At 41.3% G+C, this 114,563-nt stretch overlaps 1 protein-coding gene across 1 annotated transcript; it reads left to right on the top strand.

The window, feature by feature from the left end:
• Positions 1-13,889: 13,889 nt before the first annotated feature.
• On the top strand, positions 13,890-111,331 carry CPVL (carboxypeptidase vitellogenic like; the record flags this gene model as incomplete). The annotated part of the gene is given in 12 exon segments (XM_079711132.1): positions 13,890-13,967; positions 13,971-14,003; positions 36,688-36,802; positions 37,790-37,852; positions 39,720-39,778; positions 39,782-39,792; positions 44,721-44,787; positions 63,516-63,689; positions 87,609-87,648; positions 87,651-87,790; positions 111,227-111,235; positions 111,239-111,331. Coding segments are annotated over 12 exon segments (882 nt in total).
• Positions 111,332-114,563: the final 3,232 nt, after the last annotated feature.

Raw genomic sequence — 114,563 nt, 5'->3', positions numbered from 1 at the left:
AAAAAGCTGCAGAAAAGGAAAGGTTTTTAAAGGCGGGAGTGGGGGTGGGATAGGAAGTCATAAATGAAAAAAAAAAAAGAATTATTTTAGGCTATTTCAGGCGACGTCACCTTCTTTTGGGGGACAAAGGATCCATCAGGTGAATTACCTCACTGGTGCTGACCAGGAAATTTCAGACTGACTGGTTAAGATTATGTTAATAGGGAAGGTTGGAATTGCAATCAGGTTAGGTATTAGGTCTTGGTTTGGAGACAGGGGCTTAGGAGGAGAGACCCCATTTTGGGTCTGTTGTTTCTTTTTTTTTAAACAAGTCTCTGTCTTCCTCCAGTGTCTGGCTTAGTGGCCAGCACCTGGTAGTGGTTAATACTACCTACTCAGGTAGGTCACTTAAAAGAGATGACCCTGAATGGACTCCTTAACCTAAGTCCCAGTTTCCCGCCTGCAAAGTGGGGATAGTTATAGCACAGAACACATCGGGTTGCTCTAATATTCCGATGCAGTAAGGCAGAGAACGCACTGGACACTACTGGCTCTCAGTGTGTCCCCAGTGTTACCGCCATTACCATGTGTAATAACTACCCAGGAATGCATGTGGGCCTTTTAAACGGGGGGAGTAAAACCCCACTCTGCTTCCAGATGCAAACACCAGGCTTGCAAGCACGGGCGTGGGGACATTATTTCAAAATACGGTGGAAATTCTAAGATAGCAGCTTCAAAAAAGCAGGCGAGAAAGTCAAAAGGAACACAAAGGAACAAACAAACCAAACGAAGCTGCACCGTGGTCAGTCTTTCTCTGTTCATTTTTAAGATTTCACTCTGCGACTGCTGGCTTCTTCCACGACGGAAAGCGCTGACCGGGCGCGGCCAGGTCGCGGGGAGAGATAGGTAGGGACGTACCTTTGGCTCCGTAGGTCTAGGTCACATGGGTCTCCTCCTCCTGAGAGGAGCACTCAAAAACTCGCGGTCTGGAGGGTACGCGTGACTGCGAGGGGCGACGAGGGGAGCCCGCCTCACTCTTTCCGGACTCGGGAACCTGGCGGGACCGAGTCTCCCCGCACCGCGAGACAAGGAGGAGCGCCGCGTGCCCTGCGTAAGTGCGCGGCTCCGCGGGGGTCACGCCTCCCCGGACGCACGGAGCGCAAGGAGGGCGGTCTCAGAAGCCTTCAGCACCGTAGAGAAAGCAAGCCAGGTGAGGTGAGTTTGGGGTCAGGTGGTTTGGGCCGGCTGGTAGTTTCCAAATTGGCGTCCTGGGGATGCTTGGTATTCTGCTCTGTGTGCGCCCAGCCTGGAACGTGCTCCCGAAGGCTTCTGGCACAAACTGAGGAGGTCGCCCCCCGGGCTTCTTCCAGGCCAGGCGCCCCTCCAGGGAAGCGCGAAGCTGTGTGGTCCGCCATCACGCTCAGTGTGAGGGGTGGGCGTCGGACACGTCCTCCTTCTCCTTCACCGAGTCTCTTTGGAATGTTTTATTTCGTGGGTGCTGTGGAGGAAAGCGGAAAATGCCTTTAATTAGTGCGTGTCCCACAAAAGGAGACTTGGCTTGAGTGAAGGAAGGCACACGAAAAGGCTATTTTTCCCGGAATGTAGGATTAGGAGAAAACCAGGGGCATGGCACAGGTGGAAGCAGCTTTCTGCTAAGTGGATTAGGTCCTTGCAGGGGAATTCATAGGAGCCAGAGGGACACGTAGAGATGTGTGTAAATGGAAACATACAGTGTCTTTCAGGTCAGCTTGGTGTCCTGGAAAAAAAGCTGCTTTGGCATATATATGGATTTGAATCCTAGCTCTGCCTTTGGCTAGTTGGTGACCTTGAACAAATTATTTAAGCTTACTAAGCTTCAGTCTCCCCATTTGAAAGATACTTGTACAACTGCTTTTTACTTTTTTTGGTGAGGGATGAGGAAGAACAGAGATGTAAGGAGAAAAAAAAATCCAAGGATCATTTTAGTAACTTGAAAAATAACTTTTAAGAAAGCTGTTCAAAATAGGAATTGGAACGCTTTTGGAAAAGTAGATTGCACTGGCTTTGCTGGCATATGAAAGTCTGAAAAGTTGTCCAAACCCCTTAGCTGATTGGGCTTTCTAGAATTGTACTGCAGGCTAATCTAAGTCCAGTGGAAACCCTTTATAATGGAATGCAAGTGTTCCTAGCAAGAAGCTGTTTTATTCTTCTTTTATAGGAATTGGTTCTTTTGGAGGGACATAATTGGCCCAACACTATATATGAATCCAGCTGATAAACCAATTTACAGTGGGGTTCTATTAGACTGATTTTATAGCCTGAGAAATAAGTGGGCTTTGACTGACAGGCAGTTCAAATGACTTAGAAGAGTGTTTAGGAAGTCCACTGGGCTTATCAGTTCACTCCCCTTGTGGGGAGAAAAAAAAATGCAAACAGCATAACAGTATTTTGTTAATGACTGTTTTTTTTTTTTTTGGAAAGTGTATGATTTGTCAGAAGAAAAATTGTGTTGAATATTACCCTGGTGTGCATGAAACTAAGACAGTAAGAGAGGAAGAGTTTAGTTACTGCCCCAACTAACATCAGATACCCCTTTATCTTTTCCCAGATACCCAAGGTAAATAGGTAATGACCCATTCTTAATAGGAAGTATAGTCCATTTTAAAGAGCAAACATGATTATTTTTGTTTAACATTCCCAGCGGTTTAATGATGTGGGGTTTTCAAGAACTGAACTAAGAACATTTTAAAAGAACTTAAGAAGGACAAGTTTCCCATAATTAGAAAGGTTCCTCTAGAATTTGTTCTAGAAGAACAAATCATTAATATCTATATTGATTCGGGAGACGGGTAACGTGGACTAAGAACTGTACTTGGTCAAACAAGGGATGGAGTTTGAACTTTCATGCTATATAGTTGCAAGTTCAAAGCTTTAAGCAATAGACTCAGTTCACAGGACAGTGATCAGGTGCTTTCTTCATAAAACCTATGCTCCTGAGTATAACTGAACCAAAACCAGAATATTGAGATTCCTCTCCCTTGAAGATATTGCAGGTACTGCCTTGGACATGAAACCACATGCTTTTCTTTTACTGCTTTAACCGTAGAATCTGGGGAGCAAGATCGGGGTGGTGGTAATAAGTCTTGATGTCCTTAGATCCATTAGCCTGAAAAAGCAAATTCTTAGCATCACATCTTTCCAGTATCCTTAGGTCTTACCTCTTAACCTTCTCTTCCTGTTCTGATTCTAGTTAGTGGCTGTCTTTAAATTGCTAAGGTTGCTTACTGGCCAAAATATTTATTTTGGCATCTGGGGCTAGCTCTTCCTCCTTTCCCTTTTGCGACTGCATATTCTGTTAACTCATCTTTCAGAAAGACCCCTTGACATATCTTCTTGTACCTGTATCTGGGGAGGATGACCCACCTCCCAAGAGATTCATTCTTTCATCCTAAATGGACTAATATTTTTACTGATGTTTGATTATGAAAATTTTCAAACATTCAGAAAAGTTGAAAGAATTTTACAGTGTACTCTATACTCCCACCTAAATTCTATTATCATTCAACTGATATTGATTTAGCGCCTACTATTTGCCTGGAGGTATGCTTACCTGTAAAGACATAGAAGGCAGAGTCAAGTTAGGGAACACAGAAGGGTTTGATTTGGCTGGAACATAGAGTTTATGAAGGGGTCGTATCACTTTGCTCTGGAAAGTTATGCCAGAGTCACATTGTGGAAGACATTGAATTTCATGGCAGGAAGTTTATACTTTATTCTGGTTGCAGTTGGGAACCACTGAAGGCATTTGAGGAGGGAAGTGTCTTGTGCTTTAGAAAGCTCACCTCGGCATAAGTGTTAGGCTGAATGGGTGTGGAGAGGACCTGAAGTCTGAGAGACAAGTTAGGAGGCTTTGCAAATGTCCCCAGGGCAAGTGAGGGTTGACTTGTGAACCAAAAGGGAAAAAAAGAGGAAGAAAGGTGGGACTTGGTGAATGACTTAACATGAGGACTTGGTTTTAGAGCCTTGAGTGTCATTAGGAATCAGGAAGTTAGAGGAGGGGGAAGTTCAGGGTGGATGTTGATGTTTTGTTATAAGACTCGATGGGTTTGAGGAACCAACTGGTACCCATGCGAAGGAGCCTTCTGAGTGTGGGGAGCCCAACAGCAAGGTCAGGAACAAAATTCTGGACTAGCAGTTAGTGATCAAGGGATGGTTGAGTGAGAATGTACAGAAGGAGAGAAAAAGGGCAGGACCTTGAGGAAAATCTGAATATATAGAGTTCTTGAAACAGAAAAAAAAATACATGTTAATTGTCAGTTTGTATATTAATGATGGTTCTATCTACGGCATTATTGTAGCCACAGTTCTCCTTGATAACTTATAACAAACTAAAAAATGTACCCATATGAGTGGAGTGGAGTCTTTCCTACCCCCGCTGTAGGAGGCACAGGGGGAGGGTGTGAAAATAGGACGGAGAATAAGGTGGCAGAGGGCAGGAAAGAGGGAAAGGGAAACATTTTTTATCTTGGACTTTCAGAGTACACAGAGCTTTATCCATGTCAACCAAATATCAGGAAGCCAGGTAATTTAATGAATTTGTCTATCTTTTCAGAAGGCAGTGCCTACTTAATCTGGGAACCATAACAACCTATTGTGATGGTGGCCATATTTTCCGAATGAAACCTCAGGTGGGACACATTCTGAATGCATGGTCACCAAGCCTTTATCCAAATATTTAGCAACCAAAACTCCACTCTCCCTTTTTTTTTTTTTTTTTTTTTTTTGCGGTACGCAGGCCTCTCCCTGCTGTAGCCTCTCCCGTTGCGGAGCACAGGCTCCGGACGCGCAGGCTCAGCGGCCACGGCTCACAGGCCCAGCCGCTCTGCGGCACGTGGGATCCTCCCAGACCGGGGCACAAACCCGTGTCCCCTGCATTGGCAGGCAGACTCTCAACCACTGCGCCACCAGGGAAGCCCCTCCCCTTTTATATTAATATTTTCATATATGCTCTATGTGTTGAATAAATATTCAGGTCTGTAAACCCATCTTATTATAATAATTCACTGACAAGGCAAAGGAAATTAGATTTAATTAGCATCTCTTCTGTGGTCAGGGACTGTTCTAAGGTCTCAGTTAGAAGGTGAGGGCAGGGACTGTCTTTCATCTCTCTGCTATACCTGGTAGGAGTTTCTATATGTATGATATCATTGTCACCATAACAATGAGTGGTAGTGTGGGTCCACTCAGTAAACAAGTACTTTGTCTAGTGGTACAGAGTTTTTAAGTGACAGAGCCACATTTGAAGCTGTGTCTAAATTCTTTCTGCTCCTCCCATTGGACTGTATTACCTTCCCAAATACTTACTGTGTGCCAGGCATTATGTCAGGTGTTTGCACATGTGGGTTCCTTCATTTCATCCCTCTGGTTTGGTAGGTAATTCTGAGGAAAGCTCAAACCAAAATTGCTCAATTGGTTATTATTGGTGGGGTATCTACCCTCTTGCCCTATTTTATTTTCACTCAACTTCTTTTTTTTAAATTTATTTTATTGAAATATAGTTGATTTACAATGTTGTGTTAATTTCTGCGGTACAGCAAAGTGATTCAGTTATACATATATATACATTCTTTTTCATATTCTTTTCCATTATGTCTTATCACAGGATGTTGAATGTAGTTCCCTGTGCTATACAGTTGGACCTTGTTGTTTATCCATTCTATATATAATAGTTTGCATTTGCTAATCCCACACCCCCATCCATCCCTCTCCCAACCCCCCTTACTCTTGGCCACCACAAGTTTGTTCTCTATGTCTGTGTCACTCAACTTCTTTAACTCTGCAGGAAGAGTCAGACCCTCTCAGAAATGCCACCCCCTAAGGCTGAGTTTAACAATCACTTCATTAATTCTCCTGAAGATCACACCTTCAGCCCTCTGCTGATTTCTTTTTAAAGTGAGCTAGAGAAAAGCTCTCTTTTTATTTGTTTACTTGCTTGTTTCACTCTATCAATCTTCTGCTTTTCCCATTGTCCCACTTGTTTACATATTATGTTTCTCTTTTTCCTTACTCCAGCCCAGAACTCTCTTCTCCCTAGATAGTCACTTGAAATTCTCTAATACCTTCAGATCTGCTCAGCTGTCACCACCTCAGAGGGGCCTTCCCTGACCACCCAATCTAAAATAATATCGCTCCTTGACCCCATCCCTCTGTAACCGTTCACCCTGCTTTGATGTTCTTAATAGGTTTCCTCTCTCTTGTCTCCATTATATGGGAAGCTTCATGAAGGCAGACACTTTGTCTCTCTTGTTTTCTGTGCCTGCATTGGAGTCTAGCACATAGTAGGAGCTAAAATATATTTGTTTATCGAATGAATAACTGGTCCAGTGAACTTGGAATCTGTCCCAGCTCTGCTACTGACTAGAGTGTCATTACTTGGGAACTTGCTCCATCCACCTGGGCCTCTGTTGAAGAGCTGCATTAACTCCTTTCAAGAGTGGTGGTGAAGGGCTTCCCTGGTGGCGCAGTGGTTGAGAGTCCGCCTGCCGATGCAGGGGACACGGGTTCGTGCTCCGGTCCGGGAAGATCCCACATGCCGCGGAGCGGCTGGGCCCGTGAGCCATGGCCGTTGAGCCTGCGCGTCCGGAGCCTGTGCTCCGCAATGGGAGAGGCCACAACAGTGAGAGGCCCACATACCTCAAAAAAAAAAAAAAAAAAAAAAAGAGTGGTGGTGAAGATCCAATGAGACTATGTGTAGAGAAGAGATGTGGGAAGCACTGAAATAATCTAAGGGAGTGTTGCATGGAGATTACTCCCAATGACAACATTATCTCTTTTGGAATCAAGGAGGAGTTACCTGTCACCTGGTTAAGGTGACAACATGGAGTGATTTCCCAGGATCATCCTCATATAAAATATTCTTATCCACTATACCCAGTCTTATCCTCGTATTTGCCACACTGTATATCCTGATTTTTTGTATGGAAAATTTAGTCATAGTAGATAGCAAAAAGGAGGATCGTTTTGAAAAGAATAGGGCTACATTTACTTCAGCAAAAATAAGGAATTTCTCAGTGGAAGACATTTCTTTTGCTATGAGGATTGAGGGCTTCATCCATCCCCTCAAATTATTTTCAAAACAGAAGGAAGCTAGAAATTCATTTTGAAGCAATCTCTGGTCATGTGAGTTTCACTTCTTTGCAAATCAACATGCCCTTAAATCACTTGCAATTTCAGCACCTATAAATCTTGCAAATGGCATGCCAAGGTAATCCAGTTTACCCAGAATTCTGCTTTTGTCAAAAGTTGCATGGAGGCAGATTTTGTTGTATTATGTCATTTATATAACAATATATGAAAAATACATGGACTTTGGAATCATCTAGATCTGCCTTCAAATTCGAGCTTTACTATCTAGTGGTTGAGTCGGGGGCTTGAGAAAATTAAACCTAGTGCTTGAGAAACTAGTCAACCTAGGATTTAGTTTCCTCATCTGAGTATGTCTTATATAAATCTAGGAACTTAGGGCCTAAGGATAGTGAAACAGTCAAATGAACACATGCTATCCATTAGCAAGTGAAAGGCTCGGAAATGTTCATTCTGTAACCAAGAAACCTGTTTAAGTTTGTTTAGCCCAGATTTTCCCAAAGTTTTGTTCTTATAAAATCTAATTATATATTGCTGAACTAGTATTCCATAAAGGATTCTGTGGGAAATCCTGGCTTACCAGAATGCCAGACATGTCTTAAATACAAAATCAATTTAGCTTCCCTTTCCCATTTTATTGTTGACCTCTCAGAATTTTCGCTTGGATGCTTAATAATAACTTAAAGTAGAACTGTTTAAGTTCCACTCTTTGTAATCCCTTCCACCTTGACTCCTTCCACAGTCTTCCCAACTATCCACGTATTCGTTTTCTAGGGCTGCTATAGCAAAGTACCACAAACCGGGTGGCTTAAAACATCACAAATTTATTGTCTCAGACTTCTGTAGGCTGGAAGTCCAAAATCAATGTGTTGGTGGGACCATGTTCCTTCTGAAACATGGGGGAAGAATCTTCTCTCATCCTCATTTACCTTCTGGCAAAAATTTTATTTTTGTATATTGTATTTCCAAACTTACCTGAATAGGGAGATAAGCCCCTGGCACACATAGCACATTTTGGGAGATGCTGGTATGGGACTATAGAATGGTCTTTGAAAATTGATTGGTACTGGCCTCAATTCGTTGCTCTACTGCTTTCTAACTGTGTGACCCTGGGCAAGTAACTTAAATTATCTGAGGATCAATTTCTCATCTGTAAAATGGGGTGATAAAGATTAGAAGTAAAATATAAAGATAAAGATTAGAAGTAAAGATTAGAAGTAAAAATATAAAGCAGCACAGTTCATGTACCTGGAGTGCATTGAATAATTGGTAGCTTTTGCTGGTATCGTTCTCATGAGGATGCCTTGGATCATGGGGACGGTCTTTCTGTTTCAAAGCTGTTATTAACATTTTGGGACATGTCTACTTTGTACTTCCTACCCCCATGCAAATTTTCCTTATGGTTGGAGTGAGATTTCAAGGTAAGCTCCCTACTATAGTGTCAGATAGTATTATTTCCTCCTCTTCCTGATTCTTTTTATTCTCTACCTGCCACGTAACTCGAGTTTGTTTCCCTTTCCTGTGAGCCCAAGGATATGGTGGCAGAGATAGGGATGACTAATTCAACTAGCAAGATTAGACACCACTGTCTGATGCCAGAGGGGTAGCCTGTGGAAAGGAGATAGGCATGTAAGTCTCAGTGATGCTTCAGCAAAAGGTTGCCCATCACCTTGTGTCATGTACTATGTCCTTTCTGGGAAAAGAGCGCTTCAAATATCAATTTTAGTAAAATGATGTCCTAAGGAAAATGAATACTGCATCCTTTGAAATAAAGGTTTTCTTTTACCATTTGTTTGCATGGAAATCCTTTAACAAAAATAGCTAGACTTGGGATTTGGGTTGGTATTTAATTCAAGGTTGCACAATAGCCCTTCATTACAGGATTCAAATGCTTTGGGTATGCCTGAATAATCTTGTGAGGTGACTGAGTCTTTTTTGAATAGAGGGATCACTTTCTTGTCCCTTTCTTTAGTTACAGATTTCATGGAAACGTCTGTTACTAGTTGGCCTGTTTTTTGTTTGTTTGTCCAGGGGAATGTTTTTCTTATGTTGGGAGCTATTAAAGCCAGTTAAATATGTGAGGGGACTGCAAATAATTGTTTTAATTGCAGCTATGACATTTATTACATGAACGATTTTTATCCTTTGTTTGGAATAATCTATAATGTAAAATGGAGACATGGGAAGGAGAGAAGAGGAAAACATAGGGCTGCTTGACACGTTTGCTGTTTGTTTCTTTGTCCTCATTCTGGAGATTTTGTTACTGATTATTTTTTTCACTGGTAGAGCACACACTTTCCAGTGGCTTTTTCAGGTTTCTCTTCTCAAAGCCTTGCCTATTTGGGAGTGTTACTGGTTGCTTCTACACACGGATGACAACTTGGCAGATTTTCCCCTTTTGTCTCTTCTGATCATTTCCATTAGATTGGGGTGTGAGTTGATGGAACGTGGTTTCCAGCTCATTTTTCAAATAAGAGACTCACATGAGCAGGTAAATGTTGAACATCTAGTTCCCTGGGGTAGGGTGGGCAGGGGAAGCCCTGATTTGTGGTGTCTCTGATTTCTGTGGTGTAAATACTCCCACCGTGGCTGATTTCAAGCTACGAGATGTTACTGAACACCAAGTTGGAAAGGAATGCACGGTAGCAAACCATTATATAATCTGTCCATTAGACAAATATGAAAAATATAACTCCAGAGCATAGATGATGGTAAAATGTAGTAAAATAGTTAAGAAGTGATGAGTTTTGAGTATTTATTACTTATGTTTTTAATATAACTTATTTAATGGTAAGCTTTTATAGTTTAATTTTAAACAATGGCTGTGTTGAACAGCTGGCTCTCACAGTTCCTGGAAATCTAACCATTGGTTTTAACACATTGACCAGGACCCAGAAAAGTCAGTGTCCTGCCCAAGGTTCAGTGAATGAGTCGTGTTAGAACCTGAATTAGTACAAATCGTTTCTAAAACCCAAATTTCTCTAGAAAGACTTACTTAATAATGTTTCTGTATATTCATTTGTTTATTTATTTTTTTACTGCATGCTCTAATGATCTAATGAAAGGGGTTTAGGACTATAACAGACTGTTACTATCTACTGAGACAGTAAGAGTCAAAATATTTGAATATATATAATCATAACCAAAGATGGGAGAGTGGAAAGCAGATTAGATTTAGAGCCATAAGTGAGTCCTGGCTTTGAGTCTTGGTCCTACTGCTCACCAGTGGTGTAATCTTACTTATAAGTTACTTGCTTACTTCTCTAGTTCAGTTGTCTAGTCTGTGAGATGAAGGAATTGAACCATATGAGCATGTACTATCGCCCATATGTCTAACATACCATGATTCACTACTTAGACCCACCAATGCAACACATATTTGCTTAGTACTAATTATATGCACATTCGTCATGGACTCTACTCCAGGCAGAACTAAATATAAATATAATAAGAGTAATTATTATTAGAACAACATCTCACATTAGTGTAGAGCCTTCTAATTCACAAAAGACAAACTTTACTTTGAGTCTCTGAGGTTCTATGGTTTTAGGAGATCAGGACACAGCTTCACAGAATGTTAGAGCAGAACTTATTCTAAAAGAATAGACAGAACTCTTTCTCCTAGGAAACGCGAGAGGTCATAACCAGGTAGTAATAAGGAATAAGGAACAAGCCATGCCTACCAGTTGCTTCACTGTGATAAAAAAGCAAAACCAAAGATAATTTTCTTCTAATTATAAGATTAATTATTGTAGAAAATTTAGAAATTCTTAAGTGTATTAAATAAGGAGAAAATACCATACATCTATTTTAATAGTTTGCTTTTCTTTACCTAATATTTTAGTATATTTTCCAAAACATTCTCAGTAGTCATTTTAATTGCTGTATATAATTCCATCTTTTTGATGTAAGGTAACTTACTTATCTTAAATTGTTTACATTGTTGACAGTTTTTATTATTCTAAATAACACTGTGATAAATAGCTTTGTTTATATCAAAAAATTTACATTAGTCACATGATTTCCAATTGTAATATTTAAGGCTTAGTAAGACAGTTTTAGTGAATCACATGGTTTTGACCTTTAGTTTATTTGAGTCTGCCAATATTGTTTTGTATCTGCCTAGATTTTATTCTGTTTCTGAACATTTATTAAGAGGAACAGTTTGCCTGAATCCTTCAGTAGGATGTATTTGAACTGGGAATAGCACGAATGTTTTCATATCACTTCAAGTAGACACGTGATACAGTGTAGGGTTAATAATTTTTTTTTCACTCTCTGTGGGCAATAACTTCCAGTACAGGGTTTATTAGTTTAGAAAGTACTCAATAAATATTCAATAAATAAAAAGATTCTGGCTAATTTAGGATAGGCAAAAACATTTGTAAAAGATGTTAAAAAAAAAAAAAGAAACACTTCTCCGTTCATGATATGGCCTTCGTTTTCATTAGGAGAGATGACAGCTAAGCACAGTTCAGGAATTCTGACCATTAAATGAAACAGTGAAATGAAGTATGCTGTTGCTTTAATTCACCTACATGGGAAACCATGACTCTAATAGTTATTTGATTAAATGTCAATGGGAGCTCCTAAATTGACCCAACTCTTACTTTTATGTGTTAGATTTATGTCAGTTAAAAGGAGACTGGTTTTACCTTTCTGTCTTTAACATCTTTGAGTCAACATCTGCTTACAGAAGTGCTGTAACTACCCTGGTTATTTAAATATTAATGACTTCCATTAACGGGGGCTGGATGTTTGCAGCAGAAAGATTGAGAAATTAGATGGTATGATTAGTTTCTTGTTTCTGCCCACGGGAAAAAACCTCTTAATGGAAGAGCTTCTTCCAATATGTTTTTAATACCACAGATTTTTTTTTTCCCTGCGAACCTGTTAGAGAGTAAGATTGTTGATTCAAGCATTCCTTGAAAGTAGCTGTTAGTAAAACGTTAGCGTAACAAGTTCTCATAATTTAAGAAAAATGTATTATCAGTGCCATGGTGATCATTAAATTACCCTTGGGCTTCTTGGGAACCTAAATTTAGTTTCTAAATTCATTTTGTTCCTTATTATAGTAAATAATAGAGAAAAGCATTTTTTAACTACATACTCTATTTGGTTGGGCTTGTTTACATTAAGTCTGGGGGGTTCTATTAAGTTAACCATGAAAGACTTGACAAGGATTATGTATTCAATCAAATTATAATTATAAACTTTTATCTTATTGGGGAAATGTGGCTGAAAAGCTTTTTAAATTTGCTACAAGCAATATTTTCCTATTATGCCAAGTTGGGTTGTGATAAGCATGTGATTAATAGATTTCTACACATTTTGAGTTTTTAAGATGTTTTAGTGGCTTTGTATTTTAAAGCACTGAACAGTCAAAAGCGGGCATTATATTTGCATAAATTGTATATTTCTTTTTGCAACCAGAGATCTGAGTGAGCAGAGTATTTAACTAGCAGCAGTGCAGAGTAATGTAATAGCACTGATGTAGGCATTATAATACTTAGCAGAGTCAGGATTAAGGGGAAGCAAGTGAGGTGCCTGCCTTGGATATAAAATTTAAGAGTGCCAAAAAACTCAGTAATCAAGATAAATAGTATTTTAATGCAATATTTGAAAAAATCAAAAATAGTACAAAAATCCCCACGATAGACAAAGTCTCAAAATTTAAAAAAAGACGAGTTCCCACCCTGCATCTGCACCAGACTCACCTTACCTGGGTCCCGGCCCTGATTGCATACTAGTTCCTATTTCTCTACTTTGATGTCCATGGATAAGGTACTCCTTTGAGTCAAGTTTTCTTTGTCTAAGATTGATGATAATAATCCTTGCTTTCCTGCCTGGTTTATTAGGATGTTCAAATCAGCTAAAAATACATGGGAAAGCCCATTGTAAATACAATTTATGTGTTTACAGGTTTAGAGAAATCACCATACGATTTTACGCCATTATTATTATCAGCTCAGATGAATACTCTAAGCAAACATCAGAGTGGAGGATCCTTGGAAAGCTTTGTGTTAGTAAAGTGTGAAGTCTAACTCTTAAGTTCATTTGTCAGCTAGCTATAGGGGCAGGGGCCTGAAAATTGTTGTAGGACCCTCCCTCTCTCTTTCTTTCTTTTTTGTTCTTGGATGCAAAGTTTAGTGATTTGTAAGAGATAGAAAAGTGACCAGAAATCACATGCAAAATGCCCAGGGACAACTCAGGTCTCACCTTTTCTCAAGCTGTGCCTCCCACCAGTGATGCCTTCCCCATTTCTTCTGCCTAGCTGAGTTCCACCCACCTTTTATTCACCTCCGACCTTGGTAAGGCCTTCCTAGGTTCTCTTGGCCTGAAATGTGTTCTCAGTCCTCTGCCTGTAGCAGATGACTGTCTCTCCCACTCATTTCATGATCTATTTACAGAGTCCCTGCTGTCTTGGTGCTTCATTTAATCCTTCATCAAATTTACCTTCCAGACCACAGTTTTAGAAATACAAATCGTTTCTTTAGTTACATTGTAAATCCCTTGAATAGCCTTCCATTAGACTGTTAATTTCAGGGTGAGCAAGGATTGGGTCTATCTTATTTAGGTTGTATCTAAGGTACTTAGCAAAGAGCTTTATATATATTTTTCTTTGAGTAACTAAATGAATGTCTTGCGTGTAAAGGGGCTTGGTAAATATTTACTCTGTATTTATTTGTGGAATGTTATTGTTTCCATCCTAGGTCTAGACAGAACGGTTGGTGCCATGTGAAAGGCGCTTGCTTTGCTGGCCCTGTTGGTGCTCAGCCCTGGTGGTGATGGGCTGTTTCACTCCTTATACAGAAAATCCCATGTTTCCACACCACATAAAGGAGATCCAGGACAGCCATTATTTCTAACTCCTTATATTGAAGCTGGGAAGTTTGCAGAAGGTAAGTTTAAATCAGAAACCACTGGTATAGTTTCAACAGTTGGGTGTTTTTTTAGCAGTTGTCTCACAGGATCCAAAATACATTCTAGTATTTTACTCAATTGTTTTATTTCAAATATTAATGATTTGGTGTCATATAGTATCAGAGTTTAGAGCTAAAATGAAAGTTCATCAGGGTCAGATTAACCAGTGGTTGAGTCCCTGCATATCTATTTATAAAACTAGTATAGGGCCTGTCTACAATTGGTTACTACGTGTCAGTTACTGCTTCCAAGCATTTGATATAAAAATCATTTTAGGATTGCAGCAAGCCAGGAAGTGCATCTGTTTTACACACAAGAAAACTAAAGCAGAAGGAGATGAAGTTACTTGCCAGAGTCATACAGACACCAGCTGGTAGATGCAGGATTCACACCCAGACAGCTTCATTCCAAAGTCTAAGCTCACAGCCACTGTGCTGGGCCCCTTTGCCTGGTAAGTTACCTGAACATCCTAGGACTCAGTTTCCTCATTAATAAGATGAGAAAAAACAACCCACCCAAGTCTCAGGGATGTTAAGAGAATCATATGAGGAAATGCATGTGAAAACTCTTTATAACCTGTAAATTGCTCTCTAAATATTAGTGTTTGCTGATGGCTTTTCTTTAGAGTTTGTGGGTTTTTCTATTATTAGTACAAAAAAAGTGTCTTCTGATGTCATCAGAGACTAAAAATTATGACGTGCCTCTGCCCTTAATGCTTCTTCATGCTTAGGTAAATCACTGTGTAGGATCAATTATGTAATCTTCCTGGACCTCAGGACACTCCTGAACTATAAACTGGTATATAGGCAGAGCTGTCTGTAAAAGGGAGCAGAGAAATGGGGTGGTGGCTGGAGGGAGTTATGGAGTCAGGAAGGGTCAGGAAGAGAGGTATGGAGGGTAGGAGATAATGATGGAAGTAGTCCAGTAGAGAGGGGAAAGTTGATTGGGGTGGGACGTCTGTTGTGGGACATTTTCTTGAAGGAGATGAGCATCCATGGATGGAGATCTTGGTGTTTGCTTCGGAGTTTATCCCTAGTCACAAGTGGGAAGGCAGAGTTAATGCTTGTGAGGCTGATAAGTTGGTAGATTTCATGGGAATGTGGAACTGAAACTGGAAATTTTAGGGAAATGATCATTTTAAAGATCTAAAATAAATGTATATACTCTGTATGGAAGTTTAAAATAAAGCAACTTTTCTTTAGTTCTCATAGTCAATAGGCTGTCATCATTTTTGTCTTTGGTTTGATTTAAAACCAAAATATTCTCCCCTCTTAAGGGTGCATTGGAGTCCTGCTCATATATCTTTGTCTGAAATACACATTGGCTCCATGTTTCACTATCTCTTTTCTAAGAAAAGATGAAACACTTTGATAATATAGTCAGTGATAATGTAGTGAGGCTGTGTAGTCTTTTTTTTTTTTTTAGAGACTCATTTTTGCTTGATGTAGAAAAGTCATGAAAAGATGGTAGCCCAATGGCATAGGCTGATATCACTAGGCATAAATGAAGAGGCAAAATATCATTAGCCCAAATTCACCAAACTGGATCATATGCCTTCCTTTTGGCTTCCATGGATACTGATGACTTAGATTATGTTTATTCACAGTAAATCAAAGCAAATCATTTCATTTAGAGCTGAAAAGGAGTTAAATACTCATAATCAAACCCTGCCAATTCACAGATGAGGAATTTGAGACTCAAATATTTTACATGACTTGCCCAAGGGGACACAGGTAATAGTAGTAGAGATGGGTCTAAGACCCAAATTTTCTGACTTTCGCTCTGTAATTCACCTGCTATAATTTATTTTCCTTTGTTTAAGAAGCTTGTCCTCTTTTGGAGTGACCAGATGCACACACATGAAACAATTAAGGAATCAGGCAATGCATACTAAAGTTCTAAAGTATTACATTTGAGGAAGGAGTGCTGGAAATTTTTAGAAGGAAGCTATCCCTGTTGGTTGGCATAATCCAGGTAGAACGTAGTAGTAGTAGTAGTAAGAATAATATCAATAAATAAATAACATTTAGTAGTAATTGTATCCCGAGTACCTGGCACAGTGGCTGTATGTAATAGGCACTCAATAAATATTTGTAGAATTTATATTTGAGACCTCTGTTTCAGGCGTTATGCTTTACACAAATTAGCTCTTTTAATCCTTACAGCAACTCTAATGAAAAATGAATACTTATTGTTCCCATTTTACAAATTAGAAAACTAAAGCCCAGAGAAATTAGGTGTCTTGCCCAGGACCATTTAAAGGTAGTAAGTGGCAGATCTGGAATTAAAACCTACCTCTCGGGCTTCCCTGGTGGTGCAGTGGTTGAGAGTCCGCCTGCCAATGCAGGGGACACGGGTTCGTGCCCCCGTCCCGGAAGATCCCACGTGCCGCGGAGTGGCTGAGCCCATGAGCCATGGCCGCTGAGCCTGCACGTCCGGAGCCTGTGCTCCGCAACGGGAGAGGGCACAGCAGTGAGAGGCCCGCGTACCGCAAAAAAAAAAAAAAAAAAAAAAAAAAAAAAAACAAAACCTATCTTTGCTGACTCCAGAGCTTGAGGTATGAAACACTGTGCTATGTGACCAGACTTGAGGGTGTAGGGTAAGATTTGGGCAAATAAGAAAGGGCCTGTGCATACTGAGTAAGACAGCTTAAACAGAGCATTAAGCCAACGTGGCCATGGTGTCTCTGAATCGTACATCTGGTAGAACAAGTGCAAAGAATACAGAGAAATCTGTCTGAGAGATTGTCCACATCCCTCCCATTCCTGGATTTCTCGCCTACAAGCATTTCACGGTCATGGGTGTCAGCAGTAGTAAAGAAAGATTCTGAGGGAGATAGTTTTATCTTCTGTCCTTTTTTGTGCTAAGCCTGATAGATCACCATCTGAGGAGTGACAACATTTAAAATATTAAATCTGGTGTAATGTCACTTTCTAAAGTTCTGTCAAAAATCTTTGAACAGAATTTTAAATGGCTAATCCAAAATCAGGTACATCTGGGTATTCAACTGCAGTCCTGAGAACACAATTAAGGATAATTGTATTCATCCGCTTTACTGAAAGTTCAGGAAGCTCTGGACAGATGGTCAGCTCACTCCGCTGAATCCCTTTTGTTTATCAAGTCTGTCAGAATCTTAGGAACATGAGTCTTAATATCGTAATGGAACATTTTTGAGATAAACAGTAATTCACAAAAAGACAAGGGAAATTTTAATTTTTAAAAAAATCCCCAACATAAACTAACTGGCTTAGTTTTATGTAACTGTAATTGCATGTTTGCTTTCTCTGCAGCTAGAATAAATCCTCACTCTCTGAAACAAAATAAATGTAAGAGGCCAGTTTTAGCATGTTTCCAGACACTGCCTTTTCACCAACTTTAAAGAATATTTTGCTATTAGGTCTTAATTTATTATTACTTATGGCCTGGTAGTGTCCTGTCCATTCTGATGATGATGCAAGTCTTTGCAAATATGAAGTGCCTGATTAACTGGTTTGAGCCCTTCTTTGGTCATACTCTAATTTTTTTGAAAGTGTTACCATTACAAGCACTGGTAAGCACAGTAAATAACAAGTAGGAAGTGAAGTCGCTTCAAAGAAAACCTTTTTCCTTTTTTCAACTGTTTTCAACATTTGTATTATGAGTCACGGTTCCAGGAAGAAAGAAACTCCTCCATCTTGGGAGTTTATTTTCCACATTCCATTAATAGATTCTAGAAGGATGATCGGGGACATTTGAAAATGCAAAAGATCAGTTTAGTTGAAAGAACTTTTATTTTACTGGGGTTTAGTTAAAGGAAATTTAAAACAGGATGAAACACTGTTTTGTGGGGCAGAGAAAAGTTTTTCTAAATTTCTTGAGATCTTAATAAGGCCTGCCTGCCTTAGGAGGTTTTGTAGAAATAAGCTAATCCTAGTGCATTGCCAGTGTGTCATGTATTAGTTCATTCATTCACATCTATTCATTAACAAATGTGTATCGAATGTCTTAAGTGTATAAATCAGCATACTGTGTCCCTGGGGGTACAAAGATAAACAAGACAAATTCCCTGCTTCCCAATAGCCCCTGATCCAGGAGGGAAGGTAGAAAGTATACCCCAGTCAGTATAAGGCAGCAGAGAAACAACTTTACAATGCGCAGAAGGGAGGACTGGGTAAGCATCTGAGTCATTTTCAGAGCAGGCCAGCGGACCTTGTGTTGTGCTGGTCTCAGAGAGATAGATTGATTCAATCACCCCATCTCCCATAGTCCATTCCCTCCAGCTCCTTTCTGTTATATGTTTTCTCTTTTTCTCATTCCACTTTGACCTTTCTCATTTTTCTCTGTCTTTCTCAAACGCTCACTTAGCCCTCTGGGATTCACATCTCACTCATTCCCAACGCTTCAGCCTTTGGTTCTCTGCCCTCCTTTTCGGGGGGGGATCTCTGTTGGATTTTGAGAAGATTAATAGTTTTGTGAAAAATATTTCAGAAGTGTTTTAAGGTACAAACTACCAGCTACAAAAGACATAAGTTCCAAGGATGCAATGCACAGCACGGTAACTGTAGTTAATAATACTGTCTTGCTATTTGAAAGTTGCTAAGAGAGTAGAGCTTAAAAGTCCTCATCACAAGAAAAAAATTTGTAGCTGTGTGTGATGACGGATGTTAACTAGATTTATTGCGGTGATCATTTCACAACATATACAAATATTCAATCATGTTATATATCTGAAACTAATGTCATGTTGTATGTCAATTACACCTCAATAAAAAAAAAAAAAGGCCAAAAGAAGTGTTTTAAAGGCTGCCCAGCCCTGGAGGTGACCTTTCTGTGGGCTAATTGAGAGTGGAAGCAAAGATGGGAAGAGGGAAGGGTGGGGGATGGGAAGGGCAGGCACATACCACTTTCCCCAAAACACCTCCCTTTTCTTTTCCTTAAAATCTTTCTTTGTCTTTTTTTTTTTTTTTTTTGTGGTGGGGAGGGATAGATCTCATTGGGAAGAGAATGGGGAAGAGGTAAAGAGGTTGGATTAGACAATCTTTCCTAGGGGAACTGGACTGAGCCTCAAAAAGGCAAAGTCTTCTAGACTATTCTTGGGGTAGCCCACAGGCTAATGAGAATCATCCCTCTCTTTGCCTGAGCCCTTATTTTATGTCCATCTCTGTGCTCAAGGGTCATATGCATGTTTTCATTTGATCCTCACACAAAGCCCAGGGTGGACAAATCAGTATCCACATTGACACCATGGCTTCCTGCATCCTATCTGTGCTGTCACTGAACGCCGAGTTGGGAAGAGATGTCAATTAGCACTCCAGGGCCCATGGGCTCTGGTACCCCACTGAAGACATCTTTAGTTGGTGGCACATGAGTAGGATCGAGCTTCCTTACCTACTGTCTACTAAACAGTCTCCAACTTAATAAGTCTCAGACTTAAGTAGCTTTTCTTGAACAATTTTGTTTCTATTGGGGACACTTTGCTTTGTTCCCCCTAAAGGACTCTTCTTCACCCAGACTTCCCCACCACACCCTGCTTCCTACCTGTTTACTGTTCCTTCTCCACTCCTTTCCTAATCACTGCTTCCCCCTCCATTCCCTGCTTCTCATACCTTTTGACTAACTCTCTAGCTGAGATGCAGTGTAGCAGGGTAGGGGCAGGGGCTAACTCCGCAGCCCGACTTCTGGGTTTAAATCCCAGCTCTCCTTTACTAGCTGTGTGACCTTGGGCAAGTTACTTAACCTCTCTGTGCTTCAGCTTTCTCATCTGTAAAGTGGAGATAATGATTATACCTACCACGTAATGTAAAGCCCTTGGTATAGTGGCCTTGTAGGTGTTAGCTCTATTGATAATAGTATTGTTTACTCCTGGGCGCTTCACCTCTCTGAGCATTCCCTCTTTCCTCCTCCCTGTCCCTGTCCTTTTGCTGCCCTTAGAAAACCAGGACCTCTGCCCTCTACAGCTGCCCCTTGTCCTATTTGGCTCCTTCTGAGTAGCCACGTGATCACCCACAGTCTCACTGCCTGCCTCTCCCCACCCTCCCCAGCCGGCCCCAGTCATTCTTACTCCCCACATGCCCGGTCCATTTCCCTTAGTGGAAGTGACAGGCCCTTTGCTTTCACCACAAGAAGAGTGTGGAGAACACAGGCCTCCCCCAGGCTGAGAGCTCCTTAGCTGTTATTTCTCTTTCACCACCACCACCCCACCTTTTGGGGTTAGGTGACTTTATCCTGCCTTGGCCTTCCAGGTAGCCCCATGTGAACACCTTGGTTTACTCTTTAGAGTGGAGCTGAGGATAGGTGATTTTCTTTTCTTCTGAAAAAAAATCTTATTATAGTTCATAAGATATGAACCAAAAAACAAGGTTTAAAATGTCACTTGCCCTTGGCTAAATGGTGAATTTTGAATATATGGCACTGGCCAGGGCAGGCTAGAAGTTGCTACCAGTAAACACCTTTATACCAATCCCCTTGTAGCCTTTCTGATCACTTCATTCCAAACCTGGCCCCTGGGAGAAGTCTGGCCAAGATGGAGATGGCTCACCCCATATTTATTATTTGTCTAATCCTCGGGTAAATTTTTTTTCCCCTACTAGGGAGACGGTTGAGCTCGGTGGCTCCTTTCCCAGGATGGAATTTGACAAGTTATTCCGGCTACATCATTGTGAATAAGACAACAGCAGCCTTTTCTTCTGGTTCTTTCCAGCTCAGGTAGGCCTGCAACAGCGCCCTCACAGGACACTGACGCTCAAGAGCTGACTCTGTTGCTTCAGGTAGAAACGTTGGTTTACAACCAACCTAAGGGTGCTTTTCTTTTCTTTCCTTTTAAATCTTTTAGATTTTTTTTTTCTAAAAATAAGTGCCAGTGACTCTGCGTGGTGTTCCTGTTTATGTGCAGGAAACAAACGTTAGTGGGGGAGGTCCGGCTTCTAAATTCCTTGCAGCCTTGTTCAGAATATTAATGCTGCCACCTTCTTCCTGCCACAGTCTTCTTCCTATCTTTTTGTTGTTTTGTTCTAAAAATACTTGAGGGCAGGGTTGGGCCTTGGGGAGCCAAGGAAGGATAAGGAGTGGGGAGATTCCTGAAGTTCACAGGTGATGCATGTCTAAGCCTGTTTAAATTTAGTCAATTGTAGTCTTATTTGGCTGCTCTGTCTATGGATTTTGCTGTGCCAATTATCATTCTTACACTCACTCCTTCATGCGTCCAATACCCATTTACTGAGTAGTGCTCTGTGGGGATACAGAGGAGAGAGAACTGAACTCACTCTGTGGGCCTTTGGGGGAGGGGTGGGGAGGACCAGTGACCCAGGATGGCTTCCTGGATGAGGGGGCTATTTACCTTCTCACATCCATACAGACACAGGTTCGTATATGCTTGTACTTTAGCAATTCTGTTTAGCTCACGTCAAGGTCACAGTTCTTCAGCAGGAACAAATTACTTTAGGCTTATGGATACTATTGGGGTTATTGTAAGAGGTAGTGAGATGCATAAGCAAATTTTATCCCAACTCAGGGTAATTTTCTATTTTTATTTTCCAAATTGAATTTGCTTTAGAATCCAGAGAAAACAAAAAAAGGTTACCCTCCTGTGGAGGGTAGTGTTTATATTTGCGTGTGATTTGCATATAACAGCATTGCATATATAATGACTGGGTAAATTGCTTGAACTAAATTGCTTCTCTTGGTATTGTTGGATCGTATTTTCTTAACTTTTCATTTCTACTTTCTCAGCCATGGCCTCTGACAGTTCACCAGGTAGTTGTGGGTGGAAGGAGGCATATAAGAAATGGGGAGGAATTCTAGATACTTTATAGTTGGAGCTCATAGCAGTTTTCAGGCTGTCACCCACTCTGGGAAGGCTTCTCCTGGACCCCTTACATATTTCTTCCTCATTGTTACCGTTGAGTGAGGCAAGTAGGGTGCCTAGAGCACAAAATTTAAGGCCAGACTCATTCTCAGGGTTGTACAAGTGCAAGGCTGGTACCTGAGTGACCTCTAGACTCTCCTGCTGGTACCTCCCATTGGGGGAACCCAGCTGGAAACCAAAGGGCAAGGGAGTCTGGTCCATAGAGATCTGCCTACCAGGGCACAGAGCAGAGTAGAGACTGGATCTTCAGAAGCAACCAAGTAAATATCCCAATATCCAGCACAGCTATCTTGAGGAGATAAATTAAGCCTAGAAGGATGACCTGTTTTCAACAGGTGGAAATTTTCTTCATGTTCTTGGAAGTCCCTTAAACTCCATGCCTTTCAGAAACCATACTGTATGGTTTGTGATATCGCATCTATCCATATCATTGAATACAGGCATTTATCATGAATACAGGCATTTATCATGGATAGGAGTTGTATTAGTTTTCTATTGCTATTGTACAAATTTGCACAAATTTAGTGGCTTAAACAACACAGATTTATTACTTCACAGTTCTGGAGGTCAGAAGTCCAACACCGGTCTCACTGGCCTAAAATCAAGGTGTCAGCAAGGCTGTGGTCCTTCTGGAGGCTCCAGGGGAGAATGCATGTCTTTGCCTTTTGCAGTTTCTAGAGGCTGCTGGCATTCCTTGGCTCATGGCTCCTTTCCCCAAAGAAGCATGGCTCATGGCTCCTTTTCTCCAAAGTGATATGTTGTCCCATCAGTGAGTTGAATCCTTCTCACATTGCATCACTCTGGCCGACTCCATACTCATATCACCTTCTGTGCCTCTTGTCTTTTGCCTCCCTCTTCATTTAAGGACCCTTGGGATTACTTTGGGCCCACCTGGATAATCCAGGATACTCTCCCTGTTTTAATGTCATTTGACTAGCAACCTTAATTCCATCTGCAACCTTAATTCCCCTTTACCATGTAGCTTAACATATTCACACATTCTGGGGTTTGGGATGTGACATCTTTGGAGGCCATTATTCTGTGCAAAATGGATACTTGAAAATTTTACCTGGATTAGTGATTTGCAGTATGTTCTCTCTCAGTGATCCTCACATTTTATTGTACTTAGGAATGATCTTCACATTCCCCCAGAGATTCTGACTTGTAAACTGGGAGAGGCCAGCAAGTTGTAGAATTAGCAGGTGGACCACACTTGAGAAACCATCACTGTAGCCTACAGGCTACCACCCTGGGTTCAGTGCTCCTGGCCCCAAAGTGGCCCACACTCCTTTTATTGGAAACACCTAGAGCAGGCAAACCCCGATAGAGGTGATATGTTGTCCCACGCATCCGCCTAGGATGAGGGCTAGAATGGAGGACTGAGGCGGCGAGTGCAGCCTGTGGGGTCAGCACTCCTAATCCTGCTTGGTATTCCTCTAAGTCCTGCCGGGGCTCCACACCTCCGCTGCACCCTCTGCCTCTCCCACCTCCACCCCAGCCCTGCCAAACCTGATTCCTTACTCTCTCTTCTGCTTCGGTGGCTGGTTATGATACCAGTAAGTTCCCCATTGACTTCTACGTGGTGGCTTTTTTTTTTAGTAATGATCCAGATTTGTGAAAACAGCAATTAATGTTGAGGGAAGTGATCAAATGAAAACCAAACAAAGACCCAGTCTTTTCCTTTTTAGGTTGCCTCTGAGAGGTGAACAGCTTTACCTAGGACATTGGTGATTCTCTGGGACTATAAAGCTAGTCAGGGAAGTGGGCTTAGGGTCTGCTATACCCACTCCTGGTTTCCAGACTGAAACCCCCTGCAGTAAACAATAACTGTGCTATTGGGGCCTCCCTTTTAATTAAATGAAGACCTACCTATGCACCCCCTGACCAGATTATGTTCTTTTGGGCCCAGAATTATAGCCCTAAATACATTCTAAGATGATCCCAGAAGACATAAAAACAACACCACCACAGTAGGAAAGAAGATGCTTAAACACATAGTATTCTGCTGGAAGTGATAGACTGAGCTTCAGGAAGAGGCAGAGATGAAAAGATGGCACCATTGACAGCTGTCACCACAGACGGTACTAGGTGTCACCACATGGCAGCTGGGATAGATTTTTCCAAGACCTCTTTACAGGGGAGCCCACACGCACAGTCAGGTCTCCGAGGCCTCAAGGCAACCATTCCTGCCGAGCCAGTCAGGCTGTAAATTATGGACCAGGCAAGTTTAGGTGAAGGAGATAAAGCATGCGAGAAGGAGAAGCAGTGGTCACCGAGATGGAAGAGAGTTCCTTTCATTTGGCAGAAATACTAGTTTGTTTCCTGTCACAGGGAAGCAGCTGATATGATCATCAGGAGAGAAGTGACCCCTTAAAAAAACTGAAGGTAGAGAAAATGAAAAACCCAGGAAGGGTGCCACACTTGTAATATCCTCTGAGTATTTTTTTGGACTGCTGTTTCTGAAATTAATTTTCTTTTCCTGTTATTTCTGTGAAGCTCCCCTGTTACATATACAAATCAGTGCATAATGGTTTCCAGAACTTGAAATCGGTGTGCAGTTAGGGAAGCAATCTACAAGAGAAATTAATAGGCACTTTGCATGGAATAAAAAGTACAATGAAGGGCTTCCCTGGTGGCTCAGTGGTTAAGAATCCGCCTGTCAATGCAGGGGACACCAGTTCAATCCCTGGTTCAGGAAGATCCCACATGCCACGGAGCAACTAAGCCCATGCACCACAACTACTGAGCCTGCGCTCTAGAGCCCACGAGCCACAACTACTGAAGCCCGCATGCCTAGAGCCCATGCTCTGCAACAAGAGAAGTCACCGCAATGAGAAGCCCACGCACCGCAATGAAAAGTAGCCCCTGCTCGCCACAACTAGAGAAAGCCCGCGTGCAGCAACAAAGACCTAACTCAGCCAAAGATAAATAAATAAATTTATTTTTTAAAAGTACAGGGCTTCCCTGGTGGTGCAGTGGTTGGGTGTCCGCCTGCTGATGCAGGGGACACAGGTTCGTGCCCCGGTCCGGGAGGATCCCATGCGCCGCGGAGTGGCTGGGCCCGTGGGCCATGGCCGCTGAGCCTGCGTGTCCGGAGCCTGTGCTCTGCAGCGAGAGAGGCCACAACAGTGAGAGGCCTGCGTACCGCAAAAAAAAAAAAAAAAAGTACAGTGAAGCCAATAAAAATGTTAACAGTTAAAATAGCTGCTCTTAACTGAACGTTGACTATGTGCTAATAAAGCACTGTGCATTTTCTTCTTAAGACCTTACTAAAACCACATGAGGAGGGAATTATTGTCCTCATTTTACAGATGAAGAGGATTACAGATTAGATAATTAGCCCCAAGTTACTCAACTAGAAATGGGCAGAATTAGATTTTAAAATGAGGTCTCTGGTGGAGAAATCTTTGCTCTTGATCATCCCGTGTTGATCCTGAGAAAACTAGTCATGAAAGGCAATAGATTACAGCCGTGAAAAGTATAGCTCTTGAGTTAGTCAGGCTTGGATAAAACCTTGGCTCCACTCCTTATACCAAATGTGACCTTCCTTGGGCACATTCTTCACTTCTCTGAGCATTGGTTTCCTTGTTTTAAAATGAGAATCAAAATACCTACTGTACAATGGCTTTGAGAGAAATGAGATAATATGATAAAGTCTCAGAAAGGTGTCTGATACATAGTAAGTCGAGTTGCTCTTAGATACATAGTAAGTAGAGTGGCTGTTATTATGTCATTATTATCATCATCATCATTATTATTGTTAGTTTTCCTCGTATTAACACAAATACTCTACAGAACAAAATCAGACACAGTTGGGGAGTTTAAAGAAGGCAAGAGATAAGGAGCAATTCCAAATTGGAAGGAGTTGGATGCCAGCCAAGAATGTGGATTAATTGTTACTGGGTAAGGAAATTACAAAGTGAAATTGGGATTTTTCATGTTCAAGAATATAAAAAGGCATATGGATTATTATTTTTTGATATTAGCATCCTTTTCATTGGAAAAAGATATCCAGCATTGAACTTTGTTTCATAGATATAGGAATAGAGGTAATTTATTGGATGCATTTAGCTAAAACCTGTAGATTATTCAACTGTCATAGAGTCAAAATCTGAGATGTTGAGAGTTGGGCCTAAGCCCCTTTACTCAGGGCCCCATCTTGCTCCTTGAACCGAGGACAGTGGCTGGGATTCCTGGAATCTGACTATTGGGTGGTTGAGAAAGGTAAGGTCCGTATCATACGGAGGAGTCAGCAAGGCCAGAATAGGCTGAGGCATGGGAGGCACCTGGAGGCAACATTTGAGGTGCTCTCTCCCTCTCGGGATCAGGCAGGTGCTGACCCTGCTTAACCAGACACCAGGAAAAGCAAGAAAGCACAGGGATTAGGCGAACACAGTCCAGGTCCACAAATCCACAGTGCGGTGCAGGGACAGTGAGCCACTCTGATGCTCATGGCCAAAGCAGAAGGCATTCTCTCTGGGAGCAGGAGAGCGGGTCCCCAAGGGTCCCTGGAAGCCAGTAGGAAAGCCCACCCAGGGAGTGCAGACATGGAATTGGGCTCCACGGGGCCTCTGCACAAACTCAGTTCACTCCCTCCTCTGGGTGTCTGGACTGCTTCAGTAACAGTCAGGGTGGTAGAGAGCAGTAGCTCCCAAATTTGCTATAGCTCGTCAGACATACCTGTGGAGCTTTACAAATATGGTAGATTCCCCAGCTCAGTGTGTGGCCCCTCCCAGCAGAGATTCTGATTCATTTGATCTGGAGAGGGCCCAGGGATCAGTATTTCTATCAAGCTCCACGGTGATTGCAGCGCAGTTGTCAGTGCACTTGAATTTGGGAAGAGAGAACTAGAGGTCAAGAAACTGGGATTCTAGTTGCAGGTCTGCGGTTCCTCACTGTACAACTTGGGACAGGGCATTTATACTCTCTGAGCCCCCATTTTCTCATAGAGAAATAAAGATGTTAAAGTTGATTCCTAAGGTCCCTTCCCAGTCTTACATTCTATGGTATCTATAGTTTTAGTCGGCTTGCCTACAAAACATCCCTAAATGTGCAACCAAAGTTATAAAAGCATCCGAGAACTCTGGTTTGTGAATGAACTCTTGAATTTGTGGCCTCTGTGGTAACTGGCCTTCAAGAGAGTCCCCAGTGATCTTCATTTCTTGGTATGTGTTCTCCTGTGGAGTCCCCTTCCATACTGAATCAAGGCTCGCCTTAGTGACCCACACATTAATAGCAGAAATGATGATGTGTGACTTCCAAGCCTGGACCATTAAGAACAATGCTGCTTCTGCCTTGGTGTTTTGGACCACTCACTCTGAGGGAATCCAGATGCCATGCTGGAAGGATGCTAAAACAGTGATATGGACAAACTCTATTGGAGAGGAAGTGAGGCCTCCACCCTCCAGTCAACATTGGAGTCAGGCCTTCAGACAACTTGCAGCCCCGGCTGATATCTTGACTACAACCTCATGAGAGACCCTGAGCCATAACTGTCCAGCCAGATAGCCCCAAATTCCTGTCCCACAGAAAGCAAGAGAGATAATAAGTGATTATTATTGTCTTCAGCCCCTAAATTTTAGAGACGTGTTACACAGCATTAGATAGCTCATAGAGCCTCTTGTCATGTACTTTTGGGCAATGTTTGTGATACCTTGTGACATAAAGAACTTCTGGAGTGGTGACTACTGTACCAGTTTTTTTGGTTTTGTGTATGTGTATGTGTGTGTGCGCTTTTGTGTTTTTTGTACAGTTTTTTTTTGTTTTTTGCCTGTCGGCTCCAATTCTACCCTCTTACCTACTCCACAATACTAGAGTTTTAAACATTTTTCCTATTCAGCAAACACGATATTTTTTTTGAAGACAAAAGCAAATCTATTTACATATTAAATCATAATATAAAAGCAAGAATACAAATGCTATCAAAATGTTCACAATGATTTTAGGCTAGGAGGATTAAAACAACTTGTTTTTTCTGTCTGTTTTATGCTTTCCAGATTGGTTTCCACGAACAAGTATAATCTATTATAAATTTTTAAACAACTTTATTAAACACACTAGGTTCCCTATGGACTATTTCCTGCATTTTTTCTCTAGTGTAATCTCCAAATGTATTTTCTTATACTCCCTATGTTCAAATAATAACTGATCAACTTAACATGTATTGAATTTTCAGTGAACACGATATTAAGCTTTATCAGTAGAGGGTGCTGGAGGGACATTGCAGGAGGAAGTTGGCTTCTTTTCCTGGCCCTTTGTCCTGTTTTGCTTTCTCTTGGCCCTGCTGCGCAGTCTGTCAGCAGTGAGTGTGGAGGGACAGCCAGTGGCGCTCTGCCTTAGCTGGGCACCCAGACCGCGAAGACCCTCAGCAAGCTTACAGTCTGGACTCTGTCCCAGTGACCACCTGACTATGGCCCTCGCAACATAGACACCATTCATCCCAGGTCTTGCCAGCGAGCAGGCTTCCTACAGCCCAGCTTTCTCTGGCACCCTCTCACCAGCCTGGACCACCTGCGTCCCGGAGAGTGGCTTCCCACAGCCCTCCTGACGTGGACACCGTGCACTCCTGGCTGTGTGCCTTCCTTCAAGCAAGGAGGCTCCCAACATCCTGACTTCCTCTGCACTCCCGGCCCTGCCACCACAGCCCACTGTCCAGGAGGCCTTTCCTACTTGCCCAGGGGTTGTTGGCTAGCTTTGCCTGGGCACCTCAGTGAACTTCTCAGCTACCCAACAAGGTCTGGACCATAGCCTTGGGGAGGGCCGCGCCCCACCTTATAAGTTTGTCCATCCGTGGACATTCTCCCTCAGCCCAGGATACGCTTTAGAGTTCTCTTTATATATTTATGGTTATGCTCCCATTATAATGAATACCCCTTTATGTTAAAATCTCCCTGTTCCTTTGTGGACACAGGAAGCCTACCTAGCATGCAGGCATTTGGCGAACACTGAGGAAGTGGCTCAGGGGGAAGCAGACCCCTCTGGCATTCTGCCCCTACTCTTGCCCTGGGCTGGATATGATACTCACGGCTGATGGCGGCCAGGGCAAACACTAGAACGTGTAACAGAATTGAAGGTCAGTGTTTCCAGGTTGAAAAAATAGTAGTTAAAAAAATAGAAAAATTACTGTGTGTTTGCTGAGAAGGCGTCAGGAGCCAGGGCAGCCAGTCTTTCTGTCTCAGCCTTATTCTGTCAAGACCAGTGGATCACTCATCTGTGCTTCGTTGCAGATCAACTTTGCTTTGCTTCTACAGGCATTTGGCAGAAGATGGCTGCCCTACAGTTTCCAAGCCTATCTGTCCTTGGATTGTGCAAGCAACAGAGATTAACTAGCACTTCTCCTGGGGGCAAAGTGTGATTGGCCCAGTTTGGGTCAGGTGTTCTTTCTTGGTCCAATCAGCTGAGGCTGAGGTTGCTAGGTCATGTGATAATAAACATGGCTAATGGGCTCTTTCCATTGGTGAATGGAGAGTCAATTCTTAGAGAAGGGAATGTGGTCTGGACAGATCTCTTAAAATATGTCTACCATGGATGGCTACAAATCCACTAGTAACAGTAAAGATGTGGAGGTCACAGACATTTATCTTCTTAACTTTCACTGTTTATCTTCTCTTTGCTATGTACTAATGGCATCAGAGACCTAGAAAAGTAGAAGGTAGGTGGAGTGAGACAAATCAAAAAGAAAGTAGCTTAAAAAGATAAATTACAGATTATCCCATCCATAGATATATTCAGTCTTTGAAGAAACCTTTGCATGCCTGATTCCCTTTGAGAAATGAAATTTTAACATGGAGAAGAAAGCAACCTTTTCAGCAATTTCTTTCTATGCATTAAGAAAGGAAAGTCAGGCCTTTTCTCTAACACCCTCCCCCCATTCCTTCTAGTGTCCAACTTTCTTAAAGGAGGCACAGAGAAGCCAGAATTACCTCATGAAGGAATGAGAGCCAGGTAGAAAGGTTAACGAGGAGAAAGGTAAAGAGAATTCTAGTGGGATGTGAGTTGGCTCAAATTAATGAGTGCAGTGGCAATAATCATTGTATAGGAAGTTTTAAGTGAGTGGTCAAAACCAACCGCTGTAAGTAAAATTCCCCTGAAAAGCACTGAATGTCTTAAGCAAGTTGTTTGCATGTGTTGGGAGTATGTATGTAGAATTTAAATGTTATTAGGGAGACTTCTCTGGTGGCGCAGAGGTTAAGAATCCACCTGCCAATGCAGGGGACACGGGTTCGATCCCTGGTCCGGGAAGATCCCACATGCTGCAGAGCAACCAAGCCCGTGCACCACAACTACTGAGCCCGCATGCCACAGCTACTGAAGCCCACGTGCCTAGAGCCTGTGGTCTGCAACAATAGAAGCCACTGCAATGGGAAGCCCATGCACCGCAACGAAGAGTAGACCCTGCTCGACGCAACTAGAGAAAGCCCGCGTGCAGCAACGGAGACTGAAAACAACCAAAAATAAATAAACTAATTTTAAAATACTATTTAAAAATGTTGTTAGGTACCTAGTTAACAATTCTAGGCACAAAACCAATTACTTTAAATAAAAAGCTTTGTCTTGATTAATACCATTAGTGTAGCAGCTGAACTGGGATCTGTGTGGCAAAATGGGAGTCCATTCAAACATACTTGAGGGAATTTCAAGACATTTACTTGGAGTACTAATGACTTCCATTATGACAGAACACATTACTTAAACCAAAAATGATCAGCCTCTGCATATAGAAGTGTGAGGGGAGCCTTAATTAATTTACTAATTGCACTTCTTATTTTAAGTGGTACATTGATTTGGGTCTATAGTGGTTAAGTTGCTGTTTTCTCTTACAAAGTGTGGTGTTCCTTGTTGGGGGTTCAGGAAGAGGGTGGCTAGAATATGTACCCAGCCCTAGGCATTGGCAGAAAATATTGCCCCCATACTTGTTGGGTACCTAAGATTCCCTAGAGTTACTCCAGCAAGTCCTCTGTGTAAAATACAATGTTGTTACCTGAGAGTACTGAAATCGGCAAATCTTTAGTGCTCCCCTGGCCCCGATGTATGAATGTACTACTTCAGTGATTATGTGTAAGGCCTGAGTAGAAGGTTATCTCTACCACGTGATGTAGAGGAGGGCCTGGGAGGACGGAATGAAGATGGGTATGGTTTGATGGGGAGCAGGGATGAAAAGGAAGACTCAGAACATAAGGGGATGCTACCCACCTGGGAAGCAGTAGGGCAGGAGGGTTGAGTACTGGTTTCATTTCATTAGAGTTCCCATATAGAGTCTCCTCTACGCTCACTTAGAAGCAAGGAGAAAGGAAAAAGCTGGGTGTTTCTAAGAATCTCTTTTAAGTACAGAATGTTAAACCAAATATTTTACTTACTTCGAATGGCAATCTATTAAGGCATAGGGTAGGTTTTTTCACTATCATAGTGAATAAATAGTGGAATGTGCTAATGTGAGAGACTGAAATTTACTTCAGTAGGGATCTAAAAAACAATAGATAACCTGCCTCCTGGGCTGTTCCTTTAGGAACAAACCCTGAGGGAGGAATGTCCAAGTTCATGAATTGGCCACCAGGGGTCACCAGAAGAATTGAAAGGACTTCTGAGGCAAAGCCATAGTTTCTTGCTCACCAAGAAGAGGGCAGATTTGTGGGACCTGTGTGCCCACCCTTCTGTTGTTAGAAAGACTTCTCACTTAACTATTTATGATTCCTTTGTCCCTTCTTTTATATTTAGAATTTCCTTGTCCCTTCTTTTTGATCATCAGTTCTTGCTACACTAATCTGGCCTATATGTCATTAGTAGAGATTTTATTTTCTTTTAAATTAAATATATAAATTTTTATCAGTAGGGGATTACTACCTTTCTGGTCTCAGCTCAAATGTTAGCCCATCACCAGAGGACTTCTTTAAGTGTTCAATCTAACGTCTCTCCATTGTTCTTTCAAATCACCTGCTTATTTATTTATTACCTGTCTTCCCACCTTATCAGAAAAGCAATCAGAGCTAACACTTAAGTAGACATGTCAGGAACTGTTCAATTGCTGGGCATATATTAACTCTGAATCTGCACAGCAATCCTGTACGATAGACATTATTATTATTATTATTTTTAAGCAGAAGACACTGAGACACAGAGATGTTAAGTAACTTGCCCAAGGTCACACAGTTCTAAAATCAAATAATTAAAATTCATACCCTGGCAGTCTGGTGCCAAAACCCATGCTCTTAATCATTAAGTATCCTTCCTGTCCATGAGTGGAGCTGGTCTGAATCCCCAGCCCTAGAATAATGCCTGTTCATGTTATATGTTAAATGAATTAATACATTGTTGTAAATTCAGTGTGTCGGACTATTCAGCCAAATGGTAATATGTACTGATACGAAGAAATTTCCACAACATGTTGTTAAGTGAATACAGCAAATATAGAATATTATGTATAGACTGATTCTTTTTTTTTTTTAAAAAGTGCTTATGTATATCGCATATGTAACATCTATAAGATACGTGTATATGTACATGTGGGGAGGTGAGGTGGGGTATAGAGAAAAATCTGGAAGACTAAATATTTCTATGATCATCTCTAGGGAATAGGATTGGTGGGGCAAGGGGAACTTTTTTTATACCCTCTTTGGAAAAAAATTAAGAATAAGTACTTTCTTTATAATATGAAAAGCTTTAAGTAAAAATTTTTAAAATTTTGACAAAAATAAACACATTCTCTCTCTTATTTCATACACTCTTGAATTATAGTTTCAAAATAATAAGTACTTTAAAAGTCCTGAATTTTGTAAATCTGTAAATGAAGTAAAGCAGTTGTTTCTTACTTCATTTGATCCTAAGTTTTGCAGTGTGGCTTTGTTCAGGGTGTCTTCATTTACTTTTATTCTTTCCTAAATGGGGGGTAGCGAGTGGGAGAAGGGTTTCATTCTCACAACTGAGAGCTGAATATATCACCCAAGGAATTATCACATAATAACTTTATGCCATTATGATTGACATAATTATTGTTATATGTCATGACATTGTGATGTCATAGCATATTACAGAAGTCCGCAGGCAGTGTTATAACTAACTCCAGGGCTTTTTGCGATGTACATGTGAACCTTTCTTTTCCAGCATCTGACTTTTGCATTTCATTCCAGATAAGGGTAGTATTAGTTCACGGGTTTGTTGGCTCATCAGAGTAAGAAGATGTGTGCGTGGAGTTTTCTTTTAAAAAATGAGCTTCTTCAGAGGTTGTTGAGCTCATTCACCTCCTTCAGGAAAGTAAATTTGAGGAGCAGGGTCAGCTGAGGTTGGAGGTGTGTGTGCAGATATCCTATTATTTAAGCATTCCAAGAATTCAGTGTCCTGTGCTTCAAAGTCGCATAATAAAGCTGTTTGGCACCGAGGTGTTGGACTTGACTTTGTAGTGTGGCCTCTCAGGGTCAGCCTATTTTTCTGAGAGCCCGGAGGTCCCATCAATATGCCAGGTCACAGGAAGGGACATGAAAAGCAGGGGAGGATAGGGTGGAGATCAGAGGGCCCTCGGCATCCAAGAGGGCAAACTCTCCATCACCCTCACAGATTTTCAGCCCTGCCTGTACATTTAACCACTTTTAAAACAGAGCTTTTAAAACAGACTGATGCCTGCCTCACCCCAGACCAGTTGAATTGGAATCGCTGGGATTTGGGCCTAAGCAGTAGTTTTTTTATAAAAAGCTCTCCAATTTATTTTAATGAGTGGCCAAGGTTGAGGACCACTGGCTCATGGGTAGCTCTCCAGGGCTTCTAGAAGCTCATGTGCACGATAGGAAGGAAGTGGGGGGCTGGAGGTCCGCTGGAATGGATGGACTCACAGTATCTCACACGCCCGGGAGGCTGGAACTACTTCCATCTAGATTCCATCCTGTCTCCATCTCTAATACTCTCCTACTGCTGAGTGAATACAAGTGGAAGGTGGTCCTGGGGAGTGATATTGAATAGCAAGATAGCGGATTGGAGGGGAGATAAAAGTCACTTGTTCAAACAAAACACACAGTTGGGGCCAGGCAGTCTAGGGCAGAGGTGGTTATATTTATTCAGCACAGTAGACTTGACAATATCATTTCATGATACATTTTCTCATTAGGGCCCTTGGGCAAGCCTGTGAGGTGAGCATTATTGCCCTTTGATGGATGAGGCAGCAGAGGGCTGGAAGAATCTGAGGCCCAGGATTACGCAGCTATTACGTGGCCAAGTAGTTCCAGGGTCACTCTGCTTCCCTACAGTGGCTTTAAAAGTCCAGCTTTGATGTTAATTTTTTCTGCTTCAACTTATAAGTTCCTGCTTCTCTTGAATTCTTTATAGACATTTGCAACACTTGAGGCAAGAGAACCAACTAGCGAAAAACTGACCAGGGAAGATGTCCAAAGGAGCAAGAAAAAAAAGCAAACAACCCACTTTTCCTATTCTCTCATTTATAGATGGTTTACATGAAAACTGTCTATAAATTCCTAGTATTTTTCTGTTATATTGAGTTGGCCAAAAATTCCTTCGGGTTTTTCCATAAGATGGTACAGAAAAACCCGAACGAACTCTTTTGGCCAACCCAGTAGCAATAGCTAACATCTGTAGAACATGCACTATATGCCACTCACTGGGTTTTATGAAAATTAATTTATTTAGTCCTCTGAACCACCACATGGCATAGGTACTATTAATGATCCCCATTTTACAGGTGGGGAAACTGAGGTACACAGGACTTAGGCAACTTGCCTAAAGTCGCACAGCTAGTGGCCCAGATTGGAATCCAGTTTGGGACAAGAGCTCACAAGACATCCATTACACTGTGCTGACTCTTGGAGGTACAGCCCTGATCTGAGTTCCCAGTCTGACACTGGGCTCCTACCTTTTCTACCTGCTTCCTTAGTTATAATAATCATTCGTGCTTAATGCGCTTTTTATCATGCATTAGGTTTTGCTCCAAGGGCTTTACAAATATTATATTATCTCATTTAATTCCTTAACACTGGAGAGTGGATCCCAGGTGGCCCCTCCTAGGGAGGCTCTTCTCCAGCTCACAGCTGTTCTGACCACTGCCACTCTTTCAGCCCGCTCCCTTGGCCCCTTCCCAAAGCTGCCAAAGGACTCTCTAGATATTTGGTGACTAGATAAGAGAAATCCCTCTGTCCCTGCTGTTTTCATGGTTAGAACCCTGTAAGATCAGCTCTTCTTCCAGGTTCTTGGCTGTGGGTCCCAGATCCCCTCCCCTTGAGTTCATCTTGCCTTCTGCCCACAGCCTCCTCACGTCATCCAGGTGGATGAGCCAATCCACTTTGACCTTCTAATGCAATACTGATTTGTCTCTGTGTGACTGGGCTAAGTAAGAGGTTGCAGGATTTCATTCTGGGCTGAAGCAGTAGGATCCTTTCTTGCCAGACCTGACTGACTGCACATCAGATGAGCCATGACATCAAATGAGGGCTCACTATCAGGTTCTGCTTTGAGCCTTGTGGAGACCAAGTGGAGCTTCTTTCAGATTGCTCCCAAGGCTTCATGTAGGGCCAGGCAACCTCCATGCTCACTGCTCTCCCACCCAGTTCTTCTCTGTCTTGAGGATTTCTTCCATCTACAGCATCGTTCCCTGGCTTTCCTTGTGGCTGGATCCTTCTCAGCTTCCATGTCTCAGTTTCACTCTCAGGATCTCACTGAGAACTTCCCTGATCACTGTGTCCAAAGGAAATGCCTCTTTCTTTGCCCTCACTTGCTCTTTTAACATCACCCTTAATTATTTCCTCTCCACGCTCTTTTTTTTTTTTTTTTTGCGGTACGCAGGCCTCTCACTGTTGTGGCCTCTCCCGTTGCGGAGCACAGGCTTCAGACGCGCAGGCTCAGCGGCCACGGCTCACGGGCCCAGCCGCTCCGCGGCATGTGGGATCTTCCTGAACCGGGGCACGAACCCGTGTCCCCTGCATCGGCAGGCGGACTCCCACCCACTGCGCCACCAGGGAAGCCCCCCTCTCCACCCTCTTTAATCATATTTATTCATTTATTTACTGTGAGTATTTCCAATGAAATGTAAACTTGAAGAGGGCAAGGAATTGTCTTTTTCACTCATTGCTCTGCTAGGACCTGCTCCTAGCATGGTGCCGACCCCTGCGAGGTGCTGCGTGAAAGAAGTAAAGACCACTCTGTCATCAGGGGTGATGGTGTTGACCACTACCAGTGGCTCATTTCCAGCATCCCAACCCTGCCAGTGACCTTTCCTTATTTACATCAGCCACATCTCCTAAATAAATCCATACCTTGTTCAGGATTTTGTTGCTATTGTTTGCATGGACTAGATGCCTCAGGGCCTGTCTCTGTTCTTCTCAGTTTCATCATGTTGAATGAAGTTCCTGTTATCTCTGTGGGCACCTTCTCTGTAAATAAAATCAGAAAGGCAATTTGGGCTCTCAGTGAAAGGGGAAAATTGCCACTGAGGAGGATGGATTCTTTGTTGTGCCTCTTTGGGAATATGTTGGTCAAATGGAAGAGTCCCCAGAAAGTTTAAAGAGCTTTAAAAAAATCTAACAGTGCCCTAGGCAGTATGCTGGGTGTCTAGGGGCACACAAAGGCTAAGCGTCTACAATCCGTGGCTTTTCTGGCTATTAGTGAGAAAAGACTTAACTGCACAAGATAGATACTGGCATATGAAACAAATACTAAATCAAAACAACAAGAGATGACAGTGGAGAGTGGTCACTGGGGTCTGGGAAGCCTCGATGAGACTTAGATGAGTCAAGGCTGTGAAAGACAGAGGATTGGGGTAAATTTGCTTGGATGTATTCTGCAGCCTTAGCACTCTATGTAGTCACTGGGTTCTTTGTCCCTTCTAGATAGAGCCATGGAATGCTCCAGTTGTCCTCTGGCTGCAGGGTGGGCCGGGAGGCTCATCTATGTTTGGACTCTTTGTGGAACACGGACCTTATATTGTCACAAGGAACATGACCGGTAAATGCTGCTTGGACTCTGTTTTCCCATGGAGAGTTCTTCATTTGAACCTTATATCTGCTCTAGAAATAACTTAGGGTGAACAGTGAATCACTAGTAATAGCTTTACAGTTCCAGATTATAAAAACGTAACTTTCTGGCAATGTTTGTCCAAGAAGGAAGAGCCACCAGGGTGCATGTCCTGTCTGGGCTGCTTTCTCCCTTAAAATTTGGGTGAAAGGTTCCAGGCTTTGTTCTGCCAGTCTGCTGCTGACTCAAGCAATCCGGGCTTATGAAAACAGTTGGTATTTATTACTATTTGGGTAAGCCCTTTTGCGTAGGACAAATGGGTGGAATTATATCCCTAGTTATTCACATGAACTGAACACTGTACTGTTCAGTCACATGAATGATCGGATATCTTGGAAGCAAGATACTGAGGGCTGGGGCTGGCATGAAGGAAGGAATGGAGAAGGAACCACATCCAGCTCTAACCCAGGTTTACCTCCATCTCATTTTTTTGGTGGGGAGGGGAGACTGTTTACTTTCCCTGGGTCAGAATTTGGAGGGTGAACCAGTTTGTGACTTAGTATATTCATGTACACAATTCTGTTGAAGTTGTGGTTCTCTTCAGCATTGGATGGGAGGAAGCAGATTCTGCAGAATTGGACATTAAGGATGATTTCACCCAATTGGACAGATGGGTTTAATGCATCCCTGGTTGATGGGTGTTTCTGCATGAACCAGTTGCATGGAGTTTTGTTTCCAAAGTTCATCTTAGATGTAGAAACTCTCTGGTTCTGGGAAAAGTAAGGGAGAGGAGGGGAGAAGAAAAAGGTGCTGGTATCTGTTCCCTACTATGAGCGTATAATGCAACATCAGAGGGACACCAAGGGTTCGCTGACCTGGAGGGGACAGGTAGGCATGTTGGGCTCCTAACCAGAGCTAGGCATTAGATGGGATGTTTTATTAATGACCCAGTCTAAAACCTCTTCTCTGCTTTACTAGTGCGTGCCAGAGACTTTCCTTGGACCACTATATTTTCCATGCTTTACATTGATAATCCAGTGAGTATCCCCAGGGTCCTGTGAAATGGCAGTGTTGGTCTCTCTTGTCTTTTTTCTTTCATTAAGTACATTTAAGAAATAGAAAAAAATACAGATTTAATTTTTTTTCTTTTTAAAATATAATTGTCTATTTAAAGAACACATTTGAAATTTAACTTTTCTAACATGTATCATTACATCCAAATTTGGGAGTTTTACTTGCTGCCTTCTCTCTTTCCCTCATTTCTAATCTTATAAAATGTCCTGATCACTGAATTATACCATCCAGGATAAGGGATTCGTTTCTTTCTGCTGATGATATGGGTTTCGCTATAGCAGGGGTTATTATATAGTATGGGAAGTCCTAATCTTTCAAACTAGAGTTCTAGATATAAAAAGTCAAAACTGGCCCCTGTCACTTATCACAATGAACAGAATGCCTCATCTCGGGGGGAGCAAAAAAGGTGGAATTCTCCTTGGGAAGTTCTTATGAAATTAAATCCTATAAACTGCAGTATAGGAAAGTAACTTTAGGGTCAGCTTCTGCAGATTGGGAGTATCTTCTTTGTCCTCTAACTACTTCCTCTAACTTCTTTCATTTCCCAGATGGCTCAAAGATAAAACAGAAAAATAGGGAGAAAAAAGTCCAACATTCTTGCCCTCCCCCATGTTTTGTCAACCATCCTTTTTCCTAGTCTATAATACCATATTTAAATAAAAGTTTAATTAAATGTCCTGTTCTCTTGGGTGTTTGGAGAAAAAACAAAAGCAAAAATATTTACGGGGCTTCCCTGGTGGCACAGTGGTTGAGAGTCCGCCTGCTGATGCAGGGGCCACGGGTTCGTGCCCCGGTACGGGAAGATCCCACATGCCACGGAGCGGCTGGACCCGTGAGCCATGGCCACTGAGCCTGCGCGTCCGGAGCCTGTGCTCTGCAACGGGAGAGGCCACAACAGTGAGAGGCCCGTGTACCGAAAAAAAAAAAAAAAAAAAAAAAAAAAAAAAAATTTACAACTGGTGTGTGTGGAGGGGGTGCATTCCTTATGTATATTATTGACCCCAAATAAGTAGTAGCTTCTTCTATTGATTTACAGCTCAGTTGTCCATGAACTTCTAGGTATAAGGAAATATTAGTTTAAAGCTAATCTTTATTTTAAAGCCCCTTGTCTGCTGAAGGTGAAAGGGCTTAGTGGCCATATTTCCCATAAATAAAGAAATGGGAAGGGCTTCCCTGGTGGCACAGTGGTTGAGACTCCGCCTGCCGGTGCAGGGGACACGGGTTCGTGCCCCGGTCCGGGAGGATCCCACATGCCGCGGAGCGGTAAGCCCGTGAGCCATGGCCGCTGAGCCTGCGCGTCCGGAGTCTGTGCTCCGCAACGGGAGAGGCCACAGCAGTGAGAGGCCCGCGTACCGCAAAAAAAAAAAAAAAAAAAAAAGAAAAGAAATGGGAAAAAATAACTACACACACACACAACTATCTTTTATCTCCAGCCTAAGTTCCTTCTTAGCAGGCAGAGCAGTGCACCCTCCAGGTTTCAGAGAGGAGACAACTTGGGGTCTTTTGATACTGTAGCAGGAGCCAGGAAAGATGAATTTCTTGTTCTTAAAGCAACATCTGGCAGGGTCCCCACTGCAGGATCAGAACAGCTCAGTCACTGACTTCAGGGCAGAGCTTTGCGCTGCTATTTTGTTTGGGCTTGGAGGAGGGAAGGGGGACATAGGTGACATGCAGCATCCTCCTGTGAGGATGGCTGAGTGCATATGGGTGATGGCAAAAATCTGAGGTCAAAGTCATGGCCTTTGGAATAAGATTGATTTCCTTCCCATGTGGTATCTCTCAGCAGGACATGTGTTTCTCTGTGTTTATACCTGCTTATTTATTTCACCTTCAGGTGGGCACAGTTTTACTGAACATCTCCAGGGATATGCAGTGGATGAGGATGACGTGGCATGAGACTTATACAGGTAAAAGGCCCTGACTCTTTCAGCCTTCTTCAGACGAAACGTTTTTCTATTTCAACAGGACAATTCTTCCAGTAGTAGAAGTATTATTGATTGGTCTTCATAGTCCATTTCCTGAAGATCTTTTAAGAATACTTCTATGTGAGGTGTGTGTGTGTGCACACACGCACACGGCCTATTTTTCCACTTTATTACATTATCGTTGATAAGTATGAAAGTAGAGAAAGTAGCAAGAAGAACTGACATCTTAAGGCATAATTTTAATTTTGTAAACATAGCTTCTGAAAAACAATGGAAACAGAGCAGAATTATTCAACCAAAGATGATTTTCCAACCTTTCATCTAGATGCCTAAGAGGTTTCTGCTTGCTTTCCAACATTATAGTGAACTTTGCTCTTGCCAGGAAACAACATCTTGGATGTTTGTTTGTTTTCTTTCCCAGGATTCCTCCTTTTGTGGCCTTCACAAAATGCAATTTTTTACTCTTGTGTTTCTCCTTCATGCCTTTTCCAGGCTGAAAGCTCAGCTTGTTAGTGAGTCTCTTACTTTTCCCTTCATATTACAAAATTATTCTTTTACTAAAAAAAAAAAAAAAAAATTAAGGAAAATGTGACGTTGTAAGCCTGATCAAACAGTATATGTATAGTGTCTTCCTCTCTTTTTCTTACATTCATTTTAGCTATTTTTTAGTACTTGTTTTTAAAGTAAGTGACCTTTCTTATTCGGTCACGTTTTTTTTTCAGTCTGTAAATGATTAGTAGAGACCAAGTCCTGGATTCTTTCAGATCACTAGGGCACCCCTTTACGCATTGTAATAATTTACTAAAAGAATCCTAGTGGCCAGGAAGAGTTAACTAGCTCCTTTACCCTGCCCCCCACTTTTACCAAACACTCATTCTGCTAATTACTTGGTGAGCAAACCCAACCAATCCCCAAAGTGAAAGTGAATCTAATAGGAGTCAAGAGTTTTTTGATCTCTGACAAAAGCTTTCCGTTTTATTCTTCTTTCTCCCCGAGGCCAATGGCTGGGAGGGGTGGGAGTGGGGGAGAGGAAGGAAGAACTTCCGGCCTCTCTCCCAGAGATTTTTCTCTCTTCTCTGCTGCCCCAGAAAATGATATGGCTGTTGCCTGTCTTGCACACTTTCATCTGCCACATGTCCCATTATTTTAACACTTTTATTCAGTTTCTAGGCGGGCTGGATAGGACCCACACTTCTGCTTCCAGATACAATGAATGGGTCCTGGGGGCAGATTAGCCAGATCCTGACAGGGGTCTCTTCCCTGCCCCCAGCTCACGCACCTCCTTTTTCCCGCCACAGACATAATCCTGCTGGCTGTCTTTTACAAGTTTACTCAAGCGCCATGTCTTTCTCATTTAGCACTGACTGTGAGCTCTCATTTTTCAGATCGGAAACCCACTTCTCCCCCATACCTTCCTACTCCAACCCTCTTTTGGCTTAAATCCAAACAACCTCAGTTGTTTAACTAGCAGACACCCTGAGGGCGGAGGGTCTGTATTAAAGAAATGCATCAGACCCTCTAAGCCAGAGCCTTGCACCCTTGCCTTCCTTTTCTGGCTCTCTTGCCCCTCCCCCAGAGATGGTCACAGCTTCCAGTTGACCCTCTGAGTGGATATTTACTGCTGACATGTGGTTCATCTCCTCTTGCAAGACATGTAAAGAGAACCTATTTCAAAGCATCCATTGTTTATAGCTGTTTTAGTTCTTTTTGCTTCAGGCTCTTAGAACTGGAAAGTAGTTAATCAAGAGTAGTGCAGAAAACTGATTTCAGCTGTTTCCTTTATGGTTTGCACTATTTGTTTCCCTTTGTGACTACAGTCTTCTCTCCAGCTGTCCAGATGGGTGTTTGGAATAAGAAGGTCGCTTTGAAACCTATAAATTGTCTACTATTGGTTTAAAGAGTAGAACATTCTTTTTCTCCCTTTGAAAACCATCTTTCTTTTTTTCTGAAAAGCCAATTCCTTTTCACTATTATTAGTGCACGGCTGTAAGGAGACTCCTAAAGACATTTGACATTCACATTTAGGCTGCTTTTCTATGTGTTTGGAAGTGAAACTTTTTCACTAACAAGATGTTTAATTTTTTTTTTTTATTTGGAATGTGTTTAGGACCACATGCCTCTCTGGTTTAGAAAAATATATAAATTTCCTAAAGAATAATAAATTTTCTAACTTTAGAGTAGACCAGCTGGTGCCACTCTCCCTCTACCACTATTTTTTGATTACCTACTATGTGCCCGACATGGTTCCTGGTGCTGCTGATACAGTAGTAAGCAAGCTCCCCAGTCCCCACTCTCCCAGTGTGCCTGAAGTTACCTTTTTAGCAGCCAAACGGAAATGCTGCTATTCTATTCCATGTATTGGTTTGCATGGGAGATAGTATGTATTGCTAAACAAAGCTTCATGACAGTGTGACTATGAAACAGTTTTCATATATTAAATTAGAACAATACTGCATGATGGGTGCAGGCCGAGATCATGGCCTGGCCATACTAGAAGCGGAATGAATGAATGCAGAGGGTGGCTCCCCATCTGATGCAACAGAACGAAACCACCGAGATTCTTGTTGCTGTGCTTCTTTCAGCCTGTCAGCGACTAAAGCTACACCTTGTTTGGCTTTTGTTGGTACGGAGCTTCTGCTGAGATTATTTTAACCTCGGTTCTCCTGGATGTCTTGTATTCACTATGACCCTGACTCCACTAGAGCTGACCAAAGTCCAAGGCCATCTTTGGATCTATAATGTGTTATCATTTACATCTACCTTCTCTGCCCCGAGTCCATCTTCCCTTTTTAAAAAATTATCTGAGGAGTATTTTCTCCTACTTATCCACCCTTGCAATCTGTGTTTCATCCTATTGTCCTTTAATGTACCTTTCTGCCACCAGGTTAGCCTCTGACTAAAATTTGACTCAAATTGACAAGGCCTTGGCACAATGCCAGCAAGGTTGCCAAATGGACACACCTGGAAGAGGCATGCCTTGTGTGCCAGGTGGCGCTTGTGCCTGAATAAATGCATGGAGTGCGTGGCACACACACGTGTATGTATTATGCCTTATGTATTTTGGCATTTCTACTTCTAAAATTTGCAATTTTATGTGAGCATGATTCTAGATATTTTGAAACAACCCTTCACCACATAATGGTACAGTCCTTGACGAAAACACAGTTCAATGAGCAAATGACATATGTACATGCAACTTACTAAATTTACCTTTTTCATTCTTCGTTCCCATTTAAGAAAGACCTACTAAGGCCTTGCTATGATTAGCCAAATTTTTGTTCATATCCTACTGTGAAATTAAATCTCTGTGATAGCTTCCTCAAGTGGGACCTTGCCTTGGAAACTTCAGCTAGATAATCCTGCTTTTTCAGGCTGGAAGCAGCCTGCAAGATTATCTCCTTCAGCTAAGATTGTCAGATAAAGTACGGAATGCCCAGTTAAATTTGAATTTCAGATGAACAACGAATAATGTTTTAATCTATGTATGTCGCATGAAATATTTGGAACATATTTATACTGAAACATTATTTGTTGTTTATCTGAAACTCAAATTTAATTGTACATCTTTTGTTTTTATTTGCTAAATCTAGCAGCCCTGACAATCCTCCAACAGATTCTTTAAGGAAATAAGCTTTAAGCTAAAGCACAAGGCTTAGTTCAGATTTACTATATTAAAATGTCTATTGCCATTCCAACTAGCAGGCAGAGAGAAAGACAAGCAGTTTTTAGCCTGAAGGTTGGAGAGAGAAAGCTGGAGAATAAACTCCTATTTTTATCTCAGCTCTAAAGCTAGCTCATTGCCAGCACAAACATGGACGCTGTATAATGCAGCTTCCCAGATTTAGTTGCTACAAAGATTTTAGTTACTATAAATAATAAACAGAGAAATAAACTGAAACTCTACGGTAGAGTTTAATGGTGGGTTTTTATGGAGCCTTTGAAAATTAAGTATTTCCAGGATCACGGTGATTGTAATGACCCAGTTTTGCCTCTGGGTGACCCTTGAACTTTCTCCTTCTCCTGGTTTTGCAGGGCCTCCTTGCCTTTCATGTTCACTGGCTGGTTTACGGCTTTTAGTCCCGCAGCAGGAAACTGGAACAGAAACCCTGCCTAGCTTCTCAGGCATTGCAATCTGGGTCAAAACATTCATAAAGCTTCTCAGTTTCACAAGTTTTTGTTTCCTTTCTGAAAGATTTTGTTCAAGTAGAGAATGATTCAATAATCCACCCTTTTCTTGCTTATTATAAAATAATTTCTTGAGGCTGTTTAAATCTATTTCAGCTTACCAAGGTGGCTGTTGGCATTCTTTCCTAAATGTGATTCTTTTGACCCTGGAGGCCACTGTGCATTTACTTCAATGTCTGTGACCATTTGGTGGTTTTCCCTTAGACTACAGTCATTTTACACCTTTTCTGTTCTTTGGTTATTAAAACACTGAAATGCTGGGAGCCCCCTTAGAATATAGAAATGTTCAGCTTCCCCACAGAGAGAGGTTGGTAAGCAACTAAGGTTCCCATTACCTCACCGCAACCCGAGATTAATGGGGTCATAAGGTTTGCAGAACTAACTCCACAAATTGCTAAGTAATAGGTGAAAGCCTGTAGCACTTTGCTCAAGGGTCCCCTCAACAGGTGGGTGATCCAAGTTGGTAACCCAGGGATTTGGAAACCTTCCCAGAGTGTTGATGTTCACTTGTCTCAACTTTGAGTATCACAAAGTAAGCCCACAAGTATTTTTCTAACCATCCACAGAGTATGGAGTGTTATGCACATGAGACGTTGAAAAAATGCCTATAGGAACTTATAGCATAATAGTATCTTAATTCAAATGTGAAACCTATTGTCCAAGGGTGAAATTGTGTAGCATAGCATGATTCCATGTGATTTTTATTGTTGTTCTTCTTTTTGCAGTGCACTTACTCAGTTTTTCCAGTTGTTCTCTGACTATAAAGACAATGACTTTTATGCCACTGGGGAGGTGAGTTGAAGTCATGTTTTCTTGCATGCTTCCAACATCTTCAGGGCTGAAATATATTATGACACTTGTGGTTTATTCATTCAGTATATACACACACACACACATCAATATTAATTCAGACCATATAAAAAATTCTCCAATTATCCCCCAGATGTCCTCCATAACGTAGTTTTAAAAATTCAGTGCCCAATAAAGGTTCATATATCACAGCAGGTTGTCATGTCTCAGTACCATGTCTTTGTTGGTGTTGTTGTCATTTGTGATGATGATTATCCAGAGTCTAGACAAGGTGTCTTGTAGAATGTCCCATTTTCTGACTTTGACTCTTTTCCAATGCTTAGATTCACTGAAAACATTTGGCAAGAACACTACATAGAAGATGTTGTTTACTTTCTATTCTATCACATCAGAAGGCATATAACATCTTTGTTCCATTACTGGTCACTTAGTCAAGGTGGTATCTGTCAGATCTCACCATTGAAAAGGTACCATTTTCCCTTTGAAATTAATAAATAATCTGAGACCATGTGAACATCTGTTTCCCCCAACACACACACCAAATATGTCACCAAGTAGTTTTAGCATCCACTGATGATTCCTGTCTGAATCAGTTATTATACTGGGGGTTATACAATGGTGATTTTTCTGATCTATCTTGCTTTAGATATCATCTGGCATTCTTCTGTAGAGAACATCTTTCCCTCCTCCTCTTCTCTGATATGTACTTTAAAAATATCACTGGGGGGCTTCCCTGGTGGCTCAGTGGTTGAGAGTCCGCCTGCCAATGCAGGGGATACGGGTTCGTGCCCCGGTCCGGGAAGATCCCACATGCCGCGGAGCGGCTAGGCCCGTGAGTGATGTCTGCTGAGCCTGTGCATCCGGAGCCTGTGCTCCGCAACGGGAGAGGCCACAACAGTGAGAGGCCCGCGTACCGCAAAAAAATATATATATATCACTGGGGACTCATGGATTGTTAATTCTGTTTGCTGTGTTAAATTTTATTGCTATCATTATTGTTTTTGATGCTTGTATTTTCCTATATTTGGTCAATGGGAACCCTTCAGGCTGGCTCCTGTGTCCGTTTGACACATTGTTCCCCATTTGTCCCCGTTAGCCTTTGAGCATTTCCTTGCTCTTTGGCACAAATTAGTTATAAGTTATAGGATTATCTTGTACTTTCCCTGCCCTAGCAGGGAATTAATTCTGTTTTTTTCCAGGGTGATTATGTTACAATTTAATGAACAGTTCATTTGCATATGTTGGTTTCAATCTTAAGGTTTGCTTTTTTTCATCCTTTTAAATTTAAGGTTATTTTAAAAATGTATAGCAGCCAATATTTTGAGAACACAAAAATTCTTAGGTGCTAGGAATACAGTTGTGAACAAAACAGAAAAATTCACTGCATTCGTACATTCCAGAGGTGAAAGCAGTGATAATGAAAGAAATAAATATGTACCAGATGGTCAGGCAGCGATATGTCTGAAAAAGCTGTCATGAAAAAGATAAGCAGGGTGAGGGCTGGAGAGTGATGGAAGTGTTATTTTGGATAAGATTGTCAGAGAAAGTCTCTTCGGTAAGGAGACCAGTCTCTCAGGTAAGCAGAGCCCTGAGTGATGTAGTGGAGTGATCTCTGCAATATCTGTGGGAAGAGCTTTCCTGGAAGAAGGAACAGCAAATGCAAAGACTCTGAGGTAGGGACAGGCTTGATGCACTCAAGGAAAAGCATTGAGCCACTGTAGAAGGAGCTTAGATGGGAGAGGCAGGCTGATCGTGTAGGGCCCTGTTGCTCATGGCCGAGTGGTTAGACTTTATTCTAAGTGTATTGGGAAACCACTGAAGGGTTCAATGTTCCCTGAAACAGTATTTAGAATCAAATTCCATTCAGTTCAACACACATATATTGAGTATGTACTATGTCTGAGGCTTTGGACAAGTATTAGAAAGTCAATGATTAAGACATTAACTCTACTGTAAATCTGAGTCTAACCATACAGAATGAAGAGTACAGTTAGAGAAGTAGCTCTAAAGACAAACAGTATAAGGTGAGCAAATAGCTACCTCTCAATATGGGATCCTCAGGAAAAGACAAAACAGAGGAGACAACAATTAAATTGGATTTTGAAGGATAAATATGTGTGTATTAGTCAAGGCTCTTTTGCTTGCAAGTGACAGAAACCCTATTCAAAGTGTCTTAAGTTAAACAGGGGCTTGAATTGTGGGCATCAGGTGTGGCTGGATCTGGTTGCTCAAACCTTATCAGGATCTTGTCTCATGTTCTCTCCATCTATTCACTTGGCTTTGCACTTCACTGATTTCATTCTCAGATAAGTTCTTTTCACCTGTGCCCTTGACTCGCCAACCCACTCCAGAGCTCTAGGTATAGCCTACCAGCTCAACTTCTCTTTCCCAATAATTCCACCATATACCTGAATCTCATTATCCATTTGAATCCCATGGCCATTCTAGGACTAATAACTGGAGTTAGGGGGATGGAGGAAGTGACACTCCTGTCATTTTGGTAGCAACCCTGGAAAACACCCAGTTCACCACCAACAGAAGAGTGATCTGCTTAGTGTGTAATTCCTTGTCTTGCAAATAATGTGACAATGTTGTTAACCATCATGTTGAACTTTCAGCAAAGCTACCAAATTCCAAATGAAAAATTTGACTTGTCTATTTCATGTCCGCCTGGTGGTTTCATGCATGTAGTTTCTGAATGTGTGTAACAAAGGACAATTTTCTTTTTATATTCTCTGGTGCCAGGATGAATACTTTTAAGGAAACCTGTGCCTTCCAAGTGATGAAGGAAGATGGGAATGAGGGCAGGCAGAGCCTGGGATGGAGATGCCCTTGCCAGGCAGCAGCATCTTCATGAGAACCACACCAGATACATTAAATCTGGGGGCACATCTTTTTCTAAAAGAGCACTAAATAATGCCTTGATGGTTTATTATTGGCAGAATGCTGTGTTCCTCTAGTCTACTTTGTTCCACCTGGTCTTCTGTTTTAAGGCTAGGAGGCATAATGGAGAAGTGGAAGGAATTCTGGATTAATAATCAGGAGACCTGAGGTTCATTTCTGGCTTTGCCTCTCTGGATGATGCCAGACAAGTTCTGTAACCTTTGGGCCTCTGCTTTTCATCTTACAATCAGAAGGGTTGGTTTTTAAATTAGGTCACTTCCGGGGATATTTTACTTTACTGGATACTCAACTGTAGTTACCTAGATGTACTCTTAAAGCATCTGTATACAATTGCAGTTTTAACATAATACCAACCCACCCTCCCTGTGTCTGCCACCAAAAAAAATGTAATAGATTTTTCAAGAAAGGGAAATCTTTTCTCTTGTGAACTCTTAATTTCCTGAACAAATAATGCTGCTAGATTTGTAGAATTGTTCTTGGAAAACAAATGCATAAACTCAGAAATGGTTTTCTGCTTTTGATTGCAAAGGTACTAGACCTAAATATCCTCCACATTTGTGCGCTATGAATGAGGGTAGCCTGGTGCTCAAAGGGGCTGGAACAGCTGTTCAGCGCCCTAACTTTGGTGTAAGGGAGTCTGGAAGTAATAACAGTACCTACTGCATGGGGTTGTTTTGAGCATTTAATTAGATAATCCTCCTCAAATATTTAGCAGAGTGACTGGCTGTGGTGAGTACCCAGCATATGATGACTATTATTACCATTCATGTTGAAAAGCTGGATTAAAATGTTATGGCTCCAAAGCATATGGCCTAATGCATGTAAACAGGGGCTGAGATGTTTAAAAGGCTCTGCTCACTTGTTCTTGGGGTATGGCATTGTCTCCCCTCTTATTTTGAAATCATCTTTAAAAGAAATTGTTTGCTTCATCAGAAAATGATGGTGGAGCTTAGAAGTTTTGGATGGTAGCAAAATGTGTGGGGACCGATCCAGGCCCTTCGCCCCTGCCGTGTGGACCACGTGAGGCCACAGCAAGGCATAGTGCAGACCTGCCGTTGGGGCAGCGGAGAAGGAAGAACTGCTCTGTCTCCTTCCCTTCTCTCCATTTCTGCCCAGAACACCAACTGGAATTAATTTTCTCTAAAGAGAGACAAATGTGTCTATAAATCACCCTCCTCAAGGCATGAAAAAAATGTACTTCAAAAAGAGAAACAAGCTGCATTTAATTCATATAATTAACTTTCTTCCTAAGTGTTATCCTTTCCGAGCCAGTAACTATTAGTGAGATTTCTCTTTTTCTTGAGGTACAGACACTCTTTAGAATCCACTCAAGTGTATGTGGGCCCAGCTAAAATTTAAAGCACAACAGCCCTGGCGCTGGAAGGCAGGGAGGTGACAGTAGGGAGGGGTCTGCCCACTGTCCTCTGAGCCTGTGGCTTTCTGTCCACTCATGGGAAAGATTTAGCGTGTAGAGGCGTTTGTGCCAATGGGTGGGAGCGCTTCCAAACTGGCAGGGCATGTGGTTAAAACTGGGCATCTCCTGATCAGCAGGAGAGGCCTACTTTCCTTAGAAGCAGTTTGGCAACCGTGATTAATTCGAAGGCTGAGTCTGAGGCAAAACTTTGAAGCTATTTAAAAATTAGTGAGCTTAATAGGATACTTTATCTTCATCTGCATGAGTGAAGTCCTGCTGGGCTCACAGAGTCTGATTTCTTTATTGAAATCATCATGGTCCACTGGGTTCCGGTGGCAGGCTCCCAGGAGGTGAGAGCCAGGTTTGTTTCATTTGTTTCATACAATACTAGGCACAGTGTTGAATGGATGTTATAGAGTGGCTTCACACAAGGCATTTGCCAGATAAAATAAAAATATCAATGATATTTCTCTTTGGCTGTTTTACATCTCTTTTCATGGCTCTTCTCTCCCTGTACTGCACCCCAGGCCCTGGGAACCTCCTTTCTACTCCCTTATTTTCCAGGGTCATCCAGTGCCCTACCTGCCACCCTTGGCCTTCCTTTCCTTGGCTGTGTTGTGCTCAGGTCCTATTGCTCCCATGCTTCTTCCATCCCCATCATGATTGTTCTGTTTCTCTCCTCCATTCTGACTTGTTAGCAGCTCACTGTCCATTAGAGAGAATCTGATCAATTAAATGTACTTCCAACATACTTGTCCTTGAATAGAGGACAGAGCCTAAGCCATAGAAAAATACTTGTAAAAGGGGAACTTCACGCACTGACGTACCTGTGAAGGGGTGGGAAGGGAGAACTATCCTAACTATAGGCCTATAATTGTTTTATGTAGGCCATACCTTTATCTTATTAGTCCAGGCTTGTGATCATTAAATTCGGTGATTAGAAGGATGCCTTCAAAAGTATCTAGTCCCCTTGTTTTATTTGTAGATCTTATTTGAGAATGTTTATTGAGAGTGGATCATATGATAGGCGTGATGCTAAGCAGTGTTTCATGCATTACCTTGTTTGATCGTCACAGCTGCCTTATGAAGCTGGCACTGTTATTATCATCCCCATGTTACAGTTGAGATGACTGAGACTTAGAGAGGTCATGTAGGCTTTACAAGCTCACCCAGCCAAGACTGGAACCTAAGCAGCCAGACTCCATCACCCAAAGACTGTAGTCACAGGATGGGCTAAGGATTATAACCCCCTTTGTGAAGATGCTCTCTGGAGCCTGGCTCCTCAAAACTGCACTGTTTCCAAGACTTGCCTTTTCCCACAGAATAGATGCACTGTCTGTACAGGGGAGTCGGACATCCCTTACATATTTTGTACAGAATCTCTAAGGGTTACTAACCTTATACAAACAGAAAAGAAGTTCTCTAGCTTCTTGGATATTCCTGTCTTTTGATCATAAAGTTTTATGGAGTAAATGGAAGTTTCAAGTGATTTAAGGCTTGAAGTCCTTGGAATGTAATTATTTCTCAAAGTTTGGAACTTGCTGAATATTACTAGATGACATTTGAGCTGCTTTAACTCTTGAGCTCATGACAGATGTCTATTTTCAGTTATGTTCCTCTGACTTGCCAATATTTTCTTTTAGAATTGAAAACGGATTTGTGACTATTTAATGAATTTAATATTAGAAAAGTCAAGGTTTAAGCTGCAACCTGGAGAATTGAACAGGGGCATATGGAAATGTTTTCAAAATTGGGCCTCGGGCTTTTGGATAGCATATCTAAGTCAAATCAACACATATTTGCTGATTCTCTGGTTACGTGGAAAAGAATATGAGTAAATCAGACATCAATATAAGCTTTGTCTGAAGTGAGCTACTATGCTAGACCAAGTGGCATGGCGACACAAATAGTACCCAATTGGATGAGATGTCTAGGCTGGGGACCAGAAATGCTAAGTTATATCTATTACACAGCTTCAGCCTTCTGAGTTCTATCTATAGTGAGCAAGTGAAGGACTCAGTTTGTTGACTGTGGCCCAGTATATTCACACTCTTTATTTAAAAGTTAAATTAACTGTAATCTCTAAACAAAAGGGTTTATTCATCTGTTCAAGTCACCTGGCTTCAAGCTGGGTATGAATTTCTCCAAAACTGGCACTGAAGTTAGAGTTGGGGGGAGGTGAGGTACATCCTTTTCACCTATGTTTGTCACTGATGGAATTAATTTTTAAAGAAACATTATCTCAAAACGAAATAAGAACACATTTGGAAGGCAGTACATAGTTTTGCATAAATTTATGTGACTAAAAGTTGGGTACAGATCAAAATGTTTTTCTCATATGTGTATTCCTGTAGATTCTACATTTCTTTTTAAGCTCATAGTCAAGAGAAATAGATGTTTATTTATTTATTTATTTATTTTGCTGTACGCGGGCCTCTCACTGTTGTGGCCTCTCCCGCTGCGGAGCACAGGCTCCGGACGCGCAGGCTCAGCGGCCATGGCTCACGGGTCCAGCCGCTCCGCGGCATGTGGGATCTTCCCGGACCGGGGCACGAACCTGTGTCCCCTGCATCGGCAGGCGGACTCTCAACCACTGTGCCACCAGGGAAGCCACCCCTTTTTTTTTTTTTAAATCACAGCAGTGTGGTCTTGAAATTAGATGACACATGGTCTAGCATTGTCTAGGAAGTTGTAGAGATTACCACAATACCAAAGCTCCAGTTTTCTCCATTCATTAATTTTCTGAACTGGCCGTGTTAAGGCCACACCTCTTCTCTCCTCAGAAGAAATAATGGTGCCAAGTAAAGTAAGATTCTACCCCAAGGCTAGATGAAGTCAGGGTCACCCCAGCTTAATCCTGTCCTCTTGCCTGCTGTGTCCTGTGTGAGTCCGTTAAACTTAGGCTTTTCACCAAGTTTTGTAGTTTTCAATGTGTGTATAAAATTCTCTTCAAGGCATATCCCCCTATTCACTCTGGCCACCCCTGTACATGGGGCTGGTTCCGCCATAGTCTGTGTTTGGGGACAGCTAGAGGACATGACACCGATGTGACTCTCTCCAGAAGGGCAGCCCACCTGGTTTCCTCCCGGAAGACATGGAAGAGTTCTCACCAGCCCCAAAGTGAACTCTTCAGAGACATTCATTCTAGCTGGAGTGGCTGGGGGTTTGGGGGCAGAGCAGGGAAATGGACATAGAATGACCCTGACCGTCCTTGACATGCCATTGCTGAGGATGACAACTCCCTTTTTCCACCTCCAGGCAGAGGTGAGGAGCTAGGGCCAATGAATAGTGACACTTGGTAACCAGGTTCAAAGGCCATTGCTCATTATCACTGATAAAAGTTCTGCAAGTTTTACCATAAAAGGTATATTTAGAAGCAAGTCAGAGAGTGAATGTAGCTGCATCTACTTTTTTTTTTTAAACTAAACTTCAGTAAGAAATGCAGACGACTAAGAGTAGCTTAAACAATAGTAACTGCTAACATATGTGAAATTTCTGTAAGAGGACATTGTTTCCATTATAATATTATTCTCTGACATGATTTTGTTTCTTCTGGAGGAGCTGATTGAAGCTTGACTTTCGATATGGATTTTTTGACTCCCTTAAAAGTAACCGGGTGGCAGGGGTACAGTAAGTTGGCTATGAATGTTGTTGAATCATGTAAGAAGGGAGAGATTCAGATAGAATACACAATTACAAGTTTCTTTAAGTCCAATTTCATTTTGTTTTTACACATCTGGATAATTAACCAAGTATTACATTCTCTCTAGACTATTTTTACAAGTACAATATGCTCCTAACGTGATTTCCATTAGGCTGTTCCAAACATCATTTAAGAACACAGAAAGATTGCAAACCAAGATTCAAAAACACTATTCAACTCTGATGCTGAGACCTTTTTTCTCTCATGGGGGAAATAAAAGTTTGAGAGCTGAATTCTGAGATCCTTCTGATGTCAGAGGAAGCTTCTTTAAGCTCCAAATACAAGCACATACAAACATACCCTAATGGCTCTGGCCCTTCTTGTCAGAGGTGAGCTCAAAATATGGTCACCGTGGGGCAAAGGAGCCATACAAGAATAGTGTTGGAAATTGCAGCTTCTTTAAATATTGGAAAGGAATAATTACGAAGGGCAAACTAAAATCCTGATGTGTTGATTGCTAATCTAGTTTGAATTCTTATGTTAGTTAAATATATTTGTCTGACTGAGTTCCTCATTTGAAGGTCACTGCTGAATTCTAAAATAGTATGTGTTCAAACAGTTTCTGGCCACACTTTTCCTCTTTCCTTTTATAATTGCTTTGATGCTGTTCAGAGCTTGTTTGAGGCCAGTGTCTGATCTGAGGGTAGAAGGTTAATGTTAGTTCACAGACTTCAGGAGCTTCGTTGGCCAGCTGCTGACCACATGGGTGAACCTCAGCCAGAGATCAGAGAAACCACAGGGCTAATAGTTGTGGTTGTCATTGCTTTAGTTGTTGTTATGGGCAGAACTCAGAACAAAAGAAACGAGTTCATAAAATTACAGGAGCACAATTATAAGTCCTAAGGGCCATATAGTCCATTTCTGATCCATCAGACAACCACACCTAACTTCTCCCCCCAGAGTCTGACATTCTATTCTATTTAAAACATATCCAGAAAAGGGAAAACTGGGTAAAATCAAACATACTTGATTTATTGTCTGGTTGTCTTTTAAAGTGCTCGTGGTGGTCAGAGAATCATTAAATTGAGAAACAAATGGTTCAGGAAGAATAAACAAAAATGATCTTGAAGAAAAAAGAAATGTGTCTCAACAAGGAGAATGAAAATAATTGAAATTTCATTGTAATGTTTCGGTGTCTGTTTTCCATAAAATAATCCTATAATTGTCTACTGTGTGACAGCCTGAGTCGCTCAACCAGTGGAATGATTAATGAAAACGGCAGTGAAGGATTTGTCACACTGACACAGGGCAAGGAAGTGTGTGATAGTCATTAGAAAGCAAAAACCTAGGTAAACATCATCACTATTAGGTTAGCAGATGTAGACTGAACATTGAGGAATCTGTTTTGGATGTGGTTATAGAACTACCCATCTCATTGTCTCATTTTCCTAAATGGTCCGCTTAGCAGGTGTGCAGTGGATAAATCCAAGGGTGGGTCCCAGGTTGGGAGACCAGAGATCCATAGTCTATCCAGGACCCTTGACTGAAATGTGATTTGATATGAGAAATGGGAAGCGTGGAGGCAGCCAAGCCCGGACAGAATTCCAGGTGGGCATGTGAAACACACAGACCTTTGTTTTCATCATTTTAAAATATAGGAAGATAATGTTAACTTTACATTGGCTCAAATTAAAGTAGGTAAAATAATCTGTTCATGGTGGATGCTCAGATTGAGTGGGTGTTCCTTTTTAATCTCCTGCCTGAATCCCAGATACATATGATGGTCACCAGGGGGAAGGTGCCATAAAAATGTGACTGTTTTAGCCTAAGTTTGTCATCACTACCCATAAAGTACATACCCTTCTATCTCTGAAAAAGTCAAGGGAAGTGTTTTGTTGCTAGGTCTTATAACAAGACAACTTGAGTGATAGCATCACTGGAAGGTATACTTTTTTAGCATTTGTACTGATTTCCAATAGAGAAAACATGTTTAGAAATAATGTCAGATTAGTCATTCATTTATCAACTGTTTTTATGTACCTACTATGTGCTGGCTATTGTACACATTGTGGAAATAATAAGCCATGAAATGGTAGACTTTGCCTTATCACATTTGAGTCAAGTTTTCCATAATGTATTTTTAAAAGATATTGTGATCTTTACAAGTTTTGTGCTTTATTCATTTTTGTGTCTACTCAAGTATCTGTTAGGATACCTTTGACAGAAGAGTTGCCCAATAAACCATCATTGAATGAAGATTGTATAATACATCTGTACCAGTGAAATGATTAGTCAAGAAAATTTGCTTTTTTGGTCAATTTACAGAAATTTTACTTGATAAATGTTCACATACTGTCCCTAAAAGGAGACTATAGCAAAGTTATACAACAAACCAAATTTCAGACATGGAAGCTAAAAAGTACTCATGAGTGTGAATGGATAAGCTGCTTTGATTTAATACTTTGCCTAAATAATTATTATTGCACAAGAGGAGTGCATCAGTGAAGGGATCTTGTGTGAGTTCTTCCATCATAATTTGGAAGGGGTTTAGGATTTGGAGTAGGTCAGACCAGGTTTACTTCTGACTCTGTCACTTAACCTCTCTGAGCCCCAACGTCCTTACGTTGAAATGGGAATAATGATAACTGCAGCATATGATTATGGCATGGAAAAAATGAGAGCTCTCCAGAATTCCCAGTCTTTGAACTTCAGGGCCCTGGAGAGCCTTGGACATATTGTGAAAGTTCTGCAGATCCATATGTACCCACATAATGCATCTAGTCTATCTAAAATATATGTGCATTGCTGTTTTTCAAATGCATGTAGGCTAATTCAGGATTCATTCATTGAGCAGCTGTTTACTGAGCACTAACAAACAGCATCAGGTACAGGGGATACACTAATAAACAAAACAGACAGATATCCCTGTGTCTGTGGATCTTCTATTCTAGTGTGGGTAGGGGAATAACAATACACAAGGTAAAAAGTAAAAGTTTGTTGGAGAGTGATAAAGATTAAGATGAAAGAGGAGAGAAGGGGAATATAAAATATCAAAAAAGGGGTGTTGGGGCTTCCCTGGTGACGCAGTGGTTGAGAGTCCGCCTGCCGATGCAGGGGACACGGGTTCGTGCCCTGGTCCGGGAGGATCCCACATGCCGCGGAGCGGCTGGGCCTGTGAGCCATGGCCGCTGAGCCTGCATGTCCGGAGCCTGTGCTCCGCAGCGGGAGAGGCCACAACAGTGAGAGGCCCGCGTACCGCAAAAAAAAAAAAAAAAAAGGGGTGTTAAATTTTTTGATAGGGTGGCCATGGAGGGCAACCCTCAGAAAGCCTCACTGAAGGAAGTGAGGGAGTTAACCATATGGATATCTGGGGAAGAGCATTCCGGGGACAGAAAGAGCTAATGCAAGGGAAGGAACAGTACAGATCACAATTATGATTTGGTCTGAGAGAGGCTGGAGAGGAATGAGCAAGAAGATAATAGGGGATAATGTGAGTGAAGTGACCAGATTACGTCAGCCCTTATGCCCCAGAAAAAGCACTTCACTTTTGCTTTGAGAGAGATGGGAAGTCATTAGAGGGTTTGAGCAGAGGAGTGGCATGATCTAATTTAACAGACCACTGTCTTGCAATTAGACTGGATGAGGGTAAGAGCAAAAGCAGAGGCCCATTGAGGAGGCTGCTGCAAGAATCCAGGCGAGAGATGACGGTGCCTGGAGCAAGGTGATAAAGGGGGTGTGTGCAAAGACACTGGATTCCGGATGTGTTTTGATAGAATAGGTAGAGTTGATGAGATTCACTAATGGACTTTTCACGAGGTGTGAGTGAAAGAGATAAACAGTGACACCAGGATTTTTGGCCTGATCAGTGAGAAGAACAGAGTTTACATTAATGGAAGCGGAGGCTGCAAGGAGGGCTTGGGGATTGGAGCTTCGTTTTGAACATAAGAAGTTTAATATTAGACATACAAGTGGAGATGTCAGGAAGGCAACTTTTTAATGGAAGAAACACGGAACTATTTTTAAATATTACTGAACCAATAGTGGCTCTTTTCAGCATAATCTAAAAGCAGTATTATCATGGTTGTGTCAGCAAACTATTTTGAAATTGAAAAAGAGCCTTGTATTGGAAAAGGTTGGAAACAGAGGTAAGTCCAAGTGACCATTTTAGTGGCCAATAAATGTTATTTATCCTTTTCCTCTTCCTTTAATACATGTTGATTTCAAATTTTGGCATCATTGTACGGATTTTGAAATCTTAATTTTGGCCTTGGGAATTTTTTTTTTTTTAATAAAGCTTGCAATGGAACTGTCTGGTGAGGAAAACCCTAAGGGTGGCAGAATTGTGTTCACCGCTGTCCATGTTATTTTTTTTGGAAGGAAATTAGAATGTTCACTTAGGACATGTTCACTTATTATTTTTTTGCGCTCCTGACCTGTGACCTGCATGTCACTCCATGCTATTTGGGATGACAAAAGAAGGGGGGGACAGAGCTCCGTGCTATTGTCAAATTTGCAATGTGAGGTTAAGAAATACATGTGCCTTGTGGAAATACTGATTGTTCTATTGTGATTTTCATTTGCATAAACACGTCATTTTAGTAGCATTGATTTGTGATGGTTCATTTTAACGTCTAACCCTTCTCAGTCTTACGCGGGGAAATCCGTGCCAGCCATCACCCACTACATCCACGTGCTCAACCCCGTGATGACCATGAAGATCAGCCTGAAGGGAATTGCTCTTGGAGACGCGTATTCTGATCCCGAGTCAGTAGGTGGCTCTTTTTTCCTTTCCGTTTTGTTCCTTAAGGAGAGTAAATACCCTTTAATCAGATGGAGGCTCCTCTTACCCTACAGACCTAACTTCGTAAAGGGAAATACTGTTGCTCAGTTGACTTTCTAATGATTTAAATCTTCTAATTTTTACCAAATGTTTTACATTGTCAACTTACTATATGTCAGCCTACGTTGGCTGTGAGTGCAAGTGTCAGTGTGTGTATGTACAAATGTGTGCACCTGTGCTTGGTGTGTTTGTGTGTATTTTGTATACATGTGTGTTGTATGAGTGTTTGTGTGGTTATGTGGTCTGTGTTTGTGTATATGTGTTTGTGTGGTGTATTTGTGTGTTATACACGAATTGTGTGTGTGGTATGTGTGTGTTTGTGTGTGTTGTGTGTATGTCTTATGTATGTGTGTGTTTGTGTGGTGTATTTTGTGTTGTGTATGCATTGTGTGTGTTGTACATCTATGTTTGTGCGGGGTGTGTGTGCATATGTGTGTGTGTTGTCCTGCTCCGCTAATTGAGAAGTTACAAAGGGTTATTTCACAAGCAGGTGGGCTTCCCTCACATCCCTCTCTCTCCATGCAGCGTCTGTGTTTGCTTCTTTTCTCCTCAGATCATACAGGGCTATGCACCATTCCTGTTCCAAATTGGCTTGTTGGATGAGAAGCAGAGAAAGTACTTCCAGAAGCAGTGTGATGAGTGCATGAAATACATCCAGGAGGAGAAGTGGTCTCAGGCCTTTGAAGTGAGTTCTGGGGCCTGCGCTGCCCTGGCACAATGAGCACCATCTGAGAAGGTCCCGGAAGCACTGCGGTGCCTGGCCTGGCTCTTTGTTGTTAGCAAAGGTGTTTCCTTGGTGCTGTCCCGAGATCAGGAGGCGAGACAGTGGGCTCGTAAGGAAGAAAAGAGCCATCTGGGTTTCTTTGAATTTACTTTAACCATATTTTAAACCTGAGATCACCTCAGGGTGTTTATCTAACTATGTCTTTCATTAACTGTTTTGATTTCTTGAAATGCTGTATAGGCCCTCAAGGCATCCCTACCATAAAGAAATCAGAAGAAAGGCAACCTGGAAAGTGGATGCATATGCTTCCACATGTGCTCTAAACCCTTCAGAGGGTAATATCCACACACAGGGCTCCAGCTGGGGAAGTGGCCACAGTGTAACAAATGTCACATGTTCCTGTGTGTCAGGAACAAAGAGTATAAAGGGTGGTCGCTTGAAACTTTTACAAAGAGCCATTGGCATTTGTCAGTATCGCCACATCGCTCTCCTAAAATTAAATTTGAGGATCAAGTAACATGGTTATATTCTTCAACCTTTTTTTTTTTTTGGTTGTTTAAAATGTAAGACTATACTAAATATTAGGATGCAGGAGGGTCTTGTTTGTTGCTCGTTTGTTTTTTGGCCAGTGCAGACAAAGATCATTTGTAGGGGCTTCCCTGGTTGAGAGTCCGCCTGCCGATGCAGGGGACACGGGTTCGTGCCCCGGTCCGGGAAGATCCCACATGCCGCAGAGCGGCTGGGCCCGTGAGCCATGGCCGCTGGGCTTGCACGTCCGGAGCCTGTGCTCCACAACGGGAGAGGCCACAACAGTGAGAGGCCCGCGTACCGCAAAAAAAAAAAATCATGTGTAAGCAGTCTTCCTTGGGGGGTTTTGTCACCTTTGCCATAGAGCCTGTGTGTTTGACACATTAGTAAATGAGGTGAGGACTGAATTTTGAGACCTTTAACCTTGTTACTGGGAACACAGCCTGTCACAGTTTACCTAACAGCATTGTTATTATTAAGGCCGAGGCCTGGTATTAATAGTCTTTTAGGCGCTGTAGGTCAGCTGGTTCAGATCAAAACAGGAGACATACAAACTTACGGAGAAGGGTGGGGTAACAAAGCTGTGCTCCATTTTACAAATAGGGTGCCAGGGCAGTGACTGCCCTTGTTGTGAGTTCTGACAGCAGCAAACTGTGTAAATAGGAGAACTCAGGAAGTCCCGAGCCACCCCGCAGCACCCTGGCAGGCTCCTCTTTTTGTGCCAGGACACTTGATGTGGATTCAGAATATCTTGTGCAATTGTGAATGTGAAGGAAAGAAGGAGGATCTTATCAGGGACATGTTGGGTCATTCTTCAACTTGCAGTCACAGTATTTTCAAGACTGGTTTTAGGCTATCTGCTGTGGTAGGCAGAAAGGGTAAAAAGGACTAAACGTTTAGAATTTAGAATTAATATGAAATTTTACATTGCATGAGACCCGTCTGCAAGTGAGACATTTGATGTGTTCCTGAAGAAGCATATGTCAAGAGCAAGCATAAGCAGTGTCAAGAGCAAGAATATTTGATAGACTCAAAGGGATAAAGACAGCAGAAAGATGTCTGTGGTGTGTGATCCAGCAGCCTAAGCGTCCACAGGATTAGTGAAACTGTTGAAAAGTTCAGATATTGTGTGTATTCAGAGATACTGAGAAGATGGCCCATGAGGTCTCTCCCAAACCAGATTCATCAAAAACTAGAGAAAGCCCCCCACCCCTCCCCCCCCCAAAAAAAAAACCTCTTGAAGGTATGCAATGTCTCTGTGACCACTGGTCCAAAACCTTGTGTGATAAATGAAAAGACTTTTGCTTTTTCACAGGAAATAGATGAAATGATACTTAGGAAAGTAATCAACTAGTGGTAAAATGTGTTTCACGTTACGCAATACAAGACTCCAAGAAATCCTGAAACCCAAGAGAATACAAATGTCAAAATCTCAAGCCTAAATAATAAAGCCTTTTTGATGTTCTGATCCCTTAAAATGATTTAGTTAATAAAAGAGTGGTAAGTTGGAGCTGAAGGGATCAGCTTCTCTCCCGACACACACCCCTGGCGTTCGCCTTCTCATTCTCTGAATATTTTGGCTCCTGCCTCAGTGTCACTTTCCAGCATTACTCTTGTCATCATTTCTGGTGACTGAAGTCTCCACATGGATGATCTTTTTTTTTTTTTTGCGGTACGCGGACCTCTCCCGTTGCGGAGCACAGGCTGCGGACGCGCAGGCTCAGCGGCCATGGCTCACGGGCCCAGCCACTCCGTGGCATGTGGGATCTTCCCGGACCGGGGCACGAACCCGCGTCCCCTGCATCGGCAGGCGGACTCTCAACCACTGCGCCACCAGGGAAGCCCTTGGATGGTCTTTTTAATACTTGGTCCCTCAGTTTCTTAGTCTCCTCTCATTTAGTGATCTTGTTCTCTTTACCCTAGCTCCTCCTTCCCATTACCCCCTGCAAAAAAGCCAGCAATCACTCTGCAGTCTCAGATTCAACAGATTCAAACATCTTCCCCCAACTGCCGCCTCCCGTCCTCCCAGCTCACTTCTCTGAATATGCCAACTTGAATTACAGTCCTGCAACCCCATTGGCTTTCAGTCCATGGATCCTACTACCTCTTCGTGGTCCCCTACCCCTGCAAGTCTTAATTTCTCTAATTACCCAACATAAACCCAAGCTCAGTCACATACATTCCCCACCTACAGCCCCCCTTTGCACCTCCTCCAACTCCTTTGGCCAAACCACAGTCCTGGCTAGATGCCCCTCTCTACCACTCCATGCCTGCCTTTGTGCAGCTCAACATGACCTGAGAAAAGCACACAACTGTGCCGACTGCTCTCACCTTCAGCTGATGACCGGGTTTCAATGTCAGCAGTCCAAAGATAACTTCCACCAGTTCCAAGTGCCTGGGTGTATGTCCGTATCCTCTGCCCTGTCTCCTCGTACATGGGTGAGTGGTCAATGATCATGTTATGGTAACCCTTCCCCACAAGACTCACTCCCGCAGTCGGGGCCTTTGGGCTCACTGTTTCCTCTACTTGGAAAGTTCTTTTCCTAGATGTTTTCTGGGCTTGCTTCCTCCCTTCCAACAGGTCTTTACTTAATGCCACCTTCTAAGTGAGACCCGTTTCCTCCTCTCTGCAGTGTCCCCCACACCCACCACCCAGGCACACATACCCCACAGGCACCCACGGCACTTCCTACTCCCCTTCTCCTTGTTAGTTTTCTCCTTAGCCCTTATCATTCTCTAATACACTGCATATTTTACCCATGAATCCTTGTTTATTGTACCCTCTAGAATATAAGCTCTATGAGGGAGCATTTTTGGCCTGCCTTGTTCACTGCTGTTTCCCCAATGCCTTGGACAGTGTCTATAGCGCAGAGAAGATGTGTGGGAAGTGGTTGTTGAACGAAATAGTTATTGAATAAATGAAGTGACAAATGCCTGTATATTTTTACCCACCCTAATGTTTTCCTCCTTCCTTTCTCCCCTCTCTCCCAACCTAGTTACTGGATAAACTACTAGATGGTGACTTAATAAGCAAGCCTTCCTACTTCCAGAATGTTACAGGATGTTCTAATTACTACAACCTTTTACAGTGCACGGTAATGACAACAATTTAAAAAAACATAATAGTGTTTTTGCTTAAAACTTTTGGCAAAACCAAACTTCCTCCAATTTAGGAAATAGGAGAGCTGACTTTACACTAGACAAACATGTCCAAACTGTATTGCATTATTTGGTATACTAATCTATAGGATTTTTTACCCTGCCAGTGTTGTATACATTATAATCTGACCATTGAGAGTGTGTGATATTCCAGATAACTCAAAAAAAATCTCCGATTAACACAATTTCCCCCCACTAGAGCTTGTTATACAGAAGTTCTTTTGTGAAGGAGACAGGCCAGGATTGCAGTTCTGGGTATCAGGTCCCAGAGCTCCAATCCTGTAGTGAGTTTCTTGAAAATGCCCACATTATTTGTTCTGTACTTAAGAAAGCTTGGATAACCCAAACTGCCAAAGCCTTTATGAAAATATTTGCTTTGTCTTACTTTTAACTTAAGATGTTTCATGCATTCAGTATGGCCCTCACTTCAAGCCCTCTGGAATATTTCTCAAAGTATTCAAATAGTTTCTTTCATAAAAGTGGGCCAAAATTTGATGTCTTTTGGGTAGAATTAATCAAATAAGATAGAGGGAGCCAGAGTGGGGATTTGGATTTGTATAACTATGTCTAGTGGATATGACAATACATTCTGTTTTTAAAATTGCCTTACTTATGAACTATTTTGTAAATAAAATATAAAGCTAATTTCAATGGAATTTGCCAACCCTGTGGTTTTGGATTTAGATTCTACCAAGAGAAAAACATATGCTAGGCAAGAAAGAAGCAAAATTTGTGATTAAATTTTTTTCTTTACAAAGAAAATGTATTCACAGTTAGCAAAAAATATTGATGATTCACAAAATTGTTGATTTCAAACTCTTTTTTTTATCCTTTTGTAACTTTTTAAAAACAGCATTTACTCTTCTTTTTTCTTTTAGCGTAATGAATCTTACAGAGACTTTTATGCAGTATTTTTTAAAAATAAGGCTAATGGACAACTTCTCTTTTGTCTTATGTCCTTCATAAGGTATCATCTGTTCTTACACTTGATATATGTTCCCCCCTAAATTATGGTCAGCTGATTATTTTGTGTGTGTGGTTTTGGTAAACGGCAGAACATGAAAAAGAAATAAATCCTCAAGCTTTTAATCCACCACATCACCTCCCTGGCCCCTTGTGGTCCATTTCACCTTCTTTCCCAAGAGCCTCCAACAAGGAGCAAATTGATTTTGATAAACTCGCCTCTTCATTTTTCCTATCTTTGCCTTGAATGGGGTTTTTAATTGGAGTTACAGATCACAAAAGTTTAATTGTTACAAAAAGGAAAATCCAGCATTTGCAAATTGTATACTGGCTCCAAGAGTATCAGGTCATCCAGATTTGCTTCGTAAAATTTGAATTTCCCCAAACCCCCAAGTTAAAATATTCAGGGTAGAGACCAGTTAATAGTGGTGTCACATCTTGTTCATTGTGATATATGTTAGGAGAAATTTGAAGCTTTCCCCAGAGTACTGTTCCCACCACCCACTCGTTTTCCCTAATATTTTTCTGATGCCAGGAACCTGAGGACCAAAGTTACTACAGGAAATTTTTGTCCCTCCCACAAGTGAGACAAGCCATCCACGTGGGAAACCAGACTTTTAGTGATGGATCCAAAGTTGAAAAGTACTTGCGAGAAGATACAATAAAGTCAGTGAAACCATGGTTAACTGAAATCATGAATTATTATAAGGTAAGAGACTTAACTTAGCTACTGTTTATTTTAGGAACTTTTCAGATCACCCAAAGCAGAAGTGAGCTTCTTTTTTTCTTAATTTGACTCCTGCCTTTTTTTACTTTTATGATATCTTACAAATGTAAGTAACAACTGCTGCATTGTTTGATTTCTTTGAATTAAAAGTTTTATTTTTTTCCTTCTAATTAAATCACTTTCCCCCGAAAGTTCCTAAAAATGAAATTCTCTTTGGCACATGACACCTCTCATCATTTCTTGAAAATAGAAGGAGAGCAGAGCCCAGAAGATGACTGGCCTGGTGTAAGCCAATTTTCCCTTATTGTTTGCTTTATTATGTTAATCCCAATGAAGTCAGGGATAAATGAAATCAACTGGTTATTCCAAAAATGCTTTTTGCTTGATAATTGCATTCATTCACGTTGCTGAACCACAGTTTCTTCAGGGCCGGCTTTAAGCCAAACGTTGTGCTAGTCTGTCAGGTTGAAGCGTTGAATGAGACAAGGTCCCTGTTTTGAGGCATGTAAAGTCAGTCACTGTGTTATCTGACTGAGACGTTCTGCCTGATTTGCTGCTGGTGGTACCAGAGGTTCAAGCAAAGGAACTGTGGACCCTCGACCTCTCACTGTGAGGGAAGGGGTGACAGGGGGACAGTCGTCTTGTGCATTTCTTCCCCTTTATTTCTCTTCTTACCTCCTCCTCTGATCCTCCAGGACTGTTAGCATATGTCCTAGGCATGGTCTGGGGGTAGCTCAACAGGATAAGTGTGTTATGATAGAGAAGATCACCACCAGAGGTGATCCACTTTCTCTCTGTTTCGTGGCAGAGGCAAGAGTAATGTTTGGAATGAACAAAAAGCAGGGCAACTAGTGACCCACACATGAATCAGACAAAAGGCAACCTCTCCTCAAGATACTTTATTTCTATCTGTCCAAAAAATGTCCTAATATACTGCTTTTATTTGAACCAGACTCTTTACTGCCATTTTCTGACATAAGGAAAATACATTTCAACAATGTCTATGTTAGGAATAGTGTCTCTTGGGATTGCTCAGCGCACAACCTTCAGTACTACTCAGGGAGCCCTTGACCTAATGCATCCTTACTAGATTGTGTTTTAGAACATGCCCGACCTAGAAGACCTATTTTCTGATCCTGCCTCTAGTACAGAGTTTGCATCCTAGACATACAACTTTTTTTTTTTTTTGCGGTATGCGAGCCTCTCACCGTTGTGGTCTCTCAACCACTGCGCCACCAGGGAAGCCCTAGACATACAACTTTTATTCAAAATAATCTAGGGCCAATGGCATGCAGAGTCTACAAACCCATTATATACCTGCAGAACTTCATGAAATACTTACTTTGTAGGCAAGAAAGGGCCTAACTAGATGAGGTCAGGATTTCAGCCACTCTTGTGTTTGGTTCTGTCAGGGAAATGTAGTGGCCCTTAGTGCTTGCCTGCTTGGAGCCTTCTCTGAGCACCTTCAGGTTGTCCTCTTCTCTGAGGTCTCAGACCATGTGCTCTCTACTGCTGTGGTCACACTTAGCACACTGTACTGCCATGATGGGCTGTCAGTCGTAGCACCAGCCTCGAGCAGATGTCAGTAACACATAGATGAATGAATGAATGGAAAATCAGTTCTATAAATTAGTGGTCTATCAAAAATGTATCTAATAAACTTGTTCATCAGGTATTTATTATCCACAAATTTATTAAACCAAAAAGAGCTTAGCACTTATGTTTTCAAGATGTAAACATTGGGCTATAATGTAACATTAAGGAACGCAAAATGGTTTTTTTGAGTGGAGAGCAGATAAGGAAGTTCCCATGTATATTTTTTTGTGCCCTTGCATGATAGGTTTTTTCACTGTATAAATTTAACTAGAGTATGATTGCTTTCTCAGCCAAGTGAGGATAGCGTGAGATATATAGTTCACCTGATGGTGTAAACTCTCCTGGTATTGGCTGATCGCCATACAGTGTCCACTTGCTTGCTAAGGGAGAATATGCTGATTAAAGATGAGCCTGCATCTTGATATTTAAACATATCTGTTTCTGTTTTCCATGTATCCTAAACCTACCAATATGAATTCCAGTGAAATCAGAATGTTTTCTAAACTTTCAAACTCTGAATCAGTTGTCAGAAAAAGAGAATAGATTAGTGGTGCAGATAAACCATGTTTCCAGAAAGAAAGAGAACAAAGTATGCAGTCAGTCTGAGTGCAGACCAAAAAGCGGCTGTTGCTGAAACAGACTGCATATCCATGGCTACAGCTGGCATAGCCCACAGGGCAGCGATTATCCTTGGCTTGTCTGTTAATGGTGGTGAACCTCAATGTGTATGCAGTGGAATCAGAACAATCTAGGTTGGCTTAAAACATTAGTACCCTCAAGGTTATATTTATGTAAGACTCAGTACTAATTTGTCATAGAAAATAGTGCACATGTTTCTATTCATAGGAACATGGAAGTCTCTTTCTAGTACTAGACTCATTTTAAGCAATGTGGAATATCTGATGGGCTGAGGAAGACCTTCATCAGTTTCTGGAAACTAATAGAACTAAAAGAACAAGGGTATTGTACATCAGTTTCTGTACAGACTATGTGAAAACATAATCCTTTTCTTGTGAAGACCTATAGGGGATGTGTACTCAAAGTCATCCTCTTTTCAGTAATTTCAGATATTTAGGTGGTAAATTGAAATATCATTTTAGCAGTTTCCAGAACAACTAGAATGAGAAATAATCTGTTGGACTATTGGAATTCATGATTAAATCAGATCATGGTTAAATATTATCAGGATTTCTAGGAGTTACCTGGGTCCATAGCACATGGTGGTTATAAGCATGGGTTCTCAAGTTAGACATTTTGAGTTTGAATTCTGTTTCCACTATTCACTGGCTATGTTCCTTTGGGGGAGGATACTTAAAACACTGTGTTTCAGCTTCCTCATCTGTGAAATGGGAATAATAATAGTACTTACAGGTGAGTTCTTATGAGGTTTAAATAGATTATGTCGGTAAAACACTTAAAACAATGACTGGTGCTTAGAAAGTGCTTGAAAATATAAGCTATTACTAATGATGTTCAACACATTTCAGCAGAAGCCTTTAAGCACCTGCTACATACAAAAGTTATACAAAAAACCATGGAAAATACAAAAGTAAAAAAGACTTGACAGACTTCTGGTTTCCAGTCTGGCATGTAAGGAACTTGGAAGTTACCATTCTGTCCTAAGAACAAGTAAAAAGCTGAACAAACTGAAAAAGCAACAGCTCTTCTTAGATCTGTGAGAGAAGTGAAGTCATCACAGGGCAAACTACTTCACAAACAGGAGAGACCAACAGGTGGGTACAGAGAATCACAACTTTTCTAAGCAGAAATCCATGAGCAGACACCTCCACAAGAACCAGTGCCAGGATAGGAAAACCTGAGCTGTAATTCATGAGCTACTGGAGGCTCAGTGGGGATAAGCCTGAGACTTAAAAACTCCAGGGGAATCCAGTCATGGGAGGAAGCCCCCACTTTTATAGTTTTATCTCCAGGATTTCTGCAATGTCTTCACAGTGAATACTGGAGAAAAATCCCCTCTGCTTATGGCAGGAGGAGGTAAAAAGTAGCCACCTTGAAATACACCAGAGCATTTTGTTTTTTGTAACAAGGCCTGCCCTCAGAAAGCCATTTTACCACAGCCTAACCCACTGAGGGGTTATCAGAGCCTGATCTACCTGTGGGAAGGGAAATACTCAACTTCAGCTCTAGACTTCCATGTGGGGGAAAGGAAACACCCAATTCCAGTTGCCTTTAGCTATGCTGTCTCACCTACGAGGTGAGGGGGAGCAACTGCAAAGCACTGGTGAGGTTCGCAGTCCAGGGGCATAGGCTCCTGAAAGACTGAGACCTAATCCTAGAACTCTAGTATGCTTCCCATCCCCCACATCTTACCACCATGTTACAAAAGGGTTATTTACCACAGTACCCTGTATCCAGTGCATCATGTACATCTTTCAACAAAAAATTACCAGGCATACTAAAAGGCAAAAACCACACTTTAAAAAGACTGAATGAGCATTAGAACCAGAGTCAGATAGGACAGGGATGTTGAAATTATCAGACCAGGAATTTTTGCAAACTATGATTAATATGCTAAGGGCTTCAGTGGAAAAAGTAGGCAACATACAATAATAGATGGATAATATAAGGGAAGATATGGGAATTCTAAGAAAGAATGAAAAAGGAAATGCTAGAAATCAAAAACTGTAACAGAAATGAAGAATGCCTTTGATGGGCTCTTTAGTAGACTACATGGCTGAGGAAAGAACTGCTGATCTTGAGGATATGAGAGTAGAAACTTCCAAAACTGAAAAGCAAAGGGAACAGAGACTGAACAAAACCAGAAAATCCAAAAACTGTGGAACCACTATAAAAGATGTAACATATGCATAATGGGAATACCAGAAAGAAAAGAGAGAAAGGAACAGAAACAAAATTTGAAGAAATAATGATTGAGAATTTTCCCAAGTTAATGTCGGACACCAAACCACAGATCCAGGAAGCTCAGAGAACACCAAGCAAACAAATGCCAAAAAACGACACCTAGGTGTATCATATGTAAACTTTAGAAAATCAGAGATAAAGAAAAATATCTTGAAAGAAGCCAGAGAGGGGAAAAAACACCTTACCTATAAAGAAGCAAAGGTACGAATTACATCTGACTTCTCCTCAGAAACCATGCAAGCGAAAAGAGAATGAAATATCTGAAGAGTTGAGAGAAAAAAATCACCAACCTAGGATTCTGTGTCCTATGAAACTATCCCTCAAAAATGGGGCAGAAATAAAGATGTTTTCAGACAAGAACAAATTGAAGGAATTTATTGCCAATAGACCTACCTTGCAAATTATGTTAAAAGAAGTTCTTCACAGGGAAGGATAATGTTATAGGTTGGAAACTCATCTCTATATAAAGAAAATAAAAGTATTGGAGAATGAATAAGTGAAGATGGCATGATTGTCTTTGTGGAAAGTCTGAAAGAATCAATAGAAAAGCTCCTGGAACTAATAAGTGATTATAGCAAAGTTGCAAGATACAGGGTTAATATACAAACACCAATCACTTTTCAATATACTAGCAATGAACAAGTGGAATTTGAAATTAAAAATCCAAAACCATTTACATTAGCACTGAAACTATTGAAATACTTAGGCATAAATATAACAAATTATATACAAACCTATATGTAGAAAACTACAAAATTTTGATGAATGAAATCAAAGAACTAAATAAATAGAGAGATATTCCATGTTCATGAATAGGAAGGCTTAATATTATCAAAATGTCAGTTCTTCCCAACTTGATCTACACGTTCAATGAAATCTCAGCCAAAATCTCAGCAAGTTATTTTATGGGTATTGACAAACTAATTCTAAAGTTTATGTGGAAAGGCAGAGACTCAGAATAGCCAACTCAGTATTGAAGGAGAACAAAGTCAGATGAATGACACTTCTTGACTTGGAAACTTACTATAAAACTGCAATAATTAAGACAGTATAGGGCTTCCCTGGTGGAGCAGTGATTGAGAGTCCGCCTGCCGATGCAGGGGACACGGGTTCGTGCCCTCGTCCGGGAAGATCCCACATGCCGCAGAGTGGCTGGGCCTGTGAGCCATGGCCGCTGAGCCTGCGTGTCCAGAGCCTGTGCTCCACAATGGGAGAGGCCACAACAGTGAGAGGCCCGTGTACCACACACACACAAAAAAAACAGTATAGTATTGGCTGGAGAACAGACAAATAGATAAATGGAAGAGAATAGAGAGCCCAGAAATCCACCAGTGAATAAAAAAGATCAGGTTGGGTTGATCCCATGAATGCAAGGATATTTTTGCATTAGAAGTTCTATCATGCAATTTACCACCTAAAATGTTAAAAGAGAAAACAATTTTATATCTTAATAGATGCAAAAAAGTAGATTTGATAAAATTAAAACCCACTTAGGATAAAAATTTTTAGCAAACGAGGAATAGTAGTATCTGTATTAATTTCCTATGCTTGCTGTAATGGATTACCACAAACTTGATGGCATAAACTACAGAAATTTGTTTTCTCGCAGTTCTGGAGGTTAGAAATCCAAAGTCACTTTCACTGGGCTGAAACCAAGGTGTCAATAGGGTGGCTCTAATGGGATAATCCATTCCAGCTTCTGGTGGCTGTTGGCATTCCTTGGCTGTGGCCATATCATTCTAACATCTGCCTCTGTGGTCACATTGCCCTCTCCTCTTCTGTGGTCAAATATCGTCTGCCTCCCTCTTAGAAGAATACAGGAGATTGCATTTAGGGACCTCCTTGATAATCTCCCCATCTCAAGATGCTTAAGTTAATCACACATGCAAAGTCTCTATTTTTTTAATTAAGTAATTAATTAATTTATTTATTCTGCAGAAGGTAACATTCACTGGTTCCAGGAATTAGGACTAGATATGTTGTGACAGGGCATTATTTAGCCTATCATAGTATGGGACTTAATTGACCTAATAAAAATCTATCAGTAAGCATTACTCTGTTCTATAAAACATAATATGCATTCCCTTTAAAATCAGGGTTCATGATGATATAAACAAATAAAAAATGAATGGGAGAAAAATCCAATTAATAAATGTGTAAGAAATAATGGAATAGAAAATCATTATTTGACAAATAGGACAGTAATAATTGCTTCAGGAAAGAATCATCAGTGGATACTGACATCAGTTAGTGAAAGTATGATGAGAATCAGAATGTTTACATAGTCTCAAAGTATCCTCCTTCAAAATATTTATGATGAAGGGGAAAATAGTAGCTTTATAGTGGAGAAGTCTGGCATATGAACCAAAGGATCTAAGTTAACATCACCAGTAATGGGACAAATCAACATTTGTGCCTCCTGATATGTTGTACTGAGAAGGACACAACAACACTAATGTGTGTTGCCAGAAATGAATGAATTTGATCATGAGGCAACAGCAGACAAACTCAAATTAGGGGACAAATTTAGCCACAAAGTAACTGGCTAGTACTTGTCAAAGGACATGAATGACACACACATACCTACACACACACAAACACTGAGGGATTAAGGAGACTTTACAACTAAATATATATAACATGTGACCTTTTATTGCATCCAGGATCAGAAAAAGGTTATTAAGGGACAAGTGGAAATTTTAAAATAAAATCTGTAGCAAGAAAATAGTATTATATCAGTGTTAATTTTCTGGTTTTGATGATTGCGTGGTTGTTATTGAAAATGTTAATATTTTGTAGGCTACATAAAGAGTATGCAGGATTTCTTTATACTATTTCTTTAACAGCTTGATTGAAGATATAATTCACATAATACAGAATTCACCCATTTAAAATGTTCAAGTCTGTAGTTTTTTAAATATGCACAAATTTTTGCAACCATCATCACTGTTTAATTTTAGAATATTTTTGTCATGTTCCCCCCAAACCCCTTATGCTTTAGCAGTAATTCCCATTTTCTCCCACCCTCCACCCCCTGGAAACCACTAATCTACTGTATCTATGGATTTGCCTATTTTGGATATTGCCTATAAATGAAATAGTATTATATAGTGGTTCTCTCTGTGGGGTAGACAGGCAGGGGTTGGGATAGGGGAGAAGTTCACTGGGTAGATTCAATGATATTGGTACTACACTAGTTCTTAAGGTGGCTGGTGCATTTGTGAATGTATATTTATTCTTATACTTCCTAACCTACAGATATGTTATAATACATTCTTTGGTGTATATATAATATATACAATAAAATTTTGAAGGAGGTAGACTGTGATTAGTGCTTTGCAGAGATTTAATTGACCATGTTGTGAGCATGTGGACTGCTTAGTATGGCCATGACTTTAAAGTCCCTCAGCATACTTCAGAGAATTATGAGGCATTTTGGTGGAGGCAAGGACACTGATCTACTCTCACAGAGAATTCCATCAGTTTTCCTCGCTGGAGGACATTGATTACATAATCCAAAATAGCAGGTAATTAAAATAATCTTTTTCTACCTGGCTCTCTATGCTCATTGGTGGGTAGCCAATTTACTTGCAAATTATGTTACAACTCCCTGATGGTGATGTTAAAATGTGTTCGGTGTCAGAAGTCAAGCTGCCTGGAATTGAAGTTCTCCCTTTCACTTCCTAATCTGTAAAATTCTATCTCATAGACAACAAACCGTGTAAGGGCAGCCATCTTACCTTCTTGTTCACCACTCTGTACCCAGGGCCTACCACTGTGCCTGGCACATAGTAGGCACTCAACAAACGTTAATAATGAAAGAAGAATTGCCTTGGGAACAAAGGAAGTAATAAAAGGCTTCACAGAGAGTAGATGTTGCTTAGAACATTTTACTTCCCTTAATCTCTTTTCCTACCATTCTTAAAACTGTTCTTCCACTTCAGCTGTGGTTCACATTGCTCTCTTTGAATTAGAAGTACCTGGGAAGCTTTATAAAATACTTAATTACGACCCCCTCCACCAAAGGTTCTGATTTAGTTGCCTAGTATAGCAACTAGCACATAGTAGTGTGCAGTAAACTTTGAAGGAAGGAAGGAGGGATGGAAGGAAGGAAAGGAGGGGGAAAAGGACAGACTGACAGAAAGAAGACAGATGATCTGTTCATTTACATCATAAACTGTCTTTATAGTAAACTTATTTGAATTTTAGTAAGTGCAAGTAATTCACCACTCCAGTTACTATTGATTATATTATGTATGTTAGATTCCTTCCTCTTTTAAGCAGCATTTTTTTAAAAAACAAAAACAAATACACTGATTGTAAGATGTATCCTGATTTTCAAAGTAATAAAATACAGTAGTGGGTAGATAGATAGGGATAGGGCATCTCTAAAATCTAGGAAATGCAGCCCATACCCCATAAAAGCTATTGGTTTTGAATCCCTTGTTCTTTGTAGAAGTCCCCCGGTCCTTAGTACTTTCTGATAAAGAAGTTACATTTTCTTATGAAGATTCTTGCTAGAGATTCTGAGTGTTTCCAACCTCCATTTCTCTGTTTGGTTGCAGCTCTTGCCTTCCTAAAAATATATACGCTATATTTTCAAAGACTAAGAGTACATGAGAGAGAGAATGTGAGTGTGTGTGTGTGAGTGTGTGTGTGTGGTGTATTTCCTGTATGAAACCATTATTTCAAAAAAACAGGAGCTACAGCTCTAGAGGCCATTTGGATCCAAAGCAAAATGTTGCCCTTGGATTGAGGTTGCCCTTGTTGCTAAGTTGTCTGGAAGGCCACTGCAGTTTTAAGAGGTACCATCTCCAAAGGCTAATACCTCCATATGCTTTTGCTTTTAAAGGTTAGATTGCCCTTGGGTAGGGCTTAGTTTGCTGTGTTTAAAAGTTCATCTAGTCAGGAAATTGTAAATATAAAGTTACATTTCCCTGTCACTTATCATTCTGCAGCTCATTAAGTTTCAACTAATTGCATCTTCAGAATTCAGGATCTTAATGCTTCTCAACTTCACCACCAGACTGAAATCTTAATACCCAGGTCGTCAAGAGTTTTATTTACTTATCCTAGGCTATCAAAAGATCTTCATTTAGAAATGGGCAATTCCTGGCTAATGGATGTGACTTAGAAGTTTGAAAGGTAAAATTTTCTAGTAAATCTAAGTCATTTTAGTAGTCATTTTAATTGCTTGTGGCATTTTCCTTCGTAACATCTTCTGATGGCAAAATGTCAATGGTAATAGTGCCAGGAAACTAGATTTGATAAATGTCTAGCATACCAATAAAAATTTAACACTTAATTGGGTCCGATTCTTCAACTGCTAAGTTGGACTCTGAGCTTCCATCGGACTGTGATGGGAGAAGTCTAGCTGTGTTGACTATAATCTGATATGATCACTTTTCTTTCAAACCCTTTGAAGACCATAAAGAGAATGCCAGTACCATTCTGTGAAAAACTTCTGTGGGGAGGGAGTAGTTTTTAGGGAAGCATAACAGAAGAGAGGGAAGCTAATCCTGGGACCTGTGTTTTACGTAATCATACTATCAATAAGCAGTCATCACTTTGCAGGCAAATAAAAATAGTATGCATTTGAAAATCAGTTATACTGTCGAGTTCTTTGTGAATTACTTTTACCTATTTTAGTTATAATCCAAGTGCAAGAACAGCAGTAATTTTTTTTAATGAGGCATGCTTCTTCTGGTCTTCTTTGATTTTTAAGCATTTGAATGAATAAAAGGAAAAAAGCATACCCATAAATTATTAAACAGACTTTGATTTCACCCCAAATTGCCATGCTATTGACGCCTTTTCTTGTTTGTCCTTTAAACTGATGTTGGGGTGAAATACTCAAATGAGAACCAGCATATATTTTTATTTACTCTTACTTATTTCTTTAAGCCATTTGATAATATATTCTGCTGTGTGAATTGGTTTATTTCAAATTGCTTTGCTTGTTGATGATGTCATCATTTTGTCAGGGCTTTATTTTGTTGTTGTTTGAAGGTACCTCATGCTCAAAACATTAGAAGGTACGTTTGTGATTTATGGCAACATAAAAGTAGAATTTAATCTGGAGCCACCCAAATACAGCAGAGTGAGGGTGTTACAAGAAGAAAGATATTAAGTGGTGATACCATTTGTTATGTAGATTCCAGGGACCTAAAAATCAACAAGCTAAGAAACGCACATTTAAATCCAGTTGCTATGAAATCCAGCTGGTATGAAACACAGGCAATTACATCAGTTGACTTTACTTGGAAAAGATAAATACGGAAAGCGTGAGAAGAGTATTGCTTTCTGGATACAATGAGGAGTATCTCTTGTGCAATAAATGTCACCACGCTGCAGTAGCTTCTCAGTCTTTATTTCTTGTGTCTTAGTACAACAGGAGAAGATGCAAAACGATGCCAACATGTTCTAAAAGAGTGGATCATTGGAAACCAGTGGTCTTCAAAGCAGCGTGTGCCAACCACCATCCCCTGGGGTCTCGGGGGGGAAATAGTGTACATTAATATTTTATTTTTTAAAAAAAGGAAATTAAGAAATAAGCTTTAGGGGCTTCCCTGGTGACGCAGTGGTTGAGAGTCCGCCTGCCAATGCAGGGGACATGGGTTCGTGCCCCGGTCCGGGAGGATCCCACGTGCCGCAGAGCTGCTGGGCCCGTGAGCTGTGGCTGCTGAGCCTGCGCGTCTGGAGCCTGTGCTCCGCAACGGGAGAGGCCACGGCGGTGGGAGGCCCGTGTACCGCAAAAAAAAAAAAAAAAGAAAGAAAGAAAGAAATAAGCTTTACTCGTGTTTAATGGATAGATTGGCACTAGGGCGCTTATTTGCTCTCTATGATAGTCACATCAGATGTGATAGAGCCAGGGTTTGGGTTTGGGTTTGGGTTTGCCTAATCATAGTCATCATCATCACCATCATCATTTAAGTCTGTTTGCCACAGGATCTGCCTCCTGGCCCAGGGCTCTTGGCACTGCAGTTTCCTCTGCTTCCATCTGAATGTGGATGACTTAATTCCGTGGCTTTTGGCCCTGGCCTTGCAGTCCAGTAAGGAGAGTAGCATTCACGTACTTCCCACTGCCTCAGGAAGCCACATTCACAACCTCTCGGGCTCTTCCTAGGGGCTTTTCCCCACTGGATTTGCCTGGCCTGCACGGTAGAAGTCGTCCAACCCCGCCCCCCCGCAGTGGGGCAGCCTCTGCTATCTACTTGCTCGTTATGAGCGGCTCTCAAATGTTGTCACCGGGTAACAGCACCCGGCACAGTGTCCTTGTGCCGAATGGCATGTGACTACATGAAAGCCAGAAGAACCTTTAACCAAGCTTTCGAAAGAATTGCTCTGGGCAGGAGCCCTTGACCTCCTCTGTCTTGATTGTCCTCACCTGGTGCTCCTTTCACTCTGCACCTTCAAGTCTGTTTCTTCAGCCCCCTGACAGTCCCCCTGTTTGTTACAGGGATGTGTACAATCCTTTTGAGACCATTTGACATTCTCTAGGAAGAAAAGGGAAAGGGATGCTTTCCTTACCAAATAAGGGGGAGTAGTGTTTAGGGGAGGAAAAAACCACCAAAAAAACCCTAATTGCAGAGTAATGAGGGGACCTTGGTAAATACCACTATTGAGAGTATGGGGCAGAGAATCTTGCAACCTGACTGATACCAGGTTTTCCCATATAGATGAAAACATAACGAGCCAGAGCACCACTTAGACTTTTTTTTTTTTTTTTTGCGGTACGCGGGCCTCTCACTGTTGTGGCCTCTCCCGTTGCGGAGCACAGGCTCCGGACGCGCAGGCTCGGCGGCCATGGCTCACGGGCCCAGCCGCTCCGCGGCATGTGGGATCCTCCCGGACTGGGGCACGAACCCGTGTCCCCTGCATCGGCAGGTGGACTCTCAACCACTGCGCCACCAGGAAAGCCCCCACTTGGACTTAAAAAAATTTTTTTTTGATAAAGAAAAGTAAGCCGTACAACCAGCCACTTGCTTTCTTTCGTGAGATCAGCCTGGCTGGGAACTTTTCACTGACTTTGCTGCTCACCTGGAGATTGATAACAACAGGTAGGAATTAGACTTGTAGAAGTGACCTCTCTGGCTCTTTGGATGAGGGCCTACTTACTGTCCCTCTAGTCCTCTCCTAAGAGAAAGGCAAAGTAATCTTCATCCACAGAGAACTAGAATTTTCTCAAGCTAGAAGGAAAGTTTATTATGGGAGAAGTGGGTCGATTTGTCTCAAAGGGCAGCCCGAATCCAAAGTGAGCTGCACCTTGCTGCTTGGTGAGTACTCTGCGGCCTCTCTAAGGCCTCCCTTCCCACTGTTTATATTCCTTTGGGAGCTTCCAGGTGCCTCGAAATTAAAGCTTTTTCCAGGTGGTTTAGCATTCCTCCTGCAACAAGACCACTCTGCTCTCAGCTGGCCCTCAGGATAACTTCAGCAGGGAGATCATTCCCTGTCCTGCCTGGGCACAACGGGTAGTGGGGCAGCAGTGACACTGTTTAGTGGCAGGGGCTTAGCTTTCAGGTTTTGTTCACCCTCAAAATCCTTGGTGAATCCATTCATTTTTATGGTGACAACTAATGTTTTTTTGAACTTGAGTGATGTTGATAATGTTGGGGAACAGGGAGCTGGCAGGGGGACTTGATGGCAGGGGGTTTTCCTGTAGCTCCTTCCTATTTCTGCTGTAATGATTGAGACTGTAGGAGCATCCTCCACTCCTCCATAGGAAATTCTTTCTGATTTGCTGAATCCAGCTTCATGAATTGCAGATCACTCCTCTAAGTGTGGCTGTCCTTGGAAGTTACTGCTGTCATTTGGCAGCTGTTGACAAAGGGACCAATTTTCTTTGCAGGATATACCAAATCCAAGGTATATGGCTGCTGTCCAATAGAAATACAAGTCACATATAGAATTTTAAATTTTCTAGAAGGCACATTAAAAATATCAAAATAAACGGATGAATTTAATTTAACAACATGTTTTCTTTAACCCAGTACATCCAATATGTTATCATACCAGCATTTAATCAATATTAAAAAATTATTGAGAGATTATACATTCTCTTCTTTGTATTAAATCTTCACAATTCAGTGTGTATCTTAGAGCACATCTCAGTTTGGACTAGCTACATTTCAAGTGCTCACTGGCCACGTGTGGCCAGTGGCTACTGTATTGATGAGTGTGAGTCAATTCCTATAGACTTAAATATTATAAATTATAGCAATTCTTGTTTGCTTTTGGGGGCTGTTTCTTGTTGGTTTGGTTTATGTGCAAATGTGTACTGGTTAATTAAGTACATTTAATAATGTGGAAAGATAAAGAAATTGGTTCCTCAGCCCACTTTTTTAGTAGAGTGATAACATTGGCAAGCATGGGGCAGTGTTTGGAGAGTACCCTTGGCATGACCTTGAAGCTGACATTCTGACAACCAGGGAGGACACTCCTCTCTGGAGAGCCTTGTCTGGGGGAGAGGCAGGCCTGCTCCTGGAGCACTTTGAGTTCATTAAATCCAGTTACTGAGGATGGACAAGAGGTGAGAGGTGATGGTTAGAGGTGAGGGGATCAGAAAAGGGCTATGAGAACAGACCCTGAAACAAGAAGCAGAGCAAAGGACCCCCTAGAGTGGGCCCCCAGGACTCTTCTCTTCAAATGGGAGGAAAATATTATTCTGGGTCATTATTAAAAGTCATGTTAATTATGCTGTTCTAGGTAGTTAAAATTTTTTCAAAGATCCCTGGGTTGGAGTGATGGCTCACTGGATTATTTTCAAGTTGGCTTTGCTTCTTGTTCCATTCTAAAAGCAACTAAATTATTTAGAGTTAAGTTGCAAGAAGGCAGGAATAATTTTCTTTGTGTAATCACTGGACACTCACTATTATTTGTGTAATCACTGGACACTCACTCAAACTCCCTGCCCCACTCTCATTTTTCTCTACTCATCTTGGCAAAACCAGCTGGTAGGGGAATGGCACGAACATGGGGGTGTTTATTCTAAGTCCATTTTCTCTCTTTCTTTGTCTTCCTTAAACTTGGAAGCAAAATATGTCTCATTTGAAGAACGACTTGCTTGCAGAAGTGACTACTGTTTCATTCAATGCTGGCATTATTTTTCTGCCACAGTCTCCTCCAGGCAGGCCCTGGGGACTCAGGCTTCCTGAGGGTTATAGCCCTATATCCCTGCAAAGTCACCAGGAAGAAGTAGGGCCCAAAGTGCGAGCGACGGGCAACTGGGGCCCAGGCGTTGTCCCTGGAAGAATAACAGCTCTGCCTCCAGTGGGGAAAATGGCTAAACGTTATACTATACAGCTGAAATTGTTTTTCTTTTGCAGCTGAGCTTTTGAGAAACCCTTGGGGATTGGCCTGGGTTGAGTTGGATATTAATGAAATTAATTCTCTTCTCTTTGGGAGAAAGTTACTGGTGGGTCATGCTAATTGCTCCAGGCAGAAAGAACTCCTGGCTATGTTGGAGTTTGTAATAGAAGAATGATAGGTAAGGCAGCCGGAAGAGGAAGTGTGGAGGGCTGCTTTGTAGGAGTTTCATTGATTTAGCATCTGTAGGGAAGGCTTCTTTTTAAAAAAAAAATTTTTTTTTTTTTTGATTAGCGAACAGGAGAACATTCAAAACTAAGACAGACAGCAGCCAACTGGGAATGCTGTGCAGCCTGGAATAGCTTAGGCTGTTTCCCCAAACAGGAAACCACAAAATGTTAGAGATTAAGGTCACTGGATCATTGGGAAAAGAGCATAACTTTGTCTGCAAAGTATTATGATGGATTGTAAATGGGCCAAAATATAAGCATAAATCTTTCGTCTAAAAACGCAACAACAAAAATCCAGCCTTCTCACCAAAGATCAGTTTGCTTTCCTGTTGTGCTGAGAGACCAAAGCCTCCTTCTGCGGCATCTCTGTAATTTTCCTAATAAGTAGGGGAGGTATCGGGGATTTAAAGAGAAATGCTTTGTGTTCTGTGTCAGCAACACGTGTGTTTCGGTTTGGATTTTTAAAAAGGTAAAGTTTAGACCAGAAAGTGGGCCTTATGTGATTTATTTTCAGTCTTAATACTTTAATACAGGCAACAATGAAAATATAACAAAATGCACATTTATATACATTTTTGCCCCAAACCCCTTCTTTTTTTTTTTTTTTTTTTTTTTTTGCAGTACGCAGGGCTCTCACTGTTGTGGCCTCTCCCATTGCAGAGTACAGGCTCTGGACGCACAGGCTCAGCAGCCATGGCTCACGGGCCCAGCCGCTCTGAGGCATGTGGGATCTTCCCGGACTGGGGCACGAACCCGTGTCCCCTGCATCGGCAGGCGGACTCTCAACCACTGCGCCACCAGGGAAGCCCCAAACCCCTTCTTTCAAGTGTTCGCAGGCACCATCAAAAACACAGTTGTCTCTTTTCCCCTTTGAGTATCATCCCTTGTCCCCCGAACTTACTTGAAGTCAAAATCTGAGTTTAGAGAGTGTGGGATCTTCTTAGTTGAGTTGGCAGGTAAACTGGCGTGCAGCTATCTTTAGCTGACACAATTGGTTGCTTTATATCTGCCTGGAAAATATTTATCCTTCAGAAGCTTATACTGTATAAAATAAGGGTTAATCATCATCTCATTCTGTTCACTAGGTCTTTCCTAAAGGGAGGTTTTCTTGCTGAGAGGGTGAAATCCATGAAAAAACTACTGATTTATGTACATCCAGAACCTGAAAAGTTTATGGTTTGAAATGTTAAAATGATTTAGATTTTAGAAAGATTTAAGTGAAACTGACATTTTTAAAGTCCTCTTTTTAAGGAAAACTTAGAGAACGAAAGAGTAAACTTGCTTTTCCTCTTCTGATTATTCACTATATTGAAAAATTTTTTAAAAATCTGGAGTATAAGGAGGACAGGGTCACATCTTTTCATGTCTGTTCTCTTATTGCCCAATCCTTAGGCTCACCACAAAGATTTACTGTTGAATAAATAGAAATTTCACATGAGCAGATTAAACAAACAAACAAACACATTCCATGTATAAGTGAACACGAACTCTTTTCTCCAGCTCAGACAAAAGGCCACTTCCTTTCCATTCAGATGGAAGTGAAACTTAGCTGAAGAAAATGAAATGAATGAGTAGAGTTGGATTGAGACCTATTGATCTTTCTTTTCTACCTGTGACAGAGACATGGATACAGAGGAATATGTTTCTCTTCTAAGAAGAACGATAGCATAAGCATTGAATAAACGACAGCTGCCCTTGCACCTCTGTTGGGGGTGAGGGAAGGACACTCAGGAAGGGGTAGGACTGTGTCTTAGGGAGATAACTATTGCACAGCCTGCACTCATCTTGGCCGAGAGGAAATATAGGCCTGGCATGGTCAGATCTCTGGGTATTTAAATGACAGCATCTAATTGCCAAAACAGTAACAACACCATGTGGACCTAGATGAATATATCTGCAAGCTAAATGCAGCCAATTGAAAATGTTTGCACACCACTATAGAAATTTATTTTTCAGATTATTCTTAATAAAGAGTAACAAAAACAATAATAAAACCTTGCTCTTCAGCTTATAGGATATTTTTATAACTAGTATCCCATGTGGTCCTCCCAAGAACTCTAGGATGTAGATATTCCACTTCACAGAGGAGAAAATTAAGGCTCAGAGTGAGTAGATGACAGCTCCAAGGCACTCAGTAGCACAGGCCTTGGGAGGCTGAGCCAGGGCTGGAGCTCAAGACTCCTGTCTGCAAGTGTCATACGACTTTTATAAGCCCCTGCCATTTGTTTTATGAAATTGATGACCTAGTGCAGTTACATTAGAACTCTTGCCATCCTAAGAGTTATTGTAACTCTTACCTCCAAAATCACAATTGAAATCCACAGGTAACATCTCATTTGGAAATTGTGGAGCTATTTGAATAGCTATGTTGAATTATTCAAATGCAATAATAATAATAATAGCTAGTGTTAACTGAACACTTACTATGTGCCTGGGACACAAAGAGCTTACATGCATTATGTTATGTAATTCTCCCATTGACTCTCGCTCATATATATTTCTCTTCTATCCATTTTGCAGGTGAGGAAACTGACCTCTAGACAGGTTATGTAACTTAATCAAGATAGTCCTGCTAGTAAGTGGCAGAGCTAGGTTCAAACCCAGCTACAGAGCCTGTGCTCTTAACTATAAACATGTATCCTTCATTCCAAAGAGTCATGCTTACATTTAAGTTTGCTCCTTGCATGTGTAATTACAAAGAATAAACCACCTGTTCAGTGTATTCTCTGGGCAGGGGGCAGTGGAGGGAGCGGAACACACTGAGCAGTGTGGAAGAGGGGTTAGAGCACACACTTTGGACTCAGGCAGATCTGAACTTGAATCTCTGTTACCAGCTGGCTCACCTCCCTGCATCTCTGTCCCTTTGTTCCTAAAATGGCATAAATAACACTTGCCTTCTGGGGATGTTGTAAAATCATGGATGTAAAATGCTTAGCACAGTTCCTGCAACATAATTAGAACAATGAGAGAGTTCTACTATTCCAAAATGTCCTTTTAAAATCTATACTCTTAACCATACTTTTCTAGCATTTAGGTATGGGGAAATTTCTTGGGATGCTTCAAAATTACAAGTTCCTTTTAAAGGGTAATTTATAGACTTATGGCTCTGAGTACCAAGAAAAGACTGCTGAGACACCATGCCCAATGTGTGTAAAATTAGTCATGAAAGGCATGTTATTTCATGCATTTGAGTACACAGAGTTCAGGTTTACCCTGGCTGGATTCCCTCCTACTGTTGGCCTTTGTCTAAAAGAGTGAGACTGACAACCAAGGATTTTTTTTTTTTTTTTTTTTTTTTTTGCGTTATGTGGGCCTCTCACTGTTGTGGCCTCTCCCGTTGCGGAGCACAGGCTCCGGACGCACAGGCCCAGCGGCCATGGCTCACGGGCCCAGCCGCTCCGCGGCACGTGGGATCTTCCCAGACCGGGGCACGAACCCGTGTCCCCTGCATCGGCAGGCGGACTCTCAACCACTGCGCCACCAGGGAAGCCCGACAACCAAGGATTTGACACAGAAAGACCATCTGCATATTTTGGAGGTTTATTCTAGAAGAAGTTCTTTGTCGAGTCAGTCTTCCAAGTCATTATCACATTATCAACCTACTTGAAGAGGAGGACTATATTTACCTAACTCCCCCAATTCGTATCCAGTGCTGTGCTTAGAACCCTGTTCATATTTTCTCGTTAATTCTCACTACAGTGAGATGTAGGTCTTACATCTACATGTCCAGAAAAGGCAACCACAACTCATGGAGGTTAAACCACATGTCCAAGAATTCCCAGTTACTGCATGCTGGGGCATGTGAGGCACTGGTCCAATGGTGTATGAGTTTGGATTTCATGCTTTTAGCAACATCAGCAACTGTGGTTACTTGAAGCATGAAAAGAACTGCTCAGAAGACAGGATAGGTCACAGAATTCATGGACAAACTGAAGAACTAGAGTGGGGAAAGGTAGGGACCAGGGAAAACTCTGGGGATCTAGGTAGCAAAACTAATGGGCAGACTCATCAGGGAAGCCTGTGTCATTCTGTCCACAATCCAAATTCTAGGGAGAGAGCATTTGAGTGCCCTAGCTTAGGTCACATGCTCATCCCTTGCATAGAGGAGGAAGAACACTGATCGCCAGCCTCCACTAGGGCTGTATCCGTTGAGGGAATGGGAATACAGTTACCAGGGGAAGGGGGAGTGGACCTGGGCCAAACAAAATGGCAATCACTATACAGCACTACAGAAAGCCTTTAAAGAGCACAATTGCCTATACTCTACAAGTGTCCATACGTCTTATGGGGTATCAGGCACTGTGCAAGGGCTGAAGGTGGAGTGAGGGCTAAGAGATCTCTGTTCTTCAGGAGCTGATGCTGTCCCACAGCTGCTTAATCAGGGCCAGTCCCTATAACAGAAGTGAGGCATCTGTTACCAGCTGGGTAATGTCCTTGTACACATCCTGGTCCATAGAGCCAAAGTGAGGAATGAGAGATGTCTCCAGAGTTGGACAAACAGATGAGATTGTTTCTGAACCGGAGATGTGAACTATGTCTCCTTCTCCACCAACTCTCTATTTCCTAAGGCTTGGAGTAGCGCTTAAACATGTAGCTGTGGGGAGTCAGTAAATGCTTGTTGTTTGCAGGAATTTAGCTCCTTTCTTAAGGCGTTTTAGGAAGAAGTTTGGAAGTGTGGGATCTAGGATGCATTCTGACACCTCCCTGTGTCACGATTTCCTTTACAGTAAAGTGGAGGCGGGCCTTGTAATACTTCTCATCCCCACCCTGTGAAGCTGGATGTGAATAAAGCCATGTGTACATGAAAACACTTTGAAAAGTAAAGAACATTAAAAAAATGATTTTCTCATCTCTTCCTTTTGAAAAAAAAACGGAGAGAGAGAGAGAGATGCTCGTAATCCAAATCACCTAGTGCCATCTCTTTTAAATGCTTGAATTCTGGAATGAGTTTTTAAGATCATCTATGATTGAACTAAAGTTATACTGTTTACCTAGTTGTCATGAAAAAAAACTGAGAGCTGGAAATACTTGAGTTAGCACAAATTATTCCCCAATAAAGACCCATCTTTTGCCAAATTGTGTCCAACCTCTTAGTGTTATTGTTCTTTTTATTATTTTTTCATTATGGAAGCATCCCAACATACCCCAAAAACTTAGAAAATAGCCAAGTTAAAACAAATCGCCCATATTTTGACTACCTTAACTGCTAGTATTTTGATGTATTCTTTTCCCAAGTTTGAAGCATCCTTTTAAAATATAGTAATTATAGAGCATGAACAGTGGGATCATAGTTTTTCATTGATTTTTTTAATAAGTATTTTTCCATGTCTTCGCATCACCATCAGTTTCAACAAACTAACCAGTCAGACCTCTAAGTAGTAAAAGAAAAGAAAATTCTCTAAAAGGAGTGCCTCTGCTCTTTAACTGAGGCCTCACAGCTGACCAGAAAGGAAAGTGAGGACACTGGTTGTTCAGGGGTGCTGCCTGGTGTGTCCCTGGAAACCTACTCCAACCAGCGCTTTCCCTGCCGCTTGTTTTGTTAGAGTCACTCCTGACAAGGGAAGCATAGCTAAAAGCTGCATTCATTTCTGTCTCCACCTCTCTGTCTTTACACCCTGTTGCTTAAAATACCAGCAAGCCTCAGGGGAAGGTTTGCCCCAGACTGTCCCAGTTTTAGCCTGCAAGCCCTGCATCCTGGGAAACTCCTCCGTCCAGGGCAAACCGGGACAGATCACCCCACCAGGAAGAAGTGGGCGAATGTGTGCAGATCCTTCGTAAGTGGCCAACCCATTGCGGTTTAAGCCTTGTCCTGGAACTTCTCTGTCTCTCAGGATGTGGGTGGCCAACACGTGCCCTCCGGCTTCAGGACCACCCAGCCCAGTGCTACACCCACCTGGCTTCTCAGCTCACTGTCACCGGATCCTGGGATATCTCACCCACTCACCCAGCCCTGGAGGCACCCAACTGGGATATTCCTGTGGGGGCTGAAGAGAGTAAATGTGACATTTAGATAAAAATAGAAGCTCTGGAATTCTTATTTTAAGGCAGCCTTAAATGCCAGCTCTGAAATCACTTTGCTTGATCATTAACCTGATTTGTTTTTTTGTTGCATTTGACTTATGTGCCCTTTAGTAGTTAAAATTGTTTTCCTTGCTTTGCGAAGGAAGGATTTCCATTTGCCCCCAAAAGTAGGCTTTCTGCACATCACATGCACAAAATTATGCTGTCCAGCCCTTCACTGCCTCATTCTGGAGTGTTAGTATTCTTGTTTATGATGTCTTGAAAAACAAGGGAAATGGCTCAGGGATGGGCTTCGTTTCAATTCATTTCAACAAACGTGTACCCTAACGCTGTACATATCAGCCTGTTTTTGCTGTAATCTGTGGATTTTGCTATCATCCCTCAAAGATGAAAATTCAAATCAGTTTCAGAATATCCTGATGATAGTAAGGTAACAATATCTTGATGACACTCAGAAAGGATGCAAGCTTCATAGGGTAGCCACGAAGAAGAAAGATGGCTACATACACTTGTGTGTGTGCTAGTTAATCAGCATCTTTTCACTGAATTCTAGAAGAATTACTTTATAGATGATTATCTTCGTTAATCAGCTATAATCAAGCCTTCCTAGAATGGTGAAGTATTTAAGCCTTGTTTCCTGGTACAGATCATGTGTAATTGTTTCCATACTGTTGGCAAAACAGCTGTAGGAGTTTTGCATGGGCCATAAGTATTCAAGGTCTTTGAGGCAATTTCTTTGTATAAACAATGCAAAATTTTATTGCTATAGTTGAGTTTTTTAAAGAGGCTTTAAATCCATCAGGATTTTCTGTAAGGGGGGGTTCTTCATAGGAGAGTGGATGTGGTGATGATGACTGAGTAACATGAAAGACCCTGTGTTCCTATAGGTGAGGCCCAGGGCTCTTTCATCTTAGGCTGAATCCTGGCCCACTGCTGCTTGAGGATTTGGAGTGTGTAAAAGTCCTGGGCTTTTTAATTATGTATAAGCCTTTTAAGAAGCCTGTACCAGGAGGGCAGAGATGGAAACATGCAGTGAAACATTTTATATCCAGTTTGAGCATTCAACCGAAGGTCTTCACTTGAGTCAAACCAGAGCCTCCAAATAGATCAAAGGTAGCATGGAGTTGAAGAAAATCTCTTTGTTGGTGCTGGAGTGACAATACCTTATGAGAATCAACAAGTGTAAAAAATAGCCTAAGGAGAGTAGAAAACAAAGGGGAAAATTACTCAGATTTCCACCACCAAAATTAATCAACTCTATTCCTTTCTTTTAAAGTTTCATTCCATATATGTAAATAAGTATGTCAATTTTATATATCATAATTGGGATATATATTTGGCATTCAGCTTTCATACTTAACATTATGTGATAAGCATTTTCCACATTGCTTCATGGTTTAGTCCAACCGTTTATTTATTTATTTATTTTACCAGGAAAAAAAAAATTTTTTTATTTACAGAGAATAAATGAACCACAACTATTTTGTGAGAAAGCTGATGATGAACAATTTTTTTAAAAATCAGAATTCTTCTTCTGGCATTATCATCCACTGAGTTTGTACTTACACTATAAACAGATATAAGATGGACATAGTATATGAGGCAATAATTTTCAGACTTTATCCACAGACAGTAAAGAGCACAGATCCAAAGAGCAGGGAAATAAAGGCAGTGAGCCCCATAATGTGCACTTCTGGAATGAGAAATGGGATGAGGAACACAAGGTTAAGATAGCCATCTCCCTGAGTTCAGGAGAAAGAGGCTGGACTTAAGGAGAATGAGGTGACAACTTGGTAGTCCAACAGTTTAAGTGGCTTTGCAGTATCCCATAGAATTTCTGTACCATGGTTATTTAACCACTCACTAATATGGAACTTTTAGACTGTGTTCAAATTTGTCATTATAAAGTTTCAGTGAATATTGTTATTTTTTTTTCCCCTTTGGGCTTATTTTCACAGAGCTTATTCCACAAACTGGGATTACTGGGACAAAGTCTCAACATTATAAAGTCTTTGCATTAAAAAGTGATGGTTGCTTTCCTGAAGAGTAATGCCATTCACACTGTCCCCAGTAGCTTCACAACTTCAGCAGCATTGGGTATTATCTGAATATCTTGAAAGCTGTTTGGGAAGAAAAGACCAGAGTTGCCTCAGAGTTTCTCCTACAGTACCCATCAACTTGGCTAAAAAAAAATGTATCTTAGGCATTTTGAAGGACATTCCTCATTTTTGACAAGTGGCTATCCTATTTAAGAAAGAAGGTCTTTGGAAGTGGCATAGCAGACATGGTTGCCTCCAACAAATAACAAATTTGAGGCACCTGCATCTATCTGTCTGCCTCAAAAAATTATAGTTGTCACTGAAATGTAGGAGGGGAAAGCAGCATGGATTAGCAGCAGCCACGAGGGGATGCCCAGCTTGCCAGCTGCTACAGGGCCTGAAAAGTGAAGATAATCAAATGCAGGCTTCATGACAATCCTAGTGTGTACCATTCCTTAGTTCCACTGAACTGTAACCACAGTCTTCTTCCTTAACGTAGCCATACATCCAAGTAAAACCTATATTGCTGAGTAATACAGCACAAATGCTTTTGCAACAAGAGAGATGTATGCAGATTCCTATGAAGAATCAAACTTTTGGAAGAATGCAGTGGTTGAGACAAGGCTTGAGTTTATTTCAGGTTGTTGGTATATGTAGCCAACTGGAAGAAAGTGACCCTACTGAGTTCCTGGGTTGGCGTCTCTGAGCAGCGCCCCAGAGCAGCTAACATTCCCCTTTCTCTCTTGTGTGCACTATCTGTACCTAGATACATTGACTGGCTTCCCCTGCTGAATCCTGCATTTGCCCACGACTCAATTTCATTTCAGGTTCTAATCTACAATGGCCAACTGGACATCATCGTGGCAGCTCCCTGACAGAGCGCTCCTTGATGGCCATGAACTGGAAAGGATCCCAGGATTATAAGAAGACAGAAAGAAAAGTTTGGAAGGTCCTTAAATCTGATCCTGAAGTGGCTGGTTATGTACAGCAAGTGGATAGCTTCTATCAGGTATGAAAATGCTTCCCAGCATGCAGGTTGTAAGAATGGGGTGATGAGATTGAAATGAAAGCCCGAATACCCATAAGACATGGTCAGCTTTAAGCAAAGTCATACAATAACCAAAAGGTGTCTTCTTTTGTCCTCCTTTCCACTGGGAAGGGTGGTCTGAGTTCATATTAAAATACAAATACTCAATGTTTAAGACAAAAGTTGTCAGACAATAGTGTAGGTATTATTTAAGAGATAAGGTGACAATTAAAAAGATTTTAAAAAAGATAATACTCAACCCCAAAAGGTGAATCATTAATGAGAGAATTAGTCTATTTGGGGAACAAAAGAGAGCGTGAACAAATTACATGAGGAAGGTTCAATGTAATCTCCTCTGGCAAACCTATGATCACATTCACGTATTACACATGGAGCCCCAGGACAAAATCTATCTGGTGCCTTAGTGTGACCTCTCCTTTAGGGGTCAGTTGTTACTCTGGCCAAGCCTGTCCACTGCTCCTCCAGTTTGCAGGTCTCAGCTCCTCGAAGATGAATAGGTCTTCCTTAATGTTTACACGATGATTACACTGTTTACCTCCAGAAAGTGTCTGGAGAAATTAAGAAAGCCCCTTAGTTTTGCTTAGTTAGTCTCAAGAGGAAAAATTTATTCTTCTAGACTTGATTTTATTCCCCAATTTTTTATGTGAGGTAACGCTGGGACCTCAATTCTGTACCTCCAAGTATTTGGAAGAATAGCTTTCTTTTTTTTTTTTTTTTTTTTTTTTTTGCGGTACGCGGGCCTCTCACTGTTGTGGCCTCTCCCGTTGCGGAGCACAGGCTCTGGACGCGCAGGCTCAGCAGCCATGGCTCACGGGCCCAGCCGCTCCGCGGCATGTGGGATCTTCCCAGACCGGGGCACGAACCCGTGTCCCCTGCATCGGCAGGCGGACTCTCAACCACTGCACCACCAGGGAAGCCCAAGAATAGCTTTCTAATGCTTGAGTTTTCCTTTAGGCAAATCCATGCTCCAAACAGAAATTAATCATAGGAGTTCTACTTTAAAAGTACTTTGCTTTAGGATTGTAAATGAGAGATCACAAAGTATTTTATCAGGGGTCACTGGGTTATCATCTGAATTACTCATTTATGTTTAAAAAAATGATAGATCCAGCAGAAATTACGGGTATTCTAATGTGAAAAGGTAGCCTTCCTACCATACCCTGGTCATTCTAACCATTAAATAACATGAAATTTAACAAATTTAAATATTACACAAAATGTTAACTACCTTGGACAACAGAAACAGTTGAGAGGCATATTTCTGGGCTCAAGTGAAGGTAAACTTTGAAAAGATACAACATTACAGTTTCTAAATTGAGATAAATTATACCAAAGAATTAACTACTGGTGGAATGGCAAACTAAATGTCTCAGAGCAGGAACAATTCTGGCAGTATATATATGAAGTCTGAAAATGGGACAGGGAAGGACAGAAAGAAGTGACTTTACATGCAGAGAGATCTCAAGAGAGGATGGGAAGTGCCTTGTCAGCCCCATCTGCTTCTGTAAACTTGAGCGATCTTGAATCTGGTATTGAGTTGGGGACCACAATAAATAGTTAACTCTGAAGACAGATTCCAAAATATTGAAATTCCTGGACAAGTGGAGGCTCTTCAGTTGCAGAAAATAATCTGGACTTAATTTTGTTGTTTATTTGTCTCTTTTTAAGTAACACAAGTTATATAGCAATTCAAATATTTTTTAAAAAGAGAAAAAAAAATTCAACAATTTCAACATCTGAAATTGAATTTTAATTGATTCATATGTTCACAGGTACAGGTTTTTGCATAATTTTAACAGTGTAATATAAGGTTGATTCTACTTTGTTACTTAAAAAAAAACTTACTGAGTTATAACATAATATGGAAAAGTGAACAAGTCACAAATATACAGGTAAATGAATTTTCACAAAGTGAACATACCCCTGTGACTGTTACCTAAATAAAGAAATAGAATAGAACCACTGCCCCCCCACCCCATAGTCACTACTCCCCTCCTCCCCAGAGTAACCACTGTCCTGACTTCTAATAGCCTAGATTACTTTTGCAAGTTTTTGAATTTTTATAAATGGACGTATTCAGTGTGTACTCTTTCCTGTGTGGTATGTTTGCTCAGCTTTGTGTTCATGAGATTTATTTATTCTCTTTTTGTATGGTAATTTGGTACTTTTTCCTGATATGCTTAGAAATTTTCAGTTGAATGTCAGACATTAAACAGGTAAAATTATGGAGATAGTTTGAGTTTTTGGCTGATGATGTTTACCTTCAAAGAGATTTTGCTTTGCTTCTGTCAGGCAATTAGAATAGAGGCAAGCACCTTTATCAAGTCTGGAATTGAGTGACTTTAAATCTGTACTTTTTGTCTCCCAAAGCTCCATTCAAATTTCCAGTCTCTTAACTACCACTTTATGCTTGGTTTTGTAGCCTCTTGGCTGCTGAATCAACTATTGCTTTGATGCAGACAGGGCCAGAGAATGCCAGACTCAGCTTGTTGCCCTCTCCTTCAGTTTGCAAGTCTGGCCCCTTGTAGTGGGCAGAATAATGGGCCCCCAAAGAGACCTTCCCCCTAATCTCTGGAACCTGTCAATATGTTGTTTCATATGGAAAGAAGGAATTAAGGCTACATATGGAAATAAGGTTGTTAATCATCTGACCTAGAGATGGGGAAATTATTCTGGATTATCCAGATGGGCCAGTATAATCACAAAGGTCCTTATGAGTGAATGAGGGAAGCAGGAGAGTCAGAGTCAGAGAGGGTTTCAAAGATGCTGTGTTGCTGGCTTTGAAGATAGAGGAAAGACCATGAGCTAATAAGGAATGCAGGCAGCCTCTAGAAACTAGGAATCACAAAGAAACAGATTCTCCCCTAGAGCCTCCAGAAGGAATGGAACCTTGCCAACATCTTAGTTAGCTTAGCCAACATCTTTAGTCCAGTGGGACCATTTCTGACCTCTGACCTCCAGAATTATAAAATAAGAAATTATTGTTGTTTTAAGGCACTTAAATTTGTGGTGGTTTGTTACAGCAACAATAGGAAACTAATACACCTCTTATATCCGGGCTGCCTTGGGTGATCCTCAGGATTTTCAAGTGGGTGTGTTCTGTATTTTGTCCAGCTTTTCCAGTTTTTCTTAGTAGGAGGATTGAGAGCAACAAGTGTCTCTGCCAGTACAGGATGTGGCACTTGCTGTTTTGTTCTTTTAACATTGTATCATACATATTTTCAAAGTTACAGTATAGATTCTTAACTTATTTTTAAGTAATACTCCATTGAATTGATAAAATTAATTTTCTTAATTACCCTCTTGTTGGCCACGTAAGGTTGTTTCCTTTTGTTGCTGTTATTATTATTATTAATTATAAGCTAATTTTCCAACGAATATCATGTGTGTCAGTAGTCCTACTGATCTACATAAACTATGTAAATAAATCAGGCAAAAGATAGATTATGATTTTTTGTGTGCAAAATAAATGAAAGAGAAGAGGCAAATAAAAGATCAGAGTTATAAGGGATGGGCTCATCTACCTATATTTAAGTTCAATAATGATAAAGATAGCTTTCGTTTGTTGAACACTAAATATGTGCCAGCTGTTGTGATAGGTACTTAATGGATATTATCAGAATAACCTCTGAAAATTATATAATATAATTTCCATTTTACTTACATATGAGGAAACAGACTCCGAGAAGGTAAACAGTTAATCCAGAATCATCCAATGACAGCACTGGGATTCAAACTTAATTCAGTTTGTTCCCAGAGCCTGTGTGCCTATGTCTGTCAGATTGCCTCTGATATTTAATTGCCAGTAAGGTGGAGAATGTTAACTAAATAGAAGAGAAGAGAAACACTCCGGAAAAAAACTTGTTTATTTAATCTTTTCACATGTTTGAAAGACATTTGTTAGGCGTTCCTTCAGGGCAGTATAAAAAAAAAGATATTTGTAAATACTCATGAGGTTCTAAACTTACCTCCCATGATTAGAATACAGTAATACTTTGCCTGTGGCTAGAAATGAAGAAATATTAGTTTAATGATGAAATGCCCACAATCTTTTATTTCTGATTCCATCCTCCCATTCACTGACTGGATGGTCTGGCTGCTATAAGATCAGAAGACTGAATATGATAATAAAGTCTACTCTATCAAGGAGATTTTACTCAAAGGAGGGAAGAAATAAAGGCAGAAAATAAGCAAATATAGACATTCACAAATCAGATAATGCCAGAAAATAAAACTGGATGATGTGAAAGAGCTGGTACAGGGACTACTTTGGATGGTGGATCCCAGAAGCCTCACTGAAGAGGTGAGACAGTAGGACATGAAGCAGCCTCCATGTGCAGATGTGGACCAGCGTTTCCATGCAGAGAATGTCTAAATGTGCCAAGGGGCAGAAATAAGCTGGATGTGCCTGAGGAAAGGAAGGAGGGCCAGTGGATCTGAGGGAGGAATAGGGAAAGAGGGGAGGCAAAGATGGAGGATTGGCTGTGGCCATATCGTACGGGGCCTGGTGGGTCAGGGTAGAGTTTGTACTCAGAAAGTTAATCACATCCCATAGACAGAGCTCTAAACTTCTTGCTCTGGTTTGAGATCCCTTCCAGTACAAATTCTGAGTATATTCATGCTATCCACTTTGGTATCATGACCCTCTACACACACACTCTTAATTGAGTTCTTTTCTCCCACAAGGAAAAATTTGTTTGTAGACATCTTTCTGTTGGGGAGATTTTTTTTTACGTCAACTACTGACTAGTTTAGGAATGATCATTGTTACTGAATAAAACTGTATACAGTATTAGGTTATATGGATATGTGTGTTTGTGTATGTGTGTTGTACATGCGTATACCTATAACATATGTAGAGACTGTGTAACAGAGTGGTTAGAGACCACTATAGAGTGGCCTCTAATACTATAATAGACTATTATAGTGGTCTCAGTACTATAGTAGAGTATTATAGTGGTCTCAATACTGTAATAGAGTGTTCCAGTGGCCTCCAATACTATAATAGAGGGTTACAGTGGCCTCTAATACTATAATAGAGTGTTCTAGTGGCCTCCAATACTATAATAGAGTGTTCAGTGGCCTCAATACTATAATAGAGTGTTCCAGTGGCCTCCAATACTGTAATAGAGTGTTCAGTGGCCTCAATACTATAATAGAGTCTTCCAGTGGCCTCCAATACTATAATAGAGAGTTACAGTGGCCTCCAATAGTATGGTACAGTGTTACAGGGGCCTCCAACATTATACTACAGTGTTCCAGTGGCCTCCAATACTATAATAGAGTGTTCCAGTGGCCTCCAATACTATAATAGAGTGTTCCAGTGTCCTCAGTACTGTAATAGAGTATTTGAGTCAGGAAGACCATGGTTTGCCTACTTAATCTTCTACTTAATAGCTATGTGACCTTGGGCAAGTTTTTCACCTCTCTATACCATGACTTCATCTCCTATAAAATAGGGGTAGTAATAATATCTACCTGTTATGGACTGAATTGTGTCTCCCTAACTTAGGATGTTGAAGACCTAACTTAGGATGTGTCTGTATTTGGAGATATGGCCTCTAAGGAGGTAATTAAGGTTAAATGAGGTCATAAGGGTAGGGCCCTGATTCTGTGGGATTAAGGAGAGAACGCTTGCCCTCTCTCTGTCTCGGCCATGTGAGGACACAGCAAGAAGGCAGCCATCTGCAAGCCAGGAAGAGAGCTCTCATCAGAAACCCAGTCAGCTAGCACCTTGATCTTGGACTTCCCAGATGCCAAAACTGTGAGAAATTTCTGTTCTTTAAGCCACTCAGTCTATAGTATCCTCATAGGATTATTGAGGGGATTCTATAAGCTAATTAGCTTAGAGCAGTCCCTGACTCATAGGAAACATTTGCTTATTATTATTGTTACCGTGGATCACTTATAAGAATATACAGAAAAAAAAGGAAAATTATAAATGGTAAAAGTCAAGATCAGGGAAAATGTTTGATTTTCCCTTAGAGGAAAGTTGGAATATTAGTATTCAGGACATTAAGGGCAAACAAGCATGCCGAGCTGCCAGGGAGCGATGGGCACGTCCTTAACCCCCTGTCCGCTGCACTGCTTTATGATGAGAATCCCACCAGGCACATTCAGCATGTCCTCCAGATCCTTTGACGGCTGCCTCAGCCACCTGTTATGCTATGTCCCCTGGACCTTCCTTGTGAAACGCTCCAGTGCCTGGCATCACACGTGTCCTGCTCGGTGCTGTGCACGGAATGCCCAGCTTGGGAGGTGAGATTGGGGCCGTAGAGGTGGGAGAAGGGATTGACCACCGCTCAGAAACTTGTGGCAACTATCACACTGAGCCCGCTGACTCTTCTGGTGAATGCAAAACACATTAAGAGATGAAATGGCACTCCTATGGCTGCCAAAAACCGGCTAACAAAAGAAGCGAGGCCCACATATGTTTGTGATAGAAGAGTTTTACCACACAGAGGCGAGGGATCTGCATTTTATGTAGGTGATTTTACAGTGCTGACAGTGCTCCTTCCCCTAATGCCTCAGCATAGGATTGGGGGTGGTGTGTGGAGATTGGGGGGAGGGGCAGGGATGAAGGAGGGAAAAGAGCTCTGGTGTTCACAAAGGCATTCTCTGTGGATTAAGGATACTGTTCAGATGTCAGGCATCTGATAGTGAAAGAAACGGGCCTCAACCGTGGACTTGGCTTTTTAACATTTGACACACAAAACAGAAGCATGTGTATGTGTCTGCCAAAAAAGAAAACTCACTCTCTGCCAAACTCCACAGCTCTTAATTTAAAAATCGAAACCAAAGTAGACTTGTCTCCAGATGGTTCCCTAAAATGTCCACTTAAAGGAATGACAGCTCTCCCAGGGGAGTGTCAAGGTACAGAGATGGGGAGCAGTTTCTCCATCAAGGGAGGCCCAGGAAAACCAACCAGCTCCATCAAGCCTTCGGAGATCAGATGAAGAATGAGTGCTATTTGTTGCCCCTTGTTGGTCTGGCCTCCACAATCTGTGTCATTCTAAGACTTGGACCTCCCTTGTTATATCATCTGGGAAGTCATAGGCTTTTCTGAGCCTCAGTTTGTTCATCTGTAAAATACAAGGTTTGAACTGAGTTATAGTACCAAAAAAAAAAAAAAAAAAAAAAGAGGCTGTTTTCTAAAGAAAAGCAGAGTCCTTACAAGGAGTAGGAAGATGGGGAAAGCCCGGTGTGCAGACAGAAAACAATTAACAACTACAGCTTCTTAATTGTGCTTTTCTAAAACTAACATCAACCATTTTGTTTCTTTGACTACACACAACTGAAAAATGGAGAAAAGAATAACCACAGTCCTTCAAGTGGAAGGGAAGGTCAGGCTAGGATTTCATCATGTCCACGGATAATCCACAGAGAGAATGACCGAGCTGGCCACCTGCCTCTCTTGAACTTTCTGATAATTCTTTTTTTTTTTTAATTTAGAATTTTAAACATCTTAGGGAGCATTAGAAAGTATTTCTGAAGAAACCAACAGTTCCAGAAAGGTCTTCAGCAAGTCCTTGGTTGCACTGACAATATCAGAGTAAGCAAAGAGCAATAAATGTAACTATTGCATTCAACTACTTGATAGGGTATGAGAAGTTAAAACAATATTTAATGGAGGAAAGTAACTGTTAAACAGATTTGAGACAGTGATTACCAAATGCAGCTAATTCCTGGGAAGATGTTTTGGCTTTGTTACAGAAATTGTTAAACAGAATCTTCTCTCTCCCAGCTCTTGATTTTTACCAAGAGGGATGGCCTGATTCATGGGTTCTTTGTCTCCATCTTCCAGACCTGGGGAAAGTTCTTCTGTCCACTTCTGGGAATCAGACTGTGGGCAGAAAATCAGACATAGCAATCAAAACATACCCCTGCCCTCAATATAAAACTTGCCATCAAGAGCTTCACGGATTCTCCAGAAGCAGGCATTGAGGCAAAGTTTGGAGTGCACAATGTTTATTAGGGATTAACACCTGAGAAAGGAAGGGGTAGGAAGCAGAATTGGCAGAGGAGAAAACCAAACTATGATAGAGGCCTGACGAACCTTGGCCAACCTGCAAGGGAGCTCCAGAGGGAGTAGTTTCCATCAGAGCATCTTACATCAGACAAAAATGGTCAGGCCTTTATACCCACCCCCCCTCACTTAGTCACCAAATGTGGGATGCCCCAGGAAGGGCATCATTTTGGGGAAAGGCTGTGCTCTGCAGCTGAGGCAGACCCCAAAGGAGCTGGAGGCCGTCTGCTGACTGGACTTCCCACAGCTGGGCCGCAAGTCCATCCTTGAAAGGGGATCTGATGATGCATCTGTCTACCACAAAGACCACCGAGACAATGCAGTTGCAAGCTCTCAGGGTTTGCGTGGGGGTGGGTGAACAGATAACAGCAGCAGTTGGTAGATGGCCTAAGGCCACATGGGGTATTGGTCTTCCTTTGTTTGCATAATGTAAGCTTTCACTTGAGCTCTTAGTGTCATTATGTCTTCTATCTGCATTAGAAAGATGGATCCAGCCTTGTTTTTCAGTTCACACCAAGATTTAAGATAGGAACAACAGATCTTTCAGGGAAAAGAATCAAGAATTGTCTGGAAATATTTCCCTTTTTCAGTTATTTATTGCAGAATAAGGAATCGCTCCAAAACTTACTGGCTTACCACTACAATAATTTATTATTTCTCACAATTATGTGGGTGGAATGGGCTCCGTGGAGTGGTTCTTCTGATTGGGGTAGGCCGAGGTCACACACGCAGCTGCATTCAGCTGAGAGTTTGGCTAAAGCTGGCTAAGGTAGTCTCCTAGGTAGTCTCCAAGGGAATCTCCTGTCCTCCAGCGCTCTCTCCATATGACCTCTAACCATGTAGTGTCCTGGCCTGGACTTCACAGCATAGCAGCAGGTCTCCCAAACTGAGAAGCAAAAGATGCCCATCCTTTTAAGGCCAGGGTTCAAAAGCCCCAGACTGTTATTTCCATTGCACTCCCTTGGTCAAAGCAAGTCACAGAGCAAGGCCATATTCCTCCTGATGGCAAGAACGGCAAAGAATTTGGAACCGTCCTTGTCCACTACATTTTCCTAAGCCATTGTGTCTCAACCCTTGCAAATATAGATTCCCAAGGCCTATTTCCAGATATTCTGACTTTACTGGTCTGGGGTAAGACCTGAGCATCAATATTTAAGCTTCTTAGGGAATTGAATATGCAGCTGGTTTTGGGGAACCCTAAACTGTGATGTCTTTTGTTCCTCTATTGATAAGGAAATGACTTCCATCTTGCAGGAATCCTGTGGGGCTTACATTTGGATAAACTTCCGTTCTGATGCCTAAAGGGTGCTCTAAACCCTGACCTATTTTACTTACTTACAGGCCAACCAGAAACCTGAGAACATAGATTTACTCTTAACAAACCAGCCATTGATCTGAAGCATCACATTTAGAAAAGTGTCCTCTAGTCAGCAGTATTTACTGGTATGGCTCTGGTTCTCTGAAATCCTCAGCCAAAACCTTAAACTAAATTTTAAACCTCAGTTCCCTGCCATGCATTGTAGGTTTACAAGTGATCTTTGTTCTCTCAAAATACTGATAGACCATTGGTAATTTAGACTCGTAGAAGAACTCTTTTATTTACTCAAAACATTAGCTTCCTTTTCCCAGCAGCATTCTGTCCCTTACTGAAATGATGCGATCCTCATGTGCAAAGTCTTCTGTTACTTTCCAACAAAGATACAACTAGATCAAGCAGGGTCTCCTGTAAACATCATCCAGAAGAGTTCTCAGCAAAGATGTTGCCCACCAGTCACAGTGTGATTCTGGATATTAATTATTGATCAAATACTATTGATATAATAGATTGATACAATTAGTTCCATGCCAAAGCAAAAATAAAAATGCAATGATTTAGAATGAAGCCTTATCAGGAGTAAACTTAGCACTTCCATTAGGTGATCGTTGGTTATTTAATAGATTCCTAACCTGGGGTAAGGGTTTGTGGTTAGGATTCAAAGGATCAATGAACTTAGAAGGGAAAGAAATTGCAACTTTATTTTCACTAACCTCTAACTGAAACATCATTTCCTTCCATTATGAATGTAAGCAACAAACCACAGCAGTATTAGCAGTGCCTTTGACTTTGTCGCCATAGAAAGCAGAGATATTTTCATACCAAATACAGATGCTGTTGCAAATAGCTAGAAACAATGCTTATGACCATCACTACTTTAAAGTTACAGGAGTTATCAGACCCACAGGTTGCTCTTCTATATGTGTTCATATAGAAGGATGTATGTTGATATATCACAAATTCATGTTTAGCTGTTTTGATCATTTCAATGTAATGGCTTCATTTGTAATCTATAACATATATGTATATATATTATGATATGTATCATAATATATATATGAGTGAATCATGTATTTAAAAACATTATTCTGGGGCTTCCCTGGTGGCGTGGTGGTTGAGAGTCCGCCTGCCGATGCAGGGGACATGGGTTCGTGCCCTGGTCCGGGAAGATCCCACATGCCGCGGAGCGGCTAGGCCCGTGAGCCATGGCTGCTGAGCCTGTGCGTCTGGAGCCTGTGCCCCGCAACAGGAGAGGCCACAACAGTGAGAGGCCCACGTACCGCAAAAAAAAAAAAAACAAAAAAGAAAACATTATTCTGAGAGGTATCTTTAGGCTACACTAAACAGCCATAGGGGTCCAAGGCACACAAAAGACAAAGAACCCATGGATTAGACTATTTGAATTGTTGAAAATAATTCATAGACTCTCCCCAACCCAAACCATGGACCACCTTTGGTGACCTCAGATTGAGAAGTTATGAGCTTGAATTTTATTTATTTTTTATTTCCTTGACGATTCTCACTACTTCTATTATATCACCATACTCAAGTGACATTATAGTTTAGCGATTAAGGTAATGAATACTGTGTTAGACCTGGCTTGGCTCCCAGCTCTACCACTTACTAGCTGTGTGACTTGGGCAAGTTACTTAACCTCTCCAAGAGGTTCCTCATCTGTAAACTGGGGTTGATATTAATACCTACCTCTCTTGCAGAAGGATTCATTATTAGAATTAATTAAGATAATGCTCATTTATTACTTGACACTCTGTCTGACATCTAGTAAGCATGTAATAAATATTTATTTTATTGTCTTTGTTGACCTCTCCTAGCATGAATCTGTTTTCACAGGGCAAGATGCTTCCCCCAACCCCATCTAACAGGGTCCTTAAGAGATATTATGTCTTAAAGGCTCAGATGATGAAATGGGCTGAGTATTATTCATCAGATAGGACTAGAAATACTGCAGTTGTATCCAGTTTTCCCTTCACCATAACAAGGAGACTGTCTTGATGAGAGATGGAAGAAGTAGAGGGGACTGGGGAGGTGTTCCATGTTTTGCTGCATGGCAGTCTAACAAAAGTATATGAAAATCACTAAACTGAGTGATGAGATGTTTCTAAAGCATTGAGTCCCTTCTAGTTTAACAATAATCTGAAACATCCCTGTTGGCAATAAATGAAGCATCCAGCCTTAATGCTTTTGTTCTGGTTTTGTTTTTGTTTTGTTTCATTTGTACTGAGCTTCTAACGTATAGAAACAGGGAAGAAGAGGAATATAGGAGCTTAGATTTAGAGAGTAAAAAATAATCTAGCAAAAACAAAAAACCAAATGTTTGGCAACTTCTTGCTCTTCTGCTGTCCAGCATGGAGATGTGGGTGTTATTTTTGTTCCTCTATTTATTTTTTTATGCAGCAACCGGAGTCCCAAGGTTTCCATTCTGGCACCAGCTCTGTCTTCTTGTTTCCATTCTGGCACCAGCTCTGCTTGCCAGAGGGGGACTTCCCACTTTTGCCTTTGTTTCCTTCAATTGCTTCTCTGTATCCTCCCCACTTACTGTTTTTAGATATAGGGTTCATCTCATCATCCCTGTGTTGGGCAGAAGGAAAAAGCACAACAGAGAACATGTTGAATTTCTTAAAGATTCATTTTTGTGAGTTTGGCAGCATCAGTAGGTGGGTTTTTTCTTTTCTTTTTTAGTTAAAAATTGAATAATATCCAAAAATACGTATCATACTTGTGTGAGATAAAACAAACAATGATAAATGAATACCCTTGTGCTTACCAGTCATTTAGGAAATGCAGCATTACCAGCCTATCCCCTTCTCTCACTGGCCCTTGAGGTAAACCACTGCCCTGGATTTTTTTTATCACCCTTTTACTTTTTTTTTTTTCTTTTTTTTTTTGCGGTATGCAGGCCTCTCACTGTTGTGGTCTCTCCCGTTGCGGAGCACAGGCTCCGGACGCGCAGGCTCAGCGGCCATGGCTCACGGGCCCAGCCGCTCCGCAGCACGTGGGATCCTCCCGGACCGGGGCACGAACCCGTGTCCCCTGCATCAGCAGGCGGACTCCCAACCACTACGCCACCAGGGAAGCCCACCCTTTTACTTTTTTTAAAAAAATTAATAGTTTTACTGCAGATATACATCTCCATAAATGATATTTTACTTTTCATGTTTAATTTTATATAAAAGGAATTATTCTGTATGATTTTGCAATATACTTTTGCTCTTCAATACTTTGAGATTCATCGTGTTGATACATGCAAAATTGTGCTTCGTTCTTTTACATTGCTGCATAGTATTCCATTGTGTGATTATATCATTTGTCCATTTCACTGCTGATGGGCATTTGGGTTGTTTCCAGCTTTTTGCTACTATAAATATTGCTGCTGTACACAGTCTTGCAAGTACCTCCTTGGGCCTGCATGCAAGACTTTCTCTAAGAATAATTCCTAGAGGTGGAATGGATGAGTTCACAGGGTTTGAGCATCTTCAACTTTCTTAGGTAATGCCAAACTGTTTTCCAAATTGATTGTATTCTTTCCAGTAATGTACAAGGGTTCTGGTTATTCCACTACCTCGCCAACTCTTGGACTTGTCTCTAGGCATCTTTCAGCTGGGCTTGTTAAGTGGAAGGGGGCACTTAATGTCTTTTCCCATATCTAATAAATGTGGTCTGTCTTCTTTTTCTCTTGCTCTCTTTCCCGTCTTCTTCTCTGGCTACCATCAATTGAAAGACTGTAGCATCCACATCCAGTGAAAGGGTGGAGTGGACATGTCATATCCAAGTCTTGGTACTGCTTTGGTTGTGTGGATGCACTTTTCTTTCTGGATGGCCTGAGCTGATGCTGGCTATCAAAATAACCAGCTTTAAAAAAATTAGAAATTTATTTCTTCAACACCTTATCACTTCAGCTTACCAACAGTGGCTCAGTATAAGAAGCAACTAATAAAATAGACATTTCAACTTAAGCCTGGATTTGCAGGCAAGGCCTAGACCACAGGGAGAAGAACCTGAATCTTTTTTCTAACACAGCACAAATCCCCTCACTTCCATCACTTTTCCATTGAAACGACAAGGAAGTGAAGTTTTTTAGCCAGTCTCTTTGCTGTGAGTCTTACCAGAAAATTAAGAAGAAGAGTAATTGGCAAATACTACTCACCCAGTTCTTTAGCTAGCCTTTCTCACATCTGCTTTATAGTATCCTTCTCACTGACCTGATTTACTCACTTCCTACTGCTTGACACAGAAACCCCAAAGAACTACTTCAAAAGAAAAACACTGATTTTATACAAACCAATAAAAAACGTACAGCATTTTGGGGGACATAAAAAAACAATGGCTACCCTACATTATGAATTCTAGAATGAAACAGTTTTTGCCTTAGGGTGTTTTAAGAAAAGGCACAAATTTTAAAAGATGCTATTCAAGAACACTCTGAATATGTGTTTTTAAGTTGTTTAAACTTTTTCCCTTTTACAATAGCCTCATTAACTGGTCTTAACTAGTCTCCTTTCTCTCTAACCTACCCTTCTCTCTGTGCTTTTTCCAAAATGCAAGTCCGATCCTGATTTTCCTTGTTTAAAATCCCTCACTAACTCCCTGATACCTGAAGAATAAGGTCTGAACTCTTTACATAGAAGAGTAAAGATGTTTGATCTGGCCTCTGCTTCCTTCCCCAACCTGGACTCTCACTCTCCCTCCTTCTTAACTAAATCCTGAAAAACAAACCAAAACACCTTATAATTCCCCAAGCACACCTTACTGTTCTGTCAGCCAATAGTTCCCATGGATTCCCTCTGCTTTTCTTATAAGGCCCTTCCTACTCCTCTGACTGCCTGGAAAACCCCCATTTGCCTTTCAGAGTTAAGTTCCAGCATCACCTCTAGGAAGCCCTTTTCCCAGAATTCCTCCTTCTCTGCATCTCTCTCTATGTACATCTCCTGTTGCATGTACCACACTGGGTTTTCATTTGCCTCTTCAATTGCCTTCTTCCTCTGTTTGACACTGAGCTCCTTGAGGACAGGAATAATGGACAATTTATGATTGTAGCAAACCCCTTAGCACAGTTCCTGACACTCAGTAAATGTTCAGCGAATTAGAATTAAAATCAAATTGTCCCCTACCTTATGCCCACACCCCTCTCATTTGTGTGTATATTCAAATACTACAGTTCTCAAGGAATGCAATAGTTGCTCACCATTTGTACACACCAGAATGTCTTCTAGGAAATAGACTAGACATACTGAGATGATGAATAGTTCTAAACAATGCCCATCAAATGAAAGGATGCATTGTTTATGTCCACTGAAAACTATTTCCTTTCTGTGTTACATAAGAGAAAAAAGGAGAAATATTCTGGGAAAAAAATTTATGGAAGGGGTTGTAGAAGTTTCATTATCTCAGTGGCTGACTAGTGTGTCCTCTCCTTTAAAAAAAATTGAATTCTCGGTATTTGAGGGTTTTTTTTCCCTTTTCTTAAAAAAACATACAGCTTGCTTCTTGAAAACAAAGGCAATAATAAACAATAGCAACTCCCAATTTTACTCTGATTATTTGCCAAGGGTCCTCTTAGTTCATGTGGTTCTATTTCATTAGAGAGGACTGATGAGCTTAAAAAGAAGGCTACTAAATTAAGCTATCCAAATATGCACTTAGTTAATACTCAGGGTGCTAATTTATTGTATTATTTAAACTATAAATTGGATAGCAGATCTATTTGCTGAGGTATAACAGCTCAGCAATGATGCATAATTTTCTCTTAGCTATTGAGTGGTTTTCAATAATCTATTGAAATTTAACAGAGAACCATTTCATTATGGGAAGTGAATAAATACTAAGAAGGCTAACATTTAAAGTATTATCTGCACATGGAGAACGGGTTTTAAAAGTTAATGTTATTGAGGAACAAAGAGGAATGGGGGTTTGCCTTTTAAACAATAACTTTTCGTTGTTTCAATTTGAAGCATAACCAGATTTACAAAGTTGTTTATGGGAACAGTAAATGGAGCCAAAAAACAAACAAGGTAGAGCATGGAGTTGGGTAGAGAAATGGGCAGCATGAAGGAACAAAACAAAGTTGTGTTGCAGTATTGCTATGTTGTCAGCTGGACTAAGGGCATTATTTTTGCCTTGAACTCTTTGGTTCAACAAATGGCATCATTGAAAATGTTGCACCATTCGCCATATTTTGTCTTCTAAATTCCCGGAACCTGGGGGCATTTGCGGGTCTGGGGTCCCCTTAGGCTGTGGGTCAGGAACACAGTTGAATGTAGATACCCTCTCTGGTCAGGAGTGGCCCCAAAAAGACCACCTTTGGAGTGTCTTAGGGGCTCTGATACACAGAAGGATCCTGACAACTTGGTGGTGTGGTCTTGAAACTATTACTGCCAGTAATACTAGAACTCAGTGGGGACAGGCAGGAATGGAAGCAGGCAACAGGACCTTCTTACCTTCCTGCAAATATTTGAAACCCAGCCCATCTGATATCCTGCGCCAAGGTTTCAGAGAAGATAATTTACCCATCTGAACGGATATTTCTTTGATTTATTTTGGGAAAGAGGAAGAATGCCTTAATGTCTGTTTCCCCAGGAACATCAAAATGTCAGAGAACCAGTGGTCTGAGAGTAAACCAGCTTGGGAGGGAGGGGAGCCACTGATCTGTAGTGTTTGCCAACTTCCGTGGTGTAAATGCTCCCACCGTGGCTGATTTCAGGCTACCAACATGATGTCACCAAATGTGGAGTGGGGCAGCCACGTGTATAATCCAATCTCCTAAACCAGTGGGAAAGAACTCCAGCACACCACTGCTGGAGCTAGCCTGCACTACTGTTTGCAGGAAGCACAATTTTGGCAAGTTGGCTGGCTCTTGTTTCCATGTTACCCAGAAGACAGTGAGTCAGGATCTAAGTCCTCACAACACTCCTGGCAGAGAGCATTTGCGGCTATAACCTCTGCCCTCTCCTCCCCCATTCTCATTCTCTCTTCCCAAAGAAAACTACAAATGTGGATCATAAAGCTAGATATTGAGTAAGGGTAATTAATGAACTGGATTGTGCTTTTTATCCTCTTGTGGATATCTAATATCAAAATTGGACATGGAGGGAGTAAAGTTCTGATTACTTTTTAATTGCATGAAACCCTATGTTGTAAAGTGGGTTCTTAAAAGGGAAAAAAGACACAACTGCTTTTTGCCATTCTGCTGAGACAAGTAAGGTCTTGCTTGCTTGACATTTCTGTGTGGGGAGAAGAGGGTGTTGGGCATTGCATGGGGTGAAAGGGGGTGGAAAGAACGGGATGGATCCTGGTGTTGTCAGGCTTAAGGGATACAATTCACTCTAGACAGTTAAGCCTATTGACAGAGGTTTGATTTCTTATTTAAGTTGCTTTCTTAACTTTAACTGGAACATTCTTTCCCATGGGAAGGAAAGATTCATAGCATGGAAATAAAAGAAGCCTGGAAGAGAAATATTTCCCCTCCTAAAGAAAATATTATAATCTATCTTTCCCCTCCTAAAGAAAATATTATAACCTATCTTTCCCCTCCTAAAGAAAATATTATAACCTATCTTTCTGAAAAAGTATAGTAAGGAAGTTTACAGTTCCTAGTAACTTCTAATCTTTCTCTGCTCCTAAAGGGAAAACATATTCCTTTGACCATAAAAATTCAGATAATAATAGTATGATGACCTTTGGTTGAGTGCTTATTATTTGCCTGTATGATACGTGGTGCAAGCTTAATACACATCTGTGGACCAAGTGCCATGTAACATTTTATATGCATTATTTCTATGAATTCTCACAGAAAGTTAAATATTCTTAGCATGACTAACCATTCCAAATCGCCTGGCACTTTTTCAGTGTTAGCACTAAAAGTTTTATGTTCGCAGTAACCCCTCAGTCCTGGGCAAACTGGGACAACTGGTCACCCTAATTCTTTTTTTTTTTTTTTTTTTTTTTTTTTTTGTTTTGTTTTTGTTTTTGAGGTACGCAGGCCTCTCACTGTTGTGGCCTCTCCCGTTGCGGAGCACAGGCTCCGGACGCGCAGGCTCAGCGGCCATGGCTCACGGGCCCAGCCGCTCCGCGGCACGTGGGATCTTCCCGGACTGGGGCACGAACCCATGTCCCCTGCATCAACAGGCGAACTCTCAACCACTGCGCCACCAGGGAAGCCCGCGGTCACCCTAATTCTTATCTCCATTTTACAGATGGGAAAATAGAGTTAGTTAAGTCATTGTGCCCAAGTCATGGCGCTGGGCTCCAACCCAGATCTGCTAAATCCTGAGTCCATGCCTTTAAGCTTTTATTGTTGTTCTTAATAGAGTGGGGTTGGTTTGACCCATGCTATTATTGTGTCATAATCAAAAGTGTAAATCCTAAATTATGATATTGTTGCAACTGATTAAGTTAGATGGTGTACCTAGAGAGCCTCTTGGGAACTGTAAGGTAGCATCAAAGCTCTATATTGACTACTTTAGAAACGATGCCACTGCGACGGCTACATTTAGGTCAGCTAAAGCACCCTTTCCCCTCAATAATTATTTGCTACCCTAGAACTTACAGTGGTGAATCTGAAGGCATTTTCCCTGCGTGTTGTGGGAGCAGCCCTGAGCCTTGACCTTCACTTTGTTTTTTGGTTTTTTTTTTGAAAGTGACTTGCCTCACTCTTTGTTAAGAGGTGGCTGCTAACAAGCTTTGGCTTATTTTTTATTCTCATTACCAAGTACCCTTTCTTTTTAGTATATTTTTTATTTGAGTGCATATTTATTTTATTTCTACTCAGGGTTAGTGTCTGAAAACAAAAAGGTAAGAGTTTGTAAATGTGGAATGGAATAAAAATAATAAATGAAATGTAGTATAAATCAGAAACTAACAAACAAGATTCTCTTGAGTGTCTGCATGAACTCAACCTGAAGTAGAAAACAAGGATTATAAACTATCCTATATCACCTTCCTCCCAAACCTGCTTCAGCCATGTGCCTCTTTTCTTCTTTCTTGGTTAATAACATCACTTCTTGCAAAGCTGCACATGTCAGAAGCCTGAAATGGGGAGGATGTTTGTGTGTTGGGGGGGTGCTTTCACTTAAACTTTATGTCTGATTAATCACTAATTTTATTATTTCTATCCCAGCACCTCTCTTCCCTTCCCCTTCTCACCATCTATCTTATGAGCCTACATCATCTCTCACCTGAAGATCTAGTCTCCTAATTTACCTCCTTACCCCAGTATCATTTCCTTCCAAATCAGCCCCCTCATTACATATTAAGTCACCTTTCTACAATGCAAATCTGAGCGTATCACTACTCTGCTTAAAACCCTCGAGGATATATCCAGAATAGGCAAACCCATAGAGACAGAAAGTAGATTAGTGATTGCCAGGGACTGGCAGGAAGAGGGGAATGGAAAGTGATTGCTAATGAGTATAGGGTTTCCTTTGGGGTGATGAAAACATTCTGCAACTAGATAGTGGTGATGGTTGCACAACACTGTGAATATACTAAATGCTACTGAATTGTTCACTGTAAAATGGTTAGAATGATAATTTTATATTATGTGTATTTTAACACACACACACAAATCCTATAGGGTAAGGTCCATGCATCCCAGCAGCATGTCATATGGGGTTTACCTGTTCAACTGTCCCTTCTGCTTTCCCACTAACTCTTTACAACTGAAACCTCTTTTGGGTTACTGCACGTGCCATGCAGTTTCATGCCCCACTGTTTTTTGTTTTTGTTTTGTTTTTTTTTTTTTTTTTTGGCTGCATTGGGTCCTCGTTGCTGTGCGTGGTCTCCTTCCAGTTGAGGCAAGCGGGGGCCACCCTCCGCTGCTGCGCGCGGGCCTCTCACTGTCGTGGCCTCTCCTGCCGCGGAGCACGGGCTCCAGGCGTGCAGGCTTCAGTAGTTGTGGCATGCGGGCTCAGTAGTTGTGGCTCGCAGGCTCCAGAGCCCAGGCTCAGTAGTTGTGGCACACGGGCTTAGTTGCTCCCCGGCATGTGGGATCTTCCTGGACCAGGGCGCGAACCCGCGTCCCCCACATTGGCAGGCGGATTCTCAACCACTGCCACCAGGGAAGCCCTCCCCACTGTTTTTGAACTCACAGTTTCCTTTGTCTTTAGTGCATCCCTTTCCCCCTCCCCACCCACCATTGTCCCGTGATCTGCTCCTCCAAGACTCCTAGGAAGTCCCCCCCGACACATCTATGTCAACACCCATTGTGAATTTCCCTCTCTATTTCATCTCAAAAGGCACAACTGAGAAACCTTTATTGCCAGGTCCATGTTTCTAGTTGCAGGGAGCATTGTATTGTTTTCTAAAATGTAAAGTGGAATGAAGCTTTAAAGTGTTTTGTATAACCCTTTGAAAATTCGTGACATCTGGAACACATGAGTTTAGGGGTTTCAGTTCTAGTGTGAAAGCACCCAAAAAATACAGTTTCTGGTGATGAGACCATTTCTATCCAGGGAGCCTTGAGATTAATCTTGTCACATTTAAATATGTAATCATGACCCTGTCACATTTTTTTACACAGCTCTAAAAACTCTGTAGTGATTTGTGTTCTTGATTCGTGAGTGGTGAGTGGCTTGGCTATAAACAGCAGAGTGGGTTTTGTTTCAGCACTCATAAATTTATTTCTGAGGTTAACGTCAGTAAAATGCTGTATGGGAATCTGATAGAGAACATCAAGAATTTTGTGGTAGGGGCCTCCCTGGTGGCGCAGTGGTTGAGAGTCCGCCTGCCGATGCAGGGGATACGGGTTCGTGCCCCGGTCTGGGAGGATCCCATATGCCGCGGAGCGGCTGGGCCCGTGAGCCATGGCTGCTGAGCCTGCGCGTCCGGAGCCTGTGCTCCGCAACGGGAGAGGCCACAACAGTGAGAGGCCCGCATACCACAAAAAAAAAAAAAAAAAAAAAAAAAAAAAAAAAAAAAAAAAAAAAAAAAAGAATTTTGTGGTATGTGAAAAAGACTTGGTTCCTAAATGAGCTTTTCTTTCCAATCTTAATGACATCATTTATGATGTCATTACATGTGGCAGCTCAGAATTGGACCAGGGATCAGGCAACTCACTGTGAATAAGAATTATAACACCTAACCCCTGTCATCTCGTCTTTACCACTTGTTTATCATGGATGTAGAAGGTGGATGTGTGTGTGTGAGAGTGTGTGTGGGTGTGGGTGTGTATAAACACCAGGAGAGCAGATGATCAGGAAAAAATACACTAAGGTGAGGTCACGAGTAGACGTTAACCAAATTTCTCTTTGTATTCTCCCTTGATGTAAAAACAGAACTGCCTGGTTTCTCACAAAATAGAAAGTTGGTTTCAATAGCGGTTCTCAAAGCATAGTCTTTGGACCAACAGCACCAACATTACTTTGGAACTGTTTGAAACACAAATTCTTAGGGGCCTCCCTGATGGCGCAGTGGTTAAGAATCTGCCTGCCAATGCAGGGGGCACAGCAGTCTGCTTTAACAAGCTCAGGTACTTTTACGCACTGAGAACTACTGTGTTAACTCGCTTAAACCAAGATTCTTCCATGCTAATGTAGGAACACAATGTTCTAGGTTGGTTAGGTTGATACAAGCATTTTGATCTTGGATTTTGAATACAGATAATTACTGGAAGAATAATTACAATGGCTGATATTTCTTAAGTACCATCCCAGGCCAGGCACTGTGCCAAGTGTTCCAATGGATATTATTCCATTAATTCCTTATACAACTATCCCAGGACATATTATTTTATTCTCTGTTGTACAGTTATGGAAACAGAAACTCAGAGACATGAAGTTAATTGCCCAAGGTCACACAGCTTGCTGTGCCTCTGGTCGTGCTCCTGCACTTTGACTCCCGAGCCCAGGCCATCAAGCACTGTGCTATTCCCCCATTAGTGGCAGCTCTGGTCTGGAAGACAGGATGACCTTTAGCTCCTGAGTATTCAGTTTATTACTGTTCTGGATGGTTGCCACCAAACTCATTTCCAGCTTAAGCAGCTGGGTTTTGTCATAAACATGACTTCGTTAAATGTCCTCGGCTGAGCTGAAGCTGCATAGAAATCACTCATCGGATTCCTGCCAAGGCTGGAGAATTGGATGAGAAGCTACAGGAAGAGAATTCTAGCCTGGGATAGTGGGGGCAGCAGAAGTTTCCCTCCAGAGCCACATGCACGGGCTCTTGTCACAGATGTGTTTACTTTCAGTCTGTGACAAAAAGTGGGACATGGTGGGTTTCCAGATGCAAGCTGGAACACAAGTGGTAGATGGACGCCACTGTCAGAGCAGCAAGGCACAGATGACGGCCTTGCTGGAGGGTAGCATAAAGCAGATGTCTCCAGGGGTATATGAGGGGTAAGGCCAATCTCAGTCCTTACCTACCTCAGAGGGCCGTTCAGAGGCGAGTGAAACGTTCTGTGACTAAGCCGTAAAGTTCTGTTCAAAGTAAGGAATTATTGTGTAAGTACTGCAATTTGATTAAAAACACTGGTGTTTGCATTAGAAGCCAGGGTTCTAGCTGCTTCCTCCACGTACAATTGTATGACCTGGACAAGCCCCCTTATAGCTCCAAACAGTCTCCTCGACGCTGCCGTGAAGGGTGCTCTCTGCCGTTGTTCAGGGCACAGCTTCTACAGCTGTAAGCTGCAAAATAAAATTCATCTAATGACGTTGATCCACTTATCTCACACAAGGTTGGAAGATGGTGGGTGTTGGGGGGAGGGGGTAATAGAATCAACACACTGTGCAAATATATATATTTTTATTTTTTCTGCTTCAGTTCTTTTCAGATTGATGCAGGTACAAGGCCGGCCTCTAATAAAGGGACTTTTTAAAAGTAGTCTTTAATTCTTGATTGTGATTCAGCAGCTAGAAGTCACTGAATGTGATTGCTTTACTGCATGTGTTCACTTACATCAGCCACTACTAACTCCTGTCCATTCTCCACATGTGCAACAGGACCCCTCAGGCCACAGGGATCTCTCCTGCATGCACCCTCCCAGCACTCAGTGTCGGTTCTTTCCCTTTTTGAATCATGAAGGCCTGCCCTTGTTGTAGAGAGGTCCTTGGGACATTGGCTGAAACCATAGACTTTCCGAGTGCAGAGCCTGGCGTTAAGGGTGGCCCCTTGTAGGCTCTTGTGTGAGTCTGAACTCACCTCAACTACAGAAGTTTGAAGGATGCCTTATACATCCTGAGAGCTGACAGAGGGGTCCATTGTTATCCAAACTTGTTGAGTTTACCCCTAAGACTAGTGGATTCCGTTATATGTAAATTATACACAGAATTTGGGGAGAAGTATACTGATACCCCCATTTTACTTTGGAATGTGTCAAAAAGATAAGGTGGATTAATAGATGGATAGTGAGCTCCATCTGTAAGAAGACAAGACAATATCTAAATGGTGCATATATGAAATTCTTTCAAATTTGCTATATGTTTGAAAATGTTTCATAATAAAATGTCAGGAAAAATAGAATGTTCTCTTTGCTGCTCGAAACTGGGCTTTTAAAATTTCAGCTATCAAGGATTTCTCTTTTGTTATTGTTTTAATTTTTTGGAGTATCAAAATATCTCCTTTATTAATGGTACAGGCTAAGGTGGAAGGTATAGTTTAGTGTGACAGCCAAGTGGACCAGCTAACTGAAGGGTGGAATTAAGTAGATTCCTCCACCCAGTTGAAGGCAGAGCTGGTCTCGGGTAGGTCTCCCCACCTTAGTGCCATAACCGGGTAAGAATTACAGCACAGCACGGGGGCGCAGACAGCTCCGTCCCAAGAGGAAAAAGACAAGGAGGAATTTTCCAGTTCTGTACATGTCAAAGATGAATGCAACTTGGTATAAAATTGAATAACTACACAATTTTAAAACTTTCTTACCTTAAGGTACCTATTATTAATGCTATCAAAAGCAGACAATCGGCATATCCAAAGGCATGGATTGATATAATATGTTCTTTATTTCATGTAAGCTTTAAGACTACTTTAATCCAAATTAAAACTTTCCATTTATCTGGAATATCCGATTCTCTAAATTTCAGTTTTTCTTCTGTATTTCTTCTTTAAGGTATTTGTTTGAGGTGGAGGCCACATTTTGCCCTATGATCAGCCTTTGAGATCTTTTGACATGATTAATCGATTCATTTTTGAAAGAGGATGGGATCCTTATTGATGGATCAGCTACTTTCCTAAAAGAGAACGTCAGGGATTTTAATCTTTGAAAAGAAAATTTTCAAAACAGAAAATGTCACATAAATAAGAAAATTATCTTTTTAAATCTGCAAAATGTTTCTCATCAATAAAAATTATCCTTGAAACAAGTGAGGTTCTGTTTTGGAGGATCACTACAAAATTAACTGTAAGAAGATGCTGTGCGTGAGTTAGAATTAACATCTTTTAACTTAGAGGATGGAAAAGGATGGATTCTGAGACACCGATTCAGATGGAAATGGATAAATAAATGGGATGTTGGGGCCTTGAATAGGAATTTTAAATTCCTTCTAAAATGATGTGAAAAGTGCAGTAAATGAATAAAGTTGTAACTACATCTTGTTGTATAAATAACAGAAAAGTTTATCATACCGTGCATCTGAAGGGATTTGGTAAATATCAGGTAAGAACATCTGACATCATTCCAAAGGAATGGGTGACCTTATAATAGTGGTGAGGAAGAGACTTTGGAATGTAGAAAGTCTTAGCAAGAAAGGTAGCTTGGAATTCTTTGAATTAGAAATCTTATATGTAAAAGAAATGATGTACTGATTGACGATAAGCAGAGGATCTTAATCAGAGAACATACTAAATCTTGGCCTTTTCTTTCTTTCTCCTTTTTGTTTTTTTTTTTTTAGTTCGTCGGTTCATTTGAAATATACGCATTTATCAAACAGCCTGCAGGCCACATTAGTTATGAGCCATTTTTAAGTTGGGTTTTAAATTCTGTACTTTTTTTAGCCAAATAAAGAATAACCTATTTTTGTATAATAATTGTTGGAATATCAAAAAAATTTGAGATCATCTTGCATCAAAATATATACATTTATAAATATGCATACATGAGTAATTTTCCAACTAAAATATCACATCTCGGCACATCTTTCCTATTTATGCATCACATGCTCACATCTCTAATTCTACAGCACATTTGGCTTTTTCCACATCATTTCCCCCTCATATTACCCATCTATGAATTGGCTCACTGGGGAACTAAATTTAAAAAGTCAAAGCCTCTTGCTGAAGATATTTTATTGAGTTCTTTTAATTTCTCATTTTGTGCCTGATTTCATTCAGGGTTGAGATTTTCCTTTTTTTTTTTTTTTTTTTTTTTTGCGGTACGCGGGCCTCTCACTGTTGTGGCCTCTCCCGTTGCGGAGCACAGGCTCCGGATGCACAGGCTCAGCGGCCATGGCTTACGGGCCCAGCCGCTCCGCGGCATGTGGGATCCTACCGGACGGGGGCACGAACCCATGTCCCCTGCATCGGCAGGCGGACTCTCAACCAGTGCACCATCAGGGAAGCCCTCCTTTTTTTTTTTTTTTTTATTAATACATGTTGTTCATTGTGCCCATATACTGTGAGACCTCAAATTGAACATTCTGATCAAAAGCAAATTTTAATTATTGCAGAGAATAAACTGGGGGAAGTGTGCACAAAGCTTTGCATATAGCCCCACCTGCAAGTTAAATAGTTGCATTTGGTCCCAATAATATGTAGTGGAAAGAGCACCAACTGTGGCTGGGAGACCTGGGATTTAGTCCCAGGTGTGTCACACATGCACTGGATGTTTTGGATAAGTCATCTCACTGTACTAGCCTCCCAAAGTCTCAAAGAAGATAGCCAGAAGAGATTTCTGAGGTTCCTTCCAGCTCATATATCATTGTCATAGTGACTGTTTCACCAAGGAACCATGAGATGATATAGTCAAGCCTCATTATTAGTGGATTCCATATTTGCATCCCCTACTGATTAAAATTGATTTGTAATCCCCAAATCAATACTTGCTCGCTTTGTGGTCATTTGTGAGCATGCACAGAGTGATGACGAATTTGAGTTACCCAATGTGCACATTCTCAGCTGAGGTCAAACGAGGCAACACTGCCTTCTTGTTCCAGCTCTCCTAATGTAAACAAGCATCCTTTTGGCAGTCTACTTAGTGCCACATTTTCTGCATCTTTGTGCTTTTATTGGTAACTTTGCTATTTAAAAGGACTCCCAAGCATAGTGCTGAAGTGCCGTCTAGTGTTCTTGAGCACAAGAAGGCTGTGATGTGCCTTATGGGGGAAAAGATGTGTGTTAGATAAGGTTCGTTCAGGCGTGAGTTATATGCTGTTGGCTATGAGGTCAATATTATTGAAGCAACGCTATATGTTAAATAAGGTTTCTTTAACACACATAAAACAAGGTTATGTTTTGATTGGATGACCAAAATGTTGTGACCAAAGGCTAGTAGGAACCAAATCCTGGATTTCCCTGGGAGCAGTGTTTCAGAACTCTAATTCGGCGTTTAGGGAGGTGTCATAGAAAACATCTACAGTGAACAGACAGAATGGACTGTTCTTATGGAACACTTAGAGTAGGGATCAACACTAAATCAGAGCTCAATAAGTGGAAGTGGTAGATGTCATTGTTTTAGATGTTGTCATTTTTATCATCTCCCTGTCCCAGGCACTAGGCCAGTGGGGACTGTTGGGGACGACTTGCCAGGCCTTCCCAAAGCAACCCTAGCCAAGTCCCTTGAGGCTACAGTCCTATGGAGACTGAATCTGGCAGGTATTTTACATTAAAAGAAGGGAGGGTAGGGTAGTTCAGAGACTAAAGAAAAGCAAATTTTTGAATTTAATTGGAGAGAGTCCTTTGTGGAGAGACTCTCCCAGTGGGCTAGGCATCCTCCATGAGATACATCAGTCCATTAAGGTGCCCTCCCTTAGTCCAGACAAGAGACAGGCAGAAAGTGTCACATGACTGCTGTTACTGCAAGCAGACAACTTATATAAACAAGGGGAATTATAGTGAGGACAGGAGAGGCATCTTCTCAAGCTTCTGGGTCCAGCATACTGCCAGTGACTGCAATGTACATGCCTGTAGGTTGTTATCAATGTGGTTCGTTTCATAAAAACAAAGTCTTCAAATAGTAGGATCTTTATAACTCTTTGCCATGCGATGGGAAATGGCCAGGTCAGTCTCTTGTACCACATGGGCTATCTCAGGGCAGTGTATTTAAAGGAGCTGTAGAACCTGAGAATGGGTCCTGCATTCTTTCTTTCTTTGACAAAAAGACAAGGGTTGCAGATGAGTGAGTGGCTGTTGTTAGTATGTCATCTAGCAGACATTTTTTTAAAAAGTAAACACATAATCTGCCCTTTCAAGGTAGAAGTGATACTTTAAAAATTAGTGAGAATGTAATTTCT

Source organism: Hyperoodon ampullatus (genome assembly GCF_949752795.1).
Source record: "Hyperoodon ampullatus genome assembly, chromosome: 9".
Taxonomy (NCBI): domain Eukaryota; kingdom Metazoa; phylum Chordata; class Mammalia; order Artiodactyla; family Ziphiidae; genus Hyperoodon; species Hyperoodon ampullatus.
This window is presented reverse-complemented; position numbering and strand designations above follow the sequence as displayed.